General features: G+C 38.9%; 1 protein-coding gene across 1 annotated transcript; it reads right to left on the bottom strand.

Annotated features, from left to right (window-relative positions):
- Nucleotides 1–30,699: 30,699 nt before the first annotated feature.
- Nucleotides 30,700–120,992, bottom strand: slco3a1a (solute carrier organic anion transporter family member 3A1a). Its single transcript, XM_053501180.1, has 10 exons — nt 120,541–120,992; nt 85,199–85,655; nt 61,335–61,433; nt 54,625–54,885; nt 43,107–43,271; nt 42,778–42,976; nt 41,720–41,888; nt 32,504–32,676; nt 32,189–32,253; nt 30,700–32,038 (listed from the first exon to the last, which is right to left on the bottom strand). Exons 1-10 carry the CDS (start codon nt 120,664–120,666, stop codon nt 31,677–31,679), a joined length of 2,076 nt encoding a protein of 691 aa, XP_053357155.1. The 5' UTR covers nt 120,667–120,992; the 3' UTR covers nt 30,700–31,676.
- Between the last annotated feature and the right edge of the window lie 13,728 nt (nt 120,993–134,720).

Below are 134,720 nucleotides of genomic sequence, written 5' to 3'. Positions count from 1 at the left end.
ATGTGAATGAATTATGTGCATAAATTCACAAAGTCCGGACCTTAATCCAATCAAAATGTTGTGGCGACACCTGAAGAAGTTGGTACATGCCAGATGTCCCTCCAACCTCGCTCAACTGACTGAGTTCAGAAAACGTCCCTTTTTCAGTATTGTGTATTTCAACAATGATGTTGTAAAAATCCAAATAGTTTTACAGATCTTCATTGTAAAGGGTTTAAACAATGTTTTCCATGCATGTTCAATTAACCATAATCAATTAATTAACATGCACCTGTGGAATGGTCGTTAAGACCGTAACAGCTTACAGAAAGTAGGCATTTAAGGTCACTCGCACAACACTAAAGAGACTTGTCTACTGACTGTGAAAAACACCCAAAGAAAGATGCCCAGGGTCCCTGCTCATCTGCGTGAACGTGCATTAGGCATGCTGCAGGGAGGCATGAGGACTGCTGATGTGGCTAGGGCAATAAATTGCCATGTCCGCACCGTGAGACGCCTAAGACAGCGCTACAGGGAGACAGGAAGGACAGCTGATCATCCTCGCAGTGGAGGACCACATGTAACAACACCTGCACAGGATCGGTACATCCGAATATCACACCTGTGTGACAGGTACAGGATGGCCACAACAACTGCCCGAGTCACACCAGGAACACACAATCCCTCCATCAGTGCTCAGACTGTCCGCAATAGGCAGTCCATGAGGAGGAGATGCACTGCAGGAGATGCACTGCAGTACTTCAAGCAGATGGTGGCCACACCAGATACTGACTGGTACTTTTGATTTTGAGCCTCCCTTCATTCAGGGACACATTGTGAAACATTTTTAGTTTATGTCTTATGGTGTTGACTCTTTTAGTGTTCATACAAATATTTACATTTGTCTATTCATTTTTATGTGGATGATACTGTTATTTTTTTCTCTGATTCTGATACTTCATATATTCAGTCCTCCCTGCAGTTAGACTTCAACTCCTTACAGGATTGGTTTTTATAAAAATAAACTCATTCTTAATAAAAATAAGTCTTGTAGGTGTTTTGGTGCTTTCTTGAAGATGCCATCTTTCTTATTTTTTTTTATTTAGATATTATTATTGTCGATCAATTCAAATATCTTGGTCTTTGGTTTGATCCTGAAATGTCTTTTAAATATCACATTGACTATTACAAAAAAATCATATGGGTGCCTCAGTTCTCTTTATCGTTCAATTAATTGTTTTTTATTTCAAATTAGGAAAAGATTAAGCTCCCAATTATTTTTTTAATTGACTATTATTGACTATGCAGATATTATTTATCAAAATACTTCTGTTACTATCTTAAAACCTCTAAACATTGTTCACAATTCTTTATGTAGGTTTGTTTTGAGATGTCCCTATAAAACTCATCACTGTATTTTGTATGAAGCTCTCGTTTGGCGTCAACCCAAATCCTAAAGGCAATATCATTGGTTTCAGTTTCTTTTCAAGTGTATTTATTTTAAAACAGTTTTTAGTTTCATCTACATCTATTTATTTTCTTCGCCATACGCAGTGTCCACATTTTTCTATTCCTAAAATTTTTACTGAAGTTGGTCAAAGGTCTTTTTAATATAAAGCGCCATATGATTGGAACAATTTACGTTCTTCCCTTAAATCAATTACATCTTCTCATCTTTTTAGGATCAACTTAATATCTCATTTGAAAACAACCAGTTTATGTTTCTAACTTTTGGTTGTAAACTGCCTACAGGTTATATATATGTATTTATATGTGTGTAGTTTATATGTGCATGTGTCTATATGTATATATGTATTATTTTTATTAATGTTTTTATTATAATGTTTTTTCTGTTAAACTACCTATATTTATATTTGTGTTTCCATTATTGTACTAAAATGTATATAACTTTGTATGCACATGCCTTTTTCTATTATTTATAGTTGTTGATTATGGGTGGGTGAATTGGGAAGAGAGCTGTAGACTTTTTAAATTATTTTTTTATTTATTATTTTTTTGTTATTACTTGTGTTGTATGTTGTATTGTTTTATGTGTTATAGGGTCCCCCTTTGAAAATTAGATGGAGAATCTCAAGGGGCTTTCCCTCAATAAAGTCAGAGGACGTTTCTTTTTATATATGTGTGTGTGTGCAAATATATTTTGAAACATTATATCATGTTAGAAAAAATATCATGCACCTCCAAGATCGTTGTTCGATACCTTGGGTGGGTGTATGGAGTTTTAATGTTCTTCAGATTAGACTAATTCGCCTTCTCAAATTGTCTGCAGTGTGTAAATGAGCATGTGAGTGAGTGTGTGCTCTGTAGTGGTTTGGCACGCTGTTCAGTGTGTATCCTGTTTCACGCCAAATTCTCCTGGGTTAGGGCCTCCATGACCCTGTATAGGATAAGGAGTATAGAAGAGAAATAAAAATTGTAAAAAAGTTTGCAAAATCATTACAAATTCCAATTTCCATAATTTAAAAATTAAATAAAAAAATGCTGAGGAATATTTGTATCCCTGTAAAGAACACAACATATTACATGACAGAGATTTTTTTCAGATGGAAATTATCCTTTAATACAAACATTTACAACATTAATTTTAAAACTCCCACAAATTCTTGAATGGGCTTCAAGAATTTGTGGGAGAATCCTGCTTTTTTCCTTCCATTTAAATTTCCATTAATGTGCTAAGATACAGCACTCTGTGCCAGCCTACTAAAAAAGACAGAGACCGGGCTCAGGAAAGTTTTGCAGGTGTTTTAGGTAAATTAGCTGATTAGAGTAGGCCCCCTAAGTGTCCAATATTAAACTTTATCACAAAATTTAAATATGAGATACTGAATTTATAAGCCATTAATTCATTTATTTCAGTAATTCATTTAATTACTGAAATAAATAAATAAAGGCCTCATGTGTTTCGCTACACATTCTTCAATCAGAGCTTCTGTATGCCTTAATGTTAGAATGAAATGAACTATACCATGACCTAAATGGACTCTACTGTGGACTTTAAAACATTCCCTATAATTAGCAATTATTATTTATTTTTAAATGCATTTATGGGGTCATTGTTGCTTTTTATCGCCTCCTTACCTGTTTGGCAGCATTAGATAGCCAAAAATCATCATAATAAATGTAGATGAAAGTAATGACAAAATTTCAACTTTTCTGCCAACTTTTCAAAAAGACTTAGAGTGTGTTCTAAAAACAAGGGCACTGGTTTTGCATGTGCACATAAAGCTCGCATACACCATACACCTTTCCCTGCATGGCCCAAGTTATGTATATTCTAGGAGGACAGAGAAAATTATCAAAAAATCTGCACCGAGTTCAATCATACACAACACAGTGCATCACTATTTATATTCACAACAACATTCAGGGGATAACACTTAATTAAGAGAGAATTCTAAAAAACACATACAATATTATGTGTAATGTATAATGGCTCCAGCATACACTCCTACTTTATTTCAGAATCAAGTCATGAAATAAAAAATAAAAAACAGATAAATATATACAGACATTTAACTCTGCAGTCAAACAAAAACATTTGCATTGATTCAACAAGGTGCTGAATGCATTCTTTAGAAATGTTGGCCCATATTGATAGGATAGCATCTTGCAGTTGATGAAGATTTGTGGGATGCACATCCAGGGCACAAAGCTCCCGTTCCACCACATCCCAAAGATGCTCTATTGGGTTGAGATCTGGTGACTGTGGGGGCCATTTTAGTACAGTGAACTCATTGTCATGTTCAAAAACCAATTTAAAATGATTTGAGCTTTGTGACATGGTGCATTATCCTGCTGGAAGGATAAAGGGTTGGATATGGTCAGAAACAATGCTCAGATAGCCCGTGGCATTTAAACAATGCCCAATTGGCACTAAGGGACCTAAAGTGTCCCAAGAAAACATCCCCCACACCATTACACCACCAGCCTGCACAGTGGTAACAAGGCATGATGGATCCATGTTCTCTTTCTGTTTACGCCAAATTCTGACTTTACAATTTGAATGTCTCAACAGAAATCGAGACTCATCAAAGCAGGCAACATTTTTCCAGTCTTCAACTGTCCAATTTTGGTGAGCTTGTGCAAATTGTAGCCTCTTTTTCCTATTTGTAGTGGAGATGAGTGGTAGCCCATCTGCCACAAGGTTGTGCATGTTGTGGCTTCACAAATGCTTTGCTGCATACCTCGGTTGTAACAAGTGGTTATTTCAGTCAAAGTTGCTCTTCTATCAGCTTAAATCAGTCAGCCCATTCTCCTGTGACCTCTAGCATCAACAAGGCATTTTCACCCACAGGACTGCATTTATACAATATAGAGGACATGAATCATTGTCACACATAATCTGTACAGTTCTTTGTCCTGTCAATTGTGTAAGGGGGAAATCTGGTCTCAGTCAGTCAGTCAGTCTCGTCTGTATCAGAAGTGGGATGCTGCTCCTAAGCAGTTTCTCATACTTAATTTGGAGCAGCGGAGTGTTTGACGCTGCGCAATTTGGTATCCAACTTGTGCCAATAGTTGGTTATTTCCCAATAAAGATTGGGACTTTCTTTGCACTTTTGTTACTATTTGATGTTAGGTCCTTCTCTCTTTTTTCCATCGTTTTCGGTACTCATGTTTTGGGGATTCTTGTGTAATGGTTACAGTGATACCACGTGGTTTTGCCTTTCACTTGAATCACTGTTTGAGTGGCTGCCACAACTTTGTGGGACCCCTCCCTCCTAGGCTTGTGTGTGTATTTCTGTTAGTTTGCATGGTTGTTAATTCATTGGTGCAAAAAGTAAAGCCTCAACCCAGTTAAGCCTTGTACTACTACAAATATTATTAATTTTGGCTTTGAGACTGCCATTTATACTTTCTACCTTCTCCTGGGACTGTGGACATGCCCAAATCTTTGCTATGTTCCCAACCGTTGTAATACCTGCCTTACATTTTCTGAATGAATACTGATCCATTATCTGAACTGATCTTTAACGGAATTTTAAATCTAGGTATTACTTCCCTTGTGATTTGATAACTATTCCTGCCCCTTCATCTGCAGATGGTATTGATTCTACCTATCTACTAAATTTGTCAGTTATTATGAGCATGTACCTTTCGCCTCGAGCCCTACTTTATCATGTCCACATAGTTCACCACAAAGTGCATGAATGGTCACTCTGGTAACTGTATATGACCAATAGGTGTCGCTGCTTCCTTTATGACATTACGCTTAGCACATATTTCAAATGAAGCTAGGAACTCATCCAGCATAGCATGCAGATATGAAGACCAATACCCAGGTTGCTTGATTTTTCTCACAACCTCTCCTCTTGCACAATAGTCAAATCTATGAGCATTTAAAACCAAAAATGTTCAACAGTGCTGTGGGTGCTATGATCAGACCTTAATGTGAACGCCAAATACCCTGTGCGTCCTTCTGCGCTCCCCTCAGGAGACACATGGAGTGCTCGTACTGTATGGACCTGCTTGATGTTGAACCCGAATAATATCCTCCAACTGAGGCTGCGGTTCTACAGTATAAGGACTATTGGCACCTGCACTGCCAGCTGAAACTTTGATGCTCGCTTTGCTTTTAAGTCTGCTATATTGTTACCCTTAGTAACATAGACATTTCCCTTTTTATGGGCCTGGCATTTAATGACAGTCAACCGTCTTGGTAGCATCATAGCAGACATTAGGTTACTTGTTTGTTCAGGATGTTGAATGGGAGTTCCTTCACTCCTTTTAAACGCTCTTTGCTTCCATACTGCTCCAAACAGATGACATGCACCATGCAAATAGGCTGATTCTGTAAAAATATTTGCCATTAGCCCTTTTCATAATTGGCAGGTGGGTGTGGGCACTTTTCAGCTCAGCTAATTGAGTAGAACACGATTACGAACAAATTCTGAGATAAGACGGTTTAAAGTCTTTTCCATTCTTTATTGTTATTGGATACCTAGTGTGACTCCCTACATGGTCTCTAAACTAGACCCATCAGCAAAGTAAGTGATTTCTGCATCAGATATCGGTTTAGACTATATCAGGCTGTAGCCTAGTAAATGGCAATGAATTCTCCACACAATCATGAGACACTTCTTCATAGGCATAAGGGATTAATTTAGCTGGGTTAGCTGTGTCACATCGCTTTATAGTAATATCGGAATATGTGAGCAGTGAAGAATAACCTAGAATGCGAGCTCGAGTTAGAACAAATTTCCCTTACTTTCACTTTATACAAACCATAGGTAATGTGTAGTCAACGTAGATGATTTTCCAGATGCATAAGGTACAGCTGCAAGACCCTGTTGATAGCATGGTGGGTATCCTTGAGCTATATTATCTAGCTTAGTGCTGTAGTAAGCTAGGGGCTGGTTTTCCCTATCACTGCAAGTTCATCACTACATCGATATAGCTGAGGCAGATCCATCAGCTCGGTTAGCCACATACAGATAGAACAGCTTGATATAATCAGGTGTACCTAAAATGCATTTCTTGTTGATGGATTCAAATGCTAACAGTTCATCTGTGTTCCATTTTAAGGGAGCATTTAAATCTTGCAGTTTTTCTTCTCTCATTATTTCCCATAGTGGATCTGTTTTTACTGCATACTTCTTACTCCAGTCAGCATGAAACCTGTTACCCCTAGAAAGGTCATCACTGTTTATCTGGTTGTGACACTGGTGCTTTACTTATGCCTTCTAATTAGGTAGGCACTACGGCTATCGTCTCATGTGAAATTAGTCACCTTACTCATTCAACTTGAGGCTCGCAGTATTGTAGTTTAGCATTGGACACTCTATGACCTCCCTGAGCTACATAGCTTACTGAGTACCTTAGTGGAATCCCTATGGCATGCTTCTAATGATGATAAACATATTAAACACTCATCCATATGCTGATGAAGGCTATTTTCTATCCTTAAACCTCCTAAATCAGCTTCCAAATATGAATATATGCAGTGAGTGGTTGAACCTCCATGGAATTTTTGGTACCTATATTGTTTACCAGCACATGTAAATGCAAAAAAATATCTACTCTCTTCTGCCACTGAAACGCTGAAGAAGGCCGAACAAAGATCAATTACAGTGAAGTATATGGCTTTGGGAGGGACATTAGTTAGCAGTGTGTGTGGATTTGGAACATCTGCTGGATAATCTACCTGTTATACTATTAAACTGCATCCAAATCATGCACAAGACGCCATTTATTTGTACCTGGCTTGATCACCGGGAAAATAGGAGAATTACAAAACTGGTTGTCTCTTCTAGTACAGATGCCTTTACTAGGCCTTCAATAATTTTTTTATTACTGCTTCTGCCTCAGATCGCAAAGGATACTGTCTTATTCTGAGCAGTTTTACATCTGGTTTAAGTTGTACTTGAATTGAGCTGGCTGATTTAAATAGGCCTACAACTGTGTCATGCCGAACCCATAATTCAGGTGGGACCTGACTATCCATTTCCCTATACAATTCATCTTCGACACTCTCAACTACCTCAGATGCTGATGCCAATTGTGTTTGTGATTTGTGGCTAACTACAATTTCCTATAGGGTTACCAATCAAATTATTACCACACAAGATTTTAATATAGTTTTTATCTGTAGCATGAAAAATCAACAGGTTTATGGTTGACTCCCACTGGACTTCTGTAGTTTTCCACCTTATTGGTCCTATGTCCTTTGAGCTGTAATTTATCCTACCGTACATATAATGTCACCTGAAGAACAGAATCAGTTACATTGAACCACCTCCTTACAAAATCACACTCATCTACACTGATAGCTGCTCCTGGCCGGCCTATGATGATATACTAAGTAACTAACTCAACCAACGTTGTGCGCTTTTGTTTCTTCCTGCCACGCCTGTCCTAAGTCAGTATCGTTGGTTGGGTCATACATCATTGTACAGTGAAAGTCTGAACAGGGTAATTGTGCCTCAGGAATCTGTGATCAACATACACACCTTCTGGAGAACACCATATTTGCAGTCCTAATTTACATACTGCCTCTCTGCCTAGTAAATTAACTCGTGTATGACTTGAGACTAATGCAGAGTTGGTCATACTTTTATTGTTAGTTTGTAGACGATCTGGTGCGGTCGTAGGGACAAAGTGCTTTTGTCCCAAGAATCCTACCGTCTTGGCAAATTTTCCCCAAACATGAAGCAATGTGAGGCATGACTTAAATTTAAACATGTATAAACTACTCCTGTATCAACTAACATGGGTGTACTCTTACCGTCTATCTCAGTGTGTAACATGAGTTCTTGTTAGTTGTCAAAATAGGTGATTGATTCTCCCAGGTTGGATTCTCTGGGCCCCCTAACACCCCTGTTTTGGATCCCCCTCTTCAAGAATTTACTGGGCCTTGAACTTGATCTCGGGGAGGATGTTGCCACCCCCCTCCCATCGCATCCCTCGGGGCTGGGGCCATGAATGTTAGGCAGTTTGATCGGTTGTGTCCAGCCTGTCCACACCCCCAATATACGCCTGGGGGAAAGTTAGACTGAATGTTCCTTTGTCCTCTCTGTTGCTGATTGGCTCTCCACTCCCTCTGCCCTGGCTTTTGAGTGAAAACGTTAATGACAGGCGCAGGTATCTGGTTTGAGTTTGGAGGTAGTGCTGCTGATGATGTCTCACTGTTTCTGCAGCTGGCTGGATCCTTGGTGAAGGACTGCTTGGGGCCCTCTCTGTTTCTTTGGTAATCAGAGTAGCTTGGGCCTTTTTCTTGGTTCGCTCTGTAAGTTTTTCAAGCTGTAACTGCCTCCAGGTCGCCCCTTTAATGTCTTTGGGTCAATTTTAGGTGGATACTCGGCGCGAAAGGCCTTCCACACAACAGGGCGGTAAGCCTCAAAGACATGCATGTTATGTATTCGCAGCCTCAATCGAGTCAGAAGAACAGTTTTCCTCCCCTCATAATCTTCAATAACAGAGTTTTCATATCGATCACTGATAAAAGCTTGCCTGATGTCTCCTCTTGTACGACCTTAATCCATTTCCATGCACACTTGTGAATGTTAGGGAGGCGGTTGACAAGTCCCTCGAGATCTTGAGCTGCCCATTGTACAGTATAATTGTCCCAGTGCACCATTAACTAAAATTTAAAGGGGTCATACATGCCTACATGCACTTTTTTAAGCTGTTTGGACTGAACCGTGTGTTAGGAGAGTGCGTACACAACCACTCTAAGATGATAAAGAGCCGCCCAGTGGTTTTCTTTTCATTTATTACAATAACATGCCCCTTCTGAAATCAGGCCAATCGCAAATGCCTGTCGATGTGACGCCACACCACAAGAGGCCGCTCCTACACTAGTTGATTGACACTGGTGTTTTAGCAAAGACCCGCCCCGAGTGAGAAGAAGCTGTCGGCCATTGTTTTTTACCGCTAGAGCAAAATGGCGCCTAAGCGAGTGTTGTGTACAGTTGTTGGGTGTAATAGCGAACACAGCAGTCGTCATTCACTACCTAGGGTTAGTGACCTAGGGTACCTACCTAGGGTTAGGTATCTGAGCCACTGAGGACGCAGTGGCTGAATTTAGTTTTTGAAGCTAACGTCCCCGCCGATTTACCTAAATGCGTTCATGTTTGCGATAATCATTTTTCACCAGACTGCTTTATAAACGCGGGTCAATATAAAGCAGGTTTTACTAGGAAGCTGCTCCTAAAAAATGGATCAGTACTAACGCTTCGTGTTCCTGCTTCATCGTCACCAGGCTCGGTGAGTGTAATTCCTTTTACTATGACTCTTTGCAGATCGCCTTTTCTAATAATCACGATGAATGCGGAGTGTAAGTTAACTTATACTCTCATAGAACATGGTTATGGCTTCTTCTCTATGTACATCCGTCTCTATATAATCCCTAATCGCCCGTTTATAATAAACAATGCATTAAGGTGATTGTCTAGTTGCAAAATGTGTACGTAGTCGGAAAACTATATTATGCTTACCTTTGTTACGTTAGATGGTTTATAACGATGTCTGTCGAAGATTAAGAAGTCATGTAAACACATCGCGTCCGTATCTCTCTCGGTAAGCTTCTCCGCTTTATGTTGTTGTTGCTCGCGGCAGCGCAACAGCCCGTTAATTCATGCCCATGCAGTGATGAGAAAGACAAATCGAGTCGATGCATGTCCATTCTTTTAATTTCTGCGTTGTCAGGCGATATTACAAACTTCTGCGTAGGTTCCGTACTTAAATCAAACCAAAAACGACTGAAGAAAACAGGCTCTGGCCCTATATTCCAGCATTTTCCAGTTTGGACTGCATTACCCACAAAGCACTGCGTTGTGGGCAAGGCTTTGTGGGTAATGCAGTCCAAAGCATTGCCCGCACTGGACTACACTTCCGTGGCTATACTCCACGTGTGTTGTAAAGCCACGCCCCACAGAACTGGGGGGAGGGGGGGGGGGCTCAGCAGAGGTTATGAGCATTTAAATTAGCATGTACTGAAACAGGTTGCTGAGAACAGAGCTAGTTTTTACCAGGTAAAAGTAGTGTTTTTTTTACACAATCCTTTTGAATTTTTAATTAACGTATAATACAAACTTATCATTAGGACCCTAAAGATCATATTAACATTTAATGAAAAATGGGATGTGTAGGACCTTTAAGAAAAATTGGAAATTATGGAGCTAGGTTCCTAAGTCTTCCAGTGTTCCTTCCTTGTTTCCAACTGCCCATATTAAATAACAAATCCTCTTTACCATCATCCCCTCTACTGTTCAAAGACCTATGCCCAGTCCTTAATGTTGTATCTATCTGACTTCTTACTTGTCCTGGTGTTAGTGCTCCTGTCTAACCTCTCTCACTTATCTGCACCCTTTCCTGTTCCTTTATCCTATCCTCTTCCCCACATAGCTTTTTCATTCTCTGTAAATCTGCCCCTACTTTTTTATAACAATCAAATGGTGTGCTTTCTTCCCTACTCCTTCTCCTCTCCTTTCTTAACTTCACACCTGGCTCTCTGTTGTCTCCATCTAAATCTACATGACCTTCCATTTGCATTTCTTCAACATTCCCTTAAACATCGGGAAATGACCTTCTGTCTGCACATATGGGGGAGGTGTAACTAGCGTTTCCTCTCAATTACTCTCTTTTACTGTGCCTCACTGTCTGACTTTCTCAACTTTTTCCTCACTTGCTTTTTCTTTCCTACCAACTCAACTCATTCTTCCTTAAACAGAGCTAGGACCTCTCTTTCCTGCTGTCTTTTCAACTCCTCTGGACACGCTTTTTCTCTCTTGCTGCCGTTTTATAATTATAATTAAGGTTCCGTCTCCTCACTATGCCACATCTAAGGTCCCCTCCCTTGGCCATTTTGTAATCATATCTTTAGTTTGCTTTTGCCATTTATTGGAGATCTTAGTTATGAGATCTGCACACAAACAATGCTTCAGCACTAATATCTCCACTGGAGAGGCTGTCATTATGCTTTTTAGCCTGTCACCACAACTTAGATATTCTTACGTTATCTTATGCCTAAGCCCTTACTTAATGATTGAATTTGCTTACAACAACATACAGTACAACATTGTATAATCACAGAAATGTCCGCCTTCCTTACCAAGGCTCAACAGTTATAATCACTTTTTAATATACAATATTTTGCCTATTAGCTTGCCAAAAAGCACACTATTCTTATACACAGTGAACACTTCCATCAATAACTACACTCAACAAAAATATAAACGCAACACCTTTGTTTCTGCTCCGATTTTTCATGAGATGGACTTAAAGATCTAAAATTCATTCCAGATACACAATATTACCATTTCTCTTAAACATTGTTCACAAATCAGTCTAAATGTGTGATAGTGAGCTCTTCTACTTTGCTGAGATAATCCATCCCACCTCACAGGTGTGCCACATCAAGATGCTGATCTGACATCATGAGTAGTGCACAGGTGTACCTTATACTGCCCACAATAAAAGGCCACCCTGGAATGTGCAGTTTTTTGCTTTATTGGGGGTCTGGGGACTCAGAACTGGTCAGTATCTGGTGTGACCACCATTTGCCTCATGCAGTGCAACACATCATCTTCGCATAGAGTTTATCAGATTGTCAATTGTGGCCTGTGGAATTTTGGTCCACTCCTCTTCAATGGTTGTGCGAAGTTGTTGTATATTAGTGGGAACTGGTACACGCTGTCGTATACGCCGGTCAATCTCATCCCAAACATGCTCAACGAGTGACATGTCCGGTGAGTATGCTGGCCATGCAAGAACTGGGACATTTTCAGCTTCCAAGAACTGTGTACAGATCCTTGCAACATGGGGCCGTGCATTATCTTGCTGAAACATGAGGTGATCTTCATGGATGTATGGCACAACAATGGGCCTCAGGATCTCATCACGGTATCTCTGTGCATTTAAAATGCCATCAATAAAATGTACCTGTGTTCTTCGTCCATAACAGATGCCTGCCCATACCATAACCCCACCACCACCATGGGCCACTTGATCCAAAACATTGACATCAGCAAAGCGTTCACCCACACGACGCCACACACGCTGTCTGCCATCTGCCCTGAACAATGTAAAGATTCATCCGTGAAGAGAACACCTCTCCAAGGTGCCAGACGCCATCGAATGTGAGCATTTGCCCACTCAAGTCTGTTACGGCGACGAGCTGGAGTCAGGTCAAGACCCCGATGAGGACGACGAGCATGCAGTTGAGCTTCCCTGAGACGGTTTCTGACAGTTTGTGCAGAAATTGTTTGGTTATGCAAACCAATCGTTTTAGCAGCTGTCTGAGTGGCTGGTCTCAGACGATCTTGGAGGTGAACCTGCTGGATGTGGAGGTCCTGGGCTGGTGTGGTTACACGTGGTCTGCGGTTGTGAGGCTGGTTGGATGTACTGCCATATTCTCTGAAATGCCTTTGGAGACGGCTTATGGTGGAGAAATGAACATTCAATGCACGAGCAACAGATCTGGTTGACATTCCTGCTGTCAGCATGCCAATTGCACGCTCCCTCAATGCTTGTGGCATCTGTGGCATTTTGCTGTGAGACAAAACTGCACATTCCAGGGTGGCCTTTTATTGTGGGCAGTATAAGGTACACCTGTGCACTACTCATGATGTCAGATCAGCATCTTGATGTGGCACACCTGTGAGGTGGGATGGATTATCTCAGCAAAGTAGAAGTGCTCACTATCACACATTTAGACTGATTTGTGAACAATGTTTAAGAGAAATGGTAATATTGTGTATCTGGAATGAATTTTAGATCTTTAAGTCCATCTCATAAAAAATCGGAGCAGAAACAAAGGTGTTGCGTTTATATTTTTATTGAGTGTAATTAATGCCACAGTATGGCTTTATTGATAATTGGAAGACCTTTGAGGGCAAAGCTGGCCTGTTAGGGCGGGACGGTGTCCATCTCACTCGTGAAGGTGCTGCTCTCAATTCTTGTAGTATAGCTCATAGTCTTAGAAAAGACCTAGTTAATCGGTGACAGAGCCCAGGCCAGGGAGCAGACAGACAGGCTAAACCAACCGTCTGCTAGCTGCATAGAGTCGTCACTCAGGGTTCACTCTATTGAGACTGTGTCTGTTCCCCGAACTAAAATCAAATTTAGAAAGACTCAGAAAGTCTGTTTTAGTAATTTAATTAACATAAAGACCACAAACTTGGATCAGACTGAATGCGCAGCCGGCACCTCTGATCTGAAGCTAGGACTGTTAAATATTAGATCTCTCGCATCTAAAGCAGTTATAGTTAATGAAATTATCACAGATCAGGAGTTTGATATACTCTGTTTAACAGAAACCTGGATTAAACAGGACGAGTATGTAGCTCTAAATGAAGCTAGTCCTCCTGGATACAGCTACATACACCAGCCTCGGTTAACTGGTAGAGGAGGAGGCGTCGCAGTTCACAATTATAATTTGACTATTGTACAAAAACACGGACACAAATTTAATTCATTTGAAATTCTTTATAGTAACATAAGTGTATTTAACTATATTAAGTCAGCTCAGTCGATCCCGCTAATTGTCATTTACAGACCTCCAGGGCCGTACTCGGAATTTCTTAGTGAATTTGCAGATTTCCTTTCAAATCTAGTCGTTTCTGTAGACAAAGTGTTAATTGCTGGAGATTTTAATATTCATTTTGAAAACCCAGAAGACCCTCTGAGAACTGCATTTATGTCTATACTGGACTCGGTAGGAGTAAATCAGTGTGTAGTAGGACCCACTCATAAAGCAGGTCACACTTTAGATTTAATAATATTATTTGGATTAAGTATAAGAAATTTATTCACAATACCACTATCTGAAGTTATCTCAGATCACTATCTTGTCTAGGGCTGTGTATTGGCAAGGGCCTCACGATACGATACGTATCACGATACATGGGTCACGATACGATAAATCATGATATATTGCGATACAATACATATTGTGATATATTGCAATAGTTTGTATTAGTATGTGTGTAGGCAGATGAATTAAAATTCCTATTCCAATTTATTTTCCATCCATTCCAATTCATTAGAACGGCACAGTGTGATTGAAGTCCATATTGTTATAAAACACTTAACACTTAAACATTCAACTAAAATGTATATGCCACTAAAGTTACATATAAATTAAATAAACAATTTATAAAACTAAAATAAATTTAAGCAAAAAAATTTAAGTTCATCAAGTAAACATAAAACTGGAACATAATGCTCTAATATGAGGTATTCAATGTCACCAAACTGTTAGACCAAAAACTCTCTTGCCTCCAAACTATTAGAAACTTAAGTGTAGTACCGATACTTGAGGTTTGACTATCGATACACTATCGTAAAAGAAATTATCGCGATAGTTAGATGTATCGATATTTTTGCACAGCCCTAATCTTGTCTCAATTCAAGTGTGTCACAATAATAATGTACACACAGCGCCGCGCTACCGTATGAAACGTACATTCACATCAACTACCAAACAGAGTTTTATCAGTAATCTCCCAGAGTTCCCAACTTCGATTAGATCACCGTCTGACCCCACAGAACTCGATCAGGCGACTGAATATTTAGAGTCGACATTTCGCTATACCTTAGATAATGTAGCTCCAGTCAAAAGAAAAATTATTAGAGATAAAAAACTTGCTCCCTGGTATAACGATCACACGCGCACTTTAAAACAGACCGCTCGGAAATTAGAACGTAAATGGCGTCAAACTAAATTACTAGTATTTCAAATAGCATGGAAGGAGAGGATCCTGAACTATAGAAAAGCTCTTAGTGTAGCTAGATCAACATATCTCTCCACTCTTATAGAAAATAACAAAAATAATCCTAGATTCTTATTTAATGCTGTAGCCAAATTAACCAGAAATAAGACCACTGCAGAAATCTCCACAACAACATCATGCAATAGTGAGGACTTCATGAACTTTTTTAATAATAAAATTGTAAATATTAGGCATAAAATTAAGGTTTTGAAACCGAACAATGTAATTGATGCAGATGTTAATCTAGCCATGTCAGATCAGAACCTAGAATACTTTACTCCCCTTGAAGAGAATGAACTAATTTCACTCATCTCTTCTTCAAATTCATCAACCTGTATATTAGATCCTGTACTGACACATTTTCTTAAACAGATAGTACCAGCAATAATAGAACCCCTGTTGAGAATAATTAATTCTTCACTCAGCATTGGATATGTTCCAAAATCTTTTAAATTAGCAGTTATCAAACCAATAATTAAGAAACCTGACCTCGACCCCTGTCAGCTGTCCAGTTACAGACCAATATCAAACCTCCCCTTTATCTCTAAGATCCTGGAAAAGATAGTAGCGGAGCAGCTATGCTCATATCTACATAGAAATGGCATACATGAACTGTATCAGTCAGGATTTAGGCCTCATCACAGTACAGAGACAGCGCTCGTTAAAGTAGTAAATGACATTCTATTGGCCTCTGATCAGGGTTGTGTAACTATGCTTGTATTACTTGACCTCAGTGCAGCTTTTGACACCGTTGATCACGCTATTCTTCTTCACAGATTAGAAAATGTAGTGGGAATTAAGGGTACAGCCCTCTCCTGGCTCAGATCCTATCTGACCCATCGTTATCAGTATGTAGACTTAAATGGTGATTATTCTGCATGTTCTCTAGTGGAGTTTGGCGTTCCGCAGGGTTCAGTTTTAGGTCCACTGCTTTTTTCCCTTTACATGCTTCCTCTGGGCAACATAATCCGTAAGCATGGTATTAGTTTTCATTGTTATGCTGACGATACACAGTTATATGTCTCAGCAAAACCTGATGAGAAAAAACAGCTTACTAAAATTGAGCAATGTGTGCAGGACATAAGAAATTGGATGCTAATTAACTTCCTTCTGCTAAATCCGGATAAGACAGAAGTTCTAGTCATAGGACCGCTTACAGCTAGGAGTAAAATTTTAGATCACACCGTAACTTTAGATGGCCTTTCTGTTCCATCAAATGCAACAGTGAAAGACCTTGGTGTGATTATTGATTCCAGCCTTTCATTTGAAGCACATGTAGATAATATTACCAGGATAGCATTCTTTCACCTCAGAAATATTGCCAGAATAAGAAATTTATTGTCGCTAAACGACGCAGAAAAACTAGTTCATGCTTTTATCACCTCTAGGTTGGACTATTGTAATGCCTTACTGTCTGGTTGTTCAGCTAGATGCAGTCTTCTCATCTCAGAACCAGAACCAGAAGATTTGAGCACATCACCCCTATCTTATCTTCACTCCATTGGCTCCCTGTGAAATTTCGCATTGATTTTAAAATACTACTCTTGACATATAAAGCATTAAATGGTCTCGCGCCGCAGTACCTGAGCGAACTGCTAGTGTCTTACGATTCGCCATGCCTACTTCGATCAAAGGATGCAGGCTGCTTGTCAGTACCGCGTATTATGAAAAATACAGCTGGGGGCAGAGCTTTTTCTTACAAAGCCCCAAAGTTATGGAATAGTCTTCCAAATAGTATTCGGGACTCAGACACAGTCTCAGTGTTTAAGTCCAGGCTAAAAACCTATTTATTTAGCCAAGCATTTTTATAAATAGATTTGCCAAAGGTAAAGGAGCAGATCTGGGGGACTCATGGACGTAGAGTATTATGGTGAACTGGTATGTTTGGATGCTGTCTTCCTCACTCTCATTGATCACTGGTTTGCTGACGGTGAGGTGATTGTTTGCTTTACATGTCAGGAAGCCCTCATGTTTGTGTTTCCTTCTGGCTCTCCCTTTTAGTTATGCTGTCATAGTTAGTCCTGCCGGAGTCTCTGCTTGCACTCTACAGTTAATATACATTCACATTATACATTGTGTGACTGTGACCATACCTAACTGCCATCTCTCCTCTTCTTCTCTTAACCCCCCTCTTTCTTTTTCCTCTCTCCTCCTGTCCCCCCCTTTCACTCTTTCTCTCTCTCTCTGTCGAGCTACACATGTCGTTCCTGAGCTGCCAGTGATCCAGACTCCCTCTGCCCTCCGGACCTGTCTGACCCATCCTGGTGCCCCGCTTCTGGCTGAAGATCTCGTCACATGGATGCCCCGTGTGTCTCTCTGGGATGCGTCTGGTGTCTGGGAATGATTCTCTCTACCTAGAAAATGGTTCTGGCCTTGACTGGTGTTGGCAACTGTTTCTCTGGGGACTTGACAGTTCGATAGTTCATGACTGGAACTTCCTACAAGTCTATCTGGGTCTTCAATAACTACCTGGACTCCATATTAACATCAATTAACATCAGCTATTATAGCTGAACTGCCTCCCACCCTACACACTGTATAAATGCAGATCATTTACTGCTTTCTGTTTCACCCAAATGAGGATGGGTTCCCTGTTGAGTCTGGTTCCTCTCAAGGTTTCTTCCTATTACCATCTCAGGAAGTTTTTCCTTGCCACTGTCGTCTCGGCTTGCTCACCAGGGACAAACTGACCATTTTGATTCATACAAATTCACATTTCATACAAACTTAAATAATTCTTTTGACTATGTAAAGCTGCTTTGCGGCAATGAAAATTGCTAAAAGCGCTATACAAATAAAATTGAATTGAATTGAATTGAAAGTATTAATATGGGGTTTAGACACATTCACCAGTCCACACTATTTATTTATTTATTTATTTACAGGCTTTTGCAGTTATACTTTGTCCCTCTTTTCCTTCTTGGCATACTTGTCCTCTTTGCTAATTAGGGCTCATACACACACACATCTCTGGTCCGGCAACAAGCTGCCCCCCCTCTGAGGGTTGTACACACAATTCCCTCGGGAGGTCCAGCCCTGTTCACTGGACACAGAGCTTATGGTATCACTTACCCAGATTCCATCTCTCTCTCTCTCTCTCTCTCTTACACACACACACACACACACACACACACACACACTTAGGCTAACGTAGAGCTCTCACACACTCAGACAGTAACAGACAGACACTACATCAATTAGACACAAACAACTGCAATTGCATTCAACTTAATGGAACAAAATAGTGCTCCACATAGAAAAGATATCAAATAAAAGCCACAAAAACCTCATACAATACCTTTTTGGGTGGCTACACAATGCTTATGATGTACAACAGTACATTCCTCATGGGAAAAGATATCAATAAAAGCCACAAAACCTCATACAATACAAATTTTAAGGTGGCTACCAAATGCTTACGACACCGAAAGGTGTTCCTCATACGAAAGGGTATTTTTTTATTAATTGCTGCGTATCCTCACACAAGCAATATTACTAATTAAGCACAATTCCTTATTAACTTGCTTCCCACTCCTGTCATCCATCAAGGCCCACTTGACAACGAGTACAAATTAATATCAAGACTATCTACCTTTTTACATTGGCCTCTTAGCAACTCAAATAGACACTCAAATGCGCTCTCTCATACCGTCTGTTATTGCTGCCATCAATCAATGCCCTCTTGACAACAAAACGGACCAATTGCAATGCTTATTTTATCAATTTACTCTTAGTACAACAGTTAGTAAGCTGATGCATGCATTCTCTTCTGGAAACAAAGCCCATTTTAAATTACTTGAGTTGGAGAGGCCTTTATCAGGCGTCCTTACCACCATGGGTGATCCCCAGCAAACTACACAACGAGTAAATAAGCAAAAGTTGCTTACCTTTGTAAGTGGCCACTTGTTTGTGTTGCTGACCAAGGAAGCCCATGCTGATCGGTCACCTTTGCCCCTTTACCACCCTGCTCGCAGCGCCAATATGTTGTGGAAAAATACTCAGAGTCAGGCTTTGCTTAGAGAAGATTACGACCTTTATCATCATGCAAAAACGGCCGGAGCTGCACCATGGACACAACTAAATCAATGGTCCGTTTTTACCATTATATATGCAGGGCTCGCTGTACATCCCTTCAATATCTGTTTCCCATTAGGGACCCTCTTTAGCTCACAATGAAGGTGCCCCAATGTAAAGCTCTGGTTTCCTATGCACGCGCACACAGAGAAGCCTATGTTTCAGCTTCGCACGCACATCCCCGATTATATACAGATATGGTACCTTCTATTCCCCAAAAGTAAGTAAAATCTAATGAAATTAAATACAAATTTCTCCCATAGCACCAACCATGCTACACTCAAAATTGCTTAAATCACCTTTCTTTCCCATTCTGACATTCAGTTTGGAGTTCAGGAGATTGTTTTGACCAGGACCACACCCTCAAATGCATTGAAGCAACTGCCATGTGATTGGTTGATTAGATAATTGCATTAATGAGAAATTGAACAAGTGTTCCTAATAATCCTTTAGGTGAGTGTAAAATTGTCACAAAGCAACCTTACAAAATCACAAGAACATTATGGAAATGTGTATGAAATACCAGAAAATGTGTATGAATTAAAATAATCAAATTGTCAGATTGTCCAATTGTGCCTGATGAGCAAGCTGGGGGCAAGGAAAAACTCCCTAAAATCGCAATAGGAAAAACTTTCAGAGACTCAACAGGCAACCCACTTTCATTTGGGTAATGTAGAGACAAGCAGGGCACCTCAAAGGGAGCTGTGAATCTGTCACCTTTTAGCAACCGGCGCTATGCTGACAAAGTTATTTCTCTGGGTGGTACAAAGCAGCTGAAAGCGTGACCTGGTCAAAAGAGGAAACCCAGATCTCAAATGGTACAAATCAGCACGCTGTTGAAGAAGGAAGAGACAGTTTCACAACATCAGCAAACAAGAAAGGAGCAGTTACATATCATAGCCTTTGAATGAGAAAAAAGCAACCCCCCTGGCAGTTGCTGACCCCCAGAATGTGTTTCCTGCTTCATCTCATGGCTCAAGAACAAAGAACACACAGGATTTGGGGACATTTATAATGTTAATTACTCATAATCAGATAAAGTATACCAGTAGGGCAAATTTAAAATTATATATTTGCTTACATAGGATGTTTGATGTCTTTATGTTGTGTTTAACGTGTTTAAGCATCCTAAACTTAAGAAGGGTAATCAATATGTACAGTACAGCCCTTTCTATAGATAAAGGTATAAATGAGTTTGCACGGCCCCTGTTTGGTATCAAATGAAACCTTTTTGTATTCAAAGAGCACTGATGTGTATGAAAAGTTTTCTTACGTAAACATTTCATTGGTTTCAGAATTATTTAGTGGTATCTGAACACTACCAGGTGTGGAGTGTCATGTTGGTTGTAATTTTCTGGCGCCATCTCGTGGCAGTGGCGTGTAAGAACAAAAAACATTGATAACTGCAAGCTATTTTCTTGATGATTGATTTGGATCATGTGACTCTTGGGTTAACCAGGAAATAATCAGAGTGTTCCAGATTCTTTCCGTGCAGTTCTTCGAGAAGTCTCTTCATTTTGTTTCCTTTGTGCCTGTAAGTTTGTTACATTTCTTCAGAGTTTGACCACAAAGTTAAAGAATGAGGACAAAACATGAACATGAAGGAGGTGTTAAACCTCTCAATGGTTCCAGCTGCAGATCTTAGCCTTTTAATATACTTGCACTTATTTTTCTTCATTATTTGAGAACTGGATAATGTAACAAACTAGAAAAGAATACTGTGGGTGTGTCCAGTCATACACTGATTGACAGCAGTGTCTCCTAGCAGCAGCATTGTTAAACAGTAATATTTTTAAGGTTCAAACTGCTTTCAGGGTAGTTTGTTTTTGTTGTTTTTGGTGTTATGTGTTGCTTAATTTTTTTTTACTTAATCAATCAAATGAAGTGGCATTTATTGAATCAAGTTAATGTCCCTCGTAATGCAAACAGTACAAGTCCTTGTATGACATTAAAAAAGCTTATGGTGTCTTTATGCATGGCCATTAGTGATTGATGCTGATAATATACAGTAACTGGACTCCATATTAACTTAAAGACATCATCTGTTATACTAGAATGCAACAACAATTCCTGCTATCTGTTATCACCAGTGGCGGTTGGTGCAAAGATTTATTTTAATTTTTTTTTTTTTTTTTGGAGGGGGGGGCGGGGGGGGCTTGAAGAGAACAGAATGTAAGCTAGGCTGCGATCACTTGATTGCTGCTTAATTAAATCAGGTTGTTCTGGTCCAAGTGCTTTAACTTTTGTTCGTTATTCGTCGGATAAGGATATTTTAGCAAAGAAATTACAGAATGTTGTCTCATATGTAACTGGCTTCCACGTCAATCACTATTCAATACATTAACTAACAATCTGCTGACTGTTAATAAAATTAGTTGAGAATAGTCACATGATGACACAAGCCCAATATTGATTTGCTAAGAACAAAAGTGGGAGGGTTCGGGGCGCACAGTGCTGCACCCAAGAATAATGTAAAAGAATCCAAATTTTGCTTTTTAAAAATTTACGTACCTACACATTTACGTGCCTCCGGCGCCCTGCGTACACGAACACAAATGAACGTAATACAGTTAAGATTTTTTTTTATTGTAAATAAATTATATTAAGAAATACAGTGCAATGTCAGAATCAGTAAGAGTTTTTATTGCCAAGTACGCTTGCGCGTACAAGGAATTTGTTTTAGTGACAGAGCTTCCAGAACAGAAAACAAATGACAAGACAAAACAGAACGACACAAAAAAAAAAAAAAAAAAGAAGTTTGACATCAAATGGAGTAGGGTGTAAGATACTTTTTAAAATAAGTTATATAAATATCTGAAATCTGTGGTATTATACAGTATATTGCACTGTGGTACTGTACACAATTGTACACCGTACACAATTATTGCACAATAAGGAAATGACTTTCCTTATTAAAATAAATAATTATGTTAAATAATTACATGTTAAAGTAGCATTCTTCTCTGCCTAACTTTAAGGGGGCGGCGCCCAGTGCCCCTCATTGACCGGCAGCCACTGGTCATCATCCAAATGAGGGGGGTTCTCTGTTGGGTCTGGTTCCTCTCACTGCCATCTCGGGTAATTTTTCCCTGCCACCGTTGTTTTGGCTGCTCATCACTCTGATCTTTAGTAGGTTATGCACAGAGTGTTTTTTTTTGTCTTTAGTTATTTTGCTTAAAAGTTAACTACACCTCGGATTACGAGCTTAATTCGTTCCGGAAGCGGGCTCGTATTGCAAAACGCTCGTAAACCAAATTTCATTTTCCAATAGGAAATAATGGAAACTTAAATTATTCATTCTACAGCCCAAAAAAATTAATACATAAAATATAATTAATACAAAATATAAAATTTTGTAAAAATAAAACTAATTGTTTTAACTAAAACCTGTACTTTACCTTAAATTTTTTTTTTTAATAAATCCCGACAGATAAGGGTTTTTCTTTTGTGCATGCAGGGTGTATGTGTGTAAAATGTGCGCACGCACACGCACACACACACTAACAGATAGACCGTTTTTAAAACCGTTTAAAAATTAGCAAGGAACATTCCTAGTCACACTCACGTGAGCGCATACTAACAGGATCACTGCTGTAAGTAAAACAACAACAACAAAAAACAAATTAAACAGCTCCTCACCTTTGAAAACAATCGCGACAAAGAGTAGTTTATGTGTTTATTTGGCAACCTGAGAGAAGGAGGCCGAAGGGGAGCTCGCTTACGGCCCCCTTTTCTCAGGTTGCCAAACAAACACACAAACTCTCTGCCTTACACAGACACGCACACGCACACTCAAAAACACTGCAAGCACTAAGACCCAGCAGGGGAGACGATAGGTCTCGGCTTTACAGCTCCCCTTCTCTCAGAGTGAGAAGCTGTTTAATTTTTGTTGTTGTTGTTTTACTTTACAGTAGTGATCCCGTTAGTATGCGCTCACGCGAGTGCGACTAGCGATGTTCCTTGCTAATTTTTAAATAGTTTTAAAAACGGTCTCTCCGTTAATGTGTGCGCGCGTACGCACATCTCACACACACACACACACACACAGCGTGTGTGTGTGTGTGTGTGTGTGTGTGTGTGTATTCACCCAGCAGGAGAGACGATTACCTACAATTCCGCTGCAAGAGAGAGAAAAACCGTTGGCTCACTTGTGATGACGTAACGCGCATGCGTGAAACATGATACTCGGTGCTCGTAAACTAAGACAATGCTCGTTTTTCAAGTCAAAAATTATTAAAATTTTGCTCGTCTTGCGAAACACTCGTAAACCGAGGTTCCACTGTATATTGTAAATAAATTACAAACAATTTTTTTGTCCTTAAATTTTGTTCTCAAAAAGTGTCTTAAAAAATTTTAATGTATTGTTTTTGTAAATGCATGAAAGAATGATTATAACATTATTTTGGAGCAAAAACTCTAGGTAATATGATTCAGTTCACAAAAGTCTTGTATACAAATGTTATGAATCAGAACTAAAATGGCGCCGGTGAGGTCGGCTGCCGTCACGACTGTTCCGACCCACTTTTCTTTGTTTTTTAAGTTAGTTTTTAGCATTTTAAAATCAGTCAAATCACCACCATTGAGTACATTAGGTATAATGGAGACACCCTTGTTTCTATTGGTATACAATGTACTCACAATTCGACGTTTTTAACTCTGAATCCGAGCTGGCCGAGTGAGATCCTTAGGGAGAACAAAGGACGCAACGCGAAGCGGTGGCCCCGAGGGAAACAAGCCAGCGTCAAGAACAGGTTGAAAGCTCGTGCACACCACACACCTCTGCCTAGCATTTTGATCGCCAACGTCCAGTCACTGGAGAACAGGCTCGATGACCTCAGGGCCAGGATTAAGTTCCAGAGAGACATTCGGGACTACAATCTCCTCTAGTTCACCGAGACATGGCTGAACCCAGCGGTGCCGGACCACGCCATCCAGCCGGCCGAGTTCTTCTCGGTTCACCGCATGGACAGGACACGGGCCTCGGGAAGGTCAAGGGGAGGCAGCATGTGCTTAATAGTGAACAACAGCTGGTGCAACAGCGCGAGCGTTGTTTTACTTACACACTCCTGCACACCCAACCTGGAATTACTATCCATCATGTGTCGTCCTTTTTAACTTCCTCAAAAATTTACATCGGTCATAATCAGCAATAGGAAGTTCCGGTTCAGAGGGAGGTCGCGCGCTGGACGGACCAATTGGTGGCCGCGTTACAGGACGCACTTAATGACGTAGACTGGGACAGTCTCCGATGAAACAGCTCCGATGACATCAGCGTGTTTACGGAAGCAGTTGTGGAATTCATTGGAAAACTAGCGAATAATACCGTGAGAAAAAAAGACTACCAGAACGTTTCCCAACCAGAAGCCGTGGGTGTATAAAAACAATCTGCAATGCTCTGAGATCTTGCACCGCTGCCTATAACGCAGTACTTGCACCGGGGGACATGGAACCGTACAAGGCTGCATCTTATTACGTCCGGAAGGTGGTGAAAAAGGCGAAGCGGCGGTACAGGAGGAAACTAGAGTCACAGCTCCAACAGAGTGACTCTAGGAGCCTGTGGCAGGGACTAAGAACAACAACTGACTACAAAGCAACAACATTCGGTATTACGAACGCTGACGCGACTCTCGCAGATAAACTGAACACATTCTATGCACGCTTCGAGGCTGCAGCTATAGACGCTAACAATGCTAATGCTACCGGCGCTAATGGCTGCAGACAGGAAGACAATTTCAGCACCGGAAGCACATTCATCATCTCCAAACATGACATGAAGAGAGCCCTCAAGAGAGTAAACACCAGGAAAGCAGCAGGACCAGACTGCATCTCAGGTCATATTCTTAGAGCCTGCTAGCACCTCTGTTCACAGAGATGTTCAACCTCAGTCGGTGATCCCTACATGTTTCAAAGATTCCATCATTGTTCCAGTCCCGAAGAAACCTCACCCTGCTTACCTCAACAATTATCGCCCTTTAGCAGTGTTCCACAGACGATGCAATCTCACATCTCCTTCACATATCACTCACTAACCTGGTGACTCGGAGGGGGAATTATGTTAAAATGCTCTTTATGCTCTATAAATGCTCTTTATTCCCTCCACACTCACCACCAAGCTAGAGCACCAGTTCATCTATGTGTCAGTGGATCTCCACAGGCAGTAGGGATGGGTGGACATGTCTTAGCCTATCTCACTCTCAGCACTGAAACCCCCCCAGGGAGGAAATTGTTCCTCTGGCACCACTTCTCCAGATTTCCAATCTCAATGATGTTCTGTACAAGGAGTAAGCTTCCTGCTGTACTTTTTGTACACCTACAGTACGACTGCGTAGACACTACCAACCCCACCGCCGTCAAGTTTGCTGACGACACTGTCGTGGTCGGCCTGTTCACGAACAATGACGAGACGGCCTACCTAGAGGAGATTGGAAATCTGGAGAACTGGTACCAGAGGAACAATTTCCCCCTGAACGTCATCAAGACAAAAGAGCTGATAGTGGACTTCAGTACAAAGGAGAAGAGGAACTACCAGATCCTCGTCATCAACAGGAGCCCAGTAGAGAGAGTGGACAGCTTCAGATACCTCGGTGTTCACATCATGCAGGACCTGTCATGGTCCTGTCACATCAACACCCTGGTGAAAAAGGCCCGGCAGCGTCTCTACCACCTCAGACACTTGAGAGACGTGCTGCACTCAATCTACAGCAAAAGGTGCTGGACCAAGGCCAGGAAGATCGTGAAGGACCTCAGCCATCCCAATGGACTGTTCACTCATTTTAAATATATATATTTTTTCTGTATTTGCTATATTAGAATGTTCTATTGTACAGTATATTTCTATTTTTATTTCTATTTTTATCCTTGTTAAATTAATTTTCTATTGTATTTCTTTTATTCATATTTATTTATTACCTAAAGGTGGTAATATAAGCATTATAAGCGGAGGTAAGCATTATAAGCATTATAGGCGGAGGTATAAGCATTTCACTGCATATTGTACTGTGTATGACTGTGTATGTGACAAATAAAATTTGAATTTGAATGTGGTTGTATGGCCTTATTTCAGTTACTGTACTTTTTTTTAAATAACAAAGCATACTGTAATTATTATTTTTTCCAAAATACAATCTTGTACATACATGCTGCTCACATATTATTGTAGCCCTGTTTATGCTGAACAGTATAATAAGACCTTAGCTATTTATATGTTTATAAGTACAGTAAGTACAGAACTTCTTCAGGGCCCCAGGACCCCTAAGGGTTAAGTGGGCCCTCACTTTACTACTGTCACCAACAGTAGTACCAGCAAACAACCATCACAAATCCTCCACTATACTTTGTGGTGGGAACCATACATTTAGGAACCCCCCCCCCAAAAAAAATAAAATAATAATAAATAAAATCACAAAATTTTACTAATCAGATCTTAAGGACAGTTTTCCACATATCGAATGTCCATTCCTTTTGTTTCTTTTAATAAACAAGTCCCTTCTGCTGGTTTGTCTCCTGAATTAATTAATTAACTCACGCTCCTCTAAACAGTGGACTCAAAAAAAAAAAAGCATTGATGCAGACTCTAATGTGAGGTGCTGATAATCTCCGTTTTTTAAGACGGGTAGTCATCATTGCTCTTAATGGTTTTGGTGACTGCACTTGGGTATACATTGAAATTTACTGAGAATTTTCTTCATACTGTACTAACTAACCTTTATTTTTTTAAAGTAATGACTGACTCTCTTATCTTTACTTAAATGAGTGTTAAATGATTCTTTTAATTGTGTAAAGCTGCTTTGCGACAATGGCAATTGTTAAGCGCTATACAAATAAAATTAAATTGTTACCTTGTTGTGATATGGATTTGTTCAGTATAGCCATGGCCACAACTTTTAAGAATGACAGAAATTTAGATTTTTACAAAGTCTACTGCCTCAGTTTTTATAATAGCAATTTACATATACTTCAGAATGTTATGAAGAGTGATCAGATGAATTAAAATAAATTGCAAAGTCCCTCTTTGCCATGAAAATTAACTTAATCCCCCAAAAACTAATTCCACTGCATTTCAGCCCTGAAACAAAAGGACTAGCTGACATTCTGTCAATGATTCTTTTGTTAACACAGGTGAGTGTTGACAATAAGAAGGCTGTATATCACTCAGCCATGTTGATTGAGTTAGAATTACAGACTGGAAGCTTTAAAAGGAGGGTGGTGCTTGAAATCATTGTTCTTCCTCTGTTAACCATAGTTACCTGCAAGAAAACACATGCAGTCATCACTGCATGCACAGTGCACAAAAAGAGATTCACTGGATAGGGTATTGCTGGTAGTAAGATTGCATCAAAATAAACCATTTATCAGATCATCAAGAACTTTAAGGAGAGAGGTTTAATTGTTGTGAATGCAGCTTCAGGGCACCTAAGGAAGTACAGCAAGTGCCAGGACAGTGCCCTAAAGTTGATTACTAAAGTTAATAAGTGGCAGCTCAGGAAAAAAAATAAAAAAAAAAAATCTAAATTTTGATGCCTTGTCCAGGAAACCACCCAGACCTTAATCCCATTAACAACTTGTGGTCAATCAGTTTTTGGAGATGGGAGGACAAACAAAAACCCTCAAATTCTGACAAACTTCAAGCATTGATTATGCAAGAATGGGCTGCCATCAGTCAGGATGTGGCCCAGAAGTTGTTTTACAGCATGCTAGGGCGAATTGCAAAGGTCTTGAAAAATAAGGGTCAACACTGCAAATACTGACTGACTGCATAAACCTGCCGTCAGTCAGTAATTGTTAAAAAAGGCTTTGACACTTATGAAATGCTTGTAATTATACTTCAGTATACCATGTTAACATCTGACAAAAAAGATAAAAAAAAAAACACAACCAGCAGATTTTGTGAAAAAAAAAAATGATTGGCTTATTAAGCTTTTGGCCACAGATGTACAGTACTGTAGTTCTAATAGGGCTATTGACACTGTACCCACAAGACAACTTATGGTCAAAGAAAGGCAAGAAATGTCACAAATTTACTGTTGACAAGGCATAGCTATGAAATGAAAATCACTCTAGGTGACAACTTCATGAACCTGATGAGGGAATGCCATGAGTGTGCCAAAATGTCAAAGCTAAATGCAGCTTCAGTACTTTGGACAATTTAAAATACAGTATATTACATGTTCTGGGTTGTTTATGAGTTTTTGGTTTCCTACATATTTCCATACTTGTTCTTAAATTGTTTGAATGTCTTCAGTACTGTATATACAATGATAAAAAAATAAAAAGAAAGAAAAAATACTGAAAGAGAAGGTGCATCCAAACATCTAGTACTGTATACTGTATATATACTAATTTTGATGATCATGGCTTACAGCTTTTTTTAAAAATCCAATATTTATAAACTAACAAAATATGTAAGAAAATCAGAAAAGGATTCATAATACAGGCATTCTCACAATTAGGTTCATTTATGCACTCAGTACTTGGTCAGGGCTCCTTTAGCATGCCTTGCAACTTGAGTTGGCTAGCCTATCAAGCACAGTAATATCATAGTCAGCAAACCAGTTAGTTGTAATATTGGCACTGCAAGCAGTGAACTCAGTGAGCAGCAGAACTGCTGAAAAAGAAAATTAACATTTCCATAAAGTTAAAAGACAGCTGCATTGACTTTGGACTTAATAAAACACAGTGGACCAACACCAGCAAATGAAATGGCACCTCATATTATCACCAACTGTGGAAACTTCACACTGGACTTCAAGCAATTTGTATTCCTCCATACTCTGGGAACATGATTTTTTTTTAAAAAATGCAAAATTTACTTTTATTTGAAAAGAGGACATTTGGAACACCAAGTACTGGGTCCAGTTCTTTTTAGTCCAGGAAAGACGCTTTCGACGTATTTTCTGGTTAAGGAGTGGCGTGATATTAGAAATGCCACTGTTGTAGAGGTCTTCCGAGTTCTTGGATCAGCTTTTCCTGACAATCATCCCTATTGCTCGTTCACCTTTTCCTACTATGATTTTCCCTTCCTGAGAACCTTCCTATATACCACCTTCTGTGTTTTCTGGTTAAATCAACAATCTTTTCCATGCATGTACCTTAGTTGTTTTAGTAGTTTCATTAATTTCATTAGTTGTTTTCTTTGCTTGATGCAGGCCAATAATTTGACCCGTCTGAACCAGAGTACCACAGGATACGTCTTCTAACATGCTTGTTCAGGAAATGAGAAGCTACTCATTGGTTCAGTTAGGGTTAAATAAATATTTGGCACAGCTAAAAAATATGAACTCCTTTTTAAAAACACAGTAATTGTCCAGTGGAAGGCTCTTGACTGTTTTCTTAGTATATATATACACACAAATCAAACCTTGAAGTATATGAGCTATAGTAGCAGAAGACCCAAGTACAGGACATAGGTAAGAACAGGAAACTGAGGCTACAGTTCCCATGGGCTCACAAAATTAGACAATAGCTGATTGAAAATAAATGCCTAATCTGATCTCTTGAATTTCTACTGAATTAGTTAGATAGCAGGGTCAGAATTTGGCACAAGTTTGGCGGCCCCTTTATACCAACTGGGCATCTTTAAATGCTATAGCCTACATGAGTATTACTCCTGGCCATGTCCATCCCTTTATGACCACAGCAAAACTGGCCGTTCAATTCTCTATATCTCAATCAAATTAAGCATTGTATAAGACCTGTCTCACATTACAACATTCTGAACTTGAAATCTGCTGCTATTGCCCTTTTGCCAAATATCACAGCAAACCATCAGAGGTCTTATGAAGTTCAGGTCCATGTTTATGGCTTATCATGGTTATGTGTGTTTGTGTGTGAGAGAATGTGCAAAACCCATAATATTTACATTTGGGTATCAAACAAATTGAAAACTAACCCAAGTGGTTAGTTACATATTACATACATTTTTCTTTCTGGTCATCTGGTCAAACAAACTCATAAATATAACATTCTGATATACCTATTTAAACATAGCATGCTATAAATGATCTAAGTGACGGCTAATACTTTAAGTACCAACTACAGCAGTCAGATACCTTATTTGTTCACAGGCAAAGTTATTTGTATTTTTTCTGTCTACCATCGCATATTGAAGTTACAATTAAAAAATAAATATTACTAAAACTATGTGCAAATACATTTAATTTGAGGGTATTTACATCCAAATTGCTGAGCAGTGTAATAAGGCATTTGTGGTCCCTGCCTTTTTATGTGACCAAACATACCTTAGCAATTGGCTGCATTCTGTTCCTTGGCCAAATGTTAATTATTTCCCCCTTTATTATTTCATTTACAAGTACGTGAATTAAAGTTTTAGTAATAAATACATTACCTGGTACATTCTTAGAAAAAAAAAAAAAGAACACAGGTGGGCTCAGAAATACCAAAAGACATGGAAAGCAAGTGTGGTAAATAACAGAATAATTTAATCCCTGTGACAAAAGCCCTTCACAACAATTGCCAGATCAAAAACACCTGCCGCAAAATCTGTGTCAGAGTAAACAATCAATAGAAGCAAAAAGCAAGATGTTAACCTCAAAAGCCTGAAGACAATAATAATAATTAAAAACAAAAGTTTGTACAGTTCTGGAATATCTTTCTATGGATAAAAGAGACAACTATGAATGGGTACCAAAAGGATGGGAAGGAAACAGAAAATAGAAAAGTTAACTGTTCATGATCCAAAGGATACCACCTCATCTTATGGTATGGGCATGTAATAATGACAGTAAAACTGATTTCAGGGTAATTATTAATGAAGCTCTTGACAAAATAAGTTTTTCAATTGTCAACAGTCACATAAATAAATATATAAAATACCAAGGCTATATTATCTGCTCAGATTTAACCAAATGAGCCAAGAACAAGCAGGGGCTGAAAAAAGTTACTGTAAAGGCCTGACAGAGCACCACCACGGACGAAATCCAGCATCTGGTGATCTTTATGTTCAAGGGTTTGGACAACCATTTACTGCAAAATAAAGTTTGTACCAAGTATTACAGTCACAAAAATCACATAAAATTTGTGATTATGTTAGCTTGTCCAATTATTGTTGGTCCCATAAAATGAGCAGATGCATTTCCGCATGTTGAGCTCATATTCATTATTTAATTTCAATATACCGTGGTAGACAAATAATAACCATGTAACAATAACAATGTAATATATTTATGAACCTGACTGTAAATCACTGGAACTGAACAAGGACCATTCTCTGACGCATCTTCTAAGAACCACAATGGATCAAAAATTATTAGCATTCTACTGTAACCCTAATGAATTGTTGTAAAAGCCAGAAATCAAGTGCTAGCTTTGAAGAACTAATATAAAAGCAATATGATCCATTCAAAAAAACATTTATGCATTAATAAGTACCAGCCACTATAAAACAGATTCCATGTTTTCACACCATTCATGATCTTCCAGGTTGTATATAAATTTTGTCCTGTTAATGTCTTTGTCCAAACTATCCAAATTAATGTCAGAAGAGAAAATTTCAGTGGATGTCACATAAAGCTCATTGTTCTTGATGTACTTCTTGTAGTTGCAGCGTAAACATTGCCATGTTGTAGTATACAGAAGAAAGGCAATTATTTTTAATACAATGGCCAAGCTCACATAGAGGTGGCGATAGGCCACATTGTCATATAGCATGCATGCGCCCTTTGTGCCGCACTCGCTGCTCCAGAAAAGGCATGTGGAATCGATCCCCATACCGAAGATTAAAGGAGGTGGGATGAATCCTGTGATACAATAAGATTAAGTGATTATGGATTACAATTTTAATTAAATGCTAACAATTATCATGAAGAAAAGATCATTCAAGGCATTTGATGGCTTAAAATAACAAAATGTGGACCTAAACTATCAGTGAACAGATAGATGTATCTTACCCAGCAGTCTCAATAAGAGAAACAGAACGCCAAGTGCATATGACTTCAACTCTGGGCTGACCGTCCTAAAAAGACAGAGATAGATGTGATTTGTATTTATTTGTTGTGCAGTTGCATTTTTAAATGCTTCAGAAGCACTATAATGTTCAAAACCTTGCTTTGTTTAACATCATACTGTGCAGTTTAAATTAAAAACTATTAATTCTCTATAATTTCCAAATGTGTATGCAAAAAAAATAAAATAAATAAAAATCATAAACTCTTTTGACTTGGATGCAAGTTGAAACATTTTCTAAATTTTTCAAGCTGTATTACCTGATAAGGATGATAACAGATGGTGTCTGAGCCATGGCTCCTATCATGCTGCAGACACAGATCATACAAAGGAAAATAAGGAAAGCCTCCTGGCATCCCGGACTTGGGCATTTTCCTGGTACAACTGTGGGCGAGATGCCATCACCAGAAATGCATGCACACACTGACAGGTTCTGTATGGACAAAAAAAAAAAAAAAAAAAGAAATATCAGTCCAGACGAACACAAATATATTTTTGCTGTGTTACTTAAATAGGTAAATACATTAATTAAGGTACAATTAATTAAGCCGGCGCACACTTATTACTCTTCTCCCCTAGAAATCATTCCGCAATCCATTTATTATATCCCTAAAACTTTGCAGCGTTTCTCGTCCCACAGTTTCGAGACGACCCACACGTATGTTACACAGTTCCGTGCGGCTCGCTCGGGAATGGTGTGCTATGACTTTTGGTGGGCGGCCGTCGGGCAGTGCTCCCAAAATCCCCAAAAAACTGGCCTCAAAAAGTCCCATAGACTTAACATTGCGGCCGGCCTCCGCTGTGACATCATGGCTGCGACGGTGATGCAACGGAAGGCTCAATCACGCATTGGTTGGTATCTACGCCCATTAGGAGTTACCCGGCTTTTGCAGAGGCACACTTAAGATTTCTCCAGAAATTTCTGCTCTTTAGTTACTATTAACAATTTTATTCAACATGAAACTTTAGCACAAACAGTGTAAACAAATAGTGAAAATTATTTTGTTTTATTTTGTGTATCAATGATCTTTAACATTACCATTAAGATGAACGTTCATCGAAAAGAAAAAACATTTTTTGGGGACCTCATGGCATACAAGATGATTTACAATCAGTTATAAAAATAAAAAAATATTTACAGAAGAATGTTCTATCTCCCTACCTTCTCTCTCTCTCTCTCTCTCTCTCTCTCTCTCTCTATATATATATATATATATATATATATATATATATATATATATATATATATATATACACATACACATACACATATATATATATATACATACACACACACACACACACACACACAGTGGTTACTCAAGGGTATTCTGGTTTTACCGCCACGCCTCATGGTGGTGACATATGGGCTTGTCTGTTTGCTGGCTTTTACCACTGAGTGGCGCTATATAACTATAGACTGACGCCTTATAAACCTTATAAAATACAAGTAAAATGTTAAACGAATGTACAATCACAGTACTAAAATTACAGTACAAATTTAAAATTTAAATTAAATATAGGCGTTTCTTAGTTCCATCAAATTTAAGCAAAGTAAATGTTAACACAGTGAGCCTTTGTATTTTATCATTTGGAACATTCGCGTAGCCAGAAAACTCTGGGTGTGCATCAGAAAAAGTGGGTGAGCCTTAGGTGTTGTAATTAATGGGCAAAAACTATATAATAAAACTATATAAAATACATAGCCTTTATAAGACTTTAGTTTTATTTGAGTGCACGCCGAATGAAGACAAAACGTTGTGATGTAAAATAATAAAAGCAAACAGGGATACAACGCTATTCTTTATTGGTGTCAGTGAACTTATGCGCGTCAGAAAATGACCCGAAACTTCACATCAATTAATTATTAAAATGGCCAGAGTGAGTTTCCTTGATGTTTTCCCAGACGTATTTATAATCATTAGTCTACACACACACACACACACACACACACACACACACACACTAAAGGCGAGAGAGGGAGTGTGTGACCTGGCACGGTGTCAAATTATATTTTTAACCTTCTAATGAGACTTTCTTTTGCTATATACGCTCACACGTGTGTTATAAGAAACAATACACGCATGCTGTACACATGCGCTTACAAACACAAAATAAAATGTTTTACACACACGTGTAGTCACAGTGTTATTGTAAACAGTACACGCGTGCACGGATGTTGATTATACCAGGGAGAGACGCGCACTAAGACCCAGCAGGGGCGACGATTACCCACAATTCTGCGAGCACAGGAGAGAGAAAAATCGTTGGCCCAGTATTGATCACGTGATGCTTGGCATCAAAACAAGAAGCGCATGCGTGATACATAATACTCGGGACTCGTAAACCAAGACTTGCTCGTTTTTCAAGTCAAAGTTTATTACAAATCTTTGCTCGTCTTGCAGAACACTCGCAAACCGCGTTACTTGCAATCCGAGGTTTCACTGCATATAGTAATTTACTTCAAATTTAATTTAATTCAAACTTAAAATAAAATATTCAAATATTTAAGATTTCATCTGTGAAAAATTAGAATTTAAGATTTCACTTTATTTGTGACTTCATGAGCTGTAACCCATAAGGATTAAAATAAAAACAAGAGAATGCTTGAAATATTTAAATTTTACAGTGGTTTCTAATTTATAAAATGCTCGGAACGTTTGTATTTTATCGTACACACCAACCTGTAAATGCTTCACTGTTTATCTTTTTGCCTAATGATCATTACTGGACTAATTTTTGCACTAATTCCTCAATTCTTGCTGCTGTTTTTAAAGAATGTTTACGTTTACCCACTACCTCAACACCATATTTTATGTTCTGTAACTGTTACGTTTACCCACTACCTCAACACCATATTTTTATGTTCTGTTATGTCGTGGTTGCGCACTGTCACTTTGTTGTTGCTCTTGTTTGCACATATGCACGTGCACTTTATGTTGTCTGTTAAAATAGTTATACTTAGCTAGTTAGTTTTTGTTAATTTATGTTGTAATTTATGTTAGGTCTCTCTGTCCTGTCTCTGCTAGCCAGTTAACTAGGCCTCTTGGTTAGCTAGTTTAGTGTCTCTGTTAATTTATGTTGTAAATTTATGTTGCATGTAGCACCTTGGTCCTGGAGGAACGTTGTTTCGTTTCACTGTATACTAACTGTATATGGTTGTAATGACAATAAAGCCTACTTGAACTTGAACTATTTTTATTATTAGAAAATTGTATGTAATGTTTTCATTACATGGATAATTAACAGGGAGGTTTAAGTCTGCTCTATCTTTACCATATTGCATTGTCTCTCAATGATTTAAAAATACTACAAGTGGGCCTCCGAGTGGCGCAGTGGTAAAGCGCTCCCCCTATCATACGGAGTTTGCTGGTTCGAACCTCTGATGCTTTTAACCTCTCACAGCCGGAGGCCTAGAGAGAGCTGATTTGCCGAGCTCTCTCGGGGGGAGGGATGAGAGTTACTCAGTGCTCCCACATTAATGATGGCTCTACAAGCCAATCAGGGGCGTCTGTGAGCTCGCGCAGGCGGAGGGATCGGATAGCGCTGTTTCTCTGTGTGTTACGCCGCCCCTAACGGTGTGTGAATGAGCAGTTCGGAAAAAAATGGTCGGTGTCGCCACGTGGACGAAACGTGTGGGTCGGTATGGGGCCCTCCCGACTGATTGGCGGTAGATGCTTAATGTGGGAGCCTCCAGTGACGGGGTGGAATTGGAAACCACTTAATTAGGGGAGAAAAAAAAATACTGCAAGTACTACATAAAATATTCACCAATAAAGTCATAATCTGCCTTGTGCCACGAGGAGTGAACTGCTGATATGATTGGCCATCCCCACTTGGTTAAAACAGCAGAGACTAGGGACTCAAAAAGAAATGTAGTGATTTATAGTGAAGTGGTATATTTATATGCTGTCTTATCTCGCTGTCCTGAGTTTTCTCAAGTTTGAAAAATTGAGCCTGTGGTTCTCTTTGAGTTATGCAGTCACAGCAAGGCCTAACAGAGTGCCTGCTTCCACTCTGCACAAGAGACTTATAGACCCTATCAATTATGTGGCTGTGATCATACTCACCTCTCTCCCTCTCTCCACCTCACTGTGCTGTGATCCTAGAATTATTTGGCAGATTTCTTCTTTGTAAAAGATAACAGTCTGTATCACCACCTGCTGTTTTGATGTTCCGCCCATTTGCAGACAAATCTGCCCCTTTGTGTAGAAATTGTGTATGAACATGACCAAAATCATTTGGTCTTAGGCTTCAAGACCACCAGGCTGCTCCAATTACTATGGAACTCATCAATTATTCCAACATTGAGCATAGTCTTAATCACAAACCATATTTTTGTTTTTTTTTTGTCACCACTGTCAAAAATACATCATCAAGGCCACATGCACAGGCATTACTATACGAGGGAAGAGAAATCAATTCAGCGCATGCGCCCAGCCACCGTTTTAAACTCCTAAAATCTTACCTACTATTGGTAAAACATCTCTGTAATTTTACTTCTCTTAAACATGTCCGAATCTGTGAAAAAAAAAAAAAAAAATTTGAGATGATGAGAGAGCGCTCGGCTGCTGATCTGGCATTTTGCTGCCAGTGGTCGCCGAATCGATTTCTCTTCCCTCGGATAGTAACGCCTGTGCATGTGGCCTTGGCGTAATTTCGCAATTCGTCCGTGAAACAGAGGAGTTGTAAAAGCGAGTTTTGTGTCTGTAAATGGTCAGAGTTGTATATTTCAGAGTTGTATTGTAACAAACACACAAAATCTCGTATCTGTAAGCTGTCGTGGCCGTAGATTTTGGAATTCAACTCAGACAAAAGACAGAATTACACCCCTTTTTTTTACGCACGAATATTTTTGACAGTGATTTTATTCCATATTAACAGCATGAATGATGTCAATGTACCATTACTCGACCCCTCGCAGAGAAGTACAGCAGACATTCATCACTCACCAGTGATGAAGTTAAATACTGTGATTAGTTAAATAAGGAAATTCTAGCCCGCTGTCCAGGTGTCTGGGCCAACAATCACATGACATCAACCTAGCACCCAAAGAATGAGGGGACAGTCATCAGCTTGTTGCTTATACATCCCAGCGGATGCGCTGCCATGCAGTCCTCTCCTGATTACATCTGTGCATGTAGATTGACAGGAAATTACTTTGGTGAAAGACCAATGGGGAAAGCATTCTATTAAATCAGGTGTCATGATTTAATAGAATGCTTACAAACTTACCTCTCCCTTTTATCATGGAGCTAAAAAAGCAGGGATTGCTATAGAAAAAAAAAAAAGAGATGCCAAGCTGCCTCTAAGCCTCATTGTCACCACCAGAAGCAGGACTCTCACTTCCATTCAGTGTGGTTGGCCCAGGATGACAGCACAGACACAGAGGCTGAAGGAAAGATAAACACCTTAAGATATATGTGAGATAAAGATACAGTATATGTGAGAAACTCTCCACAGGTGACAGGAGATGGCACTTCTGCCCAGCAGCATAAAAGCAGTTTTGGTTTAAAACACTGCTGGAGTCAAATGTGGGAGATCGAGGGAGAGGCTGGAGAAAGCGGTAACTCCAGGCACGCATAATACATTCACATTCATGGAGCGCGCCTCCATCATCTTCTAGTGGTGTCTTACGGCAAAGTAGACACTGTGATGCACCTGGCTTACTCTAACCCCATCGGCAGACATCATGGAGGAGACCAACACCATGGAGATAAAAGATTGCTCAAGGTGGAACTTAAAAAGGCCTGTCAAAGTTGCACCAAATGCCAGAAATTACACATCAGAAGTTGGCCTCTGTCCCGCTCATTCCACTACCCATCATTGGTGTGCAGTTTAAGCAGATTGGGATGGATGTGACGGCCTGCTCACAAAGTCAGCAAGGGGCCAAGAGTACATCTTGCCCATGGTAGACTATATTGCACGTTATCCCAAAACTGTCCCACTATGAAAGATGACTTTAAGCAAGGGAGCTGGTTCTCTTTTTTTGCCACGTGGGTCTACACAAGGAGATCCTCACAGACCAAGGTACTCCATTCATTTTTCTTTAATGAAAAATATTTGTCGGCTGTTGCAGGTCAAGCAGCTCATTACCTCTGTACCACCTCCAAACAGACAAACTCAAGCCAATCAGCAGAAAGCTGACAACCAGTCAGCACAGCCACGGTTGTTCCAGCCAGGTGACTGAATGCTCCTGTTAATACCCAATGCAACTGTTAGTTCCTGGCCTGTGGGCAAGGACCCCTCAATGTAATCAAATGAGTAGGGTCAGTGAACTACAGGTTGCAACAGTGGGGTAAGAGAAAAATCTCTGAACTGTATCATGTAAAATTTTTAAAAGGGTGGATAAAGCCACTGTCAGCTGTTTTAGCTTCTGCATCTCTTTCTTCCAAGCTGTTGGGACGTGACCTGGTCTAATGTGGAGAAGATCTCACGCCATCCAATCGCCAAGAGCTGAACGAGCTGGTAGATCAATTCCAGGACATTTTCCGTTCAGAATGATGAAGAACCAGTGCTGTATGTGGGACAGGAGCAGAGCAAAACATGGCAACACAGAGAGCCTCTACAGGTGCCATGGTGTCTTCTATTCGTCATACAACAATCTTAAAGCTGACGGGTGTGATGTGCATGCTCAGTGATGCTCAGAGTTTACATGCTCCTTATTTAACTAGGGAAAAAAAAAAAAAAAACACAGAGCATGCTCAGCACCATAACCAGCTCAGCCACACGCACAAGAGGGATGGATTGCACTAACCCACCTGGGTTGGCAGCTTGTCCTGGGAGTGTAGCTTACAATCTACTCTCCCATTTCCTCTCACTTTAGAGCCAGACTGCTCTGAAAATTCCCTTCCATGGGCACACTACCAGGAATTGGCTGCTGCCAAACCTCAACCACCTCCTTATCTTCAACCTCTGCCAGTGGCACTCATCAACCTGCTCTGAACAAGTGGTGTTATCACCAAAGGCTTAGGAACTGCACCCTCTGTACCTTCCTTCATGACTCTTATCTCCCCTTTCCCTCCATTTCTTGACCTTTTAGTTTAATAAAAGAGCATTTCTTTCACTTGCCTCCTGCCTTGAAATGTCTGTGTTTTGGTTTGGCCTGCTCAAAAGCTTTTTACAGGGTAAGGGATTTTGGAGTAAGGTCTAAATTATGAGTAACAAGGAGCATCTACCACAGTCCCATATGGAAATTTGATAACAACTGAGTAATCTTTTCCTTAGTTTGAATGTATCGTAAAATGCTGAAAAGAGTGCAGACAGGTTGGACACAAAAGCAGGGCATGATCAATTAGATCAATAAAATTTTATTTGTATAGCTCTTTTAACAATTGACATTGTTGCAAAGCAGCTTTACACAATCAAAAGAATTATTGAAGTTTGTATTGAATGTTAACGTGTATGAATCAAAATGAAAAAATTGTCCCTGATGAGCAAGCCGAGGACGATGGCAAAAGGGGCAAGGAAAACTCCTTGGGGTGGCAGTAGGAAAAAACCTTGAGAGGAGCCAGACTCAAAAAGGAACCCATCCTTATTTGGGTGATAACAGATAACAGTGATTGATCTGCAGTTCGGGTTGAATACAAGTGATTGAAATTATGCGAAAACACAGGGGGTGCAATAACAGAGGGAGTGCAATAACAGAGGGAGTGCAAAAACCATTTAGGTGCTTGCTGGCAGATTCCACACAGGGAAGAGGTTGAGAACCTCAACACAGTTTTAAAGAGAAAGAAATTAATAAGTGATTTTGTGAAATGGGGCAGCTGAAGATTTACCTGAGGAGCTGTAGGCTAACATGAGCATTAGTGTGTGTGTTTGGGTCAAGTGGGTACACCCGTAGGGCAACACTTTGTAGGAGGATTAAAGAACAAGTCATCAAAATTATCTCTGAAAGAGATTCCGATGGCCTTCACCCTCAAGTACTGAACAATGCAACAGTCAAGAAAGAGCTCCAAACGGTTGCACAAGGGCAGGGTATTAATGATTAAGTGGCATATTTGCAGTATCTTGTTCTCAGCGTTGGAACATAAGGATTTGCACCTGAAGGTCAACAAGTAGGTAAGAGTAGCCCAGTTCTCTAGTGCTAGCCAAACAAAGCCATAGCAGGAAAGTTATCTAATGTATTCACAAATATAAACATGGTCAGGTCAGACTCAGTTATAGTAGCATACCGGTATAGAAAGCACATGCTGATTTAATATTTAACAAAAATCACCACATAATTTCAGGGAACCCAGATTCAAGTTATAAAGATATACAAATACAAGTAGGCGCCACACTGAATAATTCAGAGAAGCAGATTGTGGCTTACTTGGTCAGTGTAACACAACAGGTAAAGTCAGCATTGCAAAAATCAGGACAGATCAGGCTTTCAAAAGCAAGGTTGCACAAACAAGATGGCTGCTGACAGCTGAAATCATAAACCATGACAATAAACTACCCTTAGTTATTTAAATATGTGCACGAGATATAAAATATTGATGATCCCAAAACCCCATCTCCAGGCAATGCTGGGCACATTCCACACCATGCCTCACAAACGCACCATGGGTTCATTTATATTAAAATTATCCTTGTTTTACCTGTAAGAATAAACTTACTGGTATAATTGGTTAAAAGAGATAATTGGTTTATCCCTTTTAACCAATTAAATAATGTTGGTTCTGTGCAATAAACTATGTAATTGCATAACACATCTAACCTCATCGTAATTCTTTCCCCAGCCGCGATCAGCAAAATACTTTGGAGTCAACTATGTCCCTTTGAGTCTATATCTTTATTTATCTTCATAAACTAAGCATAACAGGACTACCTATATTTTTTCTTTTTTAACGCCTAATTCTTTGAATAATGGGCCAGAATCATCTTTATTATTTTGGCCCACCCTGATGGGCCATGGAGTAAAAACAGGACACAAGCGGAGATGTGTTGGGCCGTAGCAGTCTCTGGAGTGTCCACCAGCTCTGAGCCTGCGAAAGAGCTTTGTAGCATAGCTGCTGCTTGATGTGAAGGATGGCAAAGCAGCTGATTATCTAGTTGTTTGAAGATGCTTCCATGTTATGGAGAGGCTTTCATACAATACATAAGGTTATCGAAAACCCAAGACGTAGGCAGAATTTAGGCTTGTGTTTATTTAGGATTAAATAGACTTGCAGCATTAAATATGTTTTCAAATTTGTCCACGTTATAACAATAACATTAGGTCAATACATGAATGCGCTTGTTCTTATGTGTTATTGTTTTTATTGTAACAACTCACAGATGGTGACACTTGTGTGGGATATGCTCATAATCTAAGACTAATACTAAACACATTTAAAGAAACGTTCTTATCACAAAGTAAAACTTAGCATCATTATAAAGAGGAAGGAGAGAGATAGAGACGAGAGAAATCCAACTTCCCCAAAAAATAAATGAGATAAAAAGTGGGACATGAAAGAATGAGTGTGGCACATAAAATAGTAATAAATAACCTGAGATGGTTGAGGAAGCACTCCAGTACTAATGGATCTTGTACAGCCAGCGAAGCAGGAGGACAGGTAGGTGACCCCGTTAGAGCCACAAACGGGGCTAATGGATGATGTGTAGCAGTTACAGTTACTAATGCAGGGAGCTTCTGGTGCTTGGCCTGGCTGCAGGGTTCTGTGCACACATACACACAAACACACAGACATACCATTAATATTTAAACATTAGCAGAGGCTTTACACATATTAATACAGATATTTACAGGCATATATAAAATATAACAGACTCACTAAAGCTTTTTTCCAATTATACACTGCCTAGCCAAAAAAAGTCACATACATTATTGTTCATTTGATCAACTTTATCTTTAATTACAGCACACACTGTTGGTGGCCAGTTTATGTCTGAAAATGATTCCTGACATGAAATACTCCTTCACAGTTTTAATCCTGGAATACAGTCTGTGCCATCAAGGAAAAGAAACTCCATAGATGCAATAACACGGTCATTCAGTGCACTGAAGTCATCAGCTGACTCGCTTTTAATGACACATAACATTGGTGAACATAGGCCTGACCAACTGCAGATCATAACACCTTCTCCAGAGGTTTGTACAGTATGCACTATGCATCATGGCTGCAATGATTCATGTGCTTCCCTTATTATCCTGGAATAGGGTTATTTTGGACTCTTTGGACCACATGGCCTTTTTCTATTGCTTCCAAGGCCAATCTTAATGCTCTCTAGGAAACTAAATAACCTATTGAACAAAGCTCAAATTTCTACTGGGGATTTTTTACAATGCAATTTCACAAAGCATTTAAGTGATCTCCATTCACAATTTTTTCTGACGTTAACGGATCATCATTATCCCTCCAGGTATTAATAATGTGTTTCTACAGCTCTTTACCCTATACCAGTCATCTCAGTAGTCGTTCTATTTGCTAGACATAGGCCAATAATTTGACCCTTTTGTAATGATGACATTTTTTTGGCTGGGCAGTATAATAAGTATGCATTGAGATAAACAACTCAAAAAAATAAATGAACTAGCCATGCTTACTCATTGACATATGCGACGGTTACACCGGCAACAGGGCTTGTATCACAGCCGAGAAAAAGGAAAGACACGTAGCACGCTGTGGAAATCAGGTTGACCAACATGGCCATCCGCACAGCACCCAGAGCACACAGATTCAGCTTCTTCACCAAAAGACCTCCCATAAAAATGCCCAGACATGCACATGGGATGGCTGTCATACCTGTAAGAAGCTAAGTTAATTCCTTTAATAACAATATTATTATTTTGGTTTGAACAAAATTTTATGTAAATAATACTCTTTGACTGCAGGCAAAGATCAACATAAGCAAGACATACAGTATCAGACATACCCAGAAGCTGATTGGCCGCGGTGGTTGTAAGATTAAACTGCTGCTCCAAGTACTTGCCCAAGAAGGCAGCAAAACCAGCAACTACAGCAATCTCCATACATGCAGCAAGGACAATACAGGTGAACACCGGGTTCGACAGCAGGTGTTTAGTCACCTTGGGAATCACTGGGCAGAAAGAAAAGTATGTATGTTTATTATAGTAGCTTCTGTGATGCTTTAACAAACTTTCTTCATTTTATCCAAAAATTATTCATGCCATCAATTTGCCATAAATCAATATGCCATAAATAATGCAAAAACTTATATGTAATCTCTACTGTTTCCTTCATTTTCTTAAGAGAGCCTTTCATTATCTCAGAAAACTTTGCACACATGTTACAAATCTAAAAACTATGTTAAAAAAACCTGGCGAGATTCTATGCTTGGTGTGGAATTATGAAAAAAAAAATCGTAACTATAGTATAGAGCCCTCCTTTATTATCAGTTTATCATTCGTTATACCATGTAGTCACATATGTAGTGGGAAAGTAGTAATCTAGGGAGCAGAAGGGAGTATTTTAATGACACATCAAAATTCTAATGTTTTGAATCAAAATTTGATTAAGCAAAAGATAATGTACAGTAGCTCCAGTTAAAAGAAAAATAACTAAAGAGAAATGAGCTTGCTTCGAGGTATAATGATTTCATGGACCACTCGAAAACTAGAATGTAAAATGCGTCAAACTAAATTAGTAGTATTTCAAACAGCATGGAAGGAGAGCATGTTTAACTATAAACAAAAAAAAAATTGTAGTATTGCTAGAGCGACATCTCTCATCTTATACATCTTATAAGATAATAAACCAAGATTCCAATATAATACAGTAGCAAAATTAACTAGGAAAAGGACTACCATTAAAACATGCACACAAATACCATGTAGTAGCGTGGACATCATAATTGTTTTTCAATAACTTAAAAAAAAAAAAAAGGATAAAAACAAAAACAGACGACCAATTTTAGGCTTTAAACCAGAAAATTTAATAAACATTGATTCTGTAATCAAAAATGATCAGATAATTTTTATTTATATTTTAGAGTTATATTTTAAAAAGACTGAAATAATGTCACTTATCCCGTTATTAGAGTCATCAACCTACATAATAGAACATATATCAACACTTTTTTTTAAAATAGATGATGCCAGAAATAAATGTACCTCTTTTTAAAAATAGCCACCTCTTTACCTTGCAATGGCTATGTTACTAAATCATTTAGGCCCATAATTAAAAAACCTTTCTTGACTACTGTCAGTTGACCAACTACAGGACACTATCCTAGAAAAGGCAGCTATGCTCATAGTAATAACTTTATTATGATTTCGGCCTCATCATAGCACAGAGACAGCACTGGTTAAAGAGGTTAATGACTATTGAGTGATCTCTTTCACACACCTACATGATATTGCACTTAATATTGGATAATGCATTTTGGACTATGTACATACATTGACATCAGCTTCTTTACTTTTCCATATTTTTCCATATTTTGGGGAAAATTATTGCTTTACTTATTGCCATAATTAACTCCTTTAATGTACCAAAGGGAAAAATATCCTACTTTGTTGTACCGAAAAAAAACAAAAAACTCTGGTGTAGCTTATCTTAATAAGCTCTTTCTGTAATAGCCCATATAAGTAAAGCAAAATTTATTAATCATATTTAAGGTATATATATCTTTTTTACATCAGGGACTGTAACTTAACTTCCTAAATAATACTGTAGCAAAATTATCTAGGAAAAAGACTACCATTAAAACATGCACACAAATACTATGTAGTAGTGTGGATATCATAATTTTTTGCAATAAAAAAAAAAAAAACCAGATTTAAAGGAAGGATTTAAAACCAGAAAATTTAATAAACATTGATGCTGTAATCTAAATAAATCAATGACCTGACTGGTACAAGTTAATGACTTCCTATTGGCCTTTCATCAGGGTTTTGTGTCCTTGCTTGTGTTACTTGACCTTAGTGCAGTTTTGACAACCTTGCTAGATTAGAAAATGTGAAGTTAAGAGAATGGCCCTCTCCAGGCTCAGGTCTTATTTGACTGATCATCATCAGTTTGTGACTATTTTACATTTATTAAAATAAAGTTTGATGTTCCACAGGGTTCTGTTTTAGGCCCAATGCAGTTTTATCTATACATGCTTCCTCTGGTCAACATATTTTGTAAGCATGGTATTTGTTTGCATTGTTATGTTTCTACTTTTATTGCTTAATAAAGTTGAGGAATGTGTGGAGGACATTAGACACTGGTTGCTTATTAACTTCCTTCTACTTAAATCTGATGGTACAAAAGTAATAAGACCATATCCTGCTATTTGTAAGCTTTCTGTTCAACTCTGGATATCCCTTCTGTTTCATCAGTAAAAAATCTTGGTGTGACTATTTATTCTATAGATGCAATAACATCTACATGAGTTTTTTATTTGAAGCTCATGTAGACAATGATGCAAGGATACTATTATTTCATCTCAAAAATATTGTTAAGATAAGTTAACTAGTTGCATAAACAAGCCCCAGTTAGTACAAAATGCAGCAACCCGGAGTCCTCACTAAAACCAGAAGAGCACATCATCCCTATCTATTGCACATTGCATTGGTTTCCCGGAAAATGTATTAAAATTTTTTACTATTGATCTATAAAGCACTAACTCTTCTCACAGTGAAGTGAACTGCTAATGGGAAAACTGGGTACTGGGAAAAAGGATCAGATCCAGGGGACTCATAAACGCAGAGTATTATGGTGAACTGGGATGTTTGGATGTTGGACCCCTTCTGTCCCTGCTTCTGACTGGATTTCTTTTTGTATGAAACCCTCTGATTCTCTGTTGAGCATGGCACTGATGCATGTGGTGAGTTGGGATAGTTCAATTTGACCATAAAGATGCTTGTAGTTGTACTCTAATTAATTGTGACTGCAGTGACTCAATAGTTCAGTTAATATGAACATACAATGGACTTGAAAAGTATTCAGATACCTTTAAAATTTTCACTCTTTATTAAAATTTTCATAATATTGCAGCCATTTGCTAAAGTCTTTTAAGTTTATTTTTTTCCTCATTAATGTATACATAGCACCTTATATTGACAAAGAAACACAGATTTGTTGACATTTTTGCAGATTTGTTAAAAAAGAAAAACTAAAATATCACATGGTCCTAAGTATACAGAACCGTTGCTCTGACACTGTCCTTTTCTTCTGATTATCCTTGACATGGTTCTAGACCTTTATTTGAGTCCAGCTTTTAGAACTTGGAAACAAAATAGCCTACATGGGCCTAGGTTTTCAAAACAAACCATAAAATGTTTTTTCAAATGCCATAGACTAATCCAACCATTGATAGGTCTCCTTCACTCCAAACCAGTGATTATCACGCAGGAGAAGAAATTTTTCAAAACGTGCATCTGATAGTCGGTTCCTCATGTGGGTAAGGACAAGACTTCCCAGACTAAAAATCCTCTCCACAGGCGCACTGGATGGTATTAGAGTATTGAGCTGTGCAAAAATGTTCATGATCATGGGAAATTTGTTCAAAAAATCCATCTGGACACCTGACTTAAGATAGCCTGTGATTTCTGTGTCTACCAAGTCCATCACTGTGTGGCTGTCCTCTGTGTCAAATGAAAAAAAGTCACCCTCTGTGTCTCCTTTTGCAACAGGTGCAGGCCGAGGTAGTTCTTGAGGTGGTTTCTCAGAAGCGAGGGAACGGCATTCAGCAGAGAGAAGCATCTTTGTATAGTCCTTTTTAGCTTCTTTCCTTATCCAATGCACCTTGAATTTAGGAATGGTTACTGCAGCCAGTGGGGCCTCCTTACTGTCCAGCATCGATGCGAACCATGTCTTGACGGCCTAAAATATACAGTATATATATATATATATATATATATATATATATATTCCAATTTTCTCCCCAATATTAGTCGTAGCCAATTAAGGCTACAACTACCACTCAGTTGGGAGGGCGAAGACCATCCCGTGTTTGCTCACGCACCATTAGAGTAACACACTGGGAGGAAAACGCTAGCCGCTCCTCTTCCGAGCTCACAGACGCCCCTGATTGGCTGTAGAGCCGTGATTAATGTGGGAGCGCAAAAACCTCTCATCCCTCCCCGCTAAGAAAGCTTGGCCAATCAGCTCTCTCTGTGCCTCCGGCTGTGAGAAGAAAACAGCATCACCCGGGGTTCGAACCAGCGATGATGGGGCGAGCGCTTTACCACTGCGTCACTCGGAGGCCAATATACAGTTTATTTTATATCACAACACTTAAACAAAAATGTACCCTATGTGCAGTGTGTATGTGTTATTTAAATTAGGCATTAAATTTAAATGTCGAGATTCGAACAGTACTGTAACTGTGTTGTTTGGACCAAAAATGCTAATGAGCTAGTAAGCATAACAAAAATACATTTACCTTGAGTATGACATCAGGCTGGCCAGATGTCAGAAGAGAGAGTTTGTCCTTTAGCCCTATTGTTTTAACCATCAGGGTTGTAAGTGTTGACAGGAGAGCTCCATAAAAGCAATTATCCTCCCCTTGAAGAATATCCAAAGCCATTTCCAGCAGGTTCATAACCATACAGTACTCTTCTACTAAGTATAGTATAAGGTTGAATAAATTTAGTGTGCTGTCATTTCCATAAAACTCTTGTTAGTGGTCCACAGGTCCACTGTGGTGAAAACGTATTTCAAACTCCCAAATCTCTTTTTTAGTTCTATCTCCATGTCCGAGTAAGCTATGTCGAGGTAGGAAGCAAATGTTTTTCTTAGGCACTGTTCCCCCCCTTGTTACCTGTCACAGGAATTTTGTAGTAGGAATTTTAAAATAGTCTTACGAAAAGTTGTAGACTCCACAGTTGGCAATGGTAACATCTCTTTTTAACATGATACAAGATCATTAATCTCCCTCTGAGTAACTGCTTCACTGTAGCACCACAGGCAGCATCCTCCTCCTCTTCGGGCCTTGCAGCCACCACAAGTGCTGTTGAATGGTGCTAAGCGTTCAGGTGCTTCTTTAAATTCAAAGTGGAGTTGCTCGCAGTGGACAGACTCTTGGTGCACTGACATAACTTGCATTTTACTGTAATATTTTTGCCCTTATTGTCTCTTACAAATTTAAAAATAAAGTGAATATTTTCACGAAGTAAACGCTGTCCCTGCCATCTCTTTCTGCAACTCCCGGAATTGTCGCACACGCACATTGATATTACTGTAGCATGCAGTGAGTAGTGCCTGCTAACGTGCTCATAATCCAAATCACTGAGATATGAAAGCAAATTTCCGGGGGGGAAGAAAACGGGAGGGTGGGGGCAGTATTGTTACACACACGGAGGTACTGCTGTCTGGCTTACGGAGTACGTAATTTAAGTAACGGATAAAATTTTTGAACATATAACTAAATAACAATACTTCAATGGCGGACCTAACGCGTTAGATTACTCATTACATCAAAAAAGTAATCAGAGTACTCTAACGCGTTACTTTGTAATGCGTTACGCCCAACACTGCCAAGGAAAAGGAGGGCAGGAGGGTGGGTATGTTCAGTTTATGCAGGAGACAGGATCTTATACAACTGGGAAAGGAACACACTAACAAAGGAGATCAGAGTTTCTCTGGATCTGGAGAATTGCGGAGCCGAGTCGGGCGGTGGATACTTAAGACATGCTTGAGTCCAACAGGAGGGATGTAGGACCTGTCTGGGGAAGAAACAAGAGTGTGTGTCTTTAAAATCGAGACCGGAATGCTGCCCTTTGATTGCTGCAACAAGGACAGGCACAAGCTCACTGCAGTGGAGTTTCTCAAGGGGAGTTTGATGTTCCACAGGGTCCAGTTTTAGGCCCACTGTTTTTTTCTCTTTACATGCTTTCTCTGGGCAACATAATTCGTAAGCAAGGTATTAATTTTCATTGTTATTCTGATGACACAGTAATACGTCTCAGCAAAACCAGATGAGAAAAATCAGCTCACCATAAATAAGTGGTGTATGCAGGACAAAAGAGACTGCTTGATTCTGATGAGACAGAAGTTCTAGTCATAGGACCACATGCAGATAGAAGCCAGCGTTTTGATCACACTGGTAACTTTAAATAGTCTTTTTGTCCTATCAATTTTAATAGTAAAAGACCTCAGTGTGACTATAGATTCCAGCCTTTCATTTGAAGCTCATGTAGATATTACCAGGATAGCGTTTGTTCACCTCAGAAATATTGCCAAGATAAGAAATATAACGTCACTAAACAATGCAGAAAAGCTAGTTCATGCTTTTATCACCTCTAGGTTGGACTGTTATAACGCCATAAGTGAATAAATAAGCCTAAGTAAGTTCAGAATGCAGCGGTGAGAGTCCTCACTACAACCCGAAAAGCACATCATTTCTATCTTATCCACACTGCATTAGCTCCCTGTGAAATTCTCACAAAGGACTCCCGTCAAAGGAGAGCTGGGAAGGGGTGATCAGGCCATCCTCTGAGAAAAAAACCATCACGAGTGAACCGTGCAGGAGCTGCTGCCCACGTGGGCACACACTGCCACTCTGCCCGCCCACTTCTCACCAGCAAGTGCCCGCATGACAAAGGGGCACTGCCCACAGACACACCTTCACGCACATGCACACCTTCACTTCTTTCCTTTCTTTCCCCTTTATTCCAAATAAAATTTGCCCTTTTTTGTAAGGCCTCGTCTCATGTTTGTGGTTTTGGCACTGCCCGTGTGCCAAACTTGCTACACTCCCAGGACCTGAAGTGGAACAATCACTTCGACTTCATTGGTAAACAGGCCCAGCAGAGGTGGTATTTCCTTTGCCAGCTGAGTTCTAATTAGTCGTCACTAAATCTGTCCTGTGCACTCAATAACTATCGGGTTTGGCAGCTCTAAGTCAGACTTTTGAAGACTAAACTTCTTAGACTGCTAAAATGATTATTAGAGCTCCCCTGCCCACCTATCAAGACCTGTATACCTCCAGAGTAAAGAAAAGGTCTCATAAAATCAATTTGTAGCCCTCAAATCCAACCATCTTCTCTTTAAACCTTTGCCTTCTGGTCGGCACTACAGAGCTAACACCAAGATAGCAAGGCACAAGAACAATTCCCCCCCATATGCGCAATATTATTAGGTGCAATACTCACTGACATTACCCCACATCCTATTCCATTTCTTGTTAAGATTTTTGTTATTTGTTTAATATATTGTGTGTTGTAATCATCTCTGGAAGCTTCTTTTACCAAACTAATTCCTTGAATGTGCAAACGAGCTTGGTTGAAAAGTTCTTTAAAAGATACAGATTCTGAACAGATTCTGAAATGACCCTACTTAAGCTGAGCTTCATGAATTCCAAAGGGCACTTGTGCTTCAACAGAAAGTTGGGGCCAGAGAAGAAGGCCAATCAGACCAAGGCCATGTCCACACGTAGCTGGGTATTTTTAAAAATGCAGATTTTTCTCTGCGTTTTGGCCTTTTATCCATAAGAAAACGCAGTTTTGTCGTTGAAAATGGAGCATTTGAAAAACTCCTTCCAAAGTGAATATTTTCAGAATAAAATTAAAAAAAATTCAGTGGTGTTATGTGGACAGGGGAAACAAATATTTTGGCTTTTTGTAACACCACTTTTTGTGTGCCGATGGTGTCATGATTGATAAGGGATGCTCCTAACAGCACTTAACAGGGTGTTTCACATTTCATTTCAATCAAGATATTTTTAACACATTGGTTGTGCGGACAGAACAAAAAATAAATAAATATATAAAATAAAATAAAAAACAAGTAGAAAATACCTGTTTTAAAAATACCCGGCTGCGTGTGGGCATGGCCCAAAATTGAGACATCTGTCACATCCGCTGGCCTTAGCTTTATGAAAACCTAAACAATTTAAACTATTATGTTTTAAGAAAAATGTTTATATTTTTTACAGAAGGCACAGGTCTTTTCTACATCTTACATTCTGCAAATGTCTTTCTGAACTTATGACATCTACAACAGGATAGAAACCACCTGCACAGAAGACTCAGCAAAAACACAATAGTAACACTAGACATCACTAAATGTTGAATGCTTGAATTTGTCTAAGGCGTCATAAAATTAGGATCACAAATACACGATTCTTACATATGACGCTGACTGTCATGTGCCTATAGAAATACTGTATGTGTATTCATTATTTATGACCAGGAAAAAATTTTATTTGTGCAAAATCTCATTGGTCAGCATAACTGTTGAATATTTTAAAAATTATTATTAGTTATTTTAAAATAATTACTCTCTCTTACTGGATTTAATAAAAGTTTGGCTACCCATAGCTCCCGAAAGATTCCTTGATATGTTTCATTCAGTCCTTGTAGGTATGTTCTCAGCCCAGCCCTACAAGGACTGAGTTTGTGAGCCAAAAAAAGAAAATAGAGCAAGGGTAAAAGTTGCCAGAAGAACTCATTCTTCAGCACAGTCAGTAAAAGCCAGCAGCTGCTTTACTTACAGGACTGTGTAAAAGTCTTGGGTATATGCGGAAAAAAAAAAAAATAAAAAATAAATTATATATATATATATATATATATATATATATATATATATATATATATATATTTAATGTGAAAACTTCAAAGCTTGAAAATAATCAGTAGAATTAGATACATATTTGTGTAGTATTATAAGTAAAACAGCTGGGAGATTTTACTGATTACGATGAATAATATGCAAGAGTTTTCCTGATAATCTTGTCATACTAACTCCGCTTTGGCTTGAAAATTATGGACAAAATTATGGATTTTTTAAAAATACAGTTTTTAATTTTTTTTTTAATGTATGGCATCATGTAATTAAGAAACAACAACAGTAGTCAACGTTTACAGCACCTCAGATTAAAGCCTAATTAATAATAATTAGCACACTTTATTTATAATGCACTTTATATTTGAAGCAAATCGCAAAGTAATTAGAGCATAAGTAAATAACTGTTCAAAGCATTGTTTTACAATGTATAAATAAATAAAATCATGAAATACCATGTAGTTGGATAGTGGGTCCAAATTTTTGACATGTAGCTATGACATTTTTACTAAAGAGAATATGGTGCCTAAGACTTTTGAACAGTACTGTACATGTCACATACAGGTCTAGAAGAAATAAAATTAGGCAAAAAATTGAGGTTTTAAAACCGAACAATGTAATTGATGCAGATGTTAATCTAGCCATGTCAGATCAGAACCTAGAATACTTTACTCCCCTTGAAGAGAATGAACTAATTTCACTCATCTCTTCTTCAAATTCATCAACCTGTATATTAGATCCTGTACCGACACATTTTCTTAAACAGATAGTACCAGCAATAACAGAACCCCTGTTGAGAATAATTAATTCTTCACTCAGCATTGGTTATGTTCCAAAATCTTTTAAATTAGCAGTTATCAAACCAATAATTAAGAAACCTGACCTCGACCCCTGTCAGCTGTCCAGTTACAGGCCAATATCAAACCTCCTCTTTATCTCTAAGATTCTGGAAAAGATAGTAGCGGAGCAGCTATGCTCATATATACATAGAAATGGCATACATGAACTGTATCAGTCAGGATTTAGGCCTCATCACAGTACAGAGACAGCACTCGTTAAAGTAGTAAATGGCATTCTATTGGCCTCTGATCAGGGTTGTGCTTGTATTACTTGACCTCAGTGCAGCTTTTGACACCGTTGATCACGCTATTCTTCTTCACAGATTAGAAAATGTAGTAGAAATTAAGGGTACAGCCCTCTCCTGGCTCAGATCCTATCTGACCCATCGTTATCAGTATGTAGACTTAAATGGTGATTATTCTGCATGTTCTCTAGTGGAGTTTGGCGTTCCGCAGGGTTCAGTTTTAGGTCCACTGCTTTTTTCCCTTTACATGCTTCCTCTGGGCAACATAATCCGTATGCATGGTATTAGTTTTCATTGTTATGCTGACGATACACAGTTATATGTCTCAGCATAGGACCGCATACAGCTAGGAGTAAAATTTTAGATCACACCGTAACTTTAGATGGCCTTTCTGTTCCATCAAATGCAACAGTGAAAGACCTTGGTGTGATTATTGATTCCAGCCTTCATTTGAAGCACATGTAGATAATATTACCAGGATAGCATTCTTTCACCTCAGAAATATTGCCAGGATAAGAAATTTATTGTCGCTAAACGATGCAGAAAAACTAGTTTTAAAAAAACTAACCTCTAGGTTGGACTATTGTAATGCCTTACTATCTGGTTGTTCAGCTAGATGCATAAATAAGCTTCAGCTAGTCCAGAATGCAGCAGCTAGAACCAGAAGATATGAGCACATCACCCCTATCTTATCTTCACTCCATTGGCTCCCTGTGAAATTTCGCATTGATTTTAAAATACTACTCTTGACATATAAAGCATTAAATGGTCTCGCGCCGCAGTACCTGAGCGAACTGCTAGTGTCTTACGATTGCCATGCCTACTTCGATCAAAGGATGCAGGCTGCTTGTCAGTACCGCGTATTATGAAAAATACAGCTGGGGGCAGAGCTTTTTCTTACAAAGCCCCAAAATTATGGAATAGTCTTCCAAATAGTGTTCGCGACTCAGACACAGTCTCAGTGTTTAAGTCCAGGCTAACAACCTATTTATTTAGCCAAGCATTTTTATAAATAGATTTGCCATAGGTAAAGGAGCAGATCTGGGGGACTCATGGACGTAGAGTATTGTGGTGAACTGGTATGTTTGGATGCTGTCTTCCTCACTCTCATTGATCACTCAGGTTTGCTGACGGTGAGGTGATTGTTTGCTTTACATCTCAGGAAGCCCTCATGTTTGTGTTTCCTTCTGGCTAAAAGTTACCCAACAGCAATGCGAAAAACTGGTGAAGAGCATGCCAAAATGCATGAAAGCTGTAATTGCCAATTTGGTTATTCCACCAAATAGGATAAGAAGATTGAGAACTGCTTTCAATTGAGGCATTTACATTTGGAATCAGTTGCTGTACTGTCAGATTGCTATAATCAATGGAAATTCTGATTTTTCCATATGAACATATACTTCTGTTGATCAAATAAGTTGTAAAAGTAACAAAAATTGAAGACATTTACAAGATCAAAAATAATCCTAAAGCATATCACCTTAGCTGTAAAGCATAGTAAAGGTATGCCCCTTGTATGTCTTATTGGGCATGATGAATTGAGTTGATTACAGATAGATCTTCTCAGAATTAATGACATTTTGCAGATGCTAGTTTATATTGCATATGGACAACAACCTAAAGCATACCTCAGAAGCAGCCAAAAACTGAGTATACATCAAAGTAACAAAATCTAACTCTGTATACACTTCACTACTTAAAGGCAAAACTAAAGACAAAATAATTCAAGGACCAGCTAAATTAAAAATTTTAAACATTAATGGACCTGACCACACATGCAATATAACTGCAGTAAATAAAATTATTAGAAAACAAATAGCAGTATAATAATGTATAGGTATATAAGGTAAGGTACCTCGAAGCTGATCACAGCAGGAGCTGTCAGGTTGATGGCCATAAATGATACCATTACTTGGCTTTGGATGCTCATAACTGTGAGATAATGCAAGCATGGGTTGATCACTTTCATTTCTGCTGTTTGCATTTTGCTCTGTCAGAGATGGGGGAAACCCAAACATGAAGATAGCAGAGAAAAAAAGTAATGCCCCACAGAGGAGGAAGCCTCCCCACCAGGCTCCAATCCAGCGAGGGTCATCTGGGGTGATGTCCAGATTGGCTGAAGGTTTGTTCCCACATGATAATGGACAAAGAAAAATATGCATAACATTAAAGGGTGCCTTTTAATCCATTTATTTAACATGTACACAAAATCTTTTGTTTTTCACTTCATCACTCATTGCTTTCATTGAGATTAAACTTTCACAAAGATTTAAGTCCATACATTTTGGAACAAAGAAAAAAAATACCACCACACTAAAGACACTTAGTTTTAATTTAAATGTAATTAATTTTGACATTAACCACACAGGGAGAACATGCAATATATAATGTATTGTAATTTACAGTGCATCCTGAAAGTATTCACAGCGCGTCCCTTTTTCCAGATTTTATGTCACAGCCTTATTCTAAAATGGATTAAATTAAATTTTTTTCTCAGAATTCTACACACAACACCCCATAATGACAACATGAAAAAAATTTACTTGAGGTTTTACAAATGTATTAAAAATTAAAAAATTAAGAAATATATATATATATATATATATATATATATATATATATATATATATATATATACCTGTGTGTTATTTAAGTGCGTTGAGCCATCGGCACCCGGTTGTACTGCACAACTTGCTCACATCACAAACTATACAAGGCTAATGTCAGTCTGGGCCTTAAATAGGCTAAATGGGCCCTGTTGAGTGTGTGTGTGTGTGTGTGTGTGTGTGCGTGTGTGCGTGTGTGTGTGAGGGTTAGTGTGCGTGTGTGTGTGAGGGTTAGTGTGTGTGTGTGTGTGAGGGTTAGTGTGTATGAGTGAGAGAGAGAGGGGTGCGGGTGTGACGTGTGGATGTGTCAGTCTGTGTGTGACAAGTACAGTAACTGTGTTTGTGCATATTTGTGTGTGTGTGAGGTGTGTGTGTGTGTGTTAACATTTTGTGATTGTGTGTGTTTCTGCGTTCGGGCGTGAGAGACAAAGGTGTGTATGTGTTAAAATTTGTGATGTGTGATATATGAGCGTTTGTGTATGCGTGCATGTGTCTGTGTGAGTGTGTTAACGTTTGTAATGTGTGTGTGATATGTGTGTGTGTGTGTGTGTGTGTGTGTGCATGTTAACATTTGTGATGTGTATGTGTGTACAATAGGCCATAGATGCTGGAATTAAAGCATCACACTATGATGTTACTCAATGTGATGTCACTAAACTTGTCACTAAATATAATCTCACTCAATAAAATGCCACACAAAGTTATTAATAATTTTTTTGCATAATTTTAAGACATTATTACAGCTGACTCGTTTGAGATATCAAACATTCCTCTGTAATTTTGCGTCTTTAATGTTTTGTTGACAATTGGTTGCACCGCACAACTTGCACACATCAATGTGTGTGTGTGTGGGTTCGAGTGTGTGAGGGAGAGAGGTGTGTGTGTGAGATGTGTCAGTCTGTGTGTGATGAGTAAATGTGCTTGTGCATGTTTGTTTGTGGTGTGTGAGTCTGTGTGTTAACAATTGTGATGGGTAATTTGTTAGTATGTGTGTGAGACATGTGACTTGTTAGTGTGTGGGTGTGTGTTTCTGCATGCAGGTGTGTGTTTCTGCATGCGGGTGTGTGAGACATGAGTGTGAGAGTGTTAAAATTTGTGATGTGTGATATACGAGTGTGTTTGTGAGCGTAAGAGTGTTAAGTATGATGTTACTCAATGTGATGTCACTGAACGTGATGTCACTGAACGTGATGTCACTGAAATGGTTACTAAATATAATGCCACACAAAGTTATTAACCATTTTTCAGTGTAAGTCTGCCAATTTTCATTAGTTTTCGAGCATGTTAAAACACCCAAAAAATTCAAAAGGGTGAAAAAAAAATTCTTAAGAAAACAAAAGAGTCCTGCGCACCTTATAGTGCTTGGGCCCTAATAATAACAATGTGTGTGAGTTGGTGTCAGACCAGTCCCAGAATATTGAGAAGTCAGATAGCTTGTGGGAAGAAACTGGTACACAGGCTGAGTGTGTAGGTCCAAATGATCCAGTATGTCTTACCAACTGGCAGGAGGGTGAAGAGTTTCTATAAAGACAGAAGTGACCCACAATTCTGGTATCATTTAATATGAGATTGCCCAAAAGAAGGCAGTATTACAGCTGCTCAGTGTGCTCTCAAAAAGTCCATTTGTAAAATGTTAAGGTAAAGGGTAGGCTTTTCTCATACTTAAAGTAGAGGTGCTCCTGGGGTTTTCCTAGCCATTAAGCTGCTGCTGCAAAACCAACTGAGATTCTCTGACAGGTTTAAAAAAAAATAAAAAAAAAATAAAATAAAACAGATTTGGTGCTCTTTACAGATGGGGACCGTCAATCTTCAGTGTACAGTGGTCATTTCATGCTTTCCCGAAGTTAACAATTTCTTTAGTTTTTTTTTTTTTTTTTTTTTACAGTCATAAATTCATGTGCTCCACCTCTTTTCTGTATGCTGACTCATTGTCCTTGCTGATAATAGATCCTGTGTACTCAGTATGGTGCTGCTGGAGATGTTGCTCCCAACCCTGGGAGGTCTTCCAGTAAGGAAGTCTAGGATCCAGCTGATGAGGGAGGTGTTCAGGGACAGCAGGCCAGAGCGTCAGAAGAACGAGAAGAGCGAAAGTGATTGCTGTTAATGTAAGTTAATGAATAGCATTTTAATGTATATGTCCTGTTTGTCCGGGCCAAATAAAGGGAGGTGGTGATTGTGCATCAATTCTTAAGGCATGACGCCAACTGCAGGAGCTCCAATGATGGGGCACTGGGTCTTAATATGCCTTATGACAAGCCTCTATAAGCACTTCATAATGATGGATGTGAGTACAATGGAATGGTAGTAAATAGAAAAAAATAAATAAATAAATATATATATATATATATATATATATATATATATATATATATATATATATACGGATGGTGTTGGCCTTAAAACCATTGGAATGACAGTGCAGCTTAGGGAGATGTTAAAGATCTAACTGAGAACATCTGCTAGGTAATGTGCACATTCTCTCAGCAGGAATATTGTCTGGTCCTGCAGCTTCCCATGGGTTGACACTACATAGAGTTTTTCTCACATCAGCTGTAGTAAGACAGTTCCTGGTCATCATGCATAGTCTTCATTTCATTTGGTCCCTTCACATCTAGAAGGGATGCATCTATGTGGCAGGTGGTGGTGTCCTTTAGTCGGCAATGGCTTAGATGTCCTGCCACATGCTCCATGTGGCAGTGTGGTCATGGAAGTGGCTAGGGTTGAGTACCAAAAACCGGTGCCAACACGGTACCACCACAATAGGTGCCACCGGTACCTATATAACTGGTATGTACCGGACCGAAACTGAATGTGAATTTCGTTGCCTCATTTCGGTTCCACTTAAATGCCTGAACTTTTTTTTTGTACTCTGGGGCTATGATAACAAAGTTGTAATAAGCATCAGATTCATCAACACACATGATCGCTGGTAAAATTTAAATACTGTATTTATGGGGTGTCAGAAATGATCGGAAAAATCTTGAGAACTTCGGAAAGCTTTGATAATACAAATCCAAAACATTGTTGCAGTTATGTTACTGTCCATTTCATTTCTGTAAATTAAAAGTTTATTAGATTATATTAAAAAATAAAAGCACAAATCATCAGGAAATGAGACCATCTGAGATGCGCGTGAATGCCGATGTGCAAGAACGCCGTCAGAATAAGTGGAACATTTTTACCCAAGGAGGAAAAATGCTACAACTGGTACACTCCTGTGATGTTTGTCAACAAATACAAAATACAGATTTATCTTGGTGTGTAAAAATCTCAAGTTTGCATATAGCCCTATACAGTTCACAGAGCACCTCCATAGAAAGGGCAGCAGTAAGTTGCTAAATAAAATTTTCTGCTTCACAAACTCCACCAGCAATAAGCAGTACCTAGAAACTATCAAGTTTTCAACCAACATTTCTCCCCACCCACTTCTTGCGCTTTGAATTCCATGCAAACCACTTGAAACGTCCTCCTTCCCTAGCCACTGGCATTAGTGGACACAGAGGACTGTAGGCTTGGTCTCTGCAGCTACCTGAGATCGCATAGCCAGCATGTCCACATACAGGTTATCTGAATCAGATCCACTTTCATTATTATTATTGTTGTTGTTATTGTCATTAACAAGACTTCAGCTTAAAATGTATTGCTAGACCCTTGTTGTTAATTCCAATTTCAAGGTAATGATCGATAATTCATTTTAGCCCTCCTATCCTGTATCTCCACTAGCTAACATAATTTTAAGTATAAGTTATAGATCATGCTATAAAGATCATGCTGTAATCATGTGATCATTCTTGCTGATACCTTTCTTTTACAGATCACTCCTTCTACTTTTCTCCAGCCATTTCACCACACCTGCACTCTCTTCTTTACTTATCTACCACACTCTCCAATTTTTGGACAGTTGATCCTAAATATTTAAACTTCTCTAACTTTCCTAACTCTACTCTTTGCGACTGTACCTTTCCCCAATGATTTCATTTACACACATGTACTTTGGCTTACACTTAGGCCTTGTTCACACGGGCGTTAAGTTTTTGGATAAACGAACGTGCTCTGAACGTCCTAGACGTTTATGTTGCATTTTGTAGTGACGCTTGATTGACTTCTACACTGGCATTCGTTTGTCTCTGTCTAACGTCAGCCTGCAGCCCAAACTGTAGTTTGTGTGTTAACCTGTGGGGGCAGTGTGTCGAGAACTGGATATGAAAGCCCGCTGCTACCGGGTTCACTCTCTGACTGCACAACGTCGGATTAAAGGAAGTCTTTTTTTTTTTGTGGTTTATGAAGAAATTAAAATTTTCGCGTAAGTTTTTCAACAATTAATTTTTTTATTTTGCCCTTTTCCGCATTTCCCTATGTATAGCATGGAGGATCATGGGATATATCCGGTCCTCCGAAGCTTAAAATGAACGCACAGAAAACGAAGTAGAAGCGCTTTTCTTGCGTTCGTTGGGTTTTGAACGCCAAGAAAAAGCTGCATGCAACGTTTTTTTAATGCCGTATAAACGCGCAGCCAGACAAACGCACGTCACCAAAGCCCGTGTGAACACTCATTGACTCCTATGTGTAGAAAACACTCTGCGCTTGATGCACGCTCACCGGACGCTATGAACGCAAGAAAAATTCTGGATTTTAACGCCCGTGTGAACAAGGCCTTACTGATCTTCATGCCTCTTCTCTCCAGTGCATCCTCTCTAGACTTGACTTAACCTGCTCCCTACTCTCGCTGCTGATCACAATATCACCTGTAAACATTGTAGACCATGGGAACTCTTGTCTAATCTCATCCATCAACCTGTCCATCATCACTGCAAACAGGAAGGGACTAAGTGCAGATCCCTGGTGCAGTCCCAGCTCCACCCTAAACCAGCCAGTCGTACCTACGGCCCACTTCCTCGCTGTAAGGCTGTGCTGACTGCAGAAGTGTGCATATTTTGCACCACTTTCACATAATTTGCTGCCACTCCTGACTTCCTCATGCAATACTACTGTTCATTTCTGAACACCCTGTCATACACTTTCGCCATATCTACAAACACCCAATACTTAGATCAGCATTCTCAAAGCAAACGTGTTATCTGTGGTGCTCTTTCTTGGCATTAAGCCATACTGCTGATCACAGATTGTCACCTCTCTTTTCAACCTAGTTTTCAATACTCTTTTCCATAATGTCATACCTTATCAGCTTTATGCCTTTGTAGTTGTTGCTTTGCACATCTCCCTTGTTCTTAAAAACTGTAATTAAAACACCCCCCCCTTCCATCATGCATCCTCTCATGTTCTAAAATCTTGTTAAATAATCTTATAAGCCACTCTACTGCCATCTCTACAAAAAATGTCCATGCCTCCACTGGAACGTCATCCAGACCAACTCGGTCTCTCTGTCTGGCCAGTCGATATAAAGCATTTTCTCCCTCTTTTGAGTTTAGCTTCTCATGCAACTCACTTATACAGTATGCATGTTCCTTAGCCTTTGCCACTTCTACCATCAGTATCTGACTAACCTCCGCTCTGAATTTCACACAAAAATCGCCCTTCTTCTACCATCTAATCCAGTGTACAGTCCTCACTCTTATTTTTGTCTTTTGTTCCTCGAAAGTTATCCTTAAGGCCACCATCTGATGCTGTCTAGCTACATTATCCCCTGCAACCAAGTCTTTAATCTCCTAAACAGCAGATGGTCCACCTGAGCTGTGTTTCTCCTTCTTTTTAAAATATGTAATAATCACCGCCATTTCCATCCCTTTTGAGAAATATACAATAATGTGCACTTCTACATTCCTGTCCTGAACCACATACCTACCCATCATCTCATCACTTCTGTTTCCTTCTTGAACAAGCCCATTAAGAGCATAAACATAATTGGAATACAAATATACAAATATGTGGAGCACCCAACAGATACATACATACTTGCATTGTGCTAATACAGACAGAACAGGAATAAACTGAAACTCACTAGTGTCAACGAAGACAGCATCCACATAGAATTTGGTGCAGACTGATCCAAGTATGAAGCCACAAGCAGGTCCAAAAACCAAGGTTGAGAATAATATACCTGCAATAAGAAAGACAGCACAATTGTGATCAGCTGAGGTGTGTAATACCATGGACATTTATTAATTATCTAAAACACAATAAAGCCATTAAATAGAGTGCAAACATATATAATGTACAGTGGTGTGAAAAACTATTTGCCCCCTTCCTGATTTCTTATTCTTTTGCATGTTTGTCACACAAAATGTTTCTGATCATCAAACAAATTTAACTATTAGTCAAAGATAACACAAGTAAACACAAAATGCAGTTTTTAAATGATGGTTTTTATTATTTAGGGAGAAAAAAAATCCAAACCTACATGGCCCTGTGTGAAAAAGTAATTGCCCCCTGAACCTAATAACTGGTTAGGCCACCCTTAGCTGCAATAACTGCAATCAAGCGTTTGCGATAACTTGCAACGAGTCTTTTACAGCGCTCTGGAGGAATTTTGGCCCACTCATCTTTGCAAAATTGTTGTAATTCAGCTTTATTTGAGGGTTTTCTAGCATGAACCGCCTTTTTAAGGTCTTGCCACAACATCCCAATAGGATTCAGGTCAGGACTTTGACTAGGCCACTCCAAAGTCTTCATTTTGTTTTTCATTCAGAGGTGGATTTGCTGGTGTGTTTTGGGTCATTTTCCTGCTGCAGCACCCAAGATCGCTTTAGCTTGAGTTGACGAAAAGATGGCCGGACATTCTCCTTCAGGATTTTTTGGTAGACAGTAGAATTCATGGTTCCATCTATCGCAGCAAGCCTTTCAGGTCCTGAAGCAGCAAAACAACCCCAGACCATCACACTACCACCACCATATTTTACTGTTGGTATGATGTTCTTTTTCTGAAATGCTGTGTTACTTTTACGCCAGATGTAACGGGACACGCACCTTCCAAAAAGTTCAACTTTTGTCTCGTCGGTCCACAAGGTATTTTCCCAAAAGTCTTGGCAATCATTGAGATGTTTTTAAGCAAAATTGAGACGAGCCTTAATATTCTTTTTGCTTAAAAGTGGTTTGCGCCTTGGAAATCTGCCATGCAGGCCGTTTTTGCCCAGTCTCTTTCTTATGGTGGAGTCGTGAACACTGACCTTAATTGAGGCAAGTGAGGCCTGCAGTTCTTTAGATGTTGTCCTGGGGTCTTTTGTGGCCTCTCGGATGAGTTGTCTCTGCGCTCTTGGGGTAATTTTGGTCGGCCGGCCACTCCTGGGAAGGTTCACCACTGTTCCATGTTTTTGCCATTTGTGGATGATGGCTCTCACTGTGGTTCGCTGAAGTCCCAAAGCTTTAGAAATGGCTTTATAACCTTTACCAGACTGATAGATCTCAATTACTTTTGTTCTCAAATGTTCCTGGATTTCTTTGGATCTTGGCATGATGTCTAGCTTTTGAGGTGCTTTTGGTCTACTTCTCTGTGTCAGGTAGCTCTTATTTAAGTGTTTTCTTGATTGAAACAGGTGTGGCAGTAATCAGGCCTGGGGGTGACTACAGAAATTGAACTCAGGTGTGATAAACCACAGTTAGGTTATTTTTTAACAAGAGGGGCATAAACTTTTTCACACAGGGCCATGTAGATTTGGAGTTTTTTTTCTCCCTTAATAACGTAAACCTTAATTTAAAAACTCCATTTTGTGTTCAATTATGTTATCTTTGACTAATAGTTAACGGTTTTTAATGAGCAGAAACATTTAAGTGTGACAAACATGCAAAAGAATAAGTAATCAGGAAGGGGGCAAATAGTTTTTCACACCACTGTATGTGCAGAAGGTTCAGGTTGGCACACACATATCTTTACAAACTGATGATGATGTCACAGTGTTCGTCAGCTCATCCAGATTGTCAGTTGCAGTTTCAAAAACACTACAGTCAGTGCAGTCAAAGCAGACTTGTAATTTTCACTTTGCTACCACTGTACCACTACCTCACTGTACCACTACCTCTTCACTGTTTTGACCACAGGCTTAGCTGTTTTAAGTTTCTGCCTTTAGGCTGGAATAAGATGAACCATGCAATGATCAGTTCCCCCCGAAGCAATGATCCAATGTATTATTTTCTCTAGTGAGACAGTTCATTTGCTGCCTGTATTTTGGTAGTTTACAGGTTAGATTTGCTCTGCTAAAGTGTTCAAGGATGATAGAAAGTGAATCCGGATATGTTTGTTCCAGGCCAGATATTTGGTCTCACTCACATTCGTCTGGGGTGGAAATGTAAACACCGGGCAGAATAAAAGAGGAAAATCCTTGCAGTAAATAAAATGGTTTACAGTTTATAAAAATGATTCCAGGTTGGGCTGCATGGGCTCGTTTATTTAAAAGCAAACTCTGTCTTTTGTTACCTGGATAGCTCCGTTACGTGATACGTATAGATGGAAGCTTGACAGATGCAATCTGGGATAGAGTCGCTGAGCCAGGTTTCAGTGAAGCAGAGAGCAGCAGAGCATGCAAAATCTTTGTTTGTCCAGTTAGGAAGAAACAGCTAATCCATTTTATTTGGCTAAGAGTGGTGAATTAATGGGAGCGCAGTTCTAAATTCCTGCTGTCGAAGCTTCACAAGCGTGCCGACGCGCTTCCTCCATATGCATACAGATGTTACTCATGCGGTATTCTGGTTTTACCGCCACGCCTCACGGTGGCGACATTTGGGTTTATGCGTTTGCTGGCTGCTACCGCTGAGTGGCGCTATAAAACTATAGACTGACACCTCGGGCATCAGTTCATTCTCTCAAGAATTAATGAGCCGCGCTCCGTTAGAGCTGCACATAGTAGCGAATAAAATCAAGTGAAACGTTGTAGTTAAACAAATTTATAATCACAGTATTAAAATTACAGTACAAATGTAGAATTTTAATTAAATTAAATCTTATTAGGATCGAATTTAAGCAAAGTAAACGTTAACACAATGAGCCTTTAGATTTTATCATGTGTAATTAGAAAAGCTACGCAATTTTTTTTTTGTCATCTTTAAATTTGTAGTAGAACTTTGTAGTTAACTGAAATAAACGAAAATTAATTACCATAAAAATTAAAACATTGTCAGGCCGTGCTACTGCGTCAGCAGATATCGATGTATTTTACACATATATATTAACACAGTGAGCCTTTATATTTTATCATGTGTAACACGCGCGTAGCTAGAAAACTCTGGCTGTGTGTATCAGGAAACGTGGGTGAGTCACAGGTGTTGTCAGATTAATGGGCAAAAACTATATAATAAACCTATATACGCTACATAGCCTTTATAAGACTTTACTTTTATTTAAGTGCACGCACAATGACGACAAAACGTTACGATGATGTAAAATAATGAAAGCAAACAGGGATACAGCGCTATTCTGTATCGGTTTCGGTGAACTTGAGCACGTCAGAAAATAAACCGAAACTCCATGTATACTCGCCTCACAGACGTGAAAAATATATACTTACAGAAAGCAAAATGTCTGGTTTTATATAAACTAAAGGAAATAAATCAGCTTATGTAATTCGTATGAAACGTGGATTACTACAGCCAAAACGAAAAGACTTCAACTTATCAATGAATTATTAAAATGGCCAGTCAGTTTCCTTGCTGTTTTCCCCGACGCATTTATAATCATTAGTCTAGTTCTGCCGGTGCAGTGTTTCTTATCCCCACCCCCGTTAAAACGGTGTATTCAGAGACTCGCCCGCGAGAGGTTGTGCGTGCGCGGTCCACTACACGCTAAAACATATTTGTATATTATGACTGAGATAAGGCGACTCACATCGGTGTGTGTTTCGCACAGCGCCGCAAAGACAGCGCTTATTTAACATGTATAAATGTGGGTTTGTTATATTTCTGGGAAAGATAAATCTTTTATAAATCTCTCATATCGGGCAACACGCAAACATTTTACTTTCACTAAAAGATTAATTCACAACCACATTTCGGCCATTCACACACATGCATTGTGCTATGTTGTTTGTAGACACTTTTACTTTTTTCCTTCTAATCTACCCCTTGATCAAAATGCTCCCGATATAAACCGACACGAGCTCATATCGTTTCATAAAGAGAGGCGACATATACTTGATTAAACACTGCATTTTTTTAAAAGTGAAAGCGCGCTTTCGTGATAATTACATAATTATTAAATGGTGGACATAAACAGCAAAAAGAACAATATTATTTTACTGTTGATTATCATCATGTTATTGAATGATTGTTTGAAACTAAAGCGCTCCGTGTAGATTCATGCCACGAGTCATTTTATCATACAAAGATTATTACGTTGTGCTCAGACCACTAAGCGTCTGTGGATTCCAAAATTGACATTTTTACTGTTTTTTTATCACTGGAATGGAAGGAATAGAAAGTTTCCTTATCATAACATGCCTTGTATTGTTTTTAATCGCTCGATACACAACCATCTGAAATAAAGCGGCTCACATTGGCGCGCGTTTCGCACAGCGCCACAAAGACAGTGCTTATTTAACACGTATAAATGTGTGTTTGTTATATTTCACTCAAAGGCTTATTCACAACCACATTTCAGCCATTCACACACATTCATTGTGCTGTGTTGTTGTTACACACTTTCACTTTTAATCTCCACTTTGATCAAAATGCTCCCGATATGAGCTGACACAAACAGCTTCGAAAAATCAGATTATTCATCTATCCTAAAGAGAGGCAACATATACTTGCTGATTAAACACTGCATTTTTTTTTTTTACGTGAAAGCGTGCAATGTATATTAATAATATTAATAATTATTCAATGCTGGACATAAACAGCTAAAATCAAGATGAATGTTATTCTTTAGATTGTTATTATTATGTTCTTTTGCTGTTTGGGTTCAGCGTTAAATGATTATTTGAAACTGAAGCGCCTCTTGTAGATTCATGCCACGAGTCATTTTATCATACAAAGATCATTACGTTGTGCTCAGACCACTGACTCCAAAATTTAAATTTTTACAGTTAAAAATAAAAATGTTTTTACAAGCCCTTGAGCTGTTGTTTGTGCTATTTTCTTTAATAATAACAATAACAGTAGACAAAGAGAAACAGAGTCTGTCTAAACAAAATTAATTGCAGCCGTTTGCAAAATGTCCTCTTGCGCCACCCGGCGGTGATTTCACAAATCACTTTAAATTGCGACTTATTTATTTTGGCTGTTGCCGTTTGCAGAGTGTGTGGCAGTCATAGACATTCCGCGTGAGTAACCACTGTACATATTCCCAATATGTATCTACAACAATTTTTTGTACTGGGTCTCAGACAGGGGGACAAGTTGTTAAAAAAAATGCGAGGGACTTTAGAAAGCTATTGCTGCCTTAAATATAATAGAATCGTTCTACAAGAAGGTCTTAAGGAAATTTTAACATTAGTTATGTAATTTTCTGTCAGGTGAAAAAAATTGCTACGGGACAAGATGAGAGACTGCTGTGGATGACCGCTCCGCCTGTTTGTCCATAGTTTAACACTAAACGTGCACACAATGTACGCATGGGTGCACACAACATTAAAAAGCCCATTTGTCATTATAACTTGAATGAGTCCTGCATTTCCTATTAGCACAATATAGCCCAATATTAGATGCTTAATAAAATATTTCTCAATCTGTCTCTCACCGGAGTAACCTGGTCATTTTTTTTCGTTACAAATGCAAATTTGTCTTCTCTAAAACTGGAGACCTGTCCTGAACTTGAATTATGCTTTAATTTAATGCTGCCATCAGGAATATCAACTCCTTACAAGTCCTGTTAGTAAACTGATTAGCTATACTTTACTTTCATTAAATTCACGACTGTTATACTGTTGTGTGCGTGTGTATGTGTGACGTACATTTTAAACAGATGTGTACGTGTTTATTCATTGAATTTTCTTTAGGGTCACCATTTGATTGTAAAGCCACCATCGAGCCCCTGCCGGAGAACCTGTTATTTTGCTGTTAGATGAGCTATTAATACATATCTGCACATAGTATCAGTCTTTTAAACAGATTATTTTTGTATAGCCTATATTACAGTTTCTTGTGAATGTGCTTTTTTGCTTTGATCTGAATTTATTTATTATTGGTTTATAAAACAATTATTGGTTTATAATAATGTGAAAAACCATCAGCCACGGCAACAGGTGAAGCGGGCAATCTGCCATTCTATATACAGTGAGACCTCGGATTGCGAGTAACGCGGTTTGTGGATGTTCCACAAATATATTTTGACTTGAAAAACAAGCAAGTTTTGAAAATGAAGTCGAGTACAGAGTATCATGTATCACGCATGCGTTTCTTGTTTTGACACCGAGGGTCACGTGATCACAACTGAGCCAATGGTTTTTCTCTCTCCTGCGCTGCGAAATTGTGGGTAATCGTCTCCCCTGCTGGGTCTTAGTGCTTGTCTATCACGGGTATAATTAACATCCATGCACGCGTGTACTGTTCACTATAACGCTGTGACCACGTGTGTAAAACATTTTATTTTGTGTTCGTAAGCGATTGTGTACAGAGCGTGTGTACTGTTTCTTATAACACACGTGTGCGTGCGTGTAAAGCAAAAGAAAGACTCATTAGAGATAAAAAAAAAACAATTTTCTTCCTTTTTTGTTAAGTGTGTGCGTTGTGTGCACGCGCGTAATTTGACACAGTGCCAGTTTACACTTTCTCTCTCTCGCCTTTACTGTGTGCGTGTTGTGTGTGTTGTGTGTGTTTCTCTCTCTTGCACTGTGGAGTGTGCGCGTTATGTGTGTGCGCGCATAATTTGACACCGTGCTGGTTCACACACTCAAGGTCAAGTAGGCTTTATTGTCACGTCAACCATATACCAGTACACAGTGAAACGAAACAACATTCCTCCAGGACCAAGGTGCTATGTGCAACATAAATTTACAACATAAATTAACAGAAAAACTAACCTAGCTAACTAAGAGGCCTAGTTAGCTGGCTAGCGGAGACAAGACAAATTGACCTGACAACATAAATTAACAACATAAATTAACAAAAACTAACAACTTTTTTTTTACAGACAACATAAAGTGCATGTGCAAATGTGCAAACAAGACCAACGAAGTGACAGTGCGACACACATGACATAACATAATACTCTGTGGAGTTGAGATGATGAGTTGAGGTAATGGAGAAACACTAAACGTTTCTTGATGTAGCAGCAAGAAATAAGTTAATGCAAAAAGTAATCCAGTAATAAATATTGTGCAAAAGTCTCAATGTTTTAAGGTAGTTGAGTTAAGCTGAGTGATGTTTGTGTGTGTGTGTGTTTTCAGTCTAGTCCCTTTTTGTTGAGATGGATAGCTTGTGGAAAAAAGCTGTTGCACAGTCTGGATGCAACAGTGCCCCAATGCATTGGTACCTTTTTCCAGATGGCAGGAGTGTGAAGTGTGTGTGTGAGAGGGGTGTGGCTGATCAACCACAATGCTGGTGGCTTTGCGGATGCAGCGTGTGGTGTTGATGTCCTCAATATAGGGGAGAAAGACCCCGATGATCTCTGCTGTCTTCGCTATCCGCTGTAGGGTCTTGCTGTCCGATATGGCACAATTCCCAAACCAGACAGTGATGCAGCCACTCAGAATGCTCTCGATAGTTCCTCTATAGAAGGTGGTCAGGATCGGTGGTGGAAGCTGGGCCTTCCTCAGTCTTTTAAGGAAGAAGAGACGCTGTTGGGCTTTCTTGTGCAGGGAGCTGGTGTTGAGGGACCAGATGAGATCCTTCTTCAGATGGACACCCAGGAATTTGGTGCTTTCGACGATCTCCACAGAGGAGCCGTTGATGCTCAGCGGAGAATGATTGCTTGGTGTCCTCCTAAAGTCAACAACCATCTCCTTTGTCTTGTCAACATTTAGAGATAGGTTGTTGTCTTTACACCAGTCCGTTAGCCTCTGCATTTCCTCTCTGTACGCTGACTCGTTGTTTTTGCTAGTGAGACCCACCACGGTCGCGACATCAGCAAACTTGATGATGTAATTCGAACTTTGTGTCGCTACACAGTCATGAGTCAGCAGTGTAAACAGCAGGAAACTAAGCACAAAGCCTTCTGGGGCCACAGTACTCAGTGTGGTGGCACTGGAGGTGCAGTTCCCGATTCGTACTGACTGAGGTCTTCCGGTCAGAAAGTCCAAGATCCAGTTACAAAGGTAGGTGTTTAGGCTCAACAGGCTCAGCTTCCCGATCAGTTGTTGGGGGATGATAGTGTTGATCAGGCAACTGAATATTTAGAGTCGACGTTCCGTTATAAATTAGATAATGTAGCTCCAGTTAAAAGAAAAATTATTAGAGATAAGAAACTCGCTCCCTGGTATAACGATCATACACGCTCTTTAAAACAGACCGCTCGGAAATTAAAACGTAAATGGCGTCAAACTAAATTGTTAGTATTCCAAATAGCATAGAAGGAGAACGTCCTGAACTATAGAAAAACTCTTAGTGTAGCTAGATCAACGTATCTTTCCAAAAAAAAAAAAAAAAATCCCAGATTTTTATTTAATACCGTAAATTAACCAGAAATAAGACCACTGCAGAAATCGCCACAACAGCATTGTGTAATAGTGAGGACTTTATAAACTTTTTAAATAATAAAATTGTAAATATTAGGCATAAAATTGAGGCTTTGAAACCAAACAATTTAAGTTATGCAGATGTTAACTTAAATTGATGGCCAGATGTTGGCCTCTGATCGAGGTTGTGTAACCATGCTTGTATTACTCGACCTCAGTGCAGCTTTTGACACCATTGATCACGCTATTCTTCTTCACAGATTAGAAAATGTAGTAGGAATTAAAGGTACAGCCCTCTCCTGGCTCAGATCCTATTTGACCGATCGGTATCAGTATGTAGACTTAAATGGTGATTATTCTGCATGTTCTCTAGTGGAGTTTGGTGTTCCACAGGGTTCAGTTTTAGGCCCACTGCTTTTTTCCCTTTACATGCTTCCTCTGGGCAACATAATCCGTAAGCATGGTATTAGTTTTAACTGTTATGCTGACGACACACCGTTATATGACAATATCTCAAAACCTAATAAATAAATCTTATCTATAAATTATATTATCTCTTTAAGGAGATAAACCACCTTACTAAAGTTGAACAATGTGTGCAAGACAAAAGAAATTGGATGCTAATTAACTTCCTTTTGCTTAATCCAGAAAAGTTCTAGTCATAGGATCGCATACAGCTAGAAGTAAGATTCTAGATCACTCTGTAATTTTAGATGGCCTTTCTGTTCCATCAAGTGCAACAGTAAAAGACCTCAGTGTGATTATAAACTCCAGCCTTTCATTTGAAGCTCATGTAGATAATATTACCAGGATAGCATTCTTTCACCTCAGAAATATTGCCAAGATAAGAAATATATTGTCACTAAACCATGCAGAAAAACTAGTTCATGCTTTTATCACCTCTAGGTTGGACTACTGTAATGCCCTACTGTCTGGTTGTTCAACTAGGTGCATAAACAAGCTTCAGCTAGTCCAGATGCAGCGGCGAGTCCTCACTAGAACCAGAAGATAAGAGCACATCTTCTTCTTTGTCTTTCGGCTGTTCCCTTTCAGGGGTCGCCACAGCGAATCATCTGCCTCCATCTAACCCTATCCTCTGCATCCTCTTATCTCACACCAACTAACTTCATGTCCTCTCTTACTGCATCCATAAATCTCCTCTTTGGTCTTCCTCTAGACCTCCTGCCTGGCAGTTCCAACCTCAGCATCTTTCTACCGATATATTCACAATCTCTCCTCTGAACATGCCCAAACCACCTCAATCTGGCCTCTCTGACTTTATCTCCAAAACATCTAACGTGGGTTGTCCCTCTGATAAACTCATTCTTAATCCTATCCATCCTTGTCACTCCCAAAGAGAACCTCAACATCTTCAGCTCTGCTACCTCCAACTCTTCCTGCTGTCTTTTCTTCAGTGCCACTGTCTCTAAGCCGTAGAGCATCGCTGGTCTCACCACTGTCCTGTACACCTTTCCTTTCATTCTCGCTGATACTCTTTTATCGCACAACACACCTGACACTTTTCTCCACCCATTCCAACCTGCCTGTACCCGCCTCTTCACCTCCTTTCCACACTCTCCGTTGCTCTGGACCGTTGACCCCAAGTACTTAAAATCCTGCACCTTCTTTACCTCTGCTCCCTGTAGCCTCACCGATCCTCCTGAGTCCCTCTCATTTACACACATGTATTCCGTCTTGCTGCGGCTAACCTTCATTCCTCTGCTTTCCAGAGCATACCTCCACCTCTCCAAATTTTCCTCCACCTGTTCCCTGCTCTCGCTACGGAGCACAATGTCATCTGCAAACATCATAGTCCATGGGGACTCCTGTCTTACCTCATCTGTCATCCTGTCCATCACCAGAGCAAACAAAAAGGGGCTTAGAGCTGATCCTTGATGCAGACCCACCTCCACCTTAAACTCTTCTGTCACACCTACAGCACATCTTACCACTGTCTTACAGCTCTCATACATGTCCTGCACCACTCTAACATACTTCTCTGCCACTCCAGCCTTCCTCATACAATACCACAGCTCCTCTCTTGGCACCCTGTCATATGCTTTCTCTAAATCTAAAAAGACACAATGCAACTCCCTGTTACCTTCTCTGTACTTCTCCGCCAGCATCCTCAAAGCAAATACTGCATCTGATGTACTCTTTCTAGGCATAAAACCATATTGCTGCTCACAAATGTTCACCTCTGCCCTTAACCTAGCTTCCACTACTCTTTCCCACAGCTTCATTGTCTGGCTCATTAGCTTTATACCTCTATAATTGCCACAGCTTTGCACATCTCCCTTGTTCTTAAAAATTGGCACTAATACACTTCTCCTCCATTCCTCTGGAATCCTCTCACTCTCCAAGATCTTGTTAAACAAACTTGTCAGAAACTCTACTGCCACCTCTCCTAAGCACTTCCATACCTCCACAGGTATGTCATCAGGACCAACAGCCTTTCCACTCTTCATCCTCTTCAACGCCCTTCTCACCTCACTTCTACCAATATTTGCTACTTCCTGTTCCACAACAGTCACCTCTTCTACTCTTTGTTCTCTTTCGTTTTCCTCATTCATCAACTCCTTAAAATACTCCTTCCATCTTCCCATCACCCTCCTGGCATCTGTCAGTACATTTCCATCTCTATCTTTAATCACTCTAACCTGCTGCACATCCTTCCCATCTCTATCTCTCTGCCTTGCCAACCTGTACAGATCCCCCTCTCCCTCCTTACTGTCTAGCCTAGCATACAAGTCCTCATATGCTCTTTGTTTGGCCTTTGCCACCTCTACCTTCACCTTACTCTGCATCTCCCTGTACTCCTGTCTACTCTCTTCAGTCCTCTCAGTGTCCCACTTCTTCTTAGCTAGCCTCTTTCCCTGTATACACTCCTGGACTTCCTCATTCCACCACCAAGTCTCCTTGTCCACTTTCCCCTTACCTGATGATACACCAAGTACTCTCCTACCTGTCTCCCTGATCACATTGGCTGTAGTTGTCCAGTCAACTGAAAGCACATCCTGACCACCCATAGCCTTTCTCAACTCCTCCCTGAAGACTACACAACATTCTTCCTTTCTCAGCTTCCACCACTTTGTCCTCTGCTCTGCCTTTGTCCTCTTCACCTTCCTCACCACCAGGGTTATTTTACACACAACCATTCTGTGTTGTCTGGCTACACTCTCCCCTACCAACACTTTGCAGTCACTGATCTCTTTCAGGTTACAACGTCGACACAAGATGTAGTCGACCTGAGTGCTTCTGCCTCCACTCTTATATGTCACCCTATGTTCCTGCCTCTTCTGGAAGAAAGTATTTACCACTGCCATTTCCATCCTCTTTGCAAAGTCCACCACCATCTGTCCTTCTACATTCCTGTCCTGAAAACCAAACCTGCCCATCACATTTTCATCACCTCTGTTCCCTTCCCCAACATGTCCATTGAAGTCTGCACCAATCACCACTCTCTCCCCTCTGGGGATGCTCTGCATCACTTCATCTAACTCACTCCAGAATTTCTCCTTCTCTTTTAACTCACATCCTACCTGTGGGGCATAACCACTAACAACATTGAACATTATCCCTTCAATTTCCAGCTTCAGACTCATCACCCTATCTGTAGGAAATATTTAATTCTTAGTGTGTTTCATGATATTTTGTGTTCGTGAGAACAGAGTGTCTTTTCTTTTACCATGACACAAGCTGCACTTTCAATTAACAGATTCTATAGTAGTTTATGTTAAAGGTCGTAAAACTGTTGAACGCTCGTAAATGCAGAGCTACTCCTAAATTTATGTACTTCCTTACCTTATCTTTTAAAAGCATTCCAGACTGGATGTAAACATTCCCACATCCACCTTTTCTTTGGTTCTTTGTGTGTGTGCGTATATATACTCCTGTCTCCCACAATAAACTTTGAATATGAACACTGACTTGTGTGCTTCATTGAGGGGTTCCCTGAGCTCAGGCGGGACAGCAGAATACAGGCGGAGCACTGAGTAGACCAAAGGGGGTCTACCAAAATTCAAGAAATCCTTACAATTTGGGGGCTCGTCCGGGATACCTCTAATCAGGTGAGTGCTGCTTTAAATTTTTTTCTCTATAAGCATAGAGCAAGCACACTCCCTGGGTTTTTGGTATCTGGACCATATACAGTACGGGGGAGGATTGTCTTGGGGCTTTTACGCCTGTTTAGCGCGCGCTCGCTTCTGAAAGGTTCCTTGAACTGAAGCATAAGTGTGGAAGCTGTATTCTGTTGCCTGCTACTTGTCTTTGTGTGTTGTTTGTTGAAGATATTGGTTGTTTCTGTCGCGGGTTAATTCACATTTATAAAATTATAAATGTATAATCATGTACAACTATTTATCTGAAATCCTTTTGTGAGTTGCTCATCTGTGCCTGTCTCCCCGTACCCACAAAACCGTGCTCACCTTCGTCGGAAGTGTGTGCCTCAGGAAAGGGAAAGACTCCCAAGAAGGTGTCAGGACGAACTTCTGACAGCCCTCTATCGGATGATCCCGAGGATACTGATGGTGAGGATGATGATGATTCGGACGATGAAGGTCCGGATGAGAGGTCTCGCCCCAAACCTCGACAAGAAAGCACTGCGTTTGTTTTCTCTATGGGACCAAAGGGTCCAAAAATCCTTCCACCATCCGTAAGCACGCTGAAGGACATTATTAAGATGCTCCCTTCTCCCAACAAACCTTTGAATTTTGTTGATATGCTGATAAAGGCTTCTAGGCACTGTCAGCCCGTGGGTGCGGATTATCGCTTTATTTTGCAATCGGTTTTGGGAGATGGGTACAATGAGGCTGATTTGATAAAAACGGTAAAATGCTTAGACTCTAAAACAGACAAATTGGCTGTAGTGGAAAAAGAAAAAATATGACTTTCTTTAAGGTAATTCTAATGAGGCTATGAAACTCTTAAAAGATGAGCTAACTACTTATCTTCTTGCATGTCAGCAAGCTAGTCAAGATCTGTCACAGGTAACTAATTGTAGACAAGAAAAGAAAAAAGTTTCTTGAGAGGTATTGAGAGACCTGGACGCTTTGGGATGGTATGACCCTGCCTGAAGCAAACCCTAACTCACTTTTCCTTACCACCTTCTTGAATAATTGTCGACCAGAAATCATGAAAATTTTAAAGTTTCAATTGTCAGATGGTTCTACAATGTATATTAAAAAATTAGGTGAGCGTGTGAGAACAAAGAAAGGAGATGGTATTTTAGAAAATAAACATGTTTGTCTGTGGAGAGTGGAGGATACAGAGGTAGAGGAGGTCTGCAGGGTCAGAGTACACCCCGTAGGTCTGGTAATTTTTATTATTGTCATAAATAAGGTCATTGGGCTTGTGAATGTCGCATGAAGGCCTGAGATAAGGAACGTAGTGGACAAAATATGTATAATCGATTGAATGATGGTCAGTGGCATGATGCTAATAAGGTGTTTTCTCCTAATCCATCCCAGCAGCCGCCGTAGAGAGTGCAAAAACAACAGCAATATAGACCCATTTCCCTTCTCAGGGATGCAGGTAGGAGCATATAATGCATAGGGATGCCCTCAGAGTTCCAGCCCCGCGATGTTACTTCGTACTTTCGAGTCACCTCAGGAATAGATAAAATTTTAAGCTCACTGCTTAAGCAGGGTGTTGTTAAACCATGTGTAAGTTCTTATAACACACCTGTTAATCCAGTACTGAAACCTGATGGTACGTGGAGATTTACAGAAGATCTGAGAAAAATAAATGGCATAATTATCCTTGTTGCACCTGTTGTGCCTGATGTGCTGTCCATTGTTTTCTCTAGACCTTGTCATCATTTGCATTTTTCTGTTATTAACCTTTGTTGCACGCAGATGTTTTACTGGTGTCCGCCGCTGCGAAGAAGCCACCACTTGTCTCCTGAAACACCTGGCAAAGAAGGGTTTCAAGGTATCTAAGACTAAATTACAGTTTTGCAGAGACATTGTAAAATACCTGGGCTTTGAACTCTCCCAAGGTCAAAGAAGGCTCTTAAAGGAACGAATTCAGCTTATCATCGACACTAAACGTCCGAGCACTAAACATGCTTTCATGGCTTTCCGGGACTGGTCAACTACTGTCGTCAGTGGATTCCTGACTGCTCATTCTACGATAAATGCATCAGGAGAGTCATCTCACACAAGGATCCGCTCCGACAGCCTCTGACATGGACTGCTGAACTGGAAAAGGCCCTATGTTCTGCTCCAGCGCTGGGCCTGCCTAACTATCAAAAACCGTTTCATCTAAAGGTCTGTGAGCACGGGGCACCGCTATTGCTGTATTGGCACAGGAACATGGGGGGGAGTTAGACCATGTGCTTTCTTATCTAAAACTTTAGATGCTGTGGCACAAGATTTGCCTGCCTGTCTCAGGGCTGTGGCCACCTGTGGGGTGATGGTACAAGATGCTGAGAAGATTGATCTCTCTGGTCCTTTAATTTTGTATTCTCTATATCAGGTTAAACAAGTGCTACAGAACCTTCAAACACAACATATGAAGGCTTGGATCTGGGTATGAGATTATCCTTTGTCCTACAAGTAACTTAGAGATAAAATCTCTTTTGACACCCTCAGATATGCTCTGGCACGCTTGATCAATGCACAGGATGGCAGGCTAGTAGAAACAGATCATAACTGCTGCTTAGAGATTGTTCACTCCACTAGTATACGTCCTGATGTCTTCTACATCAACAACTGGTGAATCTATGGACGTCCAAGGTAATACGCTAGCTTATAGTGTTGCTAAAGAAGCAGCCTGAAAAGAGATTTTCTTTCCTGACTCTGGTTCTGATTTGATCAATACATCCTTTCTTGCTAACTCTTTGATTCCAGATGTAGATTTATTTTCTTTACAAGCTTCAGAATGATTCCTCTTTTTGGCAAGCTCAAGGTGCCTACGTTGTTTCTGATGGTTTATGGTATTGTGCTGATGGTTGTTTGTGCCTGCCGTCTCATTGTCTTCCGTTTCTCGTGCGTGAGTTCTATGGTGTTACACATCGCGCGCGAAGGGGGGTTAAGGAAGATATGAAAAAACTCTTTTACATAGCTAACATGCTTGGAACAATTGATTCATTAATATCTTGATGCTTGGTGTGTGCTCAGAATACGTTTAAATATCTTCTGGTTTTGGTAGACAAGTTTTCTAGGTGGGTGGAAGCTTTTCCGTGTGCTCGAGAGAATGCAAAGGTGGAGTCCTAGTGAAAGAAATAATATCTCGTTATGGTGTGCCTTATGCTATTGACTCAGATAAAGGAACACCTTTTACATCACAGGTAACACAGAATTTGTGTAAATATCTTTCACTGTCCTGGCATTTTCACATTCCTTATCATCCACAGTGATCAGGTATAGTAGAAAGGAAAAATTTACTAAAGCAATGCAAACTGTGGGGAGTAAAAACTGGGTTGATCTGTTACCTGCTGTTCTAGCTGAAATAAGAATGACACCATTAAAAGACGTGCACATGTCACCATATGAAATTATATTTGGCAGACCCTTTCCCGTGCCATGGAGGAAAGGTAAACCCGCGATAGGAACAACTGATCTTGATGTACATATTGCTGAATATTCTGCTGCTCTAATAGATACTCTAACTAAACATTATGAACAAATTGCTGATGTGACTTTAATACCCTCAACAAAACCCACACATCCTTTTAATGTGGGAGATACTGTTCTGGTAAAATCTTTGACCCCCAGAAAACTGGGAGATTGTAAATATGACGGACCAGCAGAAATAATCGCAATTACTCGTATTGCTATCCTAACTGATCTTTTTCCTCAGTGGATTCATGCTACTAGGCTGAAGAGATGTCCTGTCGGCGTGAGACCAAAAGATAAATAAATGCGTGTGTATTATTATCTTTCTGTCTCTGTGATTTTTGTTTCCTAGACTAAAGACGTGCTGCAGTGATGTCCAACCCATGACATGACCTTGATGGAGTGACGTGACACAGAGGGATCGCCTTGGATTGCCACGGGTCGACTTTTTACTTTTGCTATTAGTGTACCATTCCTGGTGGTGTCTTAGCGCCTCGTGAGGTGGGACGAGTGCAGATTGGGCATGCCCGCACTCTGAGCACTGTAGCGTCAAGAAAGGCAATAGTTCACCACTAGTAGTTATTTATGAGTTTGACATTGTGAACAAGGTTTTTGACACACACGAGTTTGCACTCAACCTGTCATGTTTCTGTGTATTTTTCGCTGTGTGCAAAATTCTTTGTATGAGTATGTTTCAGGGTATGTTCCTGCGCCGCGTCCGATGGCCTATTGTCTGCCGCCGACTTCTTAAAAGCTCTGAGTTTTATTCAACGATGTTTCTTATGAATAAAAGGGGGGAATTGTAGGAAATATTTAATTCTTAGTGTGTTTCATGATATTTTGTGTTCGTGAGAACAGAGTGTCTTTTCTTTTACCATGACACAAGCTGCACTTTCAATTAACAGATTCTATAGTAGTTTATGTTAAAGGTCGTAAAACTGTTGAACGCTCGTAAATGCAGAGCTACTCCTAAATTTATGTACTTCCTTACCTTATCTTTTAAAAGCATTCCAGACTGGATGTAAACATTCCCACATCCACCTTTTCTTTGGTTCTTTGTGTGTGTGCGTATATATACTCCTGTCTCCCACAATAAACTTTGAACGTCTCACTGAACACTGACTTGTGTGCTTCATTGAGGGGTTCCCTGAGCTCAGGCGGGACAGCAGAATACAGGCGGAGCACTGAGTAGACCAAAGGGGGTCTACCAAAATTCAAGAAATCCTTACACTATCTGATACTCTCTTCACCTCTAGAACATTCCTTACAAACTCCTCTTTTAGGATAACTCCTACTCCATTTCTTTTCCTATCCACACCATGGTAAAACAATTTGAACCCTGATCCTAAGCTTCTAGCCTTGCTACCTTTCCACCTGGTCTCCTGTACACACAGTATATCCACCTTTCTTCTCTGCATCATATCAACTAACTCTCTTCCCTTCCCTGTCATGGTCCCAACATTCAAAGTCCCCACTATCACTCCTAAACTCTTGCCTTTCCTCTTCTCTCTCTGCTTACGAACACGCCTTCCTCCTCTCCTTCTTCGACCAACAGTAGCCCAATTTCCACCAGCACCCTGTAGGTCAACAGCACCAGTGGCGGTCGTTGTTAACCCGGGCCACGACCGATCCGGTATGGGAATTAAATTCTTGATTCGCATCATTGATTTGGCAAATGTTTTACGTCGGATGCCCTTCCTGACACAACCCTCTGCATTTATCCAGACTTGGGACTGGCACAAGAAGACACTGGATTGCGCCCCCCCCGTGGTTGCATTAGAAGATAAGAGCACATCATACCTATTCTTATCTTCACTTCATTGGCTCCCTGTGAAATTTCGCATTGATTTTAAAATACTACTTTTGACATATAAAAGCATTAAATTGCTTTCTATAAAAATATTATGTAATAGTCTTCCAAATAGTGTTCGGGACTCAGAAACAGTCTCAGTGTTTAAGTCCAGGCTAAAAAACCTATTTATTTAATCATGCATTTTTATAAATAGATTTGCCTTAGGTAAAGGAGCAGATCTGGGGGACTCATGGTCGTAGAATATTATGGTGCTGTGGTATTATGGCAGCAACTGGTATGTTTAGATGCTGTCCTCCCCACTTTCATTGATCACTCAATTTGTTGACGGTGAGGTGATTGGTTGCTTTACATCTCAGGGAGCCCTCATGTCTGTTTCCTTCTGGCTCTCCCTTTTAGTTATGCTGTCATAGTTAGTCCTGCCAAAGTCTCTGCTTGCACTCTACAGTAAATATACATTTACATTTTACATTATGTGACTGTGACCAGACCTAACTGTTGTCTCTTCTCGTCTGCTCCCTCTCCCGCTCTTTCTCTTCCCTCTCTCCCCCTCTTTCTCCTTCCCTTTCTCTGTCGAGCTACACATGTCGTTCCTGAGCTGCCAGTGATCCATACTCCCTCTGCCCTACGGACCTGTCTGACCCATCCTGGTGCCCCGCTTCTGGTTGGAGATCTCGTCACATGGATGCCCCGTGTGTCTCTTTGGGATGCGCCTCGTGTCTGGGGATGGTTCTCTCTACCTAAAAGACGGTTCTGGCCTCGACTGGTGTTGGCAGCTGTTTCTCTGAGGACTTGACCGTTCGATAGTTCAGGACCGGAACTTCATACAAGTCTACCTGAGTTTTTAATAACTAACTGGACTACATATTAACATCAATTAACATCAACTGTTATGCTGAACTGCCTGCCAACTAACACAGTATGAATGCAGATAAATTCCTGCTCTCTCTTTCACCCAAATGAGGATGGGTTCCCTGTTGAGTCTGGTTCCTCTCAAGGTTTCTTCCTATTACCATCTCAGGGAGTTTTTCCTTGCCACTGTCGCCCTCGGCTTGCTCACCAGGGACTATCTGACCATTTTGATTCATACACATTCAAATTCCATACAAACTTAAATAATTTTTTTGATTGTGTAAAGCTGCTTTGGGACAATGCCAATTGTTAAAAGCGCTATACAAATAAAATTTAATTGAATTGAATTGTTGAATGTTGAGCTGAAATCTATGTACAGCATTCGATTGCATGTGTCTTTATTGTCCAAGTGTGTGAGGGCAAGATGGATTGTAGTGGAGATGGCGTCGTCTGTTGGTTCATTAAGGGTAGCAGCAGGGTCTTGATGTGTCTTATAACGAGCCGCTGGGTCTTGATGTGTCTCATAACAGTGTAATACATACATTAAGCGGTAAAGTGGGACAGAGGAACCTTCAGAGCAAAATACTCACTGAGTGATTTTAAAAGCAGCAGAGAATGGTCAGCTCTAGTGCAGTTTATCATATGCCTCTAACAGATGGATGCCTTTATTTGCATGATTAATAAAGAAAAAGCAAATTGCTGTTCACAGATGCTCTCCATTTATTCTAAATGAAACATTAGCTATTGTGCAAAGATGAACTAGGGATGCACCGAAATGAAATTCTTGGCTGAAGCCAAAGAATAATGAAATGCTTGGCCGAAGGCCGAATACCGAACACGGTTTTTCGCATTTTTTTTCATTTATTTTGCCAATTTATATTCATTATTTATTAAATAGTACAAATTTGCTTTTTACTATTTTGTGTTGCTTTTCAGAGAAATAAATCAAATAACAAAAATACAACTTCAAAATATTTATTTAACACTGAACATTTTTTTAACATTCCAGCAGATATTATACAAACAAAGCACAATATAACTTAAAAATCCTACACATCCCATTTTTCATTAAATGGTAATATGATCTTTAGATCATATTAACATTTTCCTAATAAAAAGTTTGTATTATACGTTAATTAAAAATTCAAAAGGATTGTGTAAAAAAAACACTACTTTTACCTGGCAAAAACTAGCTCTGTTCTCAGCAACCTGTTTCACTACATGCTAATTTAAATGCTCATGACCTCTGCTGACCTAAGCCTGTTTTCTTCAGTCGTTTTTGGTTTGATTCAAGTACGGAACCTACGCGAAAGTTTGTAATATCGCCTGACAACGCAGAAATTAAAAGAATGGACATGCATCGACTCGATTTGTCTTTCTCATCACTGCATGGGCATGAATTAACGGGCTGTTGCGCTGCCGCGGGCAACAACAACATAAAGCGGAGAAGCTTACTGAGAGAGATACGGACGCGATGTGTTAACTGATGGGTTTACATGACTTCTTAATCTTCGACACACATCGTTATAAACCATCTAACGTAACAAAGGTAAGCATAATATAGTTTTCCGACTACCCACACAGTTTGCAACTAGACAATCACCTTAATGCATTGTTTCTTATAAACGGGCGATTAGGGATTATATAGAGACGGATGTACATAGAGAAGAAGCCATAACCATGTTCGAGAGTGTAAGTTAACTTACACTCCGCATTCATCGTGATTATCAGAAAAGGCGATCTGCAAAGAGTCATAGTAAAAGGAATTACACTCACCGAGCCTGGTGACGATGAAGCAGGAACACGAAGCGTTAGTACAGATCCATTTTTAGGAGCAGCTTCCTGCGTCCTCAGTGGCTCATATACCTAACCCTAGGTAGGTCCCCTAGGTCACTAACCCTAGGTAGTGAATGACGACTGCTGTGTTCGCTATTACACCCAACAACTGTACACAACACTCGCTTAGGCGACATTTTGCTCCAGCGTCGAAAAACAACGGCCGACAGCTTCTTCTCACTCGGGGCGGGTCTTTGCTAAAACACCAGTGTCAATCAACTAGCGTAGGAGCGGCCTCTTGTGGTTGTGGCATCACATCGACAGGCATTTGCGATTGGCCTGATTTCAGAAGGGGGATGTTACTGTAATAAACGAAAAGAAAACCACTGGGCGGCTCTTTATCATCGTAGAGTGGTTGTGTACCACTCTAACACACAGTTCAGTCCAAACAGCTTAAAAAAGTGCATGTAAGCCTGTATGACCCCTTTAAAATAAATAAATTTCTTTTATAAATAAAAGTGTCTTTCTCGTACTCTGCATGATGTTGGGGTGTCTTGATTTTAAGTGATGAATTAAACTTGAAGTGCTGTACGTTTTTGCAGATGCACCCCCTCTGGACAATTCAGCGGAACAGTCTCTGCAAACGGCCGTTTTTGCCTCTTTCTCTAACACTTTAAAATGCTTTCACACTGCTAACATGTTTGCTGCATAAAGCGTGCTCCTCTTACTCTACGCGGGTTACTATTTGATAGCGTCATTAAAAACGTCATTGTTCGGCAAAATTTATTCTGCCTTTTAAAAAAAAAGTTTTTTTTTTTACTTATAATTTCGGTTGCCGAACATTCGGTGCATCCCTAAGATGAACGGACAAAAATTTCACTATCTAGATGTGCAAAGCAAGTAGAGACATGCACCAAAAGCCTTGCAGCTGTAATTGCAGTGAAAAGTGGTTCTACAAATTATTGACTCAGAAGGCTAAATACAAATGCATGCCACACTTTTCAGATATTTCGAGTATATAATACAGGTCCTTTTAAAAAATTAGCATATTTTCTGTAATGTACTGATAAACATTAGACTTTCATATATTTTAGATTCATTACACACAACTGAAGTAGTTCAAGCCTTTTATTGTTTTAATATTGATGATTTTGGCATACAGCTCATGAAAACCCAAAAATTTGCATATCATGAAAAGGTTCTCTAAACGAGCTATTAACCTCATCATCTGAATCAACTAATTAACTCCAAACACCTGCAAAAGATTCCTGAGGCATTTAAAAACTCCCAGCCTGGTTCGTTACTCAAAACCGCAATCATGGGTAAGACTGCCGACCTGACTGCTGTCCAGAAGGCCATCATTGACACCCTCAAGCAAGAGGGTGAGACACAGAAAGAAATTTCTGAACAAATAGGCTGTTCCCAGAGTACTGTATCAAGGCACCTCAGTGGGAAGTCTGTGGGAAGGAAAAAGTATCGCAGAAAACGCTGCACAACGAGAAGAGGTAACCGGACCCTGAGGAAGATTGTGGAGAAGGACCGATTCCAGACCTTGGGGGACCTGTGGAAGCAGTGGACTGAGTCTGGAGTAGAAACATTCAGAGCCACCGTGTACAGGCGTGTGCAGGAAATGGCCTACAGGTGCCGCATTCCCCAGGTCAAGCCACTTTAACCAGAAACAGCGGCAGAAGCGCCTGACCTGGGCTACAGAGAAGCAGCAGTGGACTGAGCAACAGTGGTCCAAAGTACTTTTTTCGGATGAAAGCAAATTTTGCATGTTATTCGGAAATCAAGGTGCCAGAGTCTGGAGGAAGACTGGGGAGAGGAAAATGCCAAAATGCCTGAAATCCAGTGTCAAGTACCCACAGTCAGTGATGATCTGGGGTGCCATGTCAGCTGCTGGTGTTGGTCCACTGTGTTTTATCAAGGGCAGGGTCAATGCAGCTAACTATCAGGAGATTTTGGAGCACTTCATGCTTCCATCTGCTGAAAAGCTTTATGGAGATGTAGATTTCATTTTTCAGCACGACCTGGCACCTGCTCACAGTGCCAAAACCACTGGTAAATGGTTTACTGACCATGGTATTACTGTGCTCAATTGGCCTGCCAACTCTCCTGACCTGAACCCCATAGAGAATCTGTGGGATATTGTGAAGAGAAAGTTGAGAGACGCAAGACCCAACACTCTGGATGAGCTTAAGGCCGCTATCGAAGCATCCTGGGCCTCCATAACACCTCAGCAGTGCCACAGGCTGATTGCCTCCATGCCACGCCGCATTGAAGCAGTCATTTCTGCAAAAGGATTCCCGACCAAGTATTAAGTGCATAACTGAACATAATTATTTGAAGGTTGAGTTTTTGTATTAAAAACACATTACTTTTATTGGTCGGATGAAATATGCTAATTTTTTAAGATTATTGATTGAGAATTTTGAGTTTTCATGAGCTGTATGCCAAAATCATCAATATTAAAACAATAAAAGGCTTGAACTACTTCAGTTGTGTGTAATGAATCTAAAATATATGAAAGTCTAATGTTTATCAGTACATTACAGAAAATAATGAACTTTATCACAATATGCTAATTTTTTGAAAAGGACCTGTGTATCTGGTAAATATTTAAACCATTAATCATTTTCCTTCCACTCCACAATTATGGGCCACTTTGTGTTGATCTAGTACATAAAATACTTTCACGTCAGCGTTTTAACCTGACAAAATGTGGGAAAGTTCAAGGGGTATGAATAGTTTTGCACAATAACACTGTTGCTGACACACACCTTATACCATTTCATACACCATGCTCATTCATTTTAATTATATTTTATTTTGAAAATTATTTTCCTGCTTAAATTTTTATTTTATTGCAAGTTTATCCTTCGTTTAATTGTATTTTTCTAAGATAATATTTTTATTTGTAGGGTAATATTTCTATTATTAGGTCAGTAACATAAGGGATTTTACTGCATAGGGTTGTGTATGTGACAATTTTTATTTGTCTAGACATTATATTTCTAGACATTTCACTAACCTCACCAGGACAATTTGATCTATAAAACAGCTTTAAAATTTTTTTACCGCTAACATAAAAAAATAATAAAAATAATGTATGCATACAGAGGTGGGATCAGCTTTGCTAATTACCTTCCTGCTAATTATTTTCTTAAACACTGTTTCTCACTGTTCTCATTGTTTCATGTCTAAACAACAGCATGTCATTTTACACTTGCCTCAACAAAATCTTAACTGAAGCATTACCACACAACAATTATTTGCCTAATTTACCAATTGTAGCACAAGTAGGAAAGAAAACAAAAAAGAGGCTCACCAATATAAAGTGAAGAGTCTTTCTTCCTTACATGGTCATCTATATAGGACACTCCCAGAGGCTGTACAGGCGTTGCTCCAATTCCAAGGAGCACTTGGGCGCCAATGAGCAGTAGGTACATCATGTTTGTGTTTGATTTTTTGCTGCATAGACCACCGTCATCCACATCTCTCCTTGACAGATTTGAGCACATGTCCCTTCCTGACTCCTTCATCCACACTTCAGTGCTTTTGTACTCATACTGGTTGGTGAGGAATTCAGGCAGTGCAGACAGCAGTGCTCCTAGTGCCATGATAATTCCACCACAGCCAATCAGACGTGGTCGGTGAGCCCTAGCACCAAAATAGCTAACAAACAGGATAAGTGCCAAGTTGCCAATCTCAAAGCTGCTGGCAATAACACCCACATCAGCACTCTGCAGGTTAAACCGGCGCTCCAGCGTAGTTAAAACACTCACCTGTAATATGAAAATAAAAAAGTTTTAGATTAACAGTAAGAAAGAAATCTTTACATAATAAACATATAATAAAGTTTTTTTTTTTCACTTGCCACAGTCCAAAAACTCACAGTAAAAACAACAAAATTAAACGTTTAAATGTCAAATCAGATTACGTTAGGAGAACAAATTTTCTTATTGTTTGCCAGAAAAGTTCCTTGTTTGTATGTGTCTAAATTGTACTGCTTTTATTACCGTTTATATTAAAAAATGAACAGAAATACTGTTGAGATAAGAAATATATCTTTACTAATGATGATGCAGAAAAATGATAATATAAAATAATTAGTTCATGCTTTTATCACTCCTATGTTGAATTATTGTAACGTCTTGCTGTCTGGTTGTTCAACTAGGTGCATAAACAAGCTCTAGTTAGTCCAGAATGTAGCAGCAAGTCCTGACTAGAACCAGAAGATATGAGCACATCACCCTTATCTTATTGTCAATGCATTGGCTCCCTTTAAAATTTCGCATCGATTTTAAAATACTACTTTTACCATATAAAGCCTCAAAGATCTCGCACTGCATTATCTGAGGGAACTGCTAGTGTCGACCCGCCACGCCCACTTCGATCAAAGGATATAAAGTAATGAAATAGCTTTCCTATTAATGTTCGGGACTCAGACACAGTCTCAGTGTTTAAGTCTAGGCTGAAAACCTATTTATTTAGCCAAGCATTTTTGTAAATAGATTTGCCTTAGGTAAAGGAGCAGATATGGTAGATGCCCTGTGTGGTCTCCCTGGGATGCGTGTGGTGACTGGGGACGGGTCTACTTTACCGTGAAGATGGTCCTGGGAATTAGCAAAAATCTTAAGTAAACCTTTTTATGTTGTCATTATGGGGTGCTGTGTGTAGAATACTGAGGAAAAAAATTAATTTAATCCATTTTAGAATAAGGCTGTAACATAAAATGTGGAAAAAGTGATGCGCTGTAGATTGAAAAATCTGTGATGAATGGCGAGCTCAGTGTAAAGGACCAGAGAGTGAGGTATGTAAGGAAAGAACAAACTGAGAATACAGCTAATAAGTGCCTGTGTGTGCGTGTGACAGAGACAGACAGACAGACCGACCGATAAGATAAAGATAGAACAAAGAGATCATTGTAGTGATGCAAAGCATTTGTTTGGTAGCTCTCAGTGAATAGCAACAATAAAGAAAATGTAAGAATAAAAAAAATGAACAAAAAAATTATTTCACTATTTTATATATTAATAATACAATTAGGGCTGCACGATTTTTGACGAAATGTGAATCACAATCTTTCTCCACGAGAATTAAGATCGCGATTCTCTCACACAATTTTCTCTCTGTTTTTTTTTCTTCCAACAAAAAACATTAATTGCACTTGAGAAAAAAAAAAAAGTGTTGTCTGCACAGGACTTTCAACTCTCTTGTATTAAAATAAGTCACCTTTCCCATCTGAAGGTAAATAAAGTGAAAAGTTGTTAAACATAAATAGAATATTAACAATAATAAAACACCTCCAAAACACCCCAAGGTCGCTCAATAATATTTAGATCTGGTGACTCTGCAGGTTATAGGAGATGGTCAACTTCACGGTTATTTAATTAGATTTGCTGTCACCAGTCTTGGTGTGTATTGGTGCATTATTATCCAACAAAAATAAAAAATCTGAACCAGAGATATTGATATTTATTGTATAATAATAAGTCAAAAAAACAAACATTGGTTAAATGTTGTTTGGATAGACGATCAAGTTCACTAGCTGATAATTTTATTTGTACAAAGAATAAACTGTTATATAGCCTATCTTTGTTCAAAACATTCAAAAATACATCAAACTTTAAAGTTAGAAATAACTAGTAAAATAGACTTTCAGAATAAAACTTTACAATAACTCAAAAAAGAAGCACTAAAAATGCTGTGTTGTTTCTGTAAACACATCCTTGGGTGGTTTATGCTGGGTCAAAATTCTGGGTTATTTCGGGTACTTTAAACACAGTGTTGTGTTGCTCATGTTGAGTCATATGAGATGTAGTGAGTCATTTACAAATCAACACCTGGTTGGGTTATTTTGACCCAACAACTGGTTTATTCTTTATTTTCTGGTTTCTCCAAACGGCAGCCTGCAAAATGTTTAAAATAATTACTGTTATTGTGTCACAAGTGTGGTTTTCGGAGATTTGTGCTCCTGGTGCTCTGCGCATAATACCGGCCCAATGCAGCCTCGGAAAGAATTTCTTAACGTGGGCTATTGTTTACTTACGATATTTGTTAATTTAATTTAAATGAGGTTTGGCCTGTGGATTTGTTATCTGTAACGGGTTCGAGCCAATTTGCACGGGCGGCACCATGAAGCACAGACATGAGGTGAGGTCTTACGGGAAAAAGGATAATTTATTTAGGTAAAATAGGGAAGAAAAGGGTTAAAGAAGGGAGGATGGAAAGAAAGGGGAAGGGATAAGGTGTACGTGCAGATCTGGGGGCTGTGCCATGCTGGCATGCGGGCAGACAGCTGGCGAAAGGTGGCGGTGGGCAGAGTGGCAGAACGGAGCGGGAGCACGAGAATTAAAGGGCGGAATTCCAGTGTCCTGTTTAAAGTCCTTGGGGTGCGTCACATCGCCCCTCTTGCATGACACTCTGTCCTGCTCCACCGCATCACGTACTTCCCGGGCTCAACTCCGCGCCCTGCTTTTATAATGCGGAGCCCAAGATCCTAACGTTAATTATCGCCCGAATAGGCAGCTCTGTCCCATTACATACCGCCTACGGAGCCTATGGAGTGAGCGAGGAGCGATAGTAGATTTGGGCGCACGGCCATCACAGGCGCACGCCGTGACATATCGTGATCCTCATCTTTAACCTCCTATGTAGTCTTATCAGCGCTCAGTCGCACGCATAAAGTAAAAAAAAAATGCGTTGGGGAAAAAACAGCAAGGAGACTGACTCTGACCATTTTAATAATTCACGTATACATGGCGTTTCGGTTCATTTTCTGACGCGCTCAAGTTCACCGAAAACAATACAGAATAGCGTTTGCTTTAATTATTTTACAAAATCATAAAGTTTTTTTTGTCATTGTGACGCCTAAAAATAGATACAAAATTATTTTATATAGTCTAAATAAAAATGCTTTTCTAAACGTGGGCTATTGTTTATCTCCTCCCCGTTAATATCCTACAAAGTCTAATCATCGCTCAACCGCACGCATAAAGTTTTCCAGAGCGCGGAGGAATTTTGTTGTAATATTTAATAATATTTATGCGGTATAATCAGGGGCTCTTATTCCTATTTATCCTGGGATGTTGTTCTTTTAGTGTTATTGTGTTTGCTTTACAATGGCAGACAACATTCAAATGCAAATGATTGACCCTCCCCAGGTGTGAATCAGCTGTCCTCACCTATACAGAGAAACTGAAATGCACCTCTCCCCACTTTAAGACCTGGATTCTGAAGACCTGCAGGTATTCGGGCCCCTTTTTAAATTTGTGCAAATTTCATCTTCTGAATTCTAGATTCTAAAATTGACATTATTACTATTTTATTGGAATAGAAGAAATGAAGATTTTCCTTATCATAACAAATAATATTGGTTGTAATCACTCTATACACAATAATTTTCTTTGGTATTTTTATAAAATAATAATAAAAAAATATTCCATTTATATTTTCCATCTTTAAAATAGCATAAAAAGCACAGGTTGTGTAAAGAGTGAATAAGAACAATACAAATCATGTTATGATGAGGAAACTTCCTATCTCTTCCATTCCAACCAATGGAATTCGCTTTTAAATTAAATTTTAGAATCCGTAGAAGCTGAGTGGTCCGAGCACAACCTCTCACGGGGGCGCTTTTCTCTGAATACGCCATGTTCGCAGGGGTGGGGCTAAGAAACGCACATCTCGGTTTATTCATTTTACCCCCTTTTATTTGGGGTAAAGTGACTGATGTACCTAACTTTTTTCAGCAAAGCCTATGTTTTACTAAATAATCCACGACTTTTCATGAGTATGTAAAACCTCGACACCTCTCTCACACACACACACACACCAGATCAAATCGTCATCAGAACGTCCTTCCCTCAAACAGCGCAGCAATGAGCATTTCCTTACATCTAAATCACTGATCAATAGCTAATAATACATACATTTAAACAATTTATTCATACCTGTATTACATGGAAAGTTACAGGCTTGTTAGTGAATGATTTACTCCGATAAAGAGCCGTATAAGAACTGTGGCAGCGGGAACACCTAAAAATAAATGCAGGATTATTTTTTATAGTCTAAATAAAAATGCTTTTATAAATGTGGGCTATTGTTATCTACTTAATATTTGTTAATGTAGTTTAAATTAGGTTTGGGCTCGGGGCGTTGAGCGCCGTGAGCCTGCTCTTTAATTTACGTAGTCTAATCGGCGCTCAACCGCACGCATAAAGTTTTCCAAAGCGCACAGGCTGAAGTAGACTAATGATTGTGAATGCGTTGGGAAAAACAGCAATGAAACTCACTCTGACCATTTTAATAATTAATTGATAAGTTAGTGATTTCTTTGGTTTCAGCTGTGCTGATGGTGATCATGTCATTTTGTCGACTCCGCACCAGTGGACGTGCCTATAGTTCACTTTTCATATGAATTACATAATCTAATAATTTGTTTTTCATTATTTCATATAAAAGCAGATATTTCGCTTTCTATAAGTATATATTTTTTACGTCTGTGAGGTTCGGTTCATTTTCTGACGCGCTCAAGTTCACTGAAAAACAATACAGAACAGAACAGTGCACCCTGTTTACTTTAATTATTTAACAAAATCATAACGTTTTTCGTCATAGTGAGTGCACCTAAATAAAAGTAGAGTCTTATAAAGGCTGTGTAGCTTATATAGTTTTACTATATAGTTTTTGTACATTAATCTGACAGTGTTTTAATTTTATGGTCGTTTAGTTTCATTTATTTCAGTTAATAAATCTACTACAAATTTAAAAAACACAAAATATAAGATGACACAAGACCCTACACGTGTAGCTTTTCTAATTACACATAAAATCTAAGCGCTTAGTGTGTTAATGTTTACATTGCTTCAATTCGATCCTGAAAATATTTAATTCAATTTAAATTATAAATTTGTACTGTAATGTTACTACTGTGATTATGAATTCGTTTAATTACAATGTTTCACTTGATTTTATCTGCAACTACAAGCGGCTCTAGACGAGCTGTGGCTCATTAAGCCTGGAGAGAACGACCTGATGCCTGAGGCGTCAGTCTATAGTTATATAGCGCCACTCAGTGGTAAGCGCCAGCAAACTTTACAGATAAAAAAAAAGATTAAATTTACAGATTTAAAATCAATTGTTGTCAAATAGTTTCTTGCTGAATCTTAACACACTTCCAGTATACTCCTCTGTATCTTTTTCTCTCGTCTCAGAGTCTCTGTGTAACAGTTAGAATCAATGATGGGCGGTGCCCAACATCACGTCTCACCGCAAGTCAAACCGCGTAGTTTAGATAAAGGTGGTAAGTGAGCGCTTAAGTAAACAAAAATAAAATCAGGGTGCAAAACAGTTTTTGGCATCAAAATAAGAGCATACTATCCCCAACTCCGGATTACTGGTTAGCATGTTTAGCTCAACTTGCTTGTTACACATCACAATAGCGGAATGCCATAAACTAGGAAGAGAGATGAAAAGTGATTGAGTTGTATATCAATCATTTACTAATCTCTGGCCTGATTTGTAATTTAATAGTGTTTTGCGTTTTACTGAGTAAAACCAGTGACCTTGACTGATACAACAATCTGGGACTGTATAAATAAGTGAACTCGTGAATGTTGCGTGATCTGAATGCAGGGAAATACACGCAAGTAAATCGCCATCATTCATAAATAATCGCCTGAATGTATGAATCGAGATTGTGATATTTTTTCCGATTAATCGTGCAGCTCTAAAGCCCGCCCAAGCACCCTGTGCCATCGTCACCTCAATGCTCCAGAAAGACAATGGGAACATACCAATACCAAATAACTGACTTTCTGTTGAGTTGAGCTCATGACATGCAATATAAAAAGTAGTTCAGCTCAATTAGCTCTAAATGTGTACCGGGTTTTGCATGCATACGTGCAAGTATGTATGAGCTACACAGCAAAATCTCAAGTGGCTTGGGGCCCAGACTCTCAGGCATCCTGATGGCAGCAGATTTCAACCTGTCTGCCAATTTTCATGAGTTTTTGAGCGTGTTAAAACCGCCCAAAAGCCCCAAAAGTTTGTAAAAAAGTAATAATCCCTAAGAAAAACAAGTTTTTTTTGTGTTTTCAAGGATGTTTAGACCTACAAAAATCCATTTCCACCCTACACTTGTAGGAATCAACATGCCACCCCAAAGTGCGCGATCAATCCATCATATTCCAGAACTCCTCTCCCAGCCAAATGATACCATCCTGCTAAACCTTAACTCATCTACGACACAAAGCAGCGCCTGTGAAACGGAGCAGTAAGAAACCCAATAAGGCAAAGGAAACCACGTCAGCACCAGATTGCTAGGGTTAACCTCGACCATAACAGTGTAAATCGGCAATCCGATAAACAAAGGGGACAGTTTTAAAGCTTCATTCCAAGTTGGGGGGGACGACCAAGTCACTCCACTGACACTCTCGTTGACCCCAGGACACTCTCGTTTTTTCTCTTTTTTCCTCAGGAACAAAGAGACTATACTTTTATAAGAACAATCATTTAAAGTGTCAAATATATATAGGGCAAATATATAGTATGCTTTAAGTCTGAGTGTTGTGCTTGACATGCTCATTATAATCTAGGAAGTGCAATCCACATTTACAACCTCTTTTTGCAGATATGCGTATAAATGTGTATGCAAGATATGGGATGTTTAGTATTGAACACAAACTTTTTGTTTTATTTGAAGAACATTGGGGTGTATGAAAAGTTAGTAGCATGAAAAGAGCTCATGCAAATACACTTTATAAAAGTATTAAAACTTTAGCAGGATGTTCCTGCCTGTGACATACCAAGCATCAAGCTAATGTATGCAAGAAAAAGTAACTGTGCAGGGCATGGCTAAGTCGTGCAACAACAATTTGATTGGCACAACCATCCGTGGAATGGTCCGAACAGGTGAAAACAGGAGAAAGAGATGCGTGTGTGTGTGTGTGAGTGTGAGAGAAAGAGACACGTGTGGGTGTGTAAGTCTGTGTGTGACACATTTGCGATGTGTGTGTGTGACAAGTGAATGTGTTTGTGCACGTTTGCGTGGTACAGGTGGTACTCAAGCGGTATTCCGGTTTTACCGCCACGCCTCACGGCGGAGGCATTTGGGTTTGTGCGTTTGCTGGCGTTCACCGCTGAGTGGCGCAATATAACTATAGACTGACGCCTCAAGCATCAGTTCATTCTCTTAAGGATTAATGAGCCATAGGCTCCTTTAGAGCTGCACGTAGTGGCAGATAAAATCAAGTGAATTATTGTAGTTAAACAAATTCATAATCACAGTACTAAAATTACAGTACAAATTTAGAATTTAAATTAAATCTTATTATGATCGAATTTAAGCAAAGTTAACATTAACACAATAAGTTTTTAGATTTTATCATGTGTAATTAGAAAAGCTATGTGTGTACGTTTTTTTTGTAGTAGATTTATTAACTGAAATAAACGAAAATAAATGACCATAAAAATTCAAACGTTGTCAGGACGTGCTACTGCGTCAGCAGATGTCGATGTGTTTTTGTGTTTTTATAAGAATTAAATGCAGTAGTATGTTCTTGTATGTTCTTTAATAAAAATAAAAACACTGGCAAAACCTTATCAAATACAAGTGAAACATTACACAAATTTACAACCACAGTACTAAAATTACAGTACAAATTTAAAATTTAAATTAAATATAGGCGTTTCTAAGTGGTTAAGGCATTGGACTGCGGTTCGTAAGATCCCAGGTTTAAACCCCACAACCACCAAGTTGCCACTGTTGGGCCCTTGAGAAAGGCCCTTAACCCTCAACTGCTCAAATGTATAATGAGATTAAAAAAAATATATATAAGTTGCTTTGAATAAGAGCGTCTGCCAAATGTAAATGTAAATGATCACCTTCATCACAGCCGAAACCAAAGACATCAACTTATCAATGAATTATTGAAATGGCCAGTCAGTTTCCTTGCTGTTTTCCCCGACGCATTCATAATCATTAGTCTACTTCTGCCGGTGCTGTGTTTCTTAGCCCCACCACCGTTAAAACGTCGTATTTAGAAAAAGGTTCACCTGCGAGAGGTTGTGTGCGCGCGGTTAACTACACAGCAAAAATATGTTAGTATATTATGACTAAAAGAAAGCGGCTCACATTAGCGCGTGTTTCGCACAGTTAGGGTTGCAACAACTAATCGTTAAAATCGATAATTATCAATAATGAAATTTGGAAGTTGGGCTGCTCACGTCACTGAGGAGCGCGACCACAAGATGCACAAATACACACAGCCACTCGCGCAATGGAGGTTACAGAAGCGTCTGTAGAAAAAAGCGCGTGCCCCGAGTCCTCCAAGGTTTGATAGCAATTTACATTAAACGCCTCTAAGAAGACGGTAACCTGCATGCTATGCAAGACCGAGCTTTCATGGCATGTCATGCACGAACACTTAAACAGAAAACGTGTCGGTGTTACGGATGGCGAAACGTCAGCAGGGTCGTTAAAAACTGTATCTCCATCGTGTAAAAGTTTTATAGTTTAAGTGCTTTTGTTTAAACTGTTCGCTAACTTCGGGAAAGTCGTGCTAGATCTGTTCACGTGCTACTCGCTAGCATCACATTGCAATAGTGATTGATTAAATGGCGCTATTTTAGATTAGCTTAATTTACACGGTGCGAAAAACAGTAGAATATTACATTTAGTGATTGTTGTGGTTTTCAGCGAATGCAAATAACAGTACATTTGTGACTATTAGCTTTTTGCATTTTTACAGTTTTTTTTATAGTCCACTACAAAGTTAACTTGTAATTTACTGTGGTTTTACTTATGCATACATAATTTTATTATACAAAATTAAATTTTTTTTTAGCTGTTTATATCTTAACAACTAAAAATATCAGTGTATTTTTTAAACTGATATGCTAATTTTTTGAGATAGGAATTTTGGGTTTTCATGAGCTGTATGCCAAAATCATCAATATTAAAACAATTAAAAGGCTTGAACTACTTCAGTTGTGTGTAATGAATCTGAAATATATGAAAGTCTAATGTTTATTAGTACATTACAGAAAATAATGAACTTTATTACAATTTGCTAATTTTTTGAGAAGGACCTGTGTGTGTGTGTGTGTGTGTGTGTGTATATATATATATATATATATATATATACACACATACACACACACACACACACACACACACACTGTATATATTATATACTGTATGTATTATATACTACATTTCTTTGTTTAGGTTTAAAATGTCAAAATTAAAGATTATTAAACTCTATGTGGCTTTTGCATTTTTAAAAGTTTATTTTTATACATAAATAATACCCCGATTTATGTTTTTTTTTTTTTTTTATAGCTATAAGCAAAATATCAAATTAAAGAAGCGGGCAGTTTTTTTTCCGATTAATCGAAAACATAATCGACAAACTTATCGATTATCAAAATAATCGTTAGTTGCAGCCCTACGCACAGTGCATAGACAGTGCTCATTTAACAAGTATAAATTTGTGTTTGTTGTATTTCTGGGAAAGTCATCTGACTTTAGACTAAAACTCTGCAAAGTGAAAGAGCACATGCGCGCTGTGGGTTCATGCAAGCATTTACATTCACTAAAAGGCTTATTGACAACCACATTTCAGCCATTCACAGACATGCATTGTGCTATGTTGTTGTTTGTAATCAAAGTATTTTATGAATAAAATGAAACTGCTGTTTTTGGTAAACACATTCACTGTTCATCTCCCCTTTGATCAAAATGCTCCCGATATGAGCTGACATGAGCAGCCTTATTTCAGTCATAATATTCATCCATCATAGAGAGGGGCGACATTTGCAAAGCAGACAAAATGTAAAATAACCAGAAAAACAACAGAGCACAAATATATATTTGCTAATTAAACACTGCATTTTTTAAAAGTGAAAGCGTGCACAATGTGAGCAGCTTTATTTCAGCCATTTCAACTTTTCGTGGTCAAATAATTGTTCAATACTGGACATAAACAGCAAAAAGCATGATTATTATTCTTCTGATTATTATTATCATGTTATTTTGCTGTTTGGGTTCAGTGTTGAATGATTATTTAAAACTAAAGTGCTTCGTGTAGATTCTTACATTGAAGATTATTACGTTGTGCTCGGACCACTGAGCTTCTGATTCTAAAATAGACATTTTTACTCTAAATTTTTACATTAATCACTGGAATGGAAGAGAAAGAAAGTTTCCTTATCATTACAATCCTTTATTGTTTTTAATCGCTCGATACACAACCCATGATTTTTTAAATGCTATTTTACAAATGTAAAATACAAATGGAATTACTTTATTTGGTTTATTTATTTATTTTTAAATAAAATCTAAAATTAAAACATTGTAGAGTTATGAAAAACAGTGTAAAATGATTAATAACAATACAATGCAGTTTATAAAAAGAAAAATCTCATTCCGGGGATTAAAAAAGGTAACAATGTCAATTTTAGGATCTAGAATCCAGAAGATTTTAAATTTATACAAATTTAAAAAGAGGCCTGAAGCAAGATCCACAATCCTCCACTTTGCAGAAACCATGCACAGTGCGGAGAGGTGCATTTTTAGTTTCTCCGAGTGTATACTGTAGGTGAAAAGAGCTAATTCACACCTGGGGAGGGTGTATTATTTGCATTTAAATGTGTCTGACATTGCAAAGCACACACAGTAACACTGAAAGAACAACAACCTAAAGTAAATAGGAATAAGAGGCCCTGATTATACTGCATAAATATTATTTAGTACAACAAAATTTCTCCACGCTCTCGAAAACTTTATGCGTGCGGTTGAGCGCTGATTGGACTATGTAGGAAATTAAAGAGGAGAATTATAATGCCTTTAAAAACTTTTTAAAAATATTATTGATTAAATGTGTGCTGAAAAAACTGTTGTCACCAAAAATGTAAGAAATGAGAACTCATGTCCATCAATCTGATTAACAGTATGCTGGAGAAACTCCAAGGTGGGTAGACACTGCTTTGTGTAGTTACTGTAACATCAAAGACAAAAATAAATAAATAAATAAAATAAACATCGTCAACTTCCACCAAAGAGTATGGAACGCAGAGTACAGGGTGCGTCACACAGCCACGAAATATTACTATAAACTATAACCATATTATACCAAAGATAGAAGTGTTGTTTTTTTTCTTTGGTATTCTAATGTTCTATTCTGAAAGTCTATTTTCCCAGTTATTTCTATATTTAAAGTTTGATGTCTTTAAATGTAACATTTTTATAATGACAACAAACATATACAAACAGATACAAACAAATAAAATCATTAGCTAGTGAACTCAATTGGCTAGTCTAAATAATAATGTTTTTACAAGCCCTTGAGCTGTTTTTCGTGCTGATTTCTTTAACAATAACAATAGACAGATAGAAACAGAGTCTGTCTAAACAAAATTAATTGCAGCTGTTTTGCAATATGTCTCTTTGCACCACCTGGCAGTCATTTCACAAATTACTTTAAATTGCAACTGATTTATTTTAAGGCTCTGCTCTTGTGACTTTCCCAGTTCTAGTACAACATACTAGAAGAACTCCATTAACTTTCCCCCTCTGAACAGTTTGTGTGTGTGTGTGTGTGTGTATGACTAATTAGTGTAGTTTAATGTAACGTAGATTAGTTTAAAAAATTCTTGCTTCTTTATAAATAACTGCTGTCTTGGTCATGTATTTTAAAGTTTAAACATTTAACCAGATCTTAAGTTACCTTGCACATAATTAGTAAATACCCGATTTTGTATCATCGTTGGCCGTAGGTTAAACAGGATTTATAAGATACACTCAATGGGCTATACGGTGGACAGATGGCATTAAAAGTGTATGCTATAAATTTTAATTTAGCTTAAACAAATTAACCCGTAACCTTGAGCAAAAATTTGAATTTTTAGAATTGCATATAAAGACAGTATCTCCAGCTAAAGACAGGCTCTAAAAGCTGCTAGGACCGAGCATCCTGATAGCAAGAAACTGAAACAATCCCAGGTTCTTATTTAATACAGTAGTTAGAACAAAACCTAAGATATCTGCAGTGAGTATTCCATCACAGTTTACAAGTATATTTTATTCATTATTAATTAAAGGAAAACAACAATAGTATTAGGAAAGAAATTATGGACGTTCAACCTCTAACAACATCTCGTGTTCCAGTCCAGTCTAAAGCTTTACATTTAGATTGTCAGTGCTTTACATGTATAGGACAGGAAAAGCTGTACAGAAATCAACAATGTGCTTATTAGATCCAATCCCAACTAAATTACTAAAAGATGTAATGCATGCAACTGGAGAGCCGCTTCTATACATTAATAATTCCTCATTATATTTAGGTCACGTCCCTAAATCTTTCAAGTTGGCAGTTATTAAGCCTCTTCTTAAAAAATCAAATTTAGACCTGAGTGAAATAAATTACAGACCAACTTCAAACATTTATATGAAAAATATTAGAAAAGGTGATGTCAGCTCAAATATGCGCCTTCTTACAGATAAACAATATCCTCGAAGAATTTCAGTCAGGTTTCAGGCCCCATTATAGTACAGAAAATGCACTAGTTAGAATTACGAATTATTTGTTTTTATCTTCGGACCAATGCTGCATCTTGATACTAGTCTTACTTAATCTTAGTGCTGCATTCGACACTATAGATCACAATATTCTCATAGATTGCTTACAAAATCACATAGGTATTCCGGCACAGGCCATATAAATGGTTAAGATCCTACCTGTCTGATTGATACCATTTTGTAGATCTGAATGGAGAACCGTCTAGTGTAATGAAAGTAAAAAATGGGACCGTTCCACAGGTGCTTTTAGGACTTCTGCTGTTCTCCACATACATGCTTCCCCTGGGTACCATCATTAGAATGTTGTCTAGATTAACTGAGTGTGTCCAAGATATAAAAGATTGGATGACCGATAATTTTCTTTCACTAAAATCAAATAAGACAGGGATATTACTTATTGGCCCGAAATCCAATACACAACAGCTCTCACAATTCAGCCTGCATTTAAATGGATATACTGTTACTACCAGCTCGACAGTGAAAGAACTGGGCGTAATATTAGCTAATAAGTCATCCTTTGAAAATCATATTTCCAATATTACACAAACAGCCTTTTTCCACCTTAGAAATATTGCCAAGCTTAGAAACATTCTATCCATATCTGATGCAGAAAAGCTAGTTCATGCATTTATGACATCCAGACTGGACTATTGTAATGCATTAGTAGGTGGTTGTTCTGCATCCTCAATAAACAAGCTACACTAGATCAAGAGAATATGATTATATAACCCCAATATTATCTTCCCTGCACTGGCTATCTGTTCAGTTTAAAATTAATTACAAACTAGCATTACGTACGCACAAGGCTCTAAATGGTTTAGCTTCTATATATCTAGCCTATATTCTGACCCATTACAATCCACCATGCTCCTTAAAATCGCAAAACTCACACACTCCTATCTAGTGCTGCCAATATCCTTAACGCTAATTCTTTTCCACCTGTCCTTCCTTTATCTACCCATCCCGAGGCATCTGGAGATTGTGCCAGCTCCAGTAGGCAAAGGCCAACCCTGTGAAGATCTTAAGTCATCCTGAGCTCCCAGTGATCCAGACCCCTCTCTGTCCTCTGCACCTGCTGACTCATCCCTGTGCTGAACTGGACTCCATGATAACTTGGACAACTTCTGTTTCAATACTGAACTTCCAGCAGCAACAAATGATGTCATTATATAATTCCTGTTATCCATGATCACTCAAATAAGGATGGGTTCCCTCATGCTGCCTCTCAAGGTTTCTTCCTATTGGCTTGCTTATTATCTCACAATCTCATTATTATCTAAACACATTTTTTATTACTCATACACACTGCCATAGAATTTTCTTTTTATTTTGTAAAGCTGCTTTGAGACAATGACCATTGTTATAAGCACTGTATAAGTAAAATAAAAGAAATTTAAAAATTATATATACAATCGTGGCCAAAAGTTTTGAGAATGACACAAATATTAGTTTTCACAAAGTTTGCTGCTAAACTGCTTTTATATCATTGTTTCAGTTGTTTTTGTGATGTACTGAAATATAATTACAAGCACTTCATATGTTTTAAAGGCTTTTATCGACAATTATATGACATTTATGCAAAGAGTCAGTATTTGCAGTATTGGCCCTTCTTTTTCAGGACCTCTGCAATTGGACTGGGCATGCTCACAGTCAACTTCTGGGCCAAATCCTGAGTGATAGCAACCCATTCTTTTATAATCACTCCTTGGAGTTTGTCGGAATTAGTGAGTTTTTGTTTGTCCACCTGCCTCTTGAGGAGTTTCCAGGCCATGGTCCCAGAGCCACTTAGTTATCACTTTTGCCTTATGGCACAGTGCTCCATCGTGCTGGAAAATGCATTGTTCATCACCAAGGAAGAACAATGCAATGCATGGAAGAAGTTGCTGTTGGGGGGTGTTTTGGTATCATTCTTTATTCATGGCTGTGTTTTTGGGCAAAATTGTGAGTGAGCCCACTCCCTTGGATGAGAAGCAACCCCACACATGAATAGTCTCAGGATGCTTTACTGTTGGCATGACACAGGACTGATGGTAGCAGTCACCTTTTCTTCTCCGGACAAGCCTTTTTCCAGATGCCCCAAACAATCGGAAAGAGGCTTCATCTGAGAATATTATTTTGCCTCAGCAGTCCATTCACCATACTTTCTGCAGAAGATCAATCTGTCCCTAATTTTTTTTTTTTTTGGCTTCTTTGCTGCCCTTCTTGACACCAGGCCATCTTCCAAAAGTCTTCGCCTCACTGTGCATGCAGATGCGCTCACACCTGCCTGCTGCCATTCCTGAGCAAGCTCTGCACTGGTGGCACTCCGATCCCGCAGCTGAATCCCCTTTAGGAGACGATCCTGGCGCTTGCTGGACTCTCTGGGTTTCGCATGCATATGTGTAAGTATGTATTAGCTAAGTGGCAAAATCTTGTGAGAGTCTCTTCTCTCGGGGCAGCCAGGTCGGTCTGTGACCAGATCTTGAACCACCTCTCTGTAGTGTGTCTCATTGTTTACTGATATCAGTCACTATTGTGGTGTTGTCAGCAAACTTAACTATAGTATTGGATGAGTGGATGGCTGTGGATGGCTCTGATCTGTGCAGGTGTGTGTAAACAGGCCAAAACGAGCTGGGCTGAGGACACAACCCTGCGGTGCTCCTGTACAAGGTGAAAATGGATTATGTCCACCCTGATACTCTGATTTGTTTGCGAGAAAGTCGTGAATCCATGAACAGAATGTAGTGGTTAATCACAGGTTGCTGAGATTGTTCCGTTTGTGGGACTCTATCTGTGCAGTGCCAGTTTATAGGGCACTACTATATTAAATGCAGAGCTTAAGAGTCAGCAATAATTTGCATGCGCATGCATGCAAATTTAAGCTAAAGTTTATCAAAGAACTGAAAATAAAACACAGACTACCAGCAGTAATTCTCCACATTATCCTCAGGTGTGAATTCTTCTCCACTAACTTGACTCTCACATTCTTTACAAAGTGGCCACACACTCACTGGCACAAAGTCTTTCCCCATGATTCTAGCAGCTGTTTTGCTGCGGTGGGTTAAGAGAAAAAATTTCCCACATTTAGGAGATCTCTCCTCATGAATGTTTTTGCCATCGGGCTGTTACTGATTTAAGCCAAACACCGACATGTCAGAGGGAGCACAGGTCACGCGGGAATCAAGCACGAGAATGTCATAAAGAAATCAATAATAAAATTAGAACACTAATTTGATTATCATTGCATCCCTAATGAGCATCCTGCAGAGCTTCACAGGACTGCTGACGCTACAGAACTATTAAAGCATGAACAAATAGACTGAAAAATAGCTTCTATCCTAGAGCAATCACTGTGTTAAACACCACAATAATGTCTGAGTAACTTTAAAATAATAATACAATATACTGTACAGAAATACAAAACCACTGCAGGGTCAGAAATGTGTGTGTGTGCAATCCAATCTACTTTTGCAATTATCTTTAAAAGGCAAAATGTTTTAGTAGATGTGGAAAGACTGTTGTTCCAAATCTCTTCCATTTGAGAATGAAGGGTCTACTATTCTGTTTTCAGGATTTGTTTTCACTCTGACATACACTATCTATTGTAAAGCCTTATTTAGACAGATGTATGCCTCATCTACTTATGCCCAATGAATTTAATTATATAAATTATATAGATAAAATATAAATCTCTGTAGCAACGTTATTATAATTTTAATAACATACTTTAAAATAAAATTTTTTATAAAACTAAGCATGACATAGCAATCACATTCATTCATTTCACCACTCGTTCTCATTTTATTCTAATAATATGAAATAACATAAAAAAAGACATGAAAAAAAACATAGCCCAAATATAAAAGTACTGGCAAGTTCATGTACACCAATAGTTTCTTTTTTCCTTTTCTTTTCCATTAAAATCAGTTCTTTGCTATCTTCTTTGTCCAGAAGTCATATTTGACACATAAAGACCTGTGATTGCAGAGGGGAGCACGTGTGGTTTCTGTGTAAGAGGGCTTGTTGCCTGCGGATGTACTCATTCATGGCTTTCTATATTATAATGTTGGTTAGGTACAGTATGAGGGTAAAAAAGTCCATTATGTACTTGTTTTATTATGATGTAAACCATCATTGCAAGATAAAACATTAAAATCAAACATTAAACCCACCTGTTCCCCTTGTGCCACCGAGGTAAATCTGGCTCAAAGGGGCATGGCTCTGCAAGACCCCTGGAGTGTGCTGTAGTGGCAGTTGGCAGTGAATACTTTGGGTGTTCTCGGTTAAGAGGTATGGATTTCTTAAGCATCCTTAATCTCTCTATTTGTCTTCCTAACAGCTTTGTGAAGGAAGGCGAGCGGGAGGAAGGAAGATATTTGTGTCTTGACAAACTTATTCTAAATGTTACCTGATTACCTTATTCACAGACAGGCAGCATTAGTTTTATACAGCCTAAGAGATTAGGAAAACCTTATATAACAAATCATACAATAAAGAGGTAACATTACTCCATCTGAAATAAAAAGCCTTTAAACTACACTCATTTCATGCTTGCAAGTTCCAGTGCTGTCAGTGGCTATCAGACCGATTTATTTGACCCTTTTATTTGCGAGTGGTTCCCTCACTGAGTCTACTTGTGGTGGGGTCGCCCAAGTACAGTACATTGACGGCCACCCAAGTATATTTGCCCACCCTTCCTAAAAATCTGTCCATCCACTATCAATTAACTAGGAGCGGACAGTTCCCTCACACAATACCACATCTGTACCAGTTTATCCTGCTACTATGCGGGCGATGTACTGAGAGGCAGTAAATGCAGGAAGGGTGTACTGACAATCGCACATGCTTTGTAGACAAACACAGTTTCACACAGTGAACGGGCTCTTCTTTAAATAACCCAGGAAAATTAACCCTTAATCAAGCAACAGTGCCTGCAATTAAATAAGAAATTATTAAAAGATAACAAATAAATTAAAATATTTTGTTAAAAGTCATATATATTTGTTGTATGTAGTAGGACACTTTTGCGATGGCAGGTAATGGCGGGCCATTCTGCTGGCTACCATAGCAAGTACAGTATATTTCTTTGCTAACAACTTCATCCTTGTCACGGTCACGATTGATCCAGGGCCTATACCAGATACACTAGACAGAAGGCAAGAAATGACCTTTAATTGGATGCTAGTCCAAGTAATAGCATACAATGCGTTTTCTCAACATCCTACTGAAGCAACCAATAGTAGCTCGCAAAAGTCAATTGTCATGTTCAGGTCAGACAACCACTGGATTATGTCTCAGCTGGATGCAAATTGAGCAGGTCCTTCAGAATAACTTTTTGCACTTGGAATCATCCACGTAAAATTTAGGTGCGCCTTTTAAATCGACATGCATCTCAACTTTCATATTTTTTTTTTATCTTAACTTTATTACTGATAAAGGCTTTTTTTTTGCATGTCCCTGCATAGTTCATGATTAATCCAGTTGTTTTTTAGTAATATAGGTTAAGAATGATCAGGAGTATTTTGTGTTTTTAATTATTTATTTATTTATTAAAAAAAATTCAGTGTGGTCAGTGGTCATGCTCATCTAACGGGCAAGGCTATAAAACTGTGATCAATATAAAATGTATATAACAGACAGGTGTTCAATCTCAACACATAAAAATGCAAAAAAAAGAATAAATAATAAAATTTAACTAAATATATATAATATCCTGATCTCTGATAATGTTCCTTCAGTTGCTCAACAGGAGATTGATTAAAATAGTTTAATTCAACAATAAAAATGTAAACGGAACAAAATTAGCAACACTATTAACTACATGCTCTGACTCAGTTGTCCACTGAGGTAGACTGCAGAGCTTTAATGTGCTTAAACATGGTAGCACAAATTGTCAATACCAGGTTTCTGAGCAGGCACAGAGTGAAAGTAGGGGAAGGGCTGGTCAGTGATGCGGAGTGGGGGATTAGGCAGTGCAGAGTGCGCGAATGGAGAGATGCAAATGCTGGCATGGCTTCACAGAAGAAACACATCAAACTATAGCGATACGAACAATATTGTCTTATTCTAAAATTACTTTTCAAAATACATTGCTATATTTGAAAAACCAAAATATACTGCTCTAGACAAGAGCATCGCATCAGTTTTCCTTTCTAACACTCGTCGCTCTCCCTCTCTTTCTCTCTCTCACACACATACCACCTCACATCTGTTTGAGGCTCAACCCTGTTTTTATTTGCAAATTTTTTATTTGACTTCAGAATCTTACAGCTGATGAGTGCTTTGCATCTTGTAAATCTTACTCAAGAATTTTACTTTCAGTGGATTTAATACAGCACCCATGTGGAGGTTTTTGAAGATGTAATTGTTTTTGATTTTTTTTTTTATCTTTTACTGATGTTTGTCAACAACCTTTATATGCCAACTGTCTGGTTGTTAGTACAAAATAAAACCACAAAGAAGGTTCTCTCCAAATGCCACCCTCGCTCACCTTTAATAACTCACACTGAACTCACCAATCCAGTGCAAATCCATTTCAGCATGTGCTTCCAAGGAGCATACTGGCATTCTAGACTAAAGAGGCATAACGAGTAACACAATACTGATGTCTAGGTGTTGTGGTTCCCAACCCTGGTGCTGAAAGACCCCTGCTTGGCAGATTTAAGTGTTTTCCCTGCTCCATCACTTCCACTTCTATTCAAAAAGGGCTTGTTAAGTAGCTGATTAGTTCGATCTTGTGTGCTGAGAGCAGAGAAAACACTCAAATGTGCCAGGCATGGTTGGGAACCGCTCATACTGGTACTTTCATCATAATGATAAAGGAAATCTTTCCTTCCTTTTTTTGCCATTCTATATAGGTCAAACATCCCTATTAAGCGCAAGTACAAACCCTTTAAAATCTACCAGAGAAGTGTTCCCCAGAGTGTATCTTAGTGTTTATATGTGCTGTAGTATAAATGTTAGGTAGATTTAGTGTTTTTGGAGCATTTTCATATGCTATACATAAATTAAATTCTTGCACCCCACCTTCAAGGCTATATATGAAATATAAGATTCAAGATTCAAATATAAGCATAGTAACTAAATAAATCTCTTATAATGCAATTAACCACACTCAGTCACTCTCACCTATTTTCTATACTGCTTATTCTGTTCAGGGTTGTGGGAGTGCCAATCCATCACAGGCCAAATAAGCACATGTAAGCGCGCGCACACATCCAGCTCTACCAGGTTGCCGCCGTTGAGCCTTTGAGCAAGGCCCATAACCCTGTCTGTTTTAGGGGCTCTGTATAATGGCTGACCTTGCACTCTGACTTAAGCTTAACCTAATAAGAAGATGGGTTATGCGAAGAATAATCAATGTCACTGTGCAGTAATGTACAGATGTGACCATTAAGAATGCACGTTTTTTTCCCGTGAAATGCCGCAATTCGGCGCGCGCCGTTCTGCGAAATCCACAAGCAACATTCGACTTTAAATAAATGTGTTGTGCTTCACTGAATATCCGCCAGATGGCGCATGGAAGGAATTTATCTAAAAGCCAGACCAAGTAAAACGAAGAATTGTGTACAATTACTTAGCCTAAAACAATATTGTTTCCAATGCTGAAGCGAACATGAATTTTATTTTGTTTTGCAATAGATGTCTTTTATGATGAATGTGTGTACATGTGCTTCATATTATTTACATGATGAAATGAGATGACCAAAATCGTGCTTAAAATTTCAAAATAAGTTTCTAATATAGTTTTTGTAATGTTCTAACAGTAGGGCTGCACGATTTGGGGGAATATGTCACATTGCGATTATTAAAGTCAAAATTGCGATTTACTATTGCGATACGATAAACAAGTGATATGACTCAACTTGCCTGTTATCAAGGAAAATGCACACACAGATTACTAATGAGGCTAAGATTTGTATTTCTCAACTGAGATACAGTATACAGTGCAATCTACCAACAACTAGAAATTAGGGCTGCAGGATATTAGGAAAATATGTGATATGCAATATTGTTGTTGAATATTGCGCTAACGATATTTCTTGCGATATAACATTTTCCTAAAGAAATGCATTTTTTATTATTATTGGCTATTTTTTTAAAATCATTTATATATGTATATATATAGGTAATATATATTTGTCTGATGTAAAATCTAATTCAGGTTAAAAAGAAACTATACATCAAGGAAGTTGCAAATATTTAGACTTCAAAACACTATGAATGACTTGATATTGAGCAGATATTCTGATTTCTGGTTTGCTGTTACCAGACAACACAATATGAATTACTTTCAAACATTACTTTTTATTTACGTGTAACTATACACTCATCAAAAGTGTCTTAAAACAAGATCACCTTTTAAACATAATATTTCCTTTGGGTTGCCTGTTCTTTTTGTTTTGTTTGTTTTTTTAAACAAAAATAAGTATTATTAAACAAAAATTAAATAAGAAAATACTATTAAGTATAAAGATATAAGTATAAAGATATAAGCGAGTATAAAGATAGTAAGGCCCATATAATTGGTCAAATTTGGACACACAAATGCTTGGCACATAAATTTAATTTTATTTATCGCAACTCTTTACCCTACTAGAAATAAACAATGTTTTCAAATGAAAACAAAATTGTACAAAATTAAATAACAGTAACATATTAGTAACATTCTCTTGCTAATACATTCTATTTAGCAATTAAGAGGTTCTTTGCCAAAAAAACAAGCATGTCAAACTTGTCTGGTTTCAGACGGAAGCAATGATCTGTTACAACATTACCACTGATGCACACAAGAGCTTGTTGCTTGTATGCACAGATATTTCTGTGCTAGTCTGCATAGCCTACGGAAGTTTATTTTGTGTCTGTTCAACCATTTTAGTGGATCTTTTTCATGGTCTACACATGGCATGTAAATTTAAGCATTGAGATCAGCAGCTACTGCTTCTCTAAACCATGGGATCAAATGATGCTGATGATGTTGTGCTTGTGATTTTCTTAAAGAAACTGGCCAGGGTTTTTTTTTTTCTTGGCTGCAGGTGGCTTTTCTGCATCCAGTTTCAGGTTATCCTCCCTCGCTGCAGTGCTTTGGGCTGCTGTTGGTGAATGTCCTAAAATTAAAAACATTGCATTTTATAAATCTGTTACAAGCTATTCCTACCAGTTAAAAACACTGATAATATTACTCACAATCAACTTAGTGATGACTTGTTCCTTTAAGGTCTGGGTCTCTTGTTCAAAGATGTGTTGTGTTCGAAACCTTGGGTCTAGGAAAGAGGACATGTTGAGCAGTTTCTGTGTGGCACTGTCTTCGTATTTCTTGTTTAGGTAGGCCCGATTTTGTATTTCAGTGATTTGGTCAAGTTATTGTCCTCTTCAGCCAGCACTGAGTTGTTTAGAAGATACAGAGTAGGTTTTACACAAGATATGCTTACATAACGTTCACCCAACAGGGCATCCATCAAGTCCTGGAGTGGGCTCAGTGCCTTGTTCACAGATTCCAGGATATACAGATCCTGGCATGAGGGCAGTAGGTGTCGCATTTTAAGGTCTGCAGATAGGCGTCTCTTTTATTCATATGTACTGGACATGCCCAAATTTAGGAAAATTCTGGAGGGGTGTCTTTAAAACCTTGTCATACTTATTAAAATGCAATCTTGAACCACACCCTCTGATTGTAGTCTAAGTCCAACTAAACAGCACTTATTGTCCTTTTGCAACACTCCTGGCCAGGCGTTCTATTTATTCAAGTGGAGGGATGCCATCTCATTCACTCATGCCCAGTGACTCAGAAATATTATATCCTGTTTGAGTAGTGAATCTTCTCCAGGGACAGTCATTCAGACTTAAAATTTCAACAAGTGTGGGGCCTTTCCTTCACTTTTTTCCATATACAGTAAGGTCAATAAGTATTTGATCACCCTGTGATTTCGCAAGTTCTCTTACTTAGAACTGGTATTTTGCTTTTAAATAGTCCATATGCTTCTTACAGAGCCACTTCTTGGTTTTCCTGGCTGTGTGCTTTGGGTCATTGTTATGTTGAAAACCCAACCATGACCCATCTTTAATGCTCTGACTGGGGGAAGGAAGTTTTTGCCCACTATGTCACATAGCCCAGTTCATCGTCTCCTTAATACAGTGCAGTCGTCCTGTCCCCAGAAAAACACCCCCCGAGCATAATGCTTCCAGCCCCATGCTCTACTGTAGGTATGATATTATTGGGATGATATTTATCATTCTTCTTCCTTCAAACACTGCAAATGGAATTAAGACCAAAAAGTTCTACTTTGGTCTCATCTGACCACAGGACTTTCTCCCATGACTCCTCTGGATCATCCAGATGGTCCCTGGCAAACTTCAGACAGGCCTGGACATGGGCTTCCGTGTGATGGAAGTTTTTAAACCATGACATCTTAGTGTATTACTGTTAGTAGCCTTGGAAAATATGGACCCAGCTCTCTTCACGGCATTGACCAGCTCCTCCCGTGAAGTTCTGGGCTGATTCTTCACCATTCTTAGCATCATTAGTGCCCCATGTATCTACTTAGACTTTGGATGATTGTGAGGCACACAGGTGTCTTCATGACTGCTCATGATTCTAAATTAGTAACACCTGTTTGAGGTTGTTAGCTGAGTGTAGCAGAAATCTGGCTGATAAGCAAGTGATCAAATACTTATTTGACACAGTAATTCACAAATAAATTGTAAAAAAATAAAATCATAATGTGATTTCCGGATTTTTCTTTTTAGATTCTGTCTCTCACAGTGAACATGCACCTATGCTGAAAATTGTAGACCCCTCCATGATTTCTAAGTAAGAGAACTTGCAAAATCACGAGGTGATCAAAAACTTATTGACCTCACTGTACACTTATAGTTTAATTTTCTTCATATTTGATTGTTTGTTTTTTGCACACAGAACCAAAAAACTGCTAGCTCTACGTGTTTTTTCAGTTTATTTCTATCCTTCCTTTTATGCCTGGCATCTAACCTTTTTTACATGTGTAAAGCTGGCTTGGAGTCAGGGAGGGATGGGGTGGATGGAATAGGGGTTTATAAAATGTGCATTGAAACACTATATGCTTACTCTGTTATATCCCGATTTAAAATCAATAAAAATATTGTTGAAGATGTGTCAGTGTTAGGTAAGGTTGTGTGCCCATCATTTTACAAATCGTTAAGCACAGCATACTCTGTAGCATCATCTTGATGACAAAGTAAACTAATGCAAAAACTTAATATCCTTATTAGCTTCTCTTGTTTTCATACACTCGTTTCTTATTTAAACATTATACTGCATATAAAAGTAACAGAACAGAACATAAGTTATTCACTGATAGGTTACTCTTAGCTGAGTGACAAAGCATCAGATAATCCAGGAGGTAATCAGGTAATCTTTGTTACTTTTTTGGCTTCAAAATACATTTAGGCATTTGGCAGATGCTCATATTAAAAGAGCAGATTAAGTCAATACTTCATAAGAATTGTTTAATTTGTAATACAAGCACCAAATTTGACATGAATGTTGCTTACCACCTACAGTTTCAGCAGAGCTGAGATGCCATCTGAAAATTCAAAATGGCCATCCTTTTACAAGATAAAACAAGGCTGATCTAACTCACAAAATGTGAGTTTTAACATGGATTGTTGTAAGGTTTTAGAATATTGTAAGACACTAATACAGCCATGGTATACAGTAGTTTGTTTTATTGTTTAATTATGCTTATGTTTCTTTTTATATATAAAAACAGTTGACAGTGAAAATAATCAGCCATCTGTTTAACAGAAAGCAAATGCAAACAAGCAGGCAGGATACACACAGCCTATCACTGTTTCATGGAAGACATAGACTGATGATGACAGTCTGCGATTACTGCCTGCATGGGAACCTGGACCACAACTGGGATCTGGATTTGGGATGGATCTCTTGTATTTTTAAAGAGGATGGACATACAATAAGTATCTGTCTGCACCTGTGACTGTGTACAACCAGCACATGGACTGACCTTGGGTGACAGGTCTGTTGCCACTGTTGCTACGGTCTGTGTGCATTGCAAAGTAGTGTATGGTAAGCAGCAAAAACACCATGGAAATGCCAGGTACGTAATGGTTACTTAAGTCTTCAGTTGAATAGTAACTGCTTTTCAAGAGTGGCACAAAGATGTATAGGGTATAAGAGTGGACTTTTACAAACCTTACACCATTCTTTTATTGTATTTTGCACAGCCATATTTATGCCATAAATGTACCTTCTGTGTATAAGATCATCTGTGTTCCTCTCCACTGAATCATGGACATTTTTTTTGCACTATGTAAGCGAGTAGGTTATGTATAAGGTGTAAGTGCGAGCTATTTTGCCTGTCAGTTTACTATAATCTAAATAAACAACAAACAAAAAATATTTTCTTTGTGCTCAAATTATTTTCTTGTAACACTTCCCTGTGTCATATACCTGATTAAAAGGGGCAATTATGCAGCTTTTTGCCTTCTCTGGTGTGAATTAACAGCATTATTCATGATCATTCATGTCTCTTCGCGTATGACCTTTCTAAACAAAAAGTGTCTTGGAAAATGTAAATGAATATATTATTTTTTTTCTGCAAGCAAGTGAGCAGGATGATTATCAAATCATTTTGAAGCAAAAACTAAAGACTACAGGATCCAGGTCACAAAAGTGTTGTACCCAAATGTTATGAACGTGGTTTGTTGCCTTACTGTATATTCAGTGATTCTTTTTTTGTTGTTTTTAATAACCACACATTACTGACATTTTCTCCAAAATACAAACTTGTACATATATGCTGCTCACATATTATTACAATCCAGTTTGTGCTGAATACAGTAAGACTTTATCCATTTATATGTTCATGAGTAACTGAAAAATGCAGAAATGTCAGGACATGTCAGAACTGCTTTAGAACCCCAAAACACCTGCAGACTCCTAAGGGTTAATTAATACAGACTTTTCTGACAGACAGTTCTGTTGCTCAGTTGCATTTAGGACATGAAGGATTCTTGTATCAGACTCTTCATGGTTACAGGAGCTTGAGCCTTCCGGATTTTTGGGATTACTGCAAACATCCTCTCCTTCGGTCTTAAACAACACATTATCAGCACAAATCACCACATGTTTTTCAGTTAGAAAGCTGAGAAGTTCAGTCTTCTTGTCACTTTTCCACAAAAAACCTTCTCCAATTTGGTGGTACCTTAGTTTTGTCAGTCACTCTAGGTTTACCCCCTTTGCCTTGTTCTGATTGCATCTCTGTCTTCAGACTAAAATTACAAAAAACAAAAAATTATGTCTGTCCTCTGGTACTGTGATGAGTACATTTGGACAGCATATTTTTCAAACGATTTTAATGCCCTGCGAGGCAAGAAATCATTTGGGTTCTGTCTCTACAGTTGGAAAAACAGCTTCCGCAATGTTGACCAGTAAGATTTCTGACAGTTTTCTTGTTTTTCTTAATTGGTTTGTAGAAAGAAGATTTATCACCCATATCACGACCTCATTTTGTCTGTTTTTAGCACGCCTCACTTAAATCTACTGAACAAATATTAATGGGGTTTTCACGGTTGAATTTGGCTGGGCTTGAAGGTAACATAGGCTTTATTTCATCACAATCTGTCCACAGGAAGAAAAAATATGCAAATTTGAAATTTAAATAAAAAACATCCTTATATCATGAAAAAAATGGACCTTAAAAAAAATTATAAGTTCTTATGCGCACACACTTAAATGAATTAGAAAATCATCAAAAAGGTTTATTTATTTCAGTAATTCATATGAGAAATTCACCATCATACAAAACTTTTAAAAGACAAGCAAACAGAATGATCACAAATCTTTTTCTTGATTAGGAAAAATATTTAAACAAACTTAAACTTAAAGTTTAGTTTAAATTTAAACAACTGTCTGTGGAAGTATCAGGAATGTCTGAAATTCACTTAATTCTGTATGAACTCGTGGCAAAAGTAATACAATTTCACACTGTTCACACTGCTGACTCACGACTGTGTAGCAACAACGTAGAAGCTACAGCAAGCCCCGAGGGAAAAAAAAATGCATCCGCACACGCGAAGTGCGCATGCGCCGTGTCCTTTCCACGACCTGCCTTCAAAGGAACAGCCGGAAAAGAGCGGAAGGAAGGCCTTGTTCACACGGGCATAAAATCAAAGCATTTTTCTTGCGTTCCGGGGAGCGAGGATCAAGCGGCGAGTGTTTTCCACATGAGAGTGTTCACACGGGCTTTGGTGACGTGCGTTTGTCCGGCTGCGCGTTTATAAGGCATAAAAAAAACGTTGCCTGCAGCTTTTTCTTGGCGTTCAAAACCCAACGAACGCAAGGAAACCGCTTCTAGTTCGTTTTCTTCGCTTTCATTTTACGCTACAGAGGACCGGATATATCCCATGATCCAACCCGGTAGCGGCGAGCTTTCATATCCAGTTCCCGACACTGCACCCACAGGTTAACACTTAAACTACAATTTGGACTGCAGGCTGACGTTAGACAGAGACAAACGAACGCTGGTGTACAAAATCAAGCGCCACTACAAAACGCAACATAAAAATCTTAGGACGTTCAGAGCACGTTCGTTTATCCAAAAACTTAACGCCCGTGTGAACAATGCCTAATGGCGGAACCATTATTATCCCGTTATCCCGTATTATACCGTTATTTGTTTGGACGAGAGAAGGAGAGATTGTTGTGGATCATTTTTTCCCGAAGATTTTTTAAACGGGTTATCTTTGACTGGACATATTCCCTGTCATCGGCCTCTCGAACTTCATTAACCCTGGTAAGACCAAACTATACTCCTCTAACACACTTACAATAAACACGGACTTCAGACATTCTCCACTCACTCGCACACATACCATTTATTATACATAGTTTGTAAATATTGTTTATATCTTTGTTTGGTTGTGGTGCACCTTTTTATTTACTTTATTTAGTTTTGTATAATACACTTTGTCTACTTGTTTGTGTTTGTCCTTTTTGCTTTTTTTTGGTATGTACACACATACAATAAACACAGACTTTGGACATTTTCCACTCACTCGCGTTCACGCACACAACAGTATATTATATGTAGTTTATAAATATTGTTTATATCTTTGTTTGGTTGTTGTGCACCTTTTTCATTTACTTTTAGTTTTGTATAATACACATTTGCTTTATCTAATCGTTTGTCCTTTTTGCTCACCGGCCTTTTAATGCAACACCAACACAAAGATAAAAGACCTTTCAATTTTGTAGCCACAGTTAATATAAAATTAGCTGGGCGTTACACGGTAAAACCGACGCCATCTTTTCTATGTATTGACGGGTCTCCAGAGCCGTCATTTTGTTATGGTAATGAGCGTTTCTTTTTCCGACACACACTGTAGCGATATATATCACCGTGCCATCTGACCAATCACAGCAGTGAGGGCTCAGCAGTGGGGTCTGTTTAGACAGACTAAATCTTCAAACCACTTCACACGAGTCGTTTATGAATCATTTAGAAATGGGGTAAAATTAAATCTATTTTTGGAGAAAACTAAAGTGTTTTTTAACCTTGCATACATGTAAACCTGTTTTAAGAGACTCATTAAGCAATATTAGCAACCTTCAAAATGACATAATTGGGGCACTTTAAAATGAATCTAAAATTCATTCTTCGGCGTGTATAAACCCGCGGCTCGCACTTTCACTTAACAAAAGGCAGCGTTTTTAAACAAAAGGATGATAAATGCGTGTGATTTATTGATGATAATGCCACCCCCACAAAAACAGATATATTCGCTCCGATGTGAGCCGATTTGTTCAAATCATAATAAGAGAATATATATGTGTGTCAGAGTCAGACTCGAGTCATGAATTTGATGACTTTAGACTCGACTTGACAAAATATAAAAAGACTTGCAACTCGACTTGGACTTTAACATAAATAACTCATGACTTTCACTTGGACTTGCACCTATTGACTTGTAAAGACTTGCTACTTTCCATAAAAATCCCAAAGATAAAAAGTATGTTAACATGGGCCGCTCTATCTCTGTTTATGTGTCTGTGCGCGCGTGTGTGACAGAGAGCATGCGCGCATTCAGTACGGCATCCAATCAAAGTACCGTAGATTCTTTTGATTCGACAGCGTCCAACGTAACAACAATGCGAACGCGCCAGTTCGCGAAATGATACCGAAGGTAGTTTCGTTTGGCTATAAAAATTACGAGGTGGTCAATAAAAAACGAACTGCAGTATGTAAAACATGCGGGTCGAAGATTACAGACGGAGATGCCACAACTTCCAACTTTGTTCGACACTTGAGGTAAGTTTTGAATGAATGTCAAGACTACCTTATCAGCTAAGTAATTTACTAGCTGCATGTTTATATCAATGAGACTGTACATTTCCTCAACGTCACCTTTCAAACACTATAACCTGCAAACCCCTGCTGGTTCATACTGATCGGGATTTTGAAAGCCGGATTGTTTGTATGAGGTAGCCTACGTAAGTGTATCACACAAGGTAGAGAGCAAAGTTCTTTAATGTTATGTGAATAAAACAACATTATTGTTTGTATGAAGTAGCCTACTTCATTGAGAATATGTGCTACCATTTTACATTGCTACTAGCATTTCCTAACATTTGTATTTTTATGTATCTGAGCAAAGTTCTTTATTTAAAAAAGGTCTGTTTAATAAATACAGATTTTAAAACCATACATAATCTGTATATATTTTTTTTTTCTGCTAAAAAGACTTGAAAAAACTCTAAGTCAAACCATAGGACTTTGGACTTGACTTGAGACTTGCCTGTCTTGACTCGGGACTTACTTGTGACTTGCCAAACAATGACTTTGTCCCACCTCTGGTGTGTGGGTGTGTGTGTGTGTATATATATATATATATATATATATATATATATATATAGTAGCGAATAACAAGGCCCCCAAAAAGAGACACATCCCAGCATGCATGGCGCCATCCCGATAATCTTATCTGATTCGCGAAGCTGCAGGAAATTTCACAAGGCATACAAAAATACCAGACGCATCGAAATAACCCCCAAAAGCAAGGGTGTAAATTGGCGATCCGGTAAAAAAAGCAGACAGTTTTACAGCTTCAACCCGAGCTGGGGGGAGAACCACCAAGTCACACCTGGACACTCTCCTGACCTCTGGAGCACATCCCTTTTAATGAACAAAGGCATATGGCATCAACACTATTTTAAACATCTTTAAAGTGTGCCAGTAGGGCAAAATGCATATACATATATTTACTCAGTATGTTTTATTCCTGTGTATATGTTTGATTATTCTTCATAACTTTAAAGGTGTAATCAGCATTTACAAACCCCTTTTATCAGATAAAGGAAGGAATGAGTGGGTAAAATATGTAATGTTTGATGTCCATCTAAAGCTGGCTTCATTTAAAGAACATTGGTGAACATGAGAACATGGGAAATTGGTAGAATGAACAGAGCTCATGCAAAATTACTTCATAAAAAGTATTAAAAAACTCCAACCGGATGGGCGCCACGTGACAGCCAAAACACCGGGCTAATGTATGCACAGATCGAGGAACAACGTGAGGCGTGGCTAATCGACGCAACCACATCCGACTGGACGAAGGGACAAAAACTCTTAGGAGTAAGAGTTCAAAAGTTAACATCACTACTGCAACCTACAACATCTTCCAAGCAGCTCGGGCTTTCGCCCTTGCGGCGCCTCGCCGCTGCTGCTGGCGTCATCCGCTTTTTAAAAACTCTCAAAGAGACTTCGTGCCAGAACTCCAAAGTCCCGCAACTGTAGATTACATAGTAGATACATATGTTACATTTTAAAAGTACAATCGCAAGTAAATTACAAACTGCATGTGATGTTGTAAAATATGAATAAAATAGTATTAGACACAAATATATATGATATGGTAGTATTTGCAATGAAAAAGCTATTTACACATGAGAGCTCAAATTTAAAGCAAACAATTATTAATTTACTGTGTATATTTAACTTTATTCAGCTGTTTAAGTTACATAAAAACTAACGTGCCCACCAGCCTACTACTTTTTTCTGTTCAAATTTAATGATGCCCGCAAGCGTGTGCAAAAAGACAAAGTACGAAGAATACAAAAGTGTATAATCTTTAATAAAGTTAGCCTAATACAATATTGTTTTCAATGCTGAAGCAAACATGAGTTTGTTTTAGTCTATTCGCTAAATAAAACATGGGATCACGCTCCGAGGTGACACCCACAGAACCCCAGTTACTGTAATTCCTCTTCTCACCCTTCATTCACGATAGGTGAGAAGTTATCAAACCGGTTTCGCTGATGGGGGAATTCGTAGAATTTAAGGGCTTAAAATAATTTAACAAGACCGAGTAGACCTACATGAAAGGTGAGAAGAGGGATTACAGTAACCGAGAGCATGAGGCGACGTATAGCCCTTAAATCAAACTTCACTCATGCACACACACATAAAACACTTGCATACACATATATGAAACAGTTACACATACATATATACTACTAACTGCTCAAACAACTACATATGAAATGTGTGCACACATACCTATGAGATGTGCGCACATGCACACAAATTTCATGCTACGGACATTAAATATAAAATATTTATTGAAACAAAAACTGATACCATTATAAAATATATAACGTATTGAAACGTTTATGACTTATAGAAAATAATTTAATTCATTTACATGATGTACGAAGATGTATTTATTTTATTTATACATTTTTTTACAGATTACAAGCCTATATAATACTAAGGGTTTCTAAATTAAATTAAAATGTAAATTATTCTGTCCTATTTATATGATGTCATCCTTGATAATGATTATAATAAATATATTTTAAAAAATCATGTTAGTTTTTCTCATGCTCCAGCGATATGTAATGACTGAATTTTTCATTCCCTTCTCCGCTAAAATGAAGATCCGTTGTTCACTAGTTCCTTACACCACTACAGTTCGCTACTCGGTGCAGTTGTGTGTGCACAGAGAGTTTGTGTATGCATGTGCGCGCATCTCATAGGTGTGTGTGCACGGGAAGTTTGTGTATGTACAGTATGTACAGTTGTGGCAAAAAGTTTTGAGAATGACACAAATATTAAACTGAGGCATTGCCATGTCTTTCACTGTTTTGTCCCTTTTAAGACATTCCAAAAACTATTAGAAACTTATTAGGAATTTTAAAGCAAGAATTTAAGCATCTCATTTCATCATTATGAAAATAATATAAAGCACATATACACACATTCATCATGAAAGATCTGTTGTAAAACAAAATAAAATTCATGTTTGCTTCAGCACTGAAAGAAAAATATAGTTTTAGGCTAACTAATTATACACAATTCTTCGTTGTACTTGGTCTGGCTTTTAGATAAAGTCCTTCCATGCGCCATCTGGCAGATATTCAGTAGAGCAGAACACATTTATTTAAATTCCCAAATGTTGCCTGCGGCAAGTCACAGCACGCGCATTCTTAATGGCCACATCAGATAGCCATTAAGAATGCGGCACATCTCTTATACCAGTAAGAGACGCGCACCAAGACCCAGCAAGGGAGAGGATTACCCGATTACAGATTTCTCTGCCTCGGTCATGTATCTTTCCTCTACCCCTGATGTTTTTTTTTGCTCCGCCCTGTCTATGAGGCGCCAAACTCTGCTAGCATCAGTGCGCGAAACCGAGTATGTATAAAATTTGTTGCCAACTCTTAGTTGGCAAATAAATTTTTATCGATTTAATTGATTCGTTGTTGCAGCCCTACTACATCAACTCATTACCTCCTCACCACAGAGTATTGAAATGTCATTTTGTCACTCTTGTTTGCACATTTGCACTTGCACTTTATGTTGTCTCTTTTGTATAGGACTTAGATAGTTTTCTGCTTATAAAAAAATGTCATTCTGTCTCGTCTCAGCTAGGCAGTTAATTAGGTTTCTTGGCTTATTAGTTATGTTAATTTTATTTATTTTTTTAAGTTTTATGTAGCACCATGGTCCTGGGGAACATTGTTTCGTTTCACTGTGTACTGAACTGTGTATGGTTGAAATGACAAGAGCCTAGTTGACCTGACTTCTTCCGAACTCTGGGACTTTTCTTTCTTTTCTAAAATAGAAAAATTTACTTTAATCTAGAATGAGAATGTTTCAGTTCTTTTTCTACTTAGAAAAAGACTTAAAATTTGTAATGTGTGTGTTAGTATGTGTGTGATGTGTGAGACATGCGACTTGTTAGTGTGTGTGTGTGTGTCTGTGAGAGAGAGAGGTGTGTCAGTCTGTGTGCGTCGAGTAAATTTGTTTGTGCATGTTTGTGTGTGTAGTGTGTGCGAGTCTGTGTGTTAACATTTGTAATGTGTGTGTTATGTGTGAGACATGCGACTTGTTAGTGTGTGTGGGTGTATGTTTGCGATGTATGTTTTTCTGGGGCGTTTGAGAAAGATGCGAGTGTTAACATTTGTGAAGTGTGTGTACATGTGTGTGTTTTACGAGTGTGTGTGTATATGGGTGTGTTTGTGCATGCATGCGTGTGTGTGTGTGTGTGTGTGTGTGTGTCTGCGTGGGTGTAAGAGTGTTGATATTTGACATGTGTACAGGTATGAGTGTGTTAGTGTGTCTAAAACGTCAAAAATATCAGGAAGAATTCATTAAGTATGGATTTACATGCTCTACTGTTGACAACGTAGATTTCCCTTAATGTGTAATCTGTTCAGAAGCGCTTGCTCATAAAAGTATAAGGCCCGGCAAAACACATGATTGCTCAACAAGCAAAAAAACAAACAAACAAAAAAAAAAACAAGTACACCCTTCCCATTAAAAGGTAAGCCAAAATTATTTTGACGTATAGTTAATGTAGTCAAAATACCGTGGACAGCTTCTGTTTATTGCTTGTTTTTGATAGTGGGGGTCGCGAGATCTTGTCGATCTTTAATTAGGGGTCGCTTGCTTGAAACTTTGAGAAACACTGGTATAGACAAACTGTCAATTAGTAGTCATCCCCATGTGTGTAGACGAAGAGACTTGTTAGTATTGTGACACAATGATGAAAGTTTTTTGGCTCAATGAGCTCTAAATGTGTACCAAGTTTCACGTGGATTCCATGTGAAAATTGGTAAACGCTTTGAGCTCATTGAGCCGAAAAAATTGTCGCATTGCATGTCATGGGCTCTTCAGACTATTAGACATCCTAATGATTGCAACCTGTCTGCCAATTTTCATAAGTTTTTGAGCATGTTAAAACCCCAAAAAGCCCAAAAAGGTGAAAAAATTACATAGGCTGATGTCATAGTACTTGGGCCCTAATAATCCTTAGGAAAACAATAAAGCCTTTCACACACTATGACAATATAGGACTGATGTCGTAGTGCTTGGGCCCTAATTATCACAGAATTATTTTCTTAATTAAAGAAAAAGACTAATTTAAACAAATGAAATGTATTTTTCCAATTCTCCCACTCACTACTGCCTGTGGAAGTATCAGGGATGTCTAAAAATTTACTCACATGTATATTAACTTGTAGCAAAGTTAATACAATTGTCAGTATGTTAAAAAAACGCTGTCTTTATAAATTACGAGGCTGAAATGTATTTTTTTTAACGATTTAAAACGTCTTAATCATAATCAAAAATACGAAAAAAGAGGAAATACATTCGATTAGTTTGCACAACTTCTCTTAAATAAATAAAATACCTTAAAACGAGAGGTTAACGGCTCATCGTTAGGTAGTGGGTGACGTCACGATTAAATCGGTAACGCACAGTCCGCGCAACCGGGGAAACTGAATTTACCGGAACAAGTAATAATCTCCGGATATTGGCCTTCTGCCTCTGTTCCTGTAGTTATTATACAAATTTAGACTACATTTTTTTTCCAGTACAGTGACTGTGCATTCCAACCACGAAAACACATTTTTTTTATATTACTGTAAGAGCCATCTTATGTTTATGCCGCAAAATAATGCATTTTACACGCAAACACTTACGTTCTTAAAACATACATCACGGCCTTCTAGACATAACTGCTAATTAAATTAGTCCAGTAAAACATATACTCGTGCACTTAAAGAGGAAAAAAAGTAAATGAGGGAAGGCGAAAAGGCTTACCAAGTACGCGCCGACTGTCCCCTGCGCCAGCATCAGTGCACATTCCGACACTAGGAATATTTTGATGTTACAAAAACACGATGCCGTTTTATTCATGTCCTCTCGGTGTGTGTGAGTGGGGCTCATTTCCTAGCTCGTCGCTTATAAACCAAACTGATCAACATAAGACAGAAACGTTTCCGTAGTTTCCTAAATGAGCGAGTGTGACTATTTCCAGTCAGAGCCCTGTAGTTTAATGGTCTACGCTTTCGGCACCTCCAACAAAGATGAATGAGAAAGCAAAACACGTTGAACGAGAGCGTTGCAGGAATCTGAAGATCCACATCCGTCTTCCTTTAGCAGCATTTTTGTGTTTGTGTCACGTAGTGGCTTTGATCGTCTAAAATGGCCAGGGCATCCATTTGCAAACCGAAATGGGAGCTCAGATCAAGCGCGCCTCTGCAGGTAATGCTCCTCTATCATGCACACCACTCCACTAGGGGAGAGAACGTTGTAGTATTGCTGCCCGATAGGCCATGAGATCGTGACGTCAACCCGCATGGCATTCTGGGAATTCGCCATGTTGAATTCGACATATTTTGTTTTGCTGTAGCCAGTTTATTACAAATCCATGCTCATTCTGATTTAATCGATGGAACAGTGATTTTTTTTTCTCTTCTTTTCTTTTTCTTTCTTTCTATATTACTTTGTTTACTCTTATTAATTATTTGTATAGTTTAAGTCTGTTTATATTGTATAACTTCTATTTAACTGTGTATAATTATTTGTGTAATTAAATGTTTAATACTTGATTCTTGTACTTTTATATCTTTCATATTGTACATATTTTTGTGGTTTAATAATAAAAAAACGTAGTAAAGTAAAAAAAAAAACATATTCATGCTGCCTAAAAATGTTTCAGTTAGTTTGTTGATTATGTACTGGATTATTTTGTTGATAGCATTATTTGGAGGGGATATTTTTATATCAGAGTATGCTAGCCTTAAGTTCTCCAATTTCCTATAGTATTTTAAAACATGCCCTCACTGTTCTAATACATATACTCCTTTAGCATGTGTCATCTGTCCATGGGGTAGGCTGAATCAATTCATTCATTGTATGATAGCATCTTTTGATAAGGCAGCATAACAGTCAAGTGTATTCAGCTGCTATGCTGTCTTCTCTTAATATTCATACTTTGTTTTATTTGTGTACGTAAAATGTAGCAAAGACAAGATATTTTGGTTGTCGAAGCTTTCCAGCTAATAGGTTTACCAAAAGGTCCATTTTATGAAGCTTCAATTAAGAGCTCACTGTAGTGGACAAATTTTGTGTACCAAATAAATGTTAAAAAAATCCAGTGTGCAAAGGGAATGTTACTACCATCCTTAAATCTCAAAAAACAAAGAACAGAACACTGCACTGTAAAGGAATTATTTTATATATACCTATCTAACTTACACTTCTTTGTTCTTCTGGTTTTCACCAGGACATTTACAGTGGTTTATGTTCTTTGTAGTAAGAGATGTCAATGACACAGGCATTTGGTCAAACATATAAAAACCCTATCTTTTGCTGTTATTAAATAGAGACCTTTCTGACAGACAACATGTGCAAGTGTGTGTGTTTGAATCTCTCCTGGCGCCAGAAAAGCTTAGCGAAAAGCTTAAGCATAGCAGACAGACCAAGCAACTTGCTTTTTCTACTACAAAACATTAAAAGTTTAAATGTGCCAAAGTAAAAAAAAAAAAAGAAAGAAATACTAAACCTAAAAAAACATAGGTTAAATTATTTAAATGTAAGACAAAATATATATTTAATTATAAATGATATCAATTTTTTGGATTTGGATTTAATATTAACTGTTAAAAATATAATGTATTTAGCATAATTATTTTAAGCTAAATTAAATCATTTTAAGGAAAACAGTTTTACCTTTACTAGAAAACAATGTGTTACATTCAATGAATACCTAAAGGAGAAATCTGGAAGAGATTGATTTGTTTTTATTGAATATCTGAGATAAATTTACTAACATTAATTAAATATTTAAGTGAACCTGATTTACTTTCATAGATAAATCTTCATCTGCACCTAAATACAGTTAAATTAAAAATCAAATCTACTTAATAATATTGGATGTCACTTTTTTGAAACAATTGTAATACTTCTAAGTTACCTATTGTGCTGGGTTACTGTTCTGCCTCTGTAAGAGGCTGTGTACAATTTATAATGGACGTTGGCATTGACCAATGTTGTATTTTGTCATACTTTAATGTTCAGTATAAGTTTTATTTTCGCCGACCACTAGTGGCAGTGTGGACTCTTAATTTGAGGTGTTTTCATGAGTGATGCATGTTAGGTAAAAGAAAACGGCAAACTAGCGAAACAGCGAGCTCGAGATACAGCGAACCTTGACATGTTTGTGCCGCACCTTTCTTCTAAATCCTTTTAAAAGCACTGGTTGTAAGTTCACCAGTTCCCACTAATATCCAACAACTTTGCACAGCCATTGAAGAGGAGTGGACCAACATTCCACAGGCCACAATTGACAATCTGATAAACTATATGCGAAGATGTGTTGCACTGCATGAGGCAAATGGTGGTCACACCAGATACCAGAGGTGTGGACTCGAGTCATGTGACTTGGACTCGAGTCAGACTCGAGTCATGAATTTGATGACTTTAGACTCGACTTGACAAAATATAAAAAGACTTGCAACTCGACTTGGACTTTACCATAAATAACTCGGACTTTCACTTGGACTTGCGCCTATTGACTTGTAAAGACTTGCTACTTCCCATAAAAAGCCCAAAGATAAAAAGTATGTTGACACGGACCGCTCTATCTCTGTTTATGTGTCTGTGCGCGTGTGTGTGACAGAGCGCATTCGCGCATTCGGCACGACATCCAATCAAAGTACTGTAGATTCTTTTGATTCGACAGCGTCCAACACGTGACAACAACGTGAACGCGCCAGTTCGCGAAATGATACCGAAGTGGCTATATATTTGGCTATAAAAAATTGGCTATATGCGCGGACCACTGAGCTTCTACGGAATGCAGTAAAGGCCAAAAAGTAAATTGTTAGCGTGTTTTAATCCCCTGACGAACTTTAGCCATCAGGATGTGTTTCCCTTGCTATCTTGGACATATTTAGAATGATGAACCTCGGCTGAGTCACTTGTAGGCTGTAAACATGTCAGTACATGCGTTGTATTGTTTATATTTAATCACTGGTATACACTACCCATGATTTGCTGATTTCTTTCATATGCAGTTTGGGTTTATTCAAATAATGGGACCTAGTGAATTGACATCACGCGGATAAAATGCTAATTATCTCGCATAATAATAATAATATTAATAATAATAATAATTATTATTATTATATATTTAATAATAATAATAATACTTATTATTATTATTAATATTATAATATATAATATTTAATTATAATATAATAATAATAATAATTATTATTATTAATTTATATATAATAATTATTATTACTATTATTATTATTAATGTCTTGAGACTGTATCTGACGGGTCTCTATTTTGGCATTATGGTTTTGCTGAAAAGGCATATTTGATATGAAATATCAGACAAAATACGAACATGTTTACAGCCCACAAGTGACTCAGCCGAGGTTCATCATTCTAAATATGTCCAAGATAACAAGGGAAAAAACACTAACTGTCCTTTTTATTCTTTACCGCGCTCTGTAGAATCTCAGTGGTCCTCACATAACCCTTTGCGGGTGAGCCTTCTCCTAAATGCGCGTTCCCTGTGCCCTTTTCACGGGGGTGGGGCTAAAAAAACGCATCCTGATGGGGGAACCAACTTCGACACAGCACCGGATTGTTTGTATGAGGTAGCCTACGTGAGTGTATCACACAAGGTAGGGAGCAAAGTTCTTTAATGTTATGTGAAGAAAACAACGTTATTGTTTGTATGAAGTAGCCTACTTCATTGAGAATATGTGCTACCATTTTACATTGCTACTAGCATTTACTAAGATTTGTATTTTTATGTATCTGAGCAATGTTCTTTTATAAAAAAAAAGGTTTGTTTAATAAATACAGATCTTACAACCATACATAATCTTTATACATTTTATTTTTCTGCTAAAAAGACTTGAAAAGACTCGAAAGTCAAACCGTAGGACTTTGGACTTGACTTGAGACTTGTTGGCTTTGACTTGGGACTTGACTCGGGACTTGCCTGTCTTGACTCGGGACTTGACTCGGGACTTGAGGGCAATGAATTGAGACTTACTTGTGACTTGCCAAACAATGACTTTGTCCCACCTCTGCCAGATACTGACCGGTTCTGAGTCCCCAGACCCCCATTAAAGCAAAAAACTGCACATTCCAGGGTGGCCTTTTATTGTGGGCAGTATAAGGTACACCTGTGCACTACTCATGATGTCAGATCAGCATCTTGATGTGGCACACCTGTGAGGTGGGATGGATTATCTCAGCAAAGCAGAAGTGCTCACTATCACACATGTATACTGATTTGTGAACAATGTTTGAGAGAAACGGTAATGTTGTGTATCTGGAATGAATTTTAGATCTTTAAGTCCATCTCATAAAAAATTTGTAGCAGAAACAAAGGTGTTGCTTTATATTTTTGTTGAGTGTATTTACAGTTTTACTCGGTTCATTGGCCGTAGAGTGATTGTGTAAACCACACACTGAACTATTAAAAGAGCAAGACGCTCATATCCTGGCTCGTGAACAGAGTTTGGCTTGCTGTTTATTTATATTACACGCTTTGAAAGCAAAAAATATAAAGAGAGCAGTACAGTTACAAAAAGCAACATACAGTAGCATTTAACATTTGTAACACTGACATTTATTTGCAGACATAATAAACATTGTCCAACTTCATACTTCATATTTATCCATACTTCAAATGCAAATACTTAAAAACTGCATGTATCAAAAAAGAATATAAGGCCTGTTGTGTTTCACTCCTCTAGTGAGGTGCAGATAAAGGCTTAACTTGTCTAACAAATAAGTTTTACTCACAGTTACTTAAGCACAGAACATAAGCACATTCTAGCTTAACATTAGCATGTCTGAAACTGGGGATCACGCTGCCAACTGCCTGATAGCACTGAAGCATACATTTGTTCAGTCATGTGAATGTTTACTGACGTAGAACACTACATCCCCTTTCTTTTAGAGATGATACAAAATAAAGAGAAATGCTACATGCATTCTGACCAAGGAAAGGCATTAAAATATGGATCACATGCACAAACTGGAACATTAGTAAATTGCTAGACTAACATACTGACATACTGTATTGTCACATACGCAAACATGTAAATTCCATGGAACTTTTTTTTTTTTAACAGGGCAGCGATCCGCCTACACCCTTGTAAAATCACAAATTTAAGACAACTCTGAGTTTTATCTCGCGTCCATATCTGGTTATGTAAGTGCCAGAGGTGGACAGGTTATCAGTGTGGTTGGGTGTGTGTGTAAAGTCATTGTGTGGTGCACTGTGCGTTGGTTCTTCACATGGCTCAGTGGCATCGTCAGAACAGCTACGCCTCGGTTCTTTCGTGTCCAACAGGTGATGTCTGTTTCGTCGATATTCTTGTCCATCCGTACTCACATGATATGATCTTTCAGTGTTGGCTGTACTGACGATGGCAGCTGGCTTCCAGTATTCTTGTTCTTGCATCCTAACGACCTGTCCCTCCTTGAGCTGACATAAGTGCTTGGCTGATCTGTCGTAATAGCATTTTTGGAGCTGTTGTTTATGCAGTCTCTTTGCTCCTACATTTTTGCAGCGACAACTCATTAACAGCTGAGCTGGTGATTTAAATCCATCGACAGGGCTGTTGCGATATTCCAGGAGACTGAGGTATGTGTTCCTCTTGTCAGCCTTGGCCTTTTCTAGCAGCATTTTTGCATTCTGCACGGATTTCTCTGCCAATCCATTACTTTGTGGGTGGTATGGACTAGTGGTGGTATGTGTAAACTCCCATGCTCTTGCAAATGTCCCGAACTCACCCGAGCTGTACTGGGGGCCATTATCTGAAATGACATCTTCTGGAACGCCATGTCGTGCAAAAGCAACTTTGAGTTTGGTTATTACGGCAGTTGAGGTTGTGCTGCTGAGCTTGTCCAACTCAAAGTATCTGCTGTAATGGTCCACTGTCACAAGATATTCCTTGTTGTTCCAGGTGAACAAATGGGGTCAATGGGTCTTCCATCTTGCATTAACACTGCCCTCAGCCTATATTTGGAGGCATCAACTTGTAATCTGAGCTCTTTAATAGGCTAAGACTGGACCTGGTTAGCATGTGAGCAGCTCTTTTATTCTCTTGAAGGCTTTAACATGCTGAACGTCCCAGACAAACTTACTCAAATCCTTCAGAAGCTGTCACAGCGGTGCATCAGAGAGACCAGGTGCAAATTTGGAAAGGTAATTAATCATACCCAGCACTGTCTCCAGCTCTATGGGAGAAAATTCTATCTGGTTTTATGTGCTTGTACTTACTTTTAATGGACAAAAGGTACCCATCGGAATATAATAGTCATTTTCTGTAATAGGATTGAGAAGTGCTTGCCTAGGAATTCAAGCTATACATAGGATGGGGAATTTTATATGCAAAAGCTGACCATATTCAATTAAATTTAATTCAATTTTATTTGTATAGCGCTTTTAGCAATTGTCATTGTCGCAAAGCAGCTTTGCACAATCAAAAGAATTATTTACCATATAAGGCCTCCTGGAACGTGCTTGCCCAGGAAGTTAAGATATACATAGAACAGGGGAATTTAAAGAAACCCAGCTGTTGTGGGACATCACTGTATACTGAATAAGCTCCATTGTATCGGAGTGTATTTAAATGAAGAGCGTTCAGAGATCAGTGTGATACTGCAGTCTCCCCCATCTGTTATTGCATGATAAATAAAGGTCGTTATCTTCTGGACCCAAAGCCTGAGTCTTCAATTAATTTAATTCAATTAATGTAGGCCGACGCACATTTTTGGGCTGGGGACACGAATCGCGGCCCATTGAGCTAGTCCAATGAAATCTTAGGCCACGCCCTGCCTTCCTCCTGGCCAGCCCTCATCTCCCCTTGACAAAATCTGCTATTTAGAGTTCGACCAGAGTTTGAGATGAGTCTGTCTATAACAATGGATAAACTAGAAAGAGAGAGAAAAGAGAAAGGGGGGTGCAGAGAAGCTGTGGTAGAAAAGACGCAAAAGCCTACAAGGGGAAGCAGCAAAATGTGCGAAAATCATTTTATGTTTTTTTTTTTACCAAGGTTATTTGCTTCCATGCAGGTTACTGTGATTTAATGTTTAAAACAAAACAGTAAGCGCATATATCCTTTGATGTGTCATATGCCTCAGCATATTGTTTAAATAATCATGGGTGCGCTGCTATGGCCAAAAATGCTAAGGCAGATACACCGTGCAGGGAATAACTAAACAACAGTATTACAAAGTCTTCACTTCGTAATACACCTGGCCATAAATAAAAATGAATATTTAGGCCTAAAAAGATGCTTTAAAATTTATCTAAAATTCATTCATCGGCGTGTATAAACCACAGCCCTAACAAAAGGCAGAGTTACGTAGGTTACATTTTAAAAGTACAATCGCAAGTAAATGACAAACTGCATGTAATGTTGTAAAATATGAATAAAACAGTATTAGACACAAATATATGATATGGTATATGCAATGAAAAAGCTAATTACACATGAATGTAAAGCAAACGCAACTATTAATTTATTGTGTATATTTAACTTCATTCAGCCGTTTAGGTTATATGAAAAATAACGTATCTACCAGCCTACTATTATTTTCTGTTCGAATTTAAAGATGCCCGCGTGTGTGTGCAAAAAGACAAATTTTACAAAGAATACAAAAGTGTATCATTTGTATATGTATATGTATATTTAATAAAGTTAGCCTAATACAATATTGTTTCCAATACCGAAGCAAACATGTTTTAGTCTATTCTCTGAATACAATGCGACAGCGCACTCTGTAAAGCCTCTTGTCACCTTTACGATAGGTGTAAAGTAATCAAACCGGTTTAGCTGCTGGGGGAATTTGCAGAATTGGGGGTTTTAAAACAAATTAACAAGACCGAGCAGACATCTCTGCATAAAATGTATTTCGCCAGCAAAACATAAACATAAATAGAAAAATAAACATAAGTAGATATAAAAATTTTTATATTAACAATTAAATCAGACTACAAAGTTGGATTTGATACTTTATGTGTAATTCATAAATTTAGCATAGTAAAGGTACCCTAGCATGAGTTAATATATACCTATATCAAATAAAATTTAATATTATACACACACACACACACACACACACACACATTGATTTATACACATCGCGCAGCTCTTTCTCGCGCTGTCCTCAGAGGCAGAGATTTACAGAGGGAGAGATATTCATACTTTCTCGATACAGCAAATTTCTCTGAGCAAATTAATAATAATTTTCATGAATGAAAAGGAGGAAGAAGAAAAGGTGGAGCTGAAAGTTACACGAAAATAAGAAAAAGCTTTAGAGGTAAATGCTGTGAAATGCTTCAAATGAACAGATGCTGCCTATAACTGTAACTGGTCAGGGACAGCGAGGCTGGATCCAGCAACCCACCACATCCCACATCATAATACACTGGCTCATTAAAGTGGAGATTAAATTTTAAAACTACCTACTAGTATAAAACAATACAAAAACATAAAAAAAGTATCTCTGAACATATATTGGGTCATATTTGTAAAACAAAGAGAGAAAGGAAAGAACAATAAGACAAACAACATATAAAACTGAGTATAAAGACAATATTTTCAGTCTTACAGAGACCCAGGAGGCTTATAAGCAACTTGACAGCAAAATGAAACATTTTCGCAGTATTGTGATTTTTTTATTCATTTATTTCAAAAGATGCAAGACAATACTGCTAAAATATATCATTTACAGGAAAATGTTAGGCACATCAGTCACTTAACTTCAAATAAAAGGTCTTTTAGAGTGGTATGATATAGTTGTAAAATAACAGATGTACGGTGCGCACTGAATACTAAACCTAAACCAGGCACAAGGATTAATAAACCAAGATAGCTTCATACCTGTTTAAAAAAATAATAAAAATACCAAAGAATATTATTGTGTATAGAGTGATTAAAAACAATGCAATTTATGCTATTATAAACAAAATCTCAATTTCTTCAATTCCAAGGATTAAAAACGGTAACAATGTCAACTTTAGAATATAGAATGCAGAAGATTAAATTTACACAAATTTAAAAAGAGGCCTTAATCACTGAAAGTCTTAATGCACCAGCCCCCCCCTCCTTCTGATGTATTTCTGGCACTTCCATATAAATGGGATGGCACAGACGGGAAGTGCAGCGTATTTTTGACAGCGCTTGATCTGGTGTTTGAGTTCAACGCCACCAGTACACAGCTGAGTTCCGGACCCTCGCGGTCCAGACCAATTGGGGAGATGCCCCGCTCCGGACATCCTTCTACGAGGGACTGGCTCCACGCATAAAAGACGAGCTCGCCAGGCGAGAGCTTCCTACTACACTGGAGGGGCTGATCCAGCTCGCCCTCTGTATCGATCAGCGCCTCCTCTTTTGGCCAAAGCCAGCCCCGAGGACCCTGCCGCTGCACCCACCTCCTCCTACACCACACCATGACCACCTACCGCTCTCACCACCACAACTACTGGACCTGTCGGATCTCCACCTCCTGCCGTGGTTGACACCGGAGCCGGGGAACCCATGCAACTAGGACGCGCCTCCCTGACCGTGGCGGAACGCGAACGACGGTACAGAGAGGGTTTATGTGCCTATTGTGGGTCGGCGGCACATCACCAGGCGATCTGTCCATTTCGCCCGGGAAACGCACAGCCCCGGTGAGTGCGAGGAGAGACTCACCGGGCCCTCTCCACCTCTCCACCACGACCAGCGCCACCATCTCACGTCTCACAATCAAGGTAACCCTCCAATTTGGACATAAACGAGTTCGAAGTACTGCGTTCATTGATTCCGGTGCCACTGGTAACTTCATTGACTCCACCTAGCCGAAGAATTGGAGATGAAAATCGAGGCGTTATTCCAGCCGGTTAAAATCACTTCAGTCGACGGTCGGCCCCTGTCATCCAGCCCTATCACCCACCAGACCCAACCCATCACGCTCATAATGGACCAACACCAGGAACAGCTCCAACTTCACCTCACCTCCATCTCATCTCCTCCCTTCATCCTCGGATACCCTTGGTTGCTGCAGCACAACCCCCTCATCTCATGGAACCAGAATCGCATCCTCCGGTGGGGACCGACATGCACTTTGCCTATGGGTCCAGGCTGGGACGTGTTCCACGGAGTCCGAGGCCCCCGATGTCGACATCAATGCCATTCCTCCTGCCTATCGTGACCTGGCTGGAGTCTTTTGTAAAAGAAGAGCCACCCACCTTCCACCCCATCGCCATTACGATTTGGCGATAGAGCTCCAGCCGGGTTCCAACGGTTTCTCGGGTTTGCGAACTTCTACCGTCGCTTATCCGGGGCTACAGTACAGTTGCAGCACCACTGACCAGTCTGACCAGGCCCGCATCTTATCCCTCCCAACTCACTCCTGCCGCCATCTCGGCCTTCAGAGAACTCTGTCACCGCTTCACCACCGCCCCTATTTTTCTTCATCCAGATGCCAACCAACTGTTTGTTGTGGAGGTGGACACGTCGGATGTGGGCGCCGGCACTGTTTTCTCCCAGCGATACGGGGTAGGGGACCGCAAGCTGTTGGGCATAAAGTGGGCCTTGGAGGAATGGCGTCACTGGCTCCAGGGCGCCAGTGAGCCATTCGTCGTCTGGACGGATCACCAGAACCTCATCACCATCTGGAACCTCAAGCAACTTAATCCACGACAGGCACGGTGGGCATTATTCTTCGAACAGTTCAACTTTCATCTGTCATACCGCCCGGGGTCCAAAAACACCAAGGCTGACGCCCTATCGCGACAACAGGAGGAAGACGTCCCCCAGGCGGACCCCATGCCTGTCATACCAACTTCACGTATTGTGGCACCCCTTCAATGGGATTTAGAAATGAGGGTTTGCCAGGCTCAGGCTGCTGAGGCCGGGCCGGCAGGTGCGCCACCTGGACGACTCTTCGTGCCCTAACCATTAAGAGCAGAGGTCCTCTTCTGGAAGGCCCGGTTCTGGAAGGCCTTCTGCCGTCTGATCAATTTCACCACTAGTCTGTCCTCCGGTTACCACCCCCAGACTAATGGTCAGACGGAACGGACCAACCAACAACTGGAGCGCTATCTGAGATACTTTGTGTCTGATCACCAGCGCTCCTGTGCCCGCTACCTCACGTGGACAGAGCTGTCCCATAACCTTCACGTCATTTGAGGTATGCTATGGTTTCCAACCTCCGATGTTCACCCATCAGGAACCAGAGGTTGACGTACCCTCGGCCCAACAGTAGGTGTCGACGGCTATGGAGGCAAGCCAACCGTACCATTCAACGTACCAACGCCAGCTACATCACCCAACATGAAAGTCGTCGACACCCTCCGGGACGGTTGTTCAAAGTAGGTGACAAGGTCTGGCTCTCAACAAAGAATCTCCATCTCCACACAGAATCCCGGAAACTGTCAACAAGATTTATCGGCCCATACCGCATCAATCTACAGATCACCTACCGGCTCCAGCTGCCTGCGGCTCTGCGGATCCACCCAGTATTCCATATTTCACAACTAAAACCCTTCATCACTTCCCCTATGGTCAGCTCCTCCTCCCCGAATCATTGACGGCGGCCCCGCCTACACCGTGCGACGGATCTTTGACTCGCACCCTCTGCCCCGAGGAGCGATCTTGGGTTCCAGCACGGTTCATCCTCGACCCGGTGCTCATCCGGGACTACCGTCACAGGGTATCCTCCACCTCAGGACTGTCTGGAGCCGGTCCTGGACAGGGGGGTACTGTCATGCACACTCGGTCCGCGACCGGCACTAGGACCCGGAAGTTAAGCGGTCGTGAACCAGGAAGTATAAAAGAAGTAAACAAACCATAACACCTTGCTCAGTCATTGAGTCTTGCCGATGCCACGTCGGAATCGTTCAGCGAATCGTACTCACTTTCTTGGCTTCACTTTCTAATCGAGTGTGTATTTATAGGACATGGGTTAGATTGTGTCTTTCCCTTGCACCCCGTTTGTGAGAGTCCTTAGATCAAATAGCGTGATTATCCTGCCTATTCGTGTTCTACCGCGTTTGAGTTTACCATTCACGCAAAAAAGGGCTAACCGCTAAAGCTACGTCTTCTGGTCACCACAGGTTAGTTCTTGACAGGTTTTGAAAGTGTGGAGAGGTGCATTACTGTTCCTCTGAATGTAAAGGTGAGAACAGCTGATTCACATTTGAGGAGAGTGAATAATTTGCATTTGAATGTTGTCTGGCACTGTAAAGCGCAGTGACACTTAAAGAACAACAACTTAGGATTAATAGGAATAGGAGGCACTAAAGAGGAGGATTTTTATTTAGACTATAAAAAATTAACTTGTGTCTATTTTTAGGAGTGCCAGCTGCCACCTTTTAGTTAGAAGTTTTCAGTACAAATCTTATAATGCCCACATGACATTAAACATTCCCCTTGTTAATTTTTTAACTATTACCATCCATGCCTAATTCCACGGCCCCGCTCCTTCGCATATCTGAAGGGGAGGCCGCCTAACTAGTGAGTGAGGAGCGATATTGATTTGGTCGCACGCCGTGACAGGCTGAAAAAACTATTGTCCTTAAAACTATAACAGATGAGGATTTAGATTAATGGGCAAAAACTATATAATAAAACTATATAAGACTACATGCCTTTATAAGACTCAACTTTAATTTAAGCGCACTCACAAAAACGAAAAAACTTTTTGATTTTGTAAATGTTTAAAAGCAAATAAGGTGCAATGTTCTGTATTGTTTTTGGTGAAATTGAGCGCGTCAGAAAATGAACGCAAACGTCTGCTTGCTGTTTTCCCAACGCGTTCATATAATTATTAGTCTACTTCTGCCAGTGTGCTCTGAAAAACTTTATGCATGCGGCTGAGCGCTGATTAAAACTATGTAGTAAATTAAAGAGGAGAATCAGGATGCAGAATCGAAGTCCTGAGCCCAAACCTCATTTAAATTAAATTAACAAATATTATAAGTAAAAAAAACAAACAATAGCCAACGTTTAGAAACCGTTAAATAAATTCTTTCCGACATGAGCTGGCCCGGTGTTATGCGTAGAGCGTGGGAAGATTTCCTGAAGCTCTGGAATCTCTGGGGCATTTTTTCTAAATAGATGCTATCTTTAATAACTGATGGAGGTTTTGAGCTATATACACACGCATTTTTGAAGGGTTTAAAATGAATTAATAAGTCTGAGCAGACCTACATGAAAGGTTAGAAGTGAGTAACTGGGCGCACTGTCCCGTTGTATATACTGTACAACACGCGTTTATCAACCTTTTGATAAAGACGCTGCCTTTTGTAAAGTGAAACTACTTTACAAAAGACGAACAGCTTTATTTCAGTCATAAATTCACAATCACATCACATTCCAGCTATTATTTCCAGCCGTGGTTAAATAATGTATGAAATAATTATTCAAAGCTGGACACAAACAGCAAATATGATGATTATTATAAAAAGCCCTAAGAACTTTGTGTTCATAAAATAATATTTACTTAATATGATAATATATATATATATATATATATATATTGTTAATTCATGTCTTCTGATGTCGACACATTTTTACGTTTTAAATAAGACATGTTGGCATATTCACGAATCAGGACATTTGCATAGTTAACACTATCAGATAGCCTACTATTAGGAAATTAAATTAATTTTAAGGCCATTTAAACTGAGACATTGCCATGTCTTTCACTGTTTTGTCCCTGTTAAAACATTACAAAAACTACAGTATATAAGAAACGTATTAGGAATTTTAAAGCACGAATTTGGACATCTCATTTCATCATTATGAAAATAATATGAAGCACCTATATACATATTTATGATGAAATATCTGTTGTAAAACAAAACCTCTGTAAAAGAGGAACTTGTCAATCGCCTCCCTAACATTCACAAGGGTGCAGGAGGGGGATTAAGGTCTTATAAGAAGAGAACTCAGGCAAGCTTT

Source organism: Clarias gariepinus, chromosome 7 (assembly GCF_024256425.1).
Source record: "Clarias gariepinus isolate MV-2021 ecotype Netherlands chromosome 7, CGAR_prim_01v2, whole genome shotgun sequence".
NCBI lineage: Eukaryota > Metazoa > Chordata > Actinopteri > Siluriformes > Clariidae > Clarias > Clarias gariepinus.
The sequence above is the reverse complement of the archived record's forward strand: the minus strand, read 5'-3'. Positions and strand labels throughout refer to the sequence as shown.

Excerpts from the sequence above, each read along its gene's own strand:
- slco3a1a (XM_053501180.1), bottom strand. The coding sequence starts at position 120,666 with ATGAGCCCCACTCACACACACCGAGAGGACATGAATAAAACGGCATCG. Across the intron at positions 54,886-61,334 it reads TGCTGTCTTCGTTGACACTA|CCAATCTGGACATCACCCCA; the intron begins GTGAGTTTCAGT and ends ACAAACCTTCAG. Across the intron at positions 32,677-41,719 it reads TGCTTCCTCAACCATCTCAG|AACCTGTCAGTGTGTGCATG; the intron begins GTTATTTATTAC and ends TTGTCCATACAG.